General features: G+C 41.7%; 3 protein-coding genes across 4 annotated transcripts; 1 reads left to right on the top strand and 2 right to left on the bottom strand.

The window, feature by feature from the left end:
- Nucleotides 1-7,255: 7,255 nt before the first annotated feature.
- LOC139924442 (aryl hydrocarbon receptor-like) lies at nucleotides 7,256-44,762 on the bottom strand. The gene is made up of 11 exons (XM_071915455.2): nucleotides 44,375-44,762; nucleotides 37,421-37,611; nucleotides 20,435-20,535; nucleotides 16,179-16,268; nucleotides 14,489-14,609; nucleotides 14,037-14,164; nucleotides 13,552-13,754; nucleotides 12,268-12,377; nucleotides 11,081-11,222; nucleotides 9,200-10,976; nucleotides 7,256-9,106 (listed from the first exon to the last, which is right to left on the bottom strand). Exons 1-11 carry the CDS (start codon nucleotides 44,455-44,457, stop codon nucleotides 8,999-9,001), a joined length of 3,054 nt encoding a protein of 1,017 aa, XP_071771556.1. The 5' UTR covers nucleotides 44,458-44,762; the 3' UTR covers nucleotides 7,256-8,998.
- Nucleotides 44,763-52,164: 7,402 nt separating this feature from the next.
- Nucleotides 52,165-63,209, top strand: ndufa10 (NADH:ubiquinone oxidoreductase subunit A10). The gene is made up of 10 exons (XM_071915623.2): nucleotides 52,165-52,302; nucleotides 53,711-53,879; nucleotides 55,664-55,879; nucleotides 56,077-56,163; nucleotides 57,626-57,747; nucleotides 59,814-59,893; nucleotides 60,581-60,635; nucleotides 60,761-60,846; nucleotides 61,154-61,262; nucleotides 62,928-63,209. The coding sequence occupies exons 1-10, from the start codon at nucleotides 52,228-52,230 to the stop codon at nucleotides 62,994-62,996; spliced, it is 1,068 nt and encodes a 355-aa protein (XP_071771724.1). The 5' UTR covers nucleotides 52,165-52,227; the 3' UTR covers nucleotides 62,997-63,209.
- A 28,752-nt stretch (nucleotides 63,210-91,961) lies between these two features.
- On the bottom strand, nucleotides 91,962-120,511 carry LOC139924569 (glycophorin-C). Of its 2 annotated transcripts, none has more exons than XM_071915640.2 (5): nucleotides 120,355-120,511; nucleotides 117,872-118,168; nucleotides 96,977-97,009; nucleotides 95,700-95,744; nucleotides 91,962-95,018 (listed from the first exon to the last, which is right to left on the bottom strand). In XM_071915640.2, exons 2-5 carry the CDS (start codon nucleotides 117,951-117,953, stop codon nucleotides 94,822-94,824), a joined length of 357 nt encoding a protein of 118 aa, XP_071771741.1. In that variant the 5' UTR covers nucleotides 117,954-118,168; nucleotides 120,355-120,511; the 3' UTR covers nucleotides 91,962-94,821. The 2 variants fall into 2 exon arrangements, with proteins under 2 accessions (XP_071771741.1, XP_071771749.1); XM_071915648.2 differs by having other exon boundaries at nucleotides 95,700-95,741.
- Between the last annotated feature and the right edge of the window lie 1,404 nt (nucleotides 120,512-121,915).

Below are 121,915 nucleotides of genomic sequence, written 5' to 3'. Positions count from 1 at the left end.
CACTGCTCACTCTAACTGTAGTCCTTAGTGCATAACACTACAAAATACTGTCAATAATTATAATTAAAAACTCAACTAAATATGCCTATTCACTTCTCGTAATCTACATCCATACACTCAAAGCGCAGGCTATTTCCAATTAGCGCGTGAGCTCCGGGGGGAAGCGGGCGCGCGCATTCCACTGGCGGGCACGCCGGGGTCCCGACACACATTCGGACGGGCGCGCGCGAGCGGCTTAGGCACGAAGATCCGCGCGGGCACGCGAGAGAGTCTCCTGGAAACACAGGCGAGCGCGTCCACACCGGCGCGCTCCCGAGCCCGCCCCCCCCGTCCAATCAGCGTCCAGCTGACAGAGTAGCGGTTTATGTTGAGCCTAAGTGGCCTTGCTGTATGTGGGTCAGAGGTTAGACTTTTAAATAATGTAACCCGCTGAATTCATTTTAGACACTAAGCCTGACATTCAGAAGGACTCTATCAGGCTTTTACCTGTAATTATGTGTAATTATCCCATATTTTCACATTTCTCTGCTAGTCATGTGCTGTTAAAAGGAACTAAGAGCTCCAGTTGGGGATCATCAAAGGCAAACAAGCCACCAATAGAAGCAAAAATCAAATGTAGCACTACTTTCAGGAAAGCATCCCTGTTTGTTGCATCAGTTTAATTACTATGATGCACTATCATAGGCGAAAGATCTGATCAGCCTAAAAATGTGTCTATTTTTTTAATAAAAAGATGGATAAACTGAGTGTCCTTGATTACAGCCAAGCCAGTAGATTTTCCATGTTAAGAGGCTTCATGTAGCTTGGAAGACTAGTTGATGATTTACCTCAAAAATATACCTCACAAATAGCCAAATTTCACAAATGCCTATGAATAATGCATTTGCAGCAGTCGACTCTGTTCTTTCTGTATGTTTCACTTGCCAATAAAAAATGAAACATGACTGAAAACAGTTGGTCATATAGATAGAAACAGAGGGGAAGGATGTGACTGGAAAGAAGGGGAAGTCAGACACATAAAGAGATTCCCCATTAATGCAATATTAAAATTCACCTTTTAGGTCTCCTCCTACTGAAGCTGTCATAACTTTTACTACATTCCAGCAATACATATGACATTTTATTTCATTACATTTCACATTTTATTGTTATTTTGAGAAACAAATAACCATGAAAATCCACTTGTCTTGAACCAGTGAAATGCTAACTGGCTAACTAGCTAACACAAGCTAGTTGCATATCACGATGTAGGTGAAGCAGACGTGTTTCCAGGCTGTGCTCGGAGAGTTTGGCGTAATTGTTTGATTGTTCTGATCTGACAACAGACAAAGACATATATCTGCAGCTATGGAAAATGCCTACATGAAGTCACATGACCAGATCAAGCCCCTTAGGGTGTTGAAGACCTAGAAGACCCCCTGACACATGTAGAAAGGAAATTAGGCCAACATGCTGCTTGGTTCTCAGTTAGTGGCTCCTTAGCCTTGTAACCGTTGTGTTTTTATTTACCACCTTTTACCACCTTTTCAGGCTCGCATGAATGATTAAATTGCTGAAATGCGTACTAAATGAATGTTTTTTTCTGAAAATATAATTGATTTTTGTTCATTTCGGTAGTTGTTCATGAGCATCACCGACTGGAGGTCACCGCTTCACCCAGCTTTTTATTTACCACTACATAGAAGTTATTGATTTCAAATGCTTCTCCCAAATGCTTCTGTATGGTTCATATCCCAAGGACAAAACAAAGACACACACACACACGCACGCACACACACACACACACGCACACACACACACACACACACACACACACACACAGAGCACAGCACTCCTTTATGCTAACCTATGCTACCCTTGAGTAGGCACACATCACCAAACACAACTGTATTTTACCGTTCCTTTTGGCTTGGAATTGCCTGAGCGGTGACCAGCCAGTTTGTTTTGTGTATATTTTTGTTGTTGGCCTACAGACACTATAAAGCCAAATGGATTGCAGAAATCCGCCAGGCCCTCGCCCTCCCAGATGCCGGGAGCCGGGGCTGGGGATAAGAGAGGTTCTGTGTTTGTTTAGACACAGTGAGTCCCGGGGGACGGACGCCAGCCACAGCTGCGAATGTGTTTTTCATGCTCCGAGCCCGGCAGGACGAGAAGAAAGAGAGCTGTGGTCTTTTTCATCGCTCTGACAGTCAAGGTTGTCCTGTCAGCCTGGAGGGGAGCCATGCACTCAGCAGAGGACCGCATAAAAACTTAAAGGAATAGGCCACACCGGGTTTTTAGGAGATCGTCCCATCGGTCAACTAGCCGTTAAGCCATAGACACCAAAATCATCAACCATGTCCCCATGTATTTGCTCCGTTTTTCCTTGCTAACACTTAATTTAGCACTATGTGGAGTGATAATGGCTCCATGCTAACACATTAGCATACACTATGTTGAGTGATAGTACGCTCCATGCTAACATTTTAGCATACACTATGTTGAGTGATAGTAGGCTCCATACTTTAGCATGTTGAGTGATAGTAGGCTCCATGCTAACACTTTAGCATACACTATGATGAATGATAGTAGGCTCCATGCTAACACTTTAGCATACACTATGTTGAGTGATAGTAGGCTCCATACTTTAGCATGTTGAATGATAGTAGGCTCCATGCTAACACTTTAGCATACACTATGTTGAGTGATAGTAGGCTCCATGCTAACACTTTAGCATACTATGTTGAGTGATAGCATGCTCCATGCTAACACTTTAGCATACACTATGTGGAGTGATAGTAGCCTCCATGCTAACACTTTAGCATACTATGTTGAGTGATAGTTGGCTCCATGCTAACACTTTAGCATACACTATGTTGGGTGATAGTAGGCTCCATGCTAACACTTTAGCATACATAATAAAATAAAATATAATTCATTCAATATAGCTGATGTAGCCAGGTTTATTTTTTGAACTATTTCAGGTAAACAGCTACATATTCATCTGTTGCACAGTGATTTTTAGCTGTTCACAGTCTCCCATTGCCCATTACCTTCACTTCCTATGAAAACAGGGAAAGTAGTCCCTGCTAGTTCAAAACAGTAGGCCTGTGTTATTTTTGTAACATATTTTGAGTACATTTGACCAATTTTCAAGGCAAAACTGCCAGACTTGGCCACATATCATTTAAGATGACTTACCATTTAGCTGTAGAGCTGCCACAAGTTCATGTTTTCTCACTTTTGAGGTAATGCTAATGGCCTGCTATCACTCAACATAGTGAATGTTAAAGTGTTAGCATGGAGTACTGGAGCCAATTACCACAGGGACACATGGGACAAATTTGTCTTTGGACCATCAAGGTCCGCCATATTAGATTTTCTGCCATTTTACATTTTTTGAAACAGTTTCTTATAGTAGGCTTCTTCAATTTTTGACCTATTGACATGGATACACAGAATCTGAAGACCAAGACACAAAAACTCATGACTTTGGCTGTTGTTACCCAATGAATTTGCTAGCAGGTGTGTTTGTCCAATCATCATTAAATGTGGAACACATGTACCAGAAAAGCCAATTTTAAATCAGCCATTAGGGGGCGCCACACATGCAAGTTGATATCTCAGAATCGTGTTGAACAAATGTTCTTAAATTTGATTTACTGTATGCGTTCAAGCGCCAATTTTTAGTCTATATATGAAATTTGGTTGAGAATGGTCAATGTGGGTGTGGCCTATGAAATAGTGTTTTATAACTCCGCATTTCCCGTGAGAGGCATTATGCTACAGACCTAAAGCTTTCCAAGAAGAATGGCTAATGATACAAATTGGTGTCCTTGCAAATATGAATGTAATTGTATGTAATTGGCCACATGATGGCGCTGTAACCAGCAGTTTACAAAATCATTCCTTTGTTGTTAAATTGTGTTTTCAGTTAATTAGTGTGTATTTGTTTACATATCTGTGTATGTGTGTGTGTGCGTGCGTGCGTGCATGTATGTGTGTATTTTTAGGTATATAAGCATGTATGTCAATTTGTATGCATATATGTAATTAGGTGATCATTAGTGTAGATTTGGACTTGCATATACTGTATGTTTGTATTATGCATAACATATGTCAGGGTTATGAATGTTTTGCACAGGCAATCCTTATGAAAGGGTTTCAATTTAATGCCCTCACGTACTCAACAGCTAAATGAACGTCTAAATGAAGCAGAGGAAACAGTATATCAGAGATTTCAAATATAAATCCCATTGCTAGGTCAGTTAAAAGTATTCAGTTTACTCTTTGAAATGAGTAAAACAAACATGCAAGCGATTGAAATCTCATACACACTGTGAACCTTTTGTGCCAGACTGACTTTTTCTCTCCAAATACTGCATGCTCTTGTTTTGCTGAAGCACACGCAGTCTGCTGTGCTTAAAGTAAGAGAGGGATGAGCGAAAAAGAAACCAGAGAAATCCAATCATACAATCAGCTGTACATAATATCACTCTTGCACGCGAGCTCTTCGTCTGCCAACCCTTGAAACGTCTCTGTCTTTTGCCGTGGCTTTCGGATTACTTTGGAAACAATTCAGGAACAAAAAAAAAAAGAAAAAAACTGAAACATGTCCGAGAGTTTGTGGTTTTTGCAAGTGATCATTTAAACTGTGGCTCGGGGCCCGATTCAGTTTCGGGGGGAAAAAACACAAAGCGTATGTTTGTTCATAACTGGGTTTAAAGTAAAATATGAACTAATATCTTCAGCAAATGTCTCTCTGGCTGTAACGGCGTTCTGAATGTCTCAGCTTACAAGAGCACACTTCAATGTAGACTCCATGAGTGTTGCTGGCCTCAAAGCAGTTCTTCTCTTCTGAAGAACAGCATGAGCGCTCGCTGTTATGGGAAATCAGGCTTGAACGACTGATATATTGCAGCTGTAAACTAGCTGCCCAAACATCCAACGAGACCAAAGGAGTTTTTCAAGCAAGTGAAAGCATACGAAGGATGTTGGATCAGTTACACACAGAATAATGTTTAGGGCCCTAGTACTCATCAGGCATCACGGCCATCAGTCTAACGTTAATGTGATTATTTAGTGGTGTAACGCAAGGGTTCAAAACCTTTTTCATGTCATAATTTTGTTGTTAATCTTTAGTGTAGGAGTGCAGATGACAGTGGAGAGAGTGAAACCTCTGATCAGAACACCCGTCCTTAGGCGTTCTCTAGTGCAGTGGTTCTCAACGTGGGGTCGGGGGACCACCAGGGGTCCTTGAGGGGGTTCCAGGGGGTCCCCAGCAAACTGATGAATTGTTAAACTTCACTAGAGAATGTAGAAGAATGACTGTTTTGATCATAGCTTCACTGTTATCTCTCTACCTACAATACAGACAGTCATGGAATTCTGGACAAAATCATATCTAACAATAAGAATATTCTCAGATTTGGGTCCAAGAGACAAAATCTCATCCAATGGTGGTCTGTGGCTCTAATGTGGACTAAATTAGGGGTCCTTGATATGAAAAAGGTTGAGAATCACTGCTGTAAATGATCAAAACTCGCCTGTCTGTGCGCTCTAACCCTGTCTAACCCTAACCAGTAGGCAGCCCTCTCTCTTGGCATTCATCAATAGACTCACAATGAATGAAGTCTGAGAAGGCTGATGTTTGTGACACTAATGTAGCTTTGTGTGAACATTACTCTTAAGTATGTTGGGTTATATCCGAATTTATGTTAGGCTACAACTGGATTTACTTCCCCTTAATCAATAAAACACTTTAATGCCGCTACCTTTATGGAGTTCCAGACTCCATCAAGGTGTAGTGGAGGGTATAAAAGGCTTAAAATCAGTTTCCCCACCTTTTTATTAGCAGAATCCACCTTTTCAGGCTTAGATAAACCTTTATGATGCAAATTCATAGTGTACATCTGTGATTCTCAACCTTTTTCACATCAAGGACCCCTAATGTAGTCCACATTAGAGCCACAGACCCCATTTGATGAGATTTTCTCTCTCTGACCCAAATCGGAGAATATTTTTATTGTTAGATATGATTGAGAACAGTCATTCTTCTGCATTGTCTAATTGTGTTCACTTCTTATAAATCAAATAATGCTGAAGTTTAACAATTCATAAATTTGCTGGGGACCCCCTGGAACCCCCTCAAGGACCCCTGGTGGTCCATGGACCCCACGTTGAGAACCACTGGTGTACATCATACTATAACATCAAACTGATGTCAGTTAGGAGAAGATAGGGTCTTTTGAGGAAAAATGAATACTGAAAATATAATGGTAGTTGTTTGCCTTATGTTTACTTACTCAGTCATGGTTCTTTTTATTTCCCACTACAACACTGTCTATCATGAAGTGCAAAGCTACCAATAGGAGCTTTGAACAGCCTTGTATGTACTTGAACTGTTTACACAAGGACTTGAAGGGGTGAGGACAGAAGAGGCGACCTGTGAGCCCTCTGGTGGACAAAAGTGTAATTTCTTTCTGCAGTGGTGAGAATGAAAGATGAAAGATGCAGAGATGACATTCAAGGTCTGACAATGAGGATAAATGTTTTGGTATTCTGCCTATCAAAGGTATTAGAGGTCATGATTTATGACTATGGTCTGTATTATCTGTCAGTTAATTAATCAAGGTAATCAAGTAATCCATACTTCCCCATACATTCTGCCTAACATGTCAGCAGTACACTTATATAACCCCACAATTGTTTATATTGCATTTTGTTGCATTTGTTTCACTATTGTTTTGGTTAGAATTCTTCTTCTTCTTCTTTTTCTGCCCTAAAATGATCTGAACCTCAGGGACCGTAAGTCCTAGAGCAACCAAATTTGGTGCATAGGTTTCAAATCTCCCCCACCACTCAGGCAAAAACACATGACACCGATCAGCCTGATGGTGGCACTATAACAAGCAACTTTACGCTTTGCCTAATAACTCCTATGTAAGGTCTAGAATCCAATTTCTATGCAAAACCTATTTTTCTCTCGCAAAGGTGATCCAATCTCAACGAAATTTTACACACAGCATATATGGACTTCCTAGTTTATGGCTAGTTGAAGGAGTGTCACCGCAATGTTCTATCTTTGAGATGTAGAACTTTTCCAAAATTATAAATCAAGCTTTTATTCTCACTGTCAAATCATTTGCCCAATGGACCCCAACGGCCCTATTTATGTGCTTATATTCCATTGTCTTTTTCCTAATTTCCCCACAGGGATCAATAAAGTTTCATCTTAACATCGACTGTATGAAGAAATCACGCAACATAATTTAAATCATTGCACATATATTTATTATGAAAAAGAATTAAACAGTTGGCAAAGGGTGGTTTGCAACATATGGTATAGATTCTATCTCTACTTGGCTAAATACAAGTGGACTATACTAAACTGTATAGCTGTGGAAAAAAGTGTTTACAAAGCATAGAATATGGCAGCTGTAGCAGATAAAGGAGCGTAAAACGAAAAAATATGACATGGCACGAATAATAAGTGTTTCGCTCAGGATTTAGTGGCTAGGTGTATCGAAGGCACAGTTGTGACAATTTCTCTATCAAACATCGAAGGCGTTTTGTTTGCCGTCCGTAATCGAGCACAATGTGCAAGCAGGTCAAGGGAAAGGAGGCCATATTGATCTGTGGGACAGAAAACAAAGGGGAGTTGTGTCTTCTTCACCCTCATACAGAGAGACCCGCCAAATATGGCCAGTGACGGGAATCAACGATGCGTTCTTATTGATTGATTCCTCTATCTGGGTCGTCTGCTCAGGCCCTTCCCCTCTTTCTCCAGACAATCTCTAAGTGTCAAGGCCGCCGGTCTACTGAGTCTCACATATTTGGACACTTTTCAGCTGTTTTACAAGCGAGAAAAGCACAAGCAAACGTGTAGAGTTATAGGTTTGTATATGGCTCAGAGTGTGTGTATAATACCAAATAACTATTTAGAAAATATGAAGGCGTCATAGGAAAACAAACAGGAGGAATACTATCGCCATTAGGAATGCACAATACCAATATGGATTGGGTGATGCTGAGAATTTATAATCAGCGATACCAGATTTGTTTCTTCTTCATTGGAGATCTACTTTGCTTCAAGTTGCTTTGTTTTGATTTGCGACATGTTAATTGTTGGTCTCAGATTTTAGTATTTGGGAGATCGCTGCATCCCTAATTGCTAAATATTCTCTATATGCTACTTATAAAATTGTTAAATTGCAATGTAGCTTACATAGATAAACACATGTCACATGGTATTGCATTCTGTACATATTTGAGGATACAATTATTTGAACCAAAGCAAGCCTTATTCAGAGTCTTTTTCCTGGAACATATCAAATACAAATAATACAAACAGAGAATTACAAATTATATTTATACATTGATATGAATCCTATTTAAGGGTTTCATTCCAAAATGCTATGTATATATTTTTCCGGAAAAAAAAATCAATATTTAAAAAATACAGATAATTTCATCTGCAACAATGACACCAACTTGTAAACACAACTGGGTCTGATTACTTCCGGTAATACTCCACAGTGAGTTGTACTTTGAATTTTTCCAAATGGTGGACATTTCATTTTGGAATGAAATTATTACATGCAATCGTTTTCTTCGAAAAGATTCTGTTCTCTTCATGCATTTAATGCATTTAAATCTGGGAAATGTGAATGTTCCTGGCTGAAAACGTGGAAGTGAAGATGTCTGGATTCCCTCATGAAAGCGTATTCCTTTGGTAATTTGGAACTCCACCAGTGTCTCTAGCTGGCTCAAGCTCCATCCTGGTAAATGCACTTGTGGCTTTATACTTCATTATCACTCAAGACTGACAGGCTACTGCTTTTATACAGTATAGATTAGACATAATAATATATGAGACGAAGCAATATAAAAATATGATGATAGTTACATCAGGATAAGCATATAAGTCTGTGGATAAGCGCTGATACAGGCTAATCATGCGTTTCGTCCTTCTCTTGCTCTCCGTTCCTCCCTCTCAGGGACAGGATTTGCTGCATCTTTAGAAGTTGCAACAATTGGTTTGGGTCTGCTCGGAAAAGTACATATTTACATCACCAAGAGGAGCTACAGCAAGCAATCCATTGCTTTCAGCGGGGAGGCTTGGATTCTGTTGAAAAAAAACAAAAAACGGTGAGGATACAAAGTTAAATCACAAAGCACAGACTTAATGTTGCATACAAGGGAAGGGGAACAGGGTTACCTGTGTCTGTTCGCTGCGTTCCAGGTAGTGCTGCATGGCCAGTATGTCCTGTGGGGAGGACATGTTGGGCTGGAGGGGGTGAGATGGGGGACTGATGCTAGTGTTCTCCTGGATGATGGCCGACGTGCCCACCACAGGCTCACTTCGGCCCCACTGGTAATAACAGGAACCTTGAGGAGGACTCTGATCCAGAGGGGCGTCATTCCCCCTCTGGCATGAAGAGCCAGAGGGAGCGAGGCCGCTGCCATTAGATAGAGGGAGCGAGCGCTTGTCAAACATGCAGCTGCTGGGAGGAGCCGGCTGGCCATCTGCCAGTCCTCCCTGTTGAGTGTGGTTCAGTCCGTTGATACTCTGTGGCCAAAGGCCAGCAGGAGGGAATCTTTGGCTCGATGAGGGTTGGCTGTGGCAGGCGGGCATCGCCTTGTATCCATTCTGCATGATGCTAGCGGTGGGCAGCTTCTGCTGCTGGTTCTGCTGCCACTGCTGAACTCTGTGGTTATTGTGCGTTTGAAATGGGGTGTTTCCTTGCAAGCAGCCTGTGGGAAAGGGAATGGGAACACTATGTGTGGTAGATTCAGTGGGGGAGGAAAAGTCATTGCAAGGAATCAGGGACGGCAAATTGTCCATTACACTGGGTGCTACACTGTTTGGTTGCTGAACAGAACTCTGCAGCAGCTGTCCATTTGCTGCCATTGAAGGAGCTTGCATGCTGTTACGAGGACACTGCTTTAGTTGGTTTGACTGCGTCTGGCCAGGAATCCCCATGTGGCTGATGGATGCTTGCCCACATGAGTCAAATGGGACTGAGCCGTTATTACCTGAGGTAACAGGGAGAGTGAGCTCTGGGAGCTCTATCGACGGGCTGAAAATGTCCTGAAGCTGCAGCTGCTGAAGGGAGGAGAGGCTGGTGTCAGTCTGAGGGAACAGGGGACCATAATGGGAGAGTTTCTGGGTGCTGAATATTTGAGCAGGCTCTGCCAAGCTTTGCCCTACACTCACTGGTCCGTTGTTTGTACCCTGCTGCCGAGCACAGAGACCATTCACTGGAGAGTGAGTGTGGTTGGCACTCGGCCTCTGAAACAACTGTGGCTCACACAGTCCTGCGGCTGAGGGCTGCGCCTCCTGACCGAACGGCTCTCCTTGATTATTGTTGACTGCTGCAAGGCAGGTGGGCTGGCTGGCATTTAGATTAGCCTCACCGCTCTTCTTGAACAAAACAGTATCCACGTAGGCAAATATGTCATTAGTGAGGAGGCTGTCCAGCTCAGACCTGGTATTGCTCTGTTGATCGTCCTGACTTAGTCTCTTGAGGGCATTTTCCCACTCCATCAGCTCTGCAGCATCAACCTCCAGACTCTGCAGCGCCGCACACAAGTCACCATCTTGCGCCATCTTCTCCAGGGTGTCGATCATAGCCACCACCGACTGTTCGGCCTCCTCCTTCACTACAACTGGGCCATCTGGGTTGACGCTAGACCCGATGGCCTGCCACGGGTCACTGGGGACGTTGACCAGGGCCCGGCTATCCATGAACACCTGATCCACGGGTAGCGGGGTCTCCACCGCCTGGGTGTAGATCGTCTCGTCCTGCCTCAGGAAGCATCCCAGCAGAGAATCGGGGTCCACGTCCTCCTGTCCCTTGTTGAAGCTGCTGCTGGACTGAAACTGCGTGAGATCCAGCGTGGGACCCTGCTCGTAGAGGAGAGCCTCTCCTGTGGCAAAACTGAAGGGAAGCTGCAGTCTCCTTTGGCGCAGATGGTCCTCACCCTCAGCGTTGCTGAAAGGAGCCAAATAGAGGGCACATTAAATTATAGCCAACAGTGACAGACCAGGAAGCTGACTGAGCTTGATAGTAAAGTAATCAAGGGATCACACACTCACACTAAAGGTCTCTGACGTGCGATGATGAAGTCAGGTCTTCCTCCTTTGTAGACCAGCTTGGCGTTGGACTGCACCCACACCCAGCCCTGCGACTTAGTCAAGAGCCTGAACGCAGTCAGACCGCTCTCTCCTGTTTTTATCACTGTGATAAAAAGAAAACACACACACACACACACACACACACACAGTCAGAGGCTATTGATGTAGCAGCAGTAAATGTCTCTTTGAACAACAATTCTTAAAGGAAACCTTGACATCTTAAATTTTAGCCTGTTATTTATTTCTCCACCATACACTGTGATAAAAAAAGGTTTCCGCACTGTAATCTATACAGTAATCTGTTAACTGAAAACAACTTTTAACATAGGAGAAGGAACATGAAATTTCATGATACAAAGCTGAAAATATGTTTGTGATTTCAGCTGAGAAGTGACATTCAGAACAGTCTTTCCTCTTTTGCATTGCTAGCAAGATTTAGCTTGGGTCATCACACTTCCAGTGATCACAGCTGAAGTCATTACAGTGTAGACGCAAGAGACAAGATGGACTAACTGAAAGTTAGGATGCTCCATCAAGTTTTCAGTCTGCTGTCAACTGACAAGACAAAGACTGTCTGAAAGTACTGTAAGACAGCTTTGCCTTACAGGTGACACTCACAACACACCACACCATGTGTAACAAGATCACAGTGAAAAACTCCAGTCGCTATATGGTTAAATGTTGTGTTTCAGTCTTAAATATGGTTTCAGAGGTTATAAAAGCAGAACTGGTTCTCTTTGCACTACTTTTCTAGTGAGAAATGGTCTTGGTTGCTCAGATGTAACTTTATTGGGTGTTGATTTGTTGTTTGTTTACTCTTTAAGCTTATTTGGGGATGAAATTGGTCTTAAATTTTAATTGATCTGGCATTAAAAAGGTCTGAAAATGTTTTAAATTTAAGTTACAGAAACTTGTAGTCACCCTGTTTGGTTTGTTTTTTGCTTTCCATCAGAAATAAAAAGGCATTTGTTCAGTCATAATTGTCTTCATTTCATTTCAGATTTGGCTCAAAATATCATGATATCGAACCATGAACCCAGTATCATGTGTCAAACTGAACCGTTAGCTGAATGTATCATTACATCCCTACCAAGTATCCTATAATATTAACATGTATTGTGACAACAGAGGTGAAAGTGTCAACATACTGCGGATGTGGTTGTCGGCGCAGTACATCATATCAGCTGCGTGGATGAACTGGTAGCCGGAGCCTCTCATACACAGCTCAATCTCCGAATAGCCCAGAACAACCTTCCCCCTGCAGAAAGACAAAAGAGACGTTTGTGTTGTTGATATAAACTTCAGTTAGCAAACATCAACCTCTGGAGGAACATTACAAAGATCTTTGGTCAATATAAAATGAGTTTTCAGTAGCGTATGAGAATATGACACTGGTCAAAACTGCCTGAAAATTCTATTAGTGACACAAATTAATCCATTTTAAAACTAAATGCATGTGATTATGAAAGTGCTCATATCTCCATGGTAATTTAGGCAAGCTTGAGAGGTATCCTAACTTGTTAGAAGTTGCCAACAGATGGCATTTTGAGGTCTAGGATTTAGAAATGTGTGTTGCAAAGCACAGTGTCTGAAATTAATTTTTTGGCTCACCTGCCAAGGGCTGGTGAACAAAAAAACAAAACATTACCTGTCAAGAAAAATTTCCACTAGCTGAAATAATCAATAAACATTTTTCCAAAAAATATGCCTCCAATTTTCAATGCCAATTCATGTATAAAATCATGTACTGTGTGTTAATTTAAAACTTGCTCATTCATATAGCGGCCCAAGTATTTAATTCATTATGAAGTGCAACAAAATTCAAATTGCAACAAAGTATTTTGAAGCTCAGCAGTGTCAAAGTTTCATAATTGGCAAAGACCAAAGACTATAACCCAGGCCTACAAACGTTATTGTCTTAAAACGTTTACTGACTGATCTATCCACCAAAGACAAGAGAGACTTGGCGCCTGGTAGGTGATGATTTCAGACCCTGGATGTGCCCATATAGTTGGATAGCAAAAATTACACATCAAATTGAAGAAACCATATCATGTATACCTAAGCAAAGAATTTTTCATACAATGTCAATTTCAATTTCAATTTCAATTTTACTAAGACTATTTGATTGGTCAACAGAGAAAAACTAGTGCACTTTGCCACATTTCTCATGTCGTAAAAAATGTTAAAGTGATAAATCGTGAAATTCTTGTTTTTTTATTTTGTCTCCATCTTTGATGCTAAGCGCTCATTGCTGCCTCTCCAGTCCTACTTTGGCTAAAATATTTGTCTCTTTCAGTTTGTGTGCTGTTTTTTTTTCTCCACCTTTCTGCGCTGGAGTACTTTGCTATGGATTAAAAAGAATTTTGCATGAATCAGCCTTTTATGCGGACAATCCCTCTTTATCATGACCGGCTATTGTGGTTCTTCACCTGGTGTCGATGCCTATGGGAGTGAAGTCCAGCTTGTGCTTGGTTTGAAAGATGAGCGTTTTACTCCTGATCTCCAAAATGGACGGAGGCTGGACCGGCGTAGCAATGGTGAACAGAGCCAGCTGGGGCTGGATGCACGTCCCGTCATCACTCAAAATGCTTTGGCCGTGCAGGTACTTCAGTCGCCCGTGGAATTTCATGGCCTGGTTGGGGGAAAAACAATTAGACAAATGATTTTAATATATATCAATATATTATTGTTAACTTAATTGTGATACCTTGGTATAATTACTGTAAACAAATGAGATGATAGTTGAACTGTAGCCTCTATCTCACGCCCGTGGTATTGTTAGTGTTGTAGAGGCTGACAGGCTTCTCAGCGATAGCCTCCCTTGATTACGGTAATTATACTAATGTCTCAAAATGAATGTGATAATAATTTATTGCTGTTAAAATGCTACATGTACTTTATAATGTATACCAACCAGGAAGCCAGAGGAGTTGTCCAGGAGGCAGCGGAAGCGACACACAAAGCTCCTCTCCAGGAAGGAGGAGTTCTCTGGGGGAAGCTGCTCAGGGTTGTACTTCACTGTCTCACCGCCACTTTGGAAGACTGAGAACATGGATATTATAATTATAACAAATATTATACATCAGAGACCTTTAGCCAAGTCAGAGATACATGGATTGGACTAATGTAAGCGCACTTGCTTAAAAAGTGACAAATAAATATTGTGGGCAAACTTATATGATTAAACATATAATTTACATATGCAATGCAATGAGGCTTTATTTTGTTGACCAGCACTATTAGGCAGCTTTCCACTCATTGTGCATGGTTGGTGAATAGCATGGCTTTCTGATTTGGTCATTTTGGTGATATGGCGCACTCTTCCCTGTGCAAGAGAGAGTTCTCGCTCTCCTCTACGTTACTTACCATCTTCTCCTTGATCCGTGCTAAAGGGTGTGGGGTTGAGAGCAAAGTGGAGCTGCTGTCTGAACAAGGCCCTGTCGTCAGTGTGGATGAGCTCATACACACTCTGGTGGACCACATCTGACTGTAGGGAGAGGAGAACACGGTAAGCCCCCTTGACAATGCTTCATCAAAGGGTCATTCGCGTGGAAATCGTGAAATGAACACATACCACTATATCCGTCTGATAAAAAAGCATCTTGGTGTGCGCCCACCGCAGAGGAAGAAAAGAAAGCCAGTTCCGTTTATGAATTCTTGAAAGAGCATGTGTGCTATTAAACAAAAAAACCCTCTAGCCACAAGCCTAGAGTCGGTCCTTGGCTGGCCAGAGTCTGGTTGCTACTGTAGTCTTCTGGTTTCTTGGTACGGAGAAGTGAGACTCACCACAGCTCATTTTCACAGCTCAACAAGAGGTATTATGTGGCTTGTGGTCAGTACCTCAGTGGACTGGCTATTGGAACCGTTAAATAAACATCACTTTGCCACACACACATTTTTCAGATGAAACTCAATCCTTTACTTCCTGTCAAAATGCATTAAATAGGAAGATATTTCATTGTATATTCACAGAATCATAGCTTAGAGTAACATATTACAAAGTTACTCAAAGCTGTTCTGATTTGTCTCAGAGAGTTTGTGAGTTAGTTTTAGCTGCAAAAGTTTAAAGGTTGTTTAACAGTGATGTCTGGTCAATGTTTTACTCATGAGATGGGGAGGAACCCATGACGATGGTTTCATAACATACACCCTTTGCTTGATCCTTTTAGATACAAGGGACCACAAACGTACAGTGAGTGGTGCAGACACTGAGCTAAATCCTAACTTGGGGAATTTGCTGGGTACTTATGTTTTTTTTTTGTTTCTTCAAAAGACAAGTTCCTGTTTTGCAGATCACTGGCTCTACAGTGTACATTACAGCAACAGTGAGAGAAGATGAAAGCCTAAGCCCTGACATCGCTTTTTTATGGGCTTTGCGAACCAGTATAGATGCAGTAGAGATAATGAAAGAAAGTATAGATAATGGGAACCACATGTGCTACGGTACAGCGGATTCTAATATTCACGGTGGACTATCCCTGTGAATAAACAATGAAATCTCCCTTTGTCTATAGAAAAAAAAGCTTTGATTAGGATATGCTCCTGCTGTAATTACCGAAGGAGAAGCAAGCGCAACTGCAAATTTTCTACAAGACATTTCCTTCAACGCCTGCCTATTTTGGTTAGGTAACAGGTGGTTGAGCCGCAAACGCACTTCTTTGATGATAAATGAAAAATTGGACGCATCCCAAGTTTTGCGCTGGGCTATGCTCTTCGGGGGCCCTGTTTGCGCTGATTAACAACAAATGTTGCCCTTGGCTTTTAGTCCAAGAGGGTTATTTCTCAAAGGAACTAAACCATCTAGAACGTAGAATTCAACAAAAGCCTGTTTCATCCACCTAATGCAGGAATTTACTGCCACTCCACTGCATGGTAATCCATTTCCTGAATTCGAATGCTCTCATCAATCTAAATGACGGAACATAATTTGGGTTTTTTTGTGATGCCGTGAGACACGCCAGTGGAGAAGCAGCAAAAATGGCTTCAGCCTACAAAGAGATCTACTTATGTGTCGACGAGGTGGAATTCAAGACGGGCTAGGATGCCAGCCTCTTACCTGATGGAAGCCCAGGTAGTCTTGGACTGTAGGAGAGGCATAGAACACCGATCCCTCTGCAGTGACCACCATCACAAATCCACTTAGCGCCTGGATGGGGAATAGATGGTAGGATTTACAGTCAGAGGCACTCATAGAGGTATGAACATATGTGGCAGCATGTGCATAAGCATGATACTGACATACACAGACCAAGTAGACATGAACACACTGTGGACACATGCACAAATACACTGCAACTGTGACAGACACACACAAAAACACTCTAAGCACACACACATACACACACACACACACCATGTGCAATAATCTCATTATAAGACAACAACCAGCTGGATTAGTATATCTTGTGTCTTTGACCTGCTTTCCAGTTTTTCAGAGTTTTGCATTACATTACATTCACCGAGTATAAATCCTGCAACCAAGATGCTGCCGTCAACTGCTGCTTCTCACAGGTATTGCATGATGATCACAAAAGGCTTGGCCGTGTGAGAGGAAACCCAAACACGCCGGTCTTTTCGAAGTGTGAAAATGTACCTGACACATGAGCGTGAGTAAACATGGTGCGGGGCGCTCGGTGAGCCTAGGTTTGGCCTTGGCAAGTGGCACCGGGACAAACTGTCTCACCTGTCATAACTTCCTGCTAAACGGATAGGCCCGGATTAGCTCTAGCCACCAGATTAGCGCACAAACAAACAAGGTCTGACTGTTCATCTACACACCTACTAGCCTGAGGCCATCTGAGGGTCGATCAGCCTGTGTGACTTTTTCCTCAAAAGTGCTCAGTGATGGTGTAATGTGTAAGGCCGCATTCACACCAAGCACTCCACTGGTAATAACAATAATCTTTATTTGTATAGCAGCTTTGAGTTTACCGAGCACTTTACAGACAAAACAAACATGTAATTTGCGATACGCTGTGACCAGCTTGGCACTAAATTGACTCGCTTGGAATTAGAGCCCGGAATCTTTGGCTTATCTATGCTTTACCACCTGAGCTTAACTTAGTAATGCAGTAGCCAGGCTCATAGAGTCTTTATATGCCACATTGGCACATGTGCAGTAGAGTTTTTCAATTTTTTTGGGAGCATCTGACTGACCGACTGACAGCTGCTGGTCACAGCCAAAAAATGACAACATATAAAAACAGCACATAAAAACAGGACAATAGTAGTCAATAATAAAGAAGTCAATAATAAAACAAGAACAAACAATTTTAAATCTGAGAATTGTTTCAGTAAGCAATTTGTGACCTTCAGGAGAGCAGTCACAGTGCTATGGGTGAGGTTATTAAGACATCAGGTGAGAGAAAATACATTTCTCTACAACTTTAGATAAAAAGGGAGTTTAGAAACAGGTCTAAAAGTATTTAAATTTGTGGGGTCCAAGTTAGATTTCTTAAGTAGGGGTTGAAACACTGCATGCTTAAAACTGGATGGGAAAATTTCAGAGAGCTGTTAATATTTAAAATGCTAGGGCCCACAGTGGATATTTAACCTTAGCATTTATCAATACACAGGATATGATGTTAATATCCCTTGTGCCATAATCCAAGGTCAGCATTCCTATAGAGGCCCAACTCAGCGTTTAACAGAATGATATACTACATTTCTGAGCCTGAAATCTTCATGACTGATTGGGGGTGGGGGTGGGGGGGGGGGGGGGTGCGCCATTGCACCATTGCACCATTTATTACTATTTACTCCTAAACCGTGCCCACGGATTAGTAAACCATGCGCACAGATTTGTAATATCTACGTTGATAACATCAAAGAGGGACTTTTAGTACAGTGAGCCATAACCATTATACACAGCTTGGCATACATATAGTGAGCTGTAATAGCCATTAGGCACCTAGACCATATGTGAACCATAACCATTGATTAATCACATCAGTAGGTCTAAGTGTTTTGGTGACAATATGAAACCTATTTACTCCCTATAAATCATGCTTGTAGAAAAAGCATGTTAATTAAATTTTATATGCAACTCTGTGGGCCGCTGTGGTGTCCCTGTTTGACGTTATCAATATACATATTACAAATCCGTGTGCACGGTCTACTAATCCGCAGGCATGGTTTAGGACTCCGTGCGCACTGATTACTAATTCGAGGGCACGGTTTTCTAATCCATGCGTACGGTTTACTATTCCGTGCGCATGGAGCCGTGCGCGGTTTACCAATCGGTGCCCGTATGGATTTCCACATCAATTATTTTTTTCTTACCAGGTGACCCCTGGGGAGCTGAACAGCCAAAGCAATGCCACATTTTTATACTGAATGGCGATTGTAAATTGTTAAGACAGATGACATTGCTGCTGGAGCGACAGCTAACTGTCGCTCCCGGTGTGGTCAGATATCGGAGTGCGCGCACAGCGGCGTTGTGTCTGGGATTTACCTCATGTGGAAAGAGCACTTTCTTTCTGCTGGTTGAGCACACAGTGCAGAACAAACACCCGGTTCCCTTCATTTGTCGCACCAAGTGTCAAACGGTTTCCCGTCTCCACCCGTTTATTCAATCCATACCTATCGCCGTTTGTTTTTTACTCCTGTCTCAGTGACGCGTGTATCTTCATCAGCTTTCATAAACTTTGTTTCCATATTTCAGCTGTGCTACACTACGGAATCGGTGCTACATTGTGATAGAAAGTAGCTTGCTGTTCATTGGATAAAAAAAAAACTTGCTCGCATTCCATTGGTGAATGTAAAATATTGCTTTGCTTCGTTGAATATGATTGGATAAAACGCATCAAAAACAAAAACCCACGTGGAGTGAGTTTTTTTTTTTTTTTTTGAAAATAGTTTGTGAATCTAAAACGTCCATATGCCGGAAATCCGGCACCTGGCCGGAGGTCTTTAAGCCCTGTATACTACCATACCAATGAGTACTATAGAAAACATCAGGCTACACCGTCATAAATCTACAGCACCATAAGACAGGCAGCGACATTCACCAGCTACCTACTCTAGCTTCAGGGTGAGTGAGTGTAGGCAAGTCATTGGGGTTATGAAGTGGGCACCTTCCTTCACCGATGTTTCGTTGAATTAGCACCCCCCTCTTTGCCCAGACTCAGCAGACCCAAGTCCACTACACTGCTATCACTGCACCTTTGTTACCAACAACACTACTTTACATCACACACTACCATCAATATCCCTTTCTATGCAGAATATTAAGTTACACACGACATCTAAACCCTACCAAGTCACAGGAATATATTGGAAACAACCCCAAAACGCAAGGGTTTATGGGTATAAGGAGATGGATGTTGACGTCTGATAGCCAGCAGTTACATCTGGACTGATGCTCATATTCAGCTATTTCTTCATGTGTTCTTAACTGGTATGAACGTCAGAGAAAGTAAATCACAGCAAAGAGCGCAGACAAGTCCTTCACGATTAACTAAAGTTACAGGGACTGGGACAAAACAGAAATCTCTGACCCTAATTTTTTCCAATGTCGATTTGACTTTTGCTTTCAAGCCGTGGTTCGCTCGCAAGTGGCAGTGTGAACCAAATTAACCAAATACAAAAATGCAATTAAGTAAAGTAAACTTTTCCACTATGGCTCGGACCAAAGAAAACAAACTGAAGGTGTGATCACACCCTAGAACCCCAGTCTCTGGACCCACATGAACCTGTTGGCCTGGGACTGAAACCTGCCATAACCCTCTCTTCTGTGCCTCCCTCAGTTTCCTTCTGTTGGAAAGTGAAAAAATACAACAAATAGGTATGATTTATTTAGTATTTGATATTTTTTATTATTTAATATTTGATAGGCAAATCAAGGCACACCTCATGCGCTAGCATTGGGCCGCTATTCGATATTATTGAATATTGCGATATCCACGAAATATCATGATATTTCACATGATATCGAACAATTTAAACCTATAATCTACTAGTGGTAGGATATTAAAAAAACAAAAATAATCATGGCCATTGTTTCCTCCAATGCTTGAATAGTAAGATCACATTTCTAGGCTGTTAATAATAATAATAATTATTATAACCTTGACATTTGATAATATCGTATATCGCAATATTTTGGCGGGACAGTATCGCAATATTAAATTTTGGATATCGCTCAAGCCTATCATGCACACACCGCGTTTGAGTCAATGTGAATAGAAAGTCGCTTTACATGGGAAGTAACAGGGATATTACAGTATTACAAAGACCCATTCAAAAGTAATGTTTGAGTTCGAGTTGAGTTTTCCCCCATAAGCCCCCTCACCCTTGAGTGTTCTTTAGTACCTGGAGCAGTAGGTCCCCTTCAGTGAAGCCTGCGGAGTTCGTCCCATTCCCGTTCAGCCCATTCCCTCTGGGAAACATGACACTGCTTTTCTTAATGGTTGCTGCAGAAAAGGGAAAAAATTGGGGATGAAGGGGGCAGCAGAGGTAAAAGAAGGGAAAGGGATGGAGAGGGGGGGCACAAGGACACATTAGCACACGAACCTGAAAGCAATATGCACACAAGTCTGGGAGGTTTTTGGACTCTCGCACCCTCTGAGTTTATGCACTGAACCCCAAGTTGGGTTCATTTTGGGGGTGGATTTCATCAACATACCTACTGCCTCCACAACCATCTTCATCACTTATTTTTCTACATTGGCTGCCAGTCATTCTGTCCTTCACCCAACCTTCTCTCTCTCTCTCTCTCTCTCTCTCTCTCTCTGTCTCACTCAGCCCTCTCATCCCTCCTCTACTTTCTCTAAAGAAATCCCTCTCTCCTTAGCTGTTATTCTACCTCTCTTCCTTTCCTAAGACCTGGACCTTTGCACTCCTTACTTTTGGTTTCTTGTAATTTTTGGTGATCTAGGAATTGACGCATATTGTACTGTTGCACTCATTGGAAGTTGCTCTGGTCAAGAGCATCAGCTAATTGTCTAAAATGCAATGTAAGATAGAGTTACAGGAGAAGATTTATGGCCCATTTACTACTGTCTACATCTAGTTTACATTCCCCCACTCATTTTGCAATACATGCTGTATGAAATTAGATTTTTAGCATTTACTCATTTTTGTAGGTTTTACAGTGTCAAACGTAGCTTGACATGAAGTACTGTCCTAAAGAAAAAGACATGGATGTGACAATAAAGTTTGTAACATGTTTTTGAAGGATTATTTCCTGGAGGAGACTTCCATTTCTTCCTGTGGGTGTCAGCTGATTGACAGGATGTGTGAAGAGTGTGAAGTTGAAATGAAGCCTTCATGTTTACTGTGATGGATTATCTCGCTCTGTGGAGGTTGTTTTTCATACTGTATAATAATGAATGGCAGCAAATGGAGGAAAATTTGCCCTGATATCTCCAACTATGCTGACTGTGTGCAGACAAACCAGGAATAATGGAAAGGAGGGGAACATATACGATTGGCACAAACTTACTAGATATCCTTTAATGTGATCCCACAGGAAAACCCTTATCCCTCTCTGTCATTGATTTCTGTCCTCTGTTCCACTGCCTTCATGTCTTCATTCCTTCCCTTGTAATGAAGGCCAAACAGGGTGTGGATACAAGTGTGGATACATGAGTGGCATGTGGATGATGACGTCATGAGAGACCACTGCTCTCGTGCCACTGGTTTGAAGCCCTGACACCAACTGAAATCAAAATCACTGCACTGAGAAGAAATTCCATCCATCACGATCAGAACAGAAAATCGTTTTTTTTTCTGCCTGCCTCTCCGTGACTTCATGTTGGATATCATTTGCACACATCTGCAGCAGCACAAGAGCGTGTTGGCTATACTTGTTTAGTCTGTAATGGTGCTTAAAAACGTCCTGTTTTGTGTTGAACATGTTAACCTGCCATGTTTGAGCTTAGTGGAAACAGATGGGGATCAGAGCCTGAAGGATGCCTTTCTTTGTAATATTAATGATGTACATTTTGTAATAAGTTTTATAAACTGTGCAATGTTGGAAAGGAACAAAAAAAGCCCATGGTTTTATTGCAGCTTGCTCACGGAAAATAGGCCTGCCATCATGAAGTACTTAAAAGAAATTACATAATGGCATCACCGCATCAGATCAAATTATTTTGACTGTACAGTCTTGGCATAACTGTGAAGAGGATGCTTATATTTGTGAGCATCACCACTTTTCTGACATGCTACTGGCAAAACAATAATGTTAAATGTCATTCCATCAAACCAAATTCTGACATTATAAACAATAATGTCTCATATTTGGTATTATTTCAATTCCACTGAAATCAATAATTAAGTGTTACAGCATTATTCTAGGTTAAAATCTTCTAAAATATGTTCTGTTAAGGAGGCCATATAAAACAGTTTGTTTTTGCAACAGTTGTGTAATGGAAAGCAGGTTCCCAGGTTCAAGACTGGGACTGTGTATGCAACATAGTTCATGGAATGGAGACTGACTCACTGACATGGTTTACTTGGGATAAAATGTCACAAGACATCAGCCGCAACTCTTGCCATTTGGTCTTTTTTAGATGCTCCAGAGTGATCTAGCTTGCTTCTTTATTCATTCTTCTTTATTCATTATCAAAGAAGTGAAAGAAGAAACTTCTTTCACTTCTTTGATGGCTGAGAACTTGACTTTACGTGTTACATGCCTTGGTACTTTGAAGACTAGGATACACACAACATGCCAATTCTCTAAGGGTGATATGTATTCAGTGGAATCTGTTAAGATAATTAGGACACTTTAGGACCCTTCCACTGATTACATCTCCTTTAGATAACTTTTCCAGACACTAACTCTAACTTCAACTTGTCAAGCAGCATGTTTAGGGCTTGTCTGCTGTGGCTCCCCCTTGAAACAATGATCCCCCCTTCATCTGTGCTGTTGGGGCCCCTCTGAGGCCCCGAGACAAGGGATTTTAGGAACTCAGAGTGACAGGACGCCACTAGTCTTTACCTGAGCCACTCAGTGTCATAGCCTGCTAACAAGAGAACAAAGCCTGTTTAGACAACCACTTCCAGTTAGAGGATTGCACAAGACTACCTCTGGCAAGGTATCTGTTGTATAAAGGAAAGCTTTTTATTTATTTATTTTTTTTCCATCAGTGAAGCAGCTGAGATCCTGGTACTTATGTTGTTAATGGCACACCAAAACTCCAGTGGAGTCAGGGAGTGCATAACTTTGTTATTGCTACACAATGTTTGGCATTTCTAGAGAATGAAAGGCAGCCTGTGCCAAGCCCGACAACTGGCATTCAGCTCCACTGTTTGTTTTGGCTTTGCCAGAACTTTGGCCTCTTTTGCCAACGTGAATGAAGCACCCCATTGGTAGAGTCAAAGTTTCTCGGTCCCCGCACAGCAAGGCGGTAGATTGCGGAAACCACCCTCACTGTTAAGCATTGTTCTCTGGGCGGCCCACCATGGCATGATGTGGTTAGATTGCCTTTCCAATTTGGGAGAGTTATGCTTTTGTTGTAGCAGATGAAAACTCAGCACCCCTAATTTTGCTTACTTTGTTTGTGGTTGAACATGTTTGAAGAAGCTACATGCTCTAGATGTACTCAGCATTCTCAGAATTCTCTGTCTACTCAGAATTCTAAAGAAAGTTTCAGTAAAAGCAAAAAAGCTAAAGAGGAAATCATGTGTCTTGCCCCCAGGCACAAGATTTCATCACACTGATAATTCCTGTCCCCACTAGGTGGCTCTACATAGATAGTAATGCCTCCAAGTGTAACCCACAGCCATGTGACACGCACACTGCCCACCTGAGCCCACCCAATCTCTCCGCAAGTTCAAAGAGAGTAAATCCTCATAGAAGAATGGAACTTTTGTTCCCCCTCATGTCTGAACGATGGTGCATCATCAGTAGAAAAGCAGGCTCTGACCTGCACAGCTGTAGCTTTAGACAACATTGAGAGAGAGAGAGAGAGAGAGAGAGAGAGAAAGAGAGAGAGAGAGAGAGAGAGTGAGAGAGAAATTGGCATTGTGGAGTACTGTCATCAGTCTTGTTTTGTTGTGGTGTTGGGGATCTACGAATTCTTTAGTGTAATAATATATGAGAGGATCATCACTTAGCTTTGCACAATTACTGGGAGTGACTCAGTCTCTTCATACAGTAAGGTTAGACTCTACTTGGCACCGGTTCAGGTCCCTGCCGATGGGAATTTAATTTAGTTTTGTGTGTCCTGTTTCCTGGTCTGTGTGTACCTGTTCATTCATGTTGGTTGTGTCTGTTTGTGTGGGCGGGAATAAGCAACTGAGTTCGTCTGCTGCGTGTTTGGGTGCGTCTCCATTCTGTTTCAGGCTGCGGCTGTGGCTGGGCAGTATCAGCCTGTGGTAGTTGTTGTCGTTCTTATCATGACCTTGACGACTAAAATGGTGACTGAGTTGGCGCTGATGTCCCGTGCCAGAACTGGACATTCACCCAAGCGTTCTTGTTCTGTTTATTCTGAGTATTTGGTTAATGTTCCATCTTGTTATCAACATTTAATCTTTGTTTTTATCTCTCTCAGCACCCTTTGCATGTCTGACCGTGGAAGGACGGTCAGACTGTGTAGACTGTGTAGCCCTTCCCAAGGTTTCTTCCATTTTTTCCCCTAATGAGATGTTTGTGGTTTTCCTTGTTCTCATTGAGGGTCTACGGTGGGGGAAGGGGGGTGTCTTTTTCATTTATTATTTTATAATGTGGTTGTTCTGAAGCCCTTTGAGACTGTAACTGTGATTAAGGGTTATAGAAATAATCTTACCTATCTGAGCAGAGCCTTATAGTTGACACATCTGGCTTTTTGAAGGAAACACACCAAACTTGATATATTATTTTTTCAAAATGAGAGAAATAGACAGTCTAATTTAAAGCTGCACAAGGCAAGAATGTTAGTATCAGCCTAAATCACAAATTGGAGTTGGAACAGAGAGGAGCATCCTATGCCCCCGAATTGAGATGCCATGAATTCATACCATTTGCCCAAATTAAATTCTGGTGGAGAGGATCTGGTTAAATGCCTCAGGTGCCAAATCCCTTTTTTGAATTAGCCACACCCTGATGCCATTGGTGTAGGGGGTGTCTAGTGCTCAGTGTAGCACAAAGCATGTTGGAAAACTGTCACATGGTGACAATTTTGTTATAGAAAAAATCTGTAACAGTTTATTTGGATGTCCGATGTTGATAATCAACTAATGGGTGACACATTGTAGATGTTCAACAAAGTGTGCTTATTTGGTGCATCTCTACAGACTACGTAACCCTCAACCTGGCCCCATTTCTAAACCTATACCCAACCCTAAACCTAACCCTGACCCTATTTCTAACATTAACCCCAACCCTAAGATCAACCTTAGCCCAGTCATTGAATATCAATAGGCCTCTTTTCACACAACTGTGAGTATCATCTGAAACTCACCACACTTTTTACCGACTCATTAAAGTCACTTGATAGGAAGTTGAGTATCAACATTGGTCTATCCAGATGCCCTATTGTAGTGTAATTTGTATTGGAAATAATATGGCAAATACCGTCAAATGTTGTCAAACCAGCACTAATAAGAGAAATATTACTAGTACTGGTATTTTGGCCACATCTCCTGGCCCTACTAAAGACAGCGGCGCTGAAGAGGATGTCTTAACATCCCTTTCCCTGACCCCATAACCCCATTTTGCCTGCTCCGTGAAGGGGGTATGCTTGTACGTATGTGTGTGTCTCTGTCTGCACCCCCCCCCCCCCCCCCCCTCCCCCCTCCCTCCCCCCTCCTCCCCTTCTGACCTCTCTAGTCTGGCTGTCAAGTCCTGGCCAAGTCCAGTACTGTAGCAGCCCAGGAGAACTGTAACTGCACGCTAAGCAACACTGCACAGAACAGCGCAATAAAACGTTTAGCAGTTAACAACGGAAAGAGACGGGGGAAGAAAGAACACAATGCACAATTCACCACTGGGAAAGAAAACTAGAATGAAAACAAACAGAGGGCTGCAGAGGGGCCCACTTACTCACGCGAACATTGAGCGGAGGAAAAAAAAAAATGTGGTGGATTGTCCAGGTTTGGACTTGAATTTGCATGTGCTGTGTGTTTCTGAGTGAGAGAGGGTCTACGTTTGGCTGACGCAGCACGCATTTATTTTGTGTGTGTGTGTGTGTGTGTGTTAGTGTGTGTGTGTGTTTATGTCTAATATAGATTTAGATTTTGTCTGTCGTCTGATGCTTTGTTGTGTTGATGTCAGCATTGTTTGCCTGAGCTTACTGCACATTGTTGCACCGTAAGGGTAAACGTGTGCGTATGTATGTATGAGTATGTATGTGTATATTACACATGAGCCAGCATCTGCCAACACGACATGCATGGCTTTGTGTGTTAATACGACCGCACATTCACACTTGTGTGCTGCATGTGTTTGTGTGTGTATGTACGTTGGACTGTCCAGGTCTGAGTGTTTGTATAAGTGCTGTGTGAGCTCTTGCCAAGCGGTGGGTGTGTGTGTGTATGTGTGTGTGTGTGGGCGGGGGGGGGGGGTTGTTCAGGGGCCCCTTCCCCCTAAAGAGCTTGCGTGACTGGACTGGACGGACAGGCTGGGAGAGGCCACATCCTGGGATTTTCCTGTAGCGGCTGTTCAGATAAGGGAAGCGCTCTTGTCGGTATTGCTTACAAAAGCCCTAGGGACCCATGCGGGAGGATAGAGTGTGTTTGAGTGTGTGTGTTTGTGTGTGTGTGTTTGTGTGTGTGTGTGTGGTGTGTGTGTGTGGGTGTGGGTGTGCAGGCTGCCAGATCAGTCCTGCAGCAATGAGAAAACCTGTCTTTTGGCACAGGATCAATAGTTAACACAATCAACGCTAGACTTAGCCAGACAGCTGGCTGGACTGTCTTTACTGCACACTATTTTGTGCGGCCTCACATGATCAAAATTAAAAAAAAGTGTCTGTGATCCAGATTATTGAGATCCACACAACAATCCTGTCGATGCTGTTGAATGATAAACAGTCACATCTTAAAACTTAAAGTAATTATCTGTGACATTTTCATATAAATAAATATCTGTTTTGCTATTCTCTAACAGGAGATGATTTTTGCCATTTACCTACATTCCTGAATCAATTATGCATAGCTTTCTAATCAGTGTTTCTACTGTTTTCTTAACACTATAGATTCTATATCGTACATCTGGTGGGCACAGAACAGTAATATAGTGTACAGTGTTTCCAGTAACAGTTATTCATCCTTATTCATCCTTAGTCACAATTCCACTGAATCCACAAGTCAGTGTTACCTAATACAGGAGTAAAATCTGAACAACTGTTGCAAAGTAATGACAATGTGATAGCCTTAAGATGCGGAAAGAAAACTGTTGCTGCAATCCACTGACGTTAATTTGTTGTAATCATCGTAAAATTACAGTTTTTGTCTAAAAGTAACCAAATGCACGAGGATAGGGAGTTTCTTAAAGAGACATCAATGATTACTATAATACCTATATGAACAATAAATTGTATCTCAAAGATTAAATTATTACTAAAGCTTCACGTTTCAGAGAATGTGGGTTTCAGGGGGTCTTTGACAGATGTGACTCAAACCGCAGTGTGACTCAAAGTAAAAGGTGTTCATTTCCTGCTCGGTTCATGTGTTGGCATGACTGAAAACATGCCGCAACTAGATGAAGGGATACCGGGGGTAAAGTGCTTGTTCATTCCAGACATTACCCTCCGCTTTGACTGGGTGCATTGCACTTGACAGAGCTACACACCCCCACCCCCACCCCCCCACTCCCGATGCCCGTGCGCTGTGTCAAAGATGGCGTCGCACGCACGTGTTCATATTCTCACACGTGCCTGACACAGAGCTGAATTTTTGGCCCACTTTGCCACACCTCTCGCCCACCCGCAGGATCTCTTGACTGCCCCCCCTGGGCTCTACCTGCCTAAACAGTGCATACCGTAATTACCCTATACGCTACACACGGAAAAAAACTAAGCGTTACAAATGAACAAACGAATGAAAGATCGACCGAATATTCAGACCCCACCTAATAACTTTGTTAATAAATTGTAAAAAGAAAAAACCTCCAAGGTGCATTTGTAGACATAAACTATTCAAAGTCAAGGCTTACAGTGTCTACAGGGTGAACCACCAACTTGACACCACCCTTGTGTAAGCACACATGATTTGTTGATTCTATCAAAAGTGTCAAAGGGAGAGCACTGATCCCCATCCAAGTTATTACAGTATATATTTACTTAGCATAAAAATCCATCCACAGATGCCAGTATTGTTTGAGTCTGATTAATATTTGCTGTTCTGTTTTAATCCAGGTGTTTCAAGTTAAGTAGAAAGCTCATTATTGTTGGCTAGATTTGTTCCTATACCCTGACGGCAGTTCTGCTGATGAAAACAAACAGAGAAAACAGAGGTTAGATTTATGAACTGATATTTGATAGCATATCTATTTGGGAAGATCAAAAAGGCAAACATTTTGCCATCCTACAGGCCCTCTCCAATATGGCTGTTTTTCAAGTCAGGGTGCTTTTGAAATTCGACACCGAGTGAGGCCCTTCCACCATCAAACTGTGGCTTCCTGTGTCAGAAAACAGGCCATTATGGGATTGGAGAAATGTAGAACAAGCTTTTGATGTCAGATTCACTCCAGGCAAACATCCTTGTCATTCAGGGAACGGGGCAGCCTTTAAAGGATTTGACATCTTTTCAGCATCGGATAATTAAGTGAAATCCAAAGACCTACGAGGGTGTGTAGTTATTCTACACACAATCTGCTCTGACAGTTCAGGAAAACATTACAACTTAGGCTCTAGCAAACCCTTATTATCCTTTTAGCTATAGAGCTTGAATCAGTGAAATATTTGAATAAGTGAAATGTGGCAACTGGTCATATACATATATACATATACATACATATGAAATATGTATGCAAACACATACTGAAAGCATCTGCACAGTGTAATTTGCAGTTGTACGTTTCTCACAGGGTTCTTACAGGTTTTCAATTTCAGAATTCCATACGCTTTCCAGACCTTAAAGGAAAAATCCAAGTTCTCTAGAGGTTGTCAAAAGGCATTCTGGGAAATGTAGGAAAGTAGAAGTAGACGAGGCAGGTTGAGGGAAAGTGAGTTCACCAAAAAAGTGAATTATAACACTCCATCACAAAATAACTCCTGAAATACACTGAACATTGGACTAATTATATATCACAGTTTGATAGAATCCAATGGTGGATTTTCTTTTATTTTATAAACTGGACTTGAGGATTTTTGTGTTCAATATTTTGAATGCTAATGGTGGCTATGTGACTCTATAGCTGAACATTATTCTACACTACAACTAACATTACAGTATATGAAATTCTATTGAGTTAAAATGCTGTTGAGCAGATCCTCCACCACAGAAGTCTGAGGCCGAGATAAGAAGGATTTGACTGTATGTGCAATCACACGGCACAGACTGGTCAAACCAGAACAGAGGAGAGAACATGTTGAAAGGGAATGTATGCTGGCCACACACACGTCGGCAGAGAGATCAACTGAAAGGAAAGTTACAAATAGACGACTTTGTGTGGGGAAGTCCAATTGAAAGAGAGCGTAAAAATGGGAGTCAAAAGTAAGGAGAGTGAAGGAAATGCTGTAGTCATGGGGTTGGACGCCTGCCAGAGAGAGAGAGAGTATAAAGCATGCCAGCAATGCATAGGGGAATATTATCTTGATTTGAAAGCATTTAGTTCCAGCAGATCCTGTACACAGATCTCTGTTCTCACGCAGATGTGCAGGAAAAGGCGGTGCAAGCGGCAAATAACAGCCAATCAGCTGGGTCACACAGGCCATAGGTCCATCCTCCTGTCAGTCACTTGATTAATGTCCCCATTACTTCCATGACCTGAGGGGAAGGAAAGATCCTCACTTTTTTTCCATATCAGACAAGGGTGTAATCTAGGCATTTCAGGGAAGGGAAACGGCTTTGGCTGGAATAATGAGGTTTGAATTCTGCTGTTGTATAAAAACTGCCGGTGCGGCCGAGAGCTGCTAAGAAGAACGAAGCGAGATAGAGGATCCCTACGAAAAAACAAACAGTGATTATACGCTATTCATGACACGGTGTGTGTTCGGGTGGGGGAGATAACGAATTTACATTCAACACAGCGCCCTATTCTTGTCTGTCTGGGCTCTTTTTATCGGCTTGCAAATGACTGTCACCGGTCGCGGGCTGGGCACCGGCACAAAACACACAAAGCAGAATTCAGCTTGCCTTATGCGCTCGTCTGCGTCAGGCGTGCCCCACATATCGCTATAACGATCCTTATCGCTTTCCAGGCAGTTAATCAAAGCTCTCGCAAGGGGGATAGTTTGAAGGCAAAAACATTGACATTGGCCCCTATCAGTTGTCTAAATTTAGCCCCCTCAGATCAGATAGGCATTTGGATGCCATAGGGGCCGGCAGAAGGGGACAGAGATGGATTTTAGTTTGAGGGAGAAGTTGTTAATTATCTGTGATTCTCTACGCTTCTTCAAAGATGAGAGTGAAGTCAACACAACATAAACGGCCCTGGAAAAACCAGGCAAATCCATAATGACAACAAAAATAACTTTGTCGATGTCTAAATCGCTCTTTGCGTTCAATTGTTCCACTGCCTTTTTCTCTTTGCTGATAAATATTGCCACATTTCCTGGCGCGCGTTCACTGTTGATATTTGGAAATTCCTCCGTAACCCTGAGAGATGTGAATCATAATCTTCAAATAGAGGCAATAATACATCTTCTGTGTTTGTGAATGCCCTACCAAACTTTGAATTGGACAACAGCTGATTTTGGTTCAGCGTATAAACAAACAAATGCATTTTGGAAGCTTCTAAATGTCACAGCGAGCCTTGGTGGGCGAGCTCGACTCCGGCCAACGGGAACAGAAAAAAAACGGCTGAGCGTGGAGGGAGATGCAGTCCTGCGGTGCGAGCTGGAGAGACTAAGAACAAGCCTTCCACGAAGTGCAATTGGAATAAATGAAAACATAATTAAATCTCTCTCCCAGTGGTCGCTCGCATTCTCACGATATTCTGAAAGGCGAGTCATGAGTCGAGAGCCAGCAGGCAATCGTTCAATGAAAATAAAAAGCTGTCACCTCGGGAAAATATCCTTTTGCCAGATATGTTGATATTGGGCTGACAGGTGAATTATGCTGAGGTTTAAGAGGACCTATAAGTAAAACACATGTCTTTCAAGAAAATATCCTGATGATCAGCTCATCAGGATTCCATAACAAACAAGACTGGACTTCCCCATACTGATCCTCTGTCCTCCTCCGACTGGCAGACGTTTTCCAGGACTTAAAACGTTACTCTTAACTCTTTCCTCTTCAGTGCCTTTCTTTTACGCTTGTGTCATCTGAACGAGTGTGTGTGCATGTGTGTGTGTGTGTTTCAGATACAAATACATCAAATTATAGCACAAGATATGCCGTCACCACATCGGCTATAATAGTTAACAGGCGCAGGATGTTTTCAATGAACTTGAAAAGCCAGTCAACATTTTTCTCAAATTTCTAACAGCGTCACACAAATATGTCACCAGCAGTGAGCCACAAGCGTTCCAAAATATCCAATATTGCCTCATAAAGTCACGCTATGGGGCCAATAGACAAATTAGTTCAAATAGATCAACTATTTCAAGGCCGCGGCAAGCACAGCTTGTGCACAATGTTTCTTTAACAGCTCTTTAAATCTTAGCACCCCCCTCAGAAAGTGGCTTGTGTTTGTTCTTTTCTCCAAAGCCCTTTCTTTTTCTAACCATTTACGGGATCTTTATCTTAAATTCTAGGCATGTCCCCACTTGAAGACTCATCCCCGGCTTATGTTTTGACTGGGGTAACCCTTAAGAGTCAACCTTACTGATACAATCTCATTTAGAGGCCGGGCAAAGGCTCCCTGTTTGGAAAGCTGTCGCTGTCTGCGACGGTTCTTGTTCCATCACCTGCCTGAACGGTTTGCAAGTTTATCTCAACCAACGTAGGCAATAGACCGACATACTGACTTCACTCTGAACAGTGGTAAAGATTGAATTATTAGTGATCTATCTTCATTTAACTTAACTATGTATTCTAAAGGCACAATACATAATAACTTTATGATATCCCTACTAGGCTGTAATGTCACAATGATTCATTTTGTTCCCGTCTCTCACAAGAGTAGCTGCAAGAATATTACAACCTCCCATAAACGTGAACTCTCTGATCAAGTTCCAACCTATGCTCAGGTGTCTAAGAATTCAAGGCCTCGGATGGAAAAAAAAAAAGACCGTAAACCGCCTAACAAAAGGTCATATCAAAGCTATTTGATTGCTTTACAGAGACGAGACAGAAGACAATGCTGTGATACATGACGTTGCAACCCAATCTCCATCCAAATTATGCTGCAGTCTTTTTTTTTGTTGGCTCCCATTATTCACTCGTATCAAATAGAGGCTGAGCATGCCAACTATACAATCCAGCTCTTTTTCAGCCGGGGGTCGAAGCGCTCGGTTGGCATAAAGTACCGTGGCATGCAAGGGGAACGCTGGCATGGCTTGCCACTTGAACTCATTGACACTGGAGGAACAGGCGCGTATGGTTTGAGGTCTATCACATCCATGCATGCCAGAGGAGTGAGGTCAAAAGGTAAAGGATGACAGGGCATGTATGTGTGTAAAAGAGCCATTCATTGCAGTAAAAAATGTAGTGGTGCATTGCCTCAGAGCAGCTGACGAGGAAAAAACTAAATAATATAGCGCATTACACAAAGTGTTGCCACACATTAAGGGTGAACGTTCCGCTTTAATCAGCACCCTTCGCAAACATTGAGCAATACTCTTTTATGGTGAAAAACTGGGCGGGTCTACTGTGGAACTGTAACAAAGAGGCATTATTTATGAGCTGATGGGATGCACATGGGCAGTGTGATGTGACATGTGATTTTGATCCCGCCCTCCGCCCCTACACTGTACAGGCTGTCTTTTCAGCGTGTGTGATTCTTGCTGATGTCAAACGCCATGGAAGAGAGACAAAGAGAGAGAGAGAGAGAGAGAGAGAGAGAGAGAGCGAGAGAGAGAAAGAGATTGAGAGATTGAGACAGACATGGACACAGGGAGTGATATAAACTGAGAACTTGCAGAAGTACCGGGAATATTAAATAGACATGCAATATTAAAAATTGCACAGAAATGCTTGTGTATCAAATTTACCATTACCGTCTCTGATGAGAATAATTTTCCCAAACAACTATGTTCAATTTAAGTTTAAAATACACACCATACTAGCCTCAACGCTTCATTAAACTATTCCAAATGCGATCAATGCATGCATGATTAGATCTTGCAAAGACTGAACCCCATCCACTACTGCAAATGTGAGCTAGTTGGCCCAGCGCTGCAGAGGAAAATATCTGGATCCATCAAGAGAGTTTCTTTTCCATTTCTATGGATGTTTGTGTCAGTACAGTCCACTCTGGGGCTGGGATGTTTTTGCAGGCTTGAACGTGACCTTTGACTGTAGTGCTGTGGGGTGAAAGGAAGGGCAAGGGGAGTAACGAGGAGGGGGGGGGGGGGGGGCAGTATGCTGGGAATGGTGAAGGTGGTGAACGTCTCCCTGAACTCTTGTGAAGCTTTGACCTTTGACTCTGCAGAGTGCCAAGAGGAGAGTGGGAGGGGAGGCAGCTGTCAAACTCTTCTCACATTTATAAACAACAGAAAAAACGGTGTTTGAAAGGAGGCTGAGGCGATTCCACTGACATTCCACATGTGCTGCCCATGTTTAAATGCAGTTGAGGTACTAGCACCTACCATGCTTGGAAAAAGAAACCTATGATGAAGCTTTATTAGGGGTGTAACACAGAAGTCACGGTTCGGTTCACACCACGGTTTGGACATCACGGTTCGGTACGAGTTTGGTACAACGGGAAAAAAGCAACAAAAAAACCCAAATGCATAAGGCTAGGTTTCTTTTCATTTATTTTGAACAGACAGTAGTGCAAGTTACAGTTTGTTCCACCTAGTGTCGTATAGTCCCCCCTGAGGTAGTTGGTACAGCCTGTAGTGTATTAAGCAGTAAAATGTAAAATGTAAACAGTGAACATACACTCTCGCATAGGTCATATTTTTATGTAGGGCTGATAAAAAACAAAAGGCAATAGGTCACAATCGGCTACAAAACTGAAAAGCATCTCTTATGTTATGTTACCACTGCATATGGGCGCATAGCCAATGAAATGTAAATGCCAATTGCTTCGGTAATGTTTTTGGCCCTGTCTGCTTTTGCATCTAGAGGCTGCTTAAAAGCAGCGGAGATAAGTAGTTGGACTCCTGTTTTTTTTGCCTAGCTCCGGTGATTGGCACATCTGGGTGATGCTGTCGAATATGCGTTAGCATGTTCGATGTGTTTCCGCACACATACCCTACAACTGTAGAACAACGCCGACACACAGTCCTTGTCCGATCCACCACTCGCTCTCCATTGCTGTCGTAGTTCACTGGGAACTCGAAATTTTCCCACACTGCTGATTTGAAAGAAGCAGGCGGGTCTTCTAGCTCCTGTGTCTCATTTGCACTCGCCATAGTGTGACTGACTCAGTAGTAGCTTGAGCTAAGCTTAGCATGGCATGTTGCTAACTGTTATTGGCTTACAGCTTAAAGTTTCCAGGTGGAACTCGCGCTTGTGAAAGTTGGTTCTGCATTACGTTCATCAATCTTCGCACATACCGCGTATTCACCGTACGACTGCATGCATCGAACCGTAACGTCCGTACCGTGACGGTACGGGACGAATACACGTACCGTTACACCCCTATGCTTTATGGTGAGATATTCAACAGTAAGACTGAAGCAAACTGATAAACACACATATTGGATGGGTGTTGCTGTTGATAAATCATAACTACATGAGTAATACTCATTGGTATCCACTTAAAACTTAAAGGAATTCGAGGGATAGCCGGGATCAAACAATTTGTGCCTGGCAGGCCAGTTTTTACACAGCTACCACTATATCTTTGTGATTCAAAGGCATCTCTGAGATGCCTGGAACACCTCAGAAAAGAACTGCCTCTAAGACAGCATATCCCTCCCATCCCTCCATCAATACCAATACAGAGGACTAGAGATCTGCCACTGCAAACTCACCTACAGCCATGTCATTACAACTGAGTGATGTTTATCAGAAGGGAGAGTTGCCACATCGCACTTGTGTCTGAAATGTTTGCATGTTGGTGTAACAAGGTATGGCAGCAGGAAAAGAAAGTAGGTGAAAGGGTGCGACATGAGGAGGATTCTAGGTATGTCACCAGCTCCTCTGACTATGTGAATGTGTCCATTCTCACTGTGTGTTCACTCTGTTAACAATTTGATGGGTCGCTATATTCTGACTGACTTTAGGCGGTGTGAGAGGCTCCAGTTGCATCTATGCGGTGGTCCGCTGGTACAAAGTTTAGAACAGGCAACTCATGTGTTTTTCACTGCTTTGGTATTGCCTTTCATAACGTTACATCGTTTTGATGAGTTAACAACTTTAGTCCGTCTCGCACATGCCAGGCAGGACTATTGTTCACGAAAGAAAATCACATCTGTAGGGAGGCAAGGAATAAAAAGGAAATGTGACTGATGACCATGAAAAGTTCAGCCGTGGCCAACGTTTCTCTGCTGACAGGCTTGTTGAGCGTCCGCACATTGGGCCGGTTTCCCTTGTCGCTCAGCCCTATAGGAAACGAATCGACCGCCGCTGACTCGCCGATCACGTTGCTCTCAGTGCGAGCGCACGGTGAGAATCGGCGCGCGCTTTCCTGAGCAACAAGAGTGTGCGAGACGTTTTAAATAATCACTTCTTTCTAACAGCTCGTAAATTTAGGCGGTGTGTGCTCGGCTGCATCCTGCCCCCTTTAACACCTTTGCGTCTGTTCGTTTACAGCGGCGTGGGTTACGGAGACATGGAACAGAGCGAGAGAGCGCAAATTTAGTGCAATATGTCCTCTACGACCCAATACAGGCCGGACAGCAAATGTGCCATACAAGAACAACAGGAAGAGGACACATACCTTCAAAGAAATGGCAGTGAAGCCAGAGGCGCCAAGGCAACTTACTCAGCAGCCTGTCTGCCAACATCTAGGCTATGATGTCTGTTTAAGTCACTGAAAATTTGCAAGATGTGGGTGGTGGAGATGTTTTATAAATGACTCACAGATATGACTCACATGACTCATCAGGTTTCATTCCAAAAGGATATTTGGAAAAAAAACAGTGCTAGCACAAAATTAAAACAAGTATTAGTATTTCTTTAAGAATAGTAGGTAACTTAAGTCCTTGGCTGACAAAGTCATAACACTTTTACCGAGTGTATCCTCTATAATTTAGAGATATTGAATGATATACGGCATTTTGCAAATGAACTCTAACATCGATGTAATATTTGGTGTAATGCTTGTTTGGGTCCCAGTGTGTTGTTTTACATTTAAATATTTCTTTTCATCTCTGACTATTGTGGTTACAGAGAGGGTGGAGCGAGGTTGTGAGGATGTGCTGTTTCCTAAAACCAGATTCCGGCATGCTTTGCATTCCTAATCAGCCTTGTCTGCCCGATGTACTGAGAGCATTGTTATACTCCTATCTGTTCCAACATTTGTCTAACAGTTATCAGTATTGGCTCTAAACCGGTGCATATTTGACTAGTTTCCCAGACAGCACAACTTTCGCTTTTGACTGATATTCTTTCTTGCCCATTCATCAAGCTTCAGTTCGCCATAACTCACTCTAACCAAAGGCCTGATAGTTCGATCTCCGTGTTCGGTTTCAAGAAAAACAACCGGTCGTGATTTGAATCCATTGCGTGCTAAAGCAAATATCCCAAAGATCTAAGACATTCTTCTCTTCGGTTAAGTGAACTGCATGATCGATCAAGTGTGATATTGAACAGGTTGTTTGTGGTCTGCTCTGTATTTGAGAAAGACTCCGAACATTTGGGTGAACCAGGTTAAATAAACAATGATATGGGCAGGGCTGGGCACATTTGTGAAAGTTACAGATGAAACATCCTGCCTGCCCACAGGCGATGAGGGGTTTCAACACCAGTGAACAGCAACATCACAAGGAAATGCATGACGGCACTTTCAAAATCAGCAGCATTTGGGTCAAATGTGCCTAGGCTTGGTCTTAATATCAAACAATTGTGTCTTTGTGCTCTGCTCCACATTGTAAAACCATTGTCATATTTCAAGTGTAGTCTCTCAAGGAACAAGGAACCACTGCACAAGCCTTACAAACCTAAAAACTTGATGTAACAGGAGAAGACTTAGCCAATATTTGCCCTGGAACTCACCTTTGAAGAAGCTCTTGACCCTCATGTAGCCCACACTGAGGCGCAGGACGGAGAGTTTGTCCAGACGAGTGCGAACCTCCTCGGCGAAGGGCAGCAGGTCCGTGAGCCGGTCCAGCTCCCCGTTCAGCCGATCCCGGTGGCGCTTGGAGGGGTTCGATTTAATAACTCCATCGACACCAGGGAGCTTCTTACTGAGGGCCGAAAGGGACAAGATATATGTCAGGTCTTTGGATCTTGAGAATATTAGGCTATGAGGCACCGAGGCTTGTTTATAGGGATGGGACGATAAGCTTATCTCATGATACGATTTGATTCGCGATATGGGGTTCACGATTCAATAAAACCATGATATGATGTAATAAATAAAAGTTCAATGACAACAAAGTATGACTGTGCAGAATTCTGTTTATTTCTGAGCCACAAATCTTTCTAGCGATGGCATTGGCTTGCTAGAATGTAAACAACAATTTAAAAATGTCATTACAGAGTGCAAATAATATAATTTGGATGGAGATTCATTTTTCTGCCCAACAATACGTATTGTCACATTTTTGTATTGCGATGTATTGAATTTCGATATATTATCCCATCCCTACTTGTTTAGGTACTGTACAAATGAACCTTGCCATCATACCTCAAACAAAACTATTATACACAACATACTAAGAGAAAAGTCTGCAAGTCAGCTGACACAAGCTGCACAACTACTAGGATCTGAAAAGCTTGCACGTCGAGTAACCTGAGATGAACAAAACATATGTTGTGCGTGAGTTTTCTGAGTGTCAATACCCTGTGATGAAATAAGACTCATGGGGCATGTAACAACAGAGTCATTTCCTAATACTGACTCTGTTCAGGCCTGGCTCACCAGCGTTGCCAGAGCGCGGCATCTGCTGCTCTTTGCAGGATGACACACTCTAATAAAACAGTAGAATTGTAGAACGGTATTGAAATTCACCGATGGCACACTGCTCCGAACCTTTCCAGGGAGAGAGGAGGCAGCCATAAACGTGACTAATAAACACTTCAGCGCGGGTGAGTCAACAGCCGTCATTAGCCCGCTGAGATATACAAGTCAGACGAGACAGTCGACAAAATGCCCCGGGCCAAAGCTGTGGTCTGCTTCGAAGAGCCAAGCATAGAAAGCCCCGGTCTGTAGTGCAGCTGTTAGCATATATTACACTGTAATATGACACTAGAGGACACAGATCACCTTTTGCTAGAGCTTCAAAATGTGTGTCGCCGCTGAGGCTTTTTGTGAATATTTTGTGATTTTGTGAATGCGAAATTTAGAAGTTTGCCAACTCATAGCTTTTATTGATAAGTTTATTATAATTGGGCTATGTAATGTACAACTTGAACCACTGAAACACATCATGCAGTGATGGGAATCGAAATCTACATGGAGAATCAATGCAAAGGTTCTAGAAAATCTATGACGCCACCTCGCACCGCTCAATATGCTCATGCAATGTGTCAAAATGGAAGATGTTGTTTTTTTTACCATTGGAAAGGCTTTATTTTTTCTCACTGCGCTATTTACGGGGGCAACAGCGTTCGATGAAGTCAGATGAGACCACCCATGCTGAAGGCCAAATTCAAATTTACGAGTCTTGGTGGAGACACATGTCATTAATCACAAAACAGACACACATGCTGAACCTCGAGCCAAACCAAGCGGCAGTGGGAAGGAGCGATGGGGACAACACACAACATAATTTCCCTACTATATATACCTGCTGAGGAAAGCCCAGGTCAACTCAACAGCCTTCTGGTCAGGGCGTGCAGGTGACACATGCTCTTAAAGATTTGACGTTTAAGCTTTTTGGGGTACTTTCTGAACCTATACCTCAAAATGTGTCTAGTGTAGTGAATGTCAAAATGCTTCTAGCCTCAAAATACACTTAAAACTCATATTTAGCTATTATATAGTGTCAGTCCTTGTATCAAAAATCCAGATAATTCTGAGTGAAAAAGTCTTCAATACAATTGTCTTGCCATACTGCGTTTATGGATTGGGCCGTTAATGGAAATATCCACCCTAAAACACTTCAACAATGTTAAAAGCAGCATTTCTGGGTCCATTTTGTTGTTTGGTGGTGAATTTTTCTTATTTCCATAAAATGTTTCAGTGATCTAAAACAAGGGCTTCTGTCTAGAGCTGCCATTTTGCACCGACTTTCAACAATCACACATATGGAGAAATCCATCGTAGAAGAAGCAGAGAGACCAATTACTCTTACTACGCTATTACTATTGCTCTCTCCACCTACACGTATAACTCATAGCTGAAAGGCATTCTGGGAAATGTAGGAAATCACTAACTGAAGTGGAAGTGGACGAGGCAGGCTGAAAGTGAAAGTGGGAAAGTGGGTTCACCAAAAAATTGAAATTACCACACTTCATCACAGAATAACTCCTGGAATACATTGAACATCACACATTGATGATTTATAACAGTTAAAGAGTATCCGAGGGTGGATTTTTGCTTCAACTTCAACATTTTGTCATGACAGAAAACTTTAAACAAGAGGCCAAATATTAGATCAAGCTGTTTTCATGTTGAGGCGAACCACTGCCATTAATAACACCTAATCCAGAATAAACTTTGATAGGATTTGTTATTTCAGACACCCTTGCATCATGGAATGGATGTCAAGAAAACTAGGCAATATTTGCACTTCCAGAACTCCCTACCTTAACCCTTTAAGAAGTCAAACTCTGTAACTTTCACTCATTACAGAAACTGTGGTTGATGATAGGCAATTTTTTCCCCCCTCCTTCCCATTGAATAGTCTGCGGGGAATGCAGCCATAACTCAATTGCTGGGCCTCAGACCCAGGCAGTACCTTCCCAGAAATGGAACAGGACTGATCTCACTCTCAAGAAATGCCTTGCCCGAGACAAAAGCCAGTATTCAGAGCCATTTTTTCCACCTTGACTCGCTATGGATCACGGGGCTGAGCAGCAGACATCAGGGGGTTCATTGTAAGAGAGTGATGATTTACCTCATCCCTCTGTTTTTCTCTGGGATGGCCTATTTAAAGAGCGACGGAGATAGGGGCCTGAACCCGGAGACCCCTGTCTCGGATTCAAAGCGACTCATGTTGCACTCAGTCCGCTGTAATGTCGCTGGCATGCTTTTGTCTGCTCTAAGTAGGCGGCGCGGCTGCCAGTAACTACACAGATCTAGAAGCATGTCTGAAAAACATAACTTTGTACACACAAGCTTACCTGCTGACAAACACATACTGCATATCCAAGTAGGAGAGTTTAGAAAAGCAGGCTCTGGCCTACAGAGCAGCTTCACAGAGAGAGAGAGAGGGAGAAAAGAGCTCACACAAAAAATATGTTGCACACGACTACAGAAGCACCAAGATGATGAATGGGCTACAAACAAGAGCTTTTTTATTTGACAATATCCTCTCCCTGTGTTAGGTGTTCCCTCCTTCTGGTGTCCCAGCGTGAACCCCAGGCATTCCTTCCACCTGAGCACCAGCCATGGCTGAAAATGGATTTACCTACTTCCTCTACATCTGAGAAATCTTTGTTTCGAAATCTCCCCGTGGATTTGTCTCCACAGAGAGGGCTCCAAGGGAGAGGGGAGTGATCCACCTGATCAGATGATGGGTGCCAGCCGTTGAGAATTAGAAGCTACTGCCACTTAGGCTAAAGGCCATATTTTTATTATTATCCAAAAATCCAAAGTGGGGCTGCAACAGAGAAGAATGTCCCATAATTGAGATGTTGTAGATTAATTCTATTTGCCCAGATGAAATTCTGGTGTCAGCATGGTCACTGTGGGAAATCTTCTCCACATCGGAAGTGATGAAGTTGGAAAATAGAGAGCAAAATCCAAATCTGTCTCCTGTCACCTCACAGTATTTAAAATTTAAAGTTCAATCAGTTTTCAAACGGCTACCTCTTGCTCCCATTTGGAGCTGACAAGGTGCAAAGTTAACTAGTGCAGTTTTAACATACACACTATAGTAGGGAAACTGAATCCTAATAATTCCAGGTAGAGTTCTGAAAGTGCAAATCATTCACCTATGATTAGTTGGTCTTGTTATTTATGCACACAATATCCTATGAGTTTCATTCCAGGCTCCATCATCAACAGAGACACTTGTAGAGTAGTGTAAGAGAGTTAAACTTAGAACAATGGTCAAATGTGTTTAGTGGATGTCTAAAAGGAGGCCTCCTTGTAGATTAAACAACCAAAAGAACAATGGGCCACTATGTTATTGTGCACCAAGTTTGTTTTGGCTTTCTGCCACACCTCTATCAGCAAGTCTGTATGCGAGTGTGTGTGTATGTGTTTGCGTGTTGCTGCTTGTGTGTGTGTACGCGAGTGTGTATGTGCGTGTGTGACTCATACTGGCTGGCTGAGACACTGATCCCTTTAGATTACTGTTGGCCAAAAACGTTTGCATCGGTGAAGCACGTTACCCACTCTAATCGAGACTTGCATTGTTTACTAAAATAGATTATGTCCTGTAACACTATACAAAACGGTATAACTGACAATCCACTTGCTGACGATTAGGTACAATTTCATTTACATGCACTTGCAGCCGCATGCGCGCAAAAGAATAGGTATGCACAAAAGAATATGCGCACGCACGCACCCACACACACATACACACACACACCTTACCGCAAGTTCCCTCCCTGGAGGGACTTTAATGAGCCCTAGGAAATAATTAAACCATATTTTCACACAGACTACTACAGTAATCATGTAGAAATGTCTGCTACAGATACAGAACAATACAGCAGGAAGAACAAAGCAACTTCACAACGCAATTACAATGTTGCTAATGTGTATTTAGCAGTGTGTAGTAAATGCATTAGCTGAATAGTGAGGGGCAAGAGCAATCAGTTTCATCAGTTTTCAATCAGCAATCTGGGCGGGGAAAGTGAATGAGAAACGCTTTCCTCTCCCTCAACAACTACTGCTGAGATGTCCTTGATCAAGGCCGTGAACACCCAACTGATAAACTGGTTAATTTTCCCTGCATAAAGAAAGGCTACGAGAAAACCTCTTCACCAATAACACACATTCGCTTGTTTTTAGGAATTTCTGATCTAGTGCAATGCTTGGCACAGGAGAGTGGCGGCAAAAATAAAGAGGGGGAACGGGGAGTAAAACAGAGAATTTGGATGGACAGAACTCCCCTTGGAATGCCACTATGGACCACAGCCTTTTACAGTCAGTCTCAATGGTGCCTTTGTGCAGCCAAGCCCAGATGGCTGTCCAGGAAACCTCAGTCCTCGCTGCACAGTCCCACATCTTCATAAACATAGAGACGTCTGTACACAGGCCACCTTTTTATTTTGGGATTTGCACTGGGAACAGTCTATTTGCAAACGCCAAATACGCTATAACATTCCTATAGGGACTCACGTGCATCTGTGGTACTTGATAGTGAGTTTAGGCTGACCTTCAACTTCATAGTATTTTTATCTCCTATAGTATCAATTCTATAGGAGGCCTTAAAGTTGCTGTGGTATTTGTAGTATCATTCTAAAATGTATTGTAGAGTTAATATACTTGTTTCTGGTAAGGACATACTGTAGGCTACACAACCTATATGGACAGGTATATGAACTGACCAAAATACACCAAGGAAGTGTTATATTATCCACACACACTAACACTGGAACAGTGAAAGCAGAAAGCTTGTGCAAGTTTCCCTGAGTTTTTTCTTTGTTCCATTGCTTTTTGGTAACTGTTTAGAAGTTTCTTTTGAAAGTAGTTCCAGCCTAAATTAGTCCCTGTGAGTGTCACAAAATATGGTTGTACTGGAAGAAGTTGAAGAACCGAGGTTTCAACCCCTTCAAACAGCCAAAAGCTGTCCAGTGGAAGAAGAAGACAAAGAATGAGAAAACCAAAACGAAATAAGAGGAAAAAAAACAAGACGAATACACACACACACACACACACACACACACACACACACACACACACACACACACAACCAGCAGTGTTCTCATAATGAAGCAGAGGCCGTATCAGATTACAATAACATACTCGGAGCCCGCGAGCCCCCGCCTCCCCCCGCCCTCCTGTGAGCATCGCGTGAGAGCAGCAGCCGACTCTCCAACTTGATTGTGATTAATGCGCGAGAGCACTGTTTCCACGCCAGACCAAAACTATAGGAGACACATTCTTAAGGTAACCCGAGAGAAAAAACCCAGAGACGGACAGAACCAAAAACACAACACACCAGATTGTTTCCCCCCTTTCTTCCCTCCGACTTAAACAAGCAGACGCCATAACTTGCAAATACAAACTTTTAAATGCCAAAAATACAGGACACATGGATCAAAAAGTTAAGATTCAGGGATGCAGTGGAAATTAAACCCACCTTGAGTCAGTTTACCTAGCTTTTTAGCCTGACAGATATATCTCTAACTTAAATTCATAGTATGCATCTCACTGGATAGTATAAACCGATGTATTTTATATGAAGAGAGGGGTTTTAAGGAGGGAAAGCACAAATTAACCCTTTTCTGAAAATATGAGTTTTGTTTGTGTTGGTTGTTAGCTTAACTTACCAACTGGAGGTCAGTGTTTACCCACCTATTAATTTACCACTACATCAATGGTTTGGCCACTACATCAATGGTTTGGCACTGAACGTATTTATTTTTTATTGATGACAAATAACCCTTTCATTTAGGACTATCGTAGTCTGTAGCTAGGCTATTCATTTTCTAAATTATCATTTTTTCAGTCAGGCCTATACTCTCGTTTTCTGTACTGGCCCATGTGTAACGTTAAATAAGCTGTTAACTAACTTTAGTTTTTCATAACGAGATAACCACATATTCACAATAGTGCAATGCCTGACTAGATAACCGAGAAAAGGTTAAAGGAAACCCTAGCACCCCTTAAAGTATATGATAGTCACAACATTTTCTCCTACACAACATTTTGACAAGTCTTACGGTTTCTGGACAGGCTTCTTCCGCTTCTTGGCAGCATAAATCCCGGGGTTGCCCAACATTGTGTCACTTTGCTTATCGTTCATAAAAACCTAGGTTAACATTCACTCCTTCGCTACAGGCTTCATCCATCCATACGAGTCCGTTTATTTTTCTTTAGCCACCGAGTTCAAGTCCCTTAAAAATGAAGCCGGGTTCCGCGGAGGATCCGTACCGCACTGACAGCCCCCATGGGCGGTCACTATTATTGACTTTGGTCGGTGCTGCGGTGAGACCAGAAGTAGTTGTACTGCTGGTAGTTGCGGGGAAGGAAGGAAAGTTTCTGAAAAGTTTCAACAGTGAGGGAATAGAGTGTGATCACCGCCGATTTTTTCCTCCCACTTCTAGTTTCTAGTTTCCCCTTGAAGTCAGCCTATGTCCAGCCCCCCCCCCCCCCACTAGAATAAACAATGCAGACTTGTTATTCACGGTCACTTACTACAACTGAATGTAAAGTGATCCCCCTTTCGCAGCAGGTAAAAAGTGGGCCTGTCGGGGTTTTTTTTTGGCATGGGGCGTTTTCAGGAAATCATATAGGCCTATGTACAGTCAGTCATATAATTTGTTAAGGTGGACTGGACTGTTTGGGGTTTTAGGTCTGATTTCAGAGCCTCCTTCTATTCATCATGTTCATCACCCAGTGATGGAAAAAATACTCAGATCCTTTACTGAAGTAAAAGTAGCAATACCATAATGGAAAAATACTTCATTAAAAGTAAACGTTCTGCATTCAGAAGTTTAGTTAAGTGCATGTAAAACCTTATTCTGCAAAGTAACTAGTAGCCTAACTACAGCCATCAGATAAATGTAGTGGAATAAAAAGTACAATATTTCCCTCTGAAATGTAGTGGAGTAAAAGAGAACCTCAAAATTGTACTTAAGTACAGTACTTGAGTAAATGTACTTAGTTACTTCCCACCTCTGCCATTACCCTTATGACAAAGAACTAAAGTAATACTATGTTTTTACAAGGTATGCTGTACAAGCATCACAGCAAAACAAAGGAGTATTATAGGAATATTATAGCAATGCCATAGGAGATAAAGAAGATCTGAGATTTTTGTTAGATTTATGTTATGATTTAGTATAGAACTGAGTAACTGTTTATACTGTAGGTGGAGTGATAACCACAGTGGGCAGAGTGAAACCTATGATCAAAACAATCATCCTTATACATTCTGTCACTGTGCTGACTTCTAGGGAGGGAAATGATGCTGAAATTAAACTATTCCTCATTTCTCTGGAGACCCCCTGGAACCCCTTAAAGGACCCTCAGTGGTCTCTGGACCCCACTTTGGGAACCACTGGTGTAGGCAATTTATCTGTCAGGACTTTTTATGGAAACTTGATATAGTGAGGGCCACAGTTAAAAGCCATAAAACAGCCTAATGAACTAATTTTAAACACACAAAACACAATTACATGCACACCACGGCCAATGTTCTTAGTATGTTTTCACATTTAGATTTTTTCAGGTCCAACATTTACAAAGGTTGGTCAGCTGAGTGACTGAGGGGCTTTCAAAAATGGGTTAGGGTTAACCCTAACCCTTAGATTCATTGCTAGCAGCAAGAGGCCTAGCAACGAGCTCGCTGTTTCAACCGACAGCTGACTCTGGAGTCATTATTCTCTGCGGGTCCAAGTACTACAGGCATGTAAGAGACTAATTATATATTGCTCCAAAATCGCCGAACTTATCCTTTAATGTGAAAAGAATAGAACGCACACCCATACAAGGTACTGACCATTGGAAAAGTCACAAGGCTAAAGAGTAAAAAAGAGATAGACGCACACTTCTCTCCACGCAAAAAAAAAGATCAGGTTTATTCCAACATGTTTCGGTGTACGCCTTCATCAGGGTACTGTACTACTATAATGTGACAGCTAAACACAATGTCAATGGACTTTGAAGCATGTGTTAAAGGTTTGGTTACATTTGTTGCCATGGAGAATAATGCACCTGTATTTAGAGTTCAGTGGGATTTGAGAGCTGGAACAATATCATACCTATCATTTTCCTTCAACAAGTCCTACCCTACTATCTATGCTTACTTATCCATGACTGATATATTTAAACCCATGTGGCAGCTTTAATTAACTTTTTCCCCACTTGGCACCACTATAGATGGTCGGTGCCCCTAGCGGTTGCCTATGTAGCCTATCACTCAAGGCTATACCCAAATGACTTATAATTATCCTTCCAAATAATTGTTATTCAGGCTTACTCTAAAACGCTAAGCATTACTGGCTTACTGCACTGGCATCCATCTAGCAAGAGATCTGTATTTTATTGTTAAAAACAAGTATTCATCTTTTTTCATTTATAAAGTAGGCACAAACACGACATTACTGCTCCACAAAAACCTACAAATTTACATTTTTAAGGTGCAGAAGTGCTATATATTGGCTGACATTGACCATCTACTGTTTATAACCAATGAGTAATAAAAAGATAAACTACTATGACCTCCAGTTAATGATCATCATAAAGCAAACAACCAAACAACCACTAATATAAATGAAATCAATTATATTTTCAGAAAAGCATTAATTTATGCTTTTTTTCCTTAAAGTGGTAATCTTTGGGACTTTTTTTCTAATTTTGTCTCCATATTTTTTGCTAAGCACTCGTTGCTGTGGTGTTTTTTATTTTGTCTCCATCTTTCCTTCTAAGCGCTCATCGCTGTGGTGTTTCTGCACTGCACTTCCCAGAGATCACCTGTCAATCAAACAGTGTGGGCAGGGCTTGGATTTTCTGTTGATGCAGTTTGAGTTTCTCTTTTCTTTGTCTGTTAAGCCATGGTGGCTATCGCTGCTCATGCTAACTACCCAGTTCCTCTTCTATTCATTCCAAACAAACAGAGATAAAAAAAGGTGGTAAACTCATTTATCGCTAACGTAATGAAGAATCACGATAATATTCCTATGACATTCCTTTGGGCCTTGGAGTGCGTCTGCAGCACTCGATGGCGAGTTTATCGTGATCTCAGCATAGTATGTTTTTTCACCTATGCTATCACTATAATCATAGAATGTTTCTATAGGGACTATATGATATTTGAAGCATCCTTTGTAAGGGTGATCCATATCTCCTCACCTCACCGCACCTCAATGGCAGCTAGAGCGCTGTTGCCCACAGTTCCCATAGAGACCATTCACGCTCCCAGAATTCCCCTTTTCCTCTGTAAACAACCGTGTTTGTCTTGGGCCCGCTTGTACTTCCTCATAGCAACTGTCTATCACGTCCACATTCCCCCGCTTGAAGTATGTCAGCGATTCAAACGCCGAGCTCTTGTTTACTTGCGTGCGAAAAGGAAGCACTTTTGCTTTTCATCATGACAGACTTTAGCCGTTGTGCAAGATCCCGATCGCATGCTGCACACATCGTTTTCACGGCGGAGAGTTTGACTGATGGGCGATTGAGAGACGCCCAAGTAAAGGTGGAGGCCTCTGTGTGGAAGCTGTGCCATGTCTCTGTCATTGAGAAAGGATGCGCTTTTTCCCCCTCAGGTCATGCGCATTAAGCACACATGTCTAGGACGCATTCAGTGTCACTGTTGTCATTGTTTTTCAGGTCTGGCACCTAGAAGATTTGCATTTTTATAAACCAGGCGAATGTGGTAGATATCTGTAAAGCATGAGAGCTAATAATGTGTGATTTCATAATGTGTGTGTGTCCGTGTCCGTGCATCAAGTGCCATTATCTAGTGCTGCGGCTCTTTCAACACTTCCTTTAACCCAGTTCATGCGCATGTCCGTGCATCATGTGCCATTATCTAGTGGTGGGGTTCTTTCAACACTTCCTTTAACCCAGTTCACGTTGCCAGGACGTCGCTTACCTCCACCCTCCTTCGCCGCCTTGAGGGACAGCTATATTTAACCCTGCCTGCACATGAGCTTTCTGTGTACGGGGGCTGTAACAGGATAACAAAGCAGCCATAGAGCCATTCAGACAGCGGGAGAGGGGAACATGGCGGCTGCCTGGCCACAGAATTTGACGTGCGGTTGTTGGTGAGCCCTTGCGCAGCTGTTCCCATGGGTTTAATCCATTCAGCGTGTTTGTTTATATGGCCACGGCACATTCCTGTGTGACAGCTGTCAGTGCGCAGCCATCAACACCATAGCTCAATGTCTTTATTTCTAGATGAAGTCTAGAGCGACGCTCGGGTTTATTCAGCCCCAGTGGTGGTTTTTAGTGGGGATGGCAGGCTACCTCACCGCCTTTTACTGTTCTGCACCCGCTGCCCTGCTGCCCTCGGATAACTGAACAGAAAACTCGGTTTCATCATTCTAACAGAGTTAAGTCTTGCGTTGTGATCTCTTAACAGGGTTCCCCCAGACCTTGAAAATCCTTGAAAGTTTGTGGATTTTAGAAGTTAAAACAATTCACATACTGAGGAAAACCCTGTGATTGGTATTTGTCTGAAGGATGAAGGATTTCACCAGGATTCCTTGGCTCGACAAGATCATGAGTAGAAATCTGGTCTAATTCTGGCCAATGTGATGTCTTGCACCAAAACATTACCATTTTGAGTCCTTGAATGTGACCAAACAAGATCTTGAAAGTCACTGAAAAGTCCTTAGTGTGGGTCCTTAGTGTGGGAACCCTGTGCTATTCTTGGAGCTGAAGCATTACAATGTTTTAGCGATGAATACACATTTTCAGGGATGTGTCTGGGATCGTCTTTCACAAAACCAGAATTTTCAATCCAGCTCAATTCCCTTTCTGTGCTTTGAGCGAAGCCTTCTGAGGCCACGGGTGGAAAACTAGACGACCGGGCACCAGCCGCCTCACATGACGATGCCCGATGTTTGCAGCGGCCTCTGAAGCGCGGAGTCCTTTTAAAACAGGGCCGAGGTTTGCGAGGAAGCGGGAGGCCGGCCCCTGTGGGAAGGGCATAGCGTGTGAAGGATGGAAGGGCATTTATCACACAGCGAGATGCAACCCGGCCCCCTATTATACACTCGACCACGGCTCCATTAAAATTAACATCAGGTCGTATAAGCTGCCCTGGGAGTGTCATGGTTTCTGCTCATTTGCACTTGTGCGGTCGGAGAGTTAAAGTGTGATGTTATTAGCTAACTATGACAGCTGCCTCCGTGTGTTCCGAGGGGAGCTGATGGAGAAACCACAGCGGCGGTCAGCAGGCGGACGGCGGTAATTGCTGCCCTGTGTTTGCTGTTTTCTCCCCCTCTCGTCTACCAGCAGCGCCTTCCTCTTCCTCCCAGACAGAAATCAGACGTTATCAACACCACCTGTTGTCCCGGGACTATCTTTCAAAGAGACACGCCTGAAACAAATGCATAACAAGGGCATATAATGTAGTAAATCAAGCGTATATGAACCTCAGTTGTGATATGTGCATCATGTGAGATCAAAATGAAACACACTGTTGCAGTAGCCTTCCTGGTAAGGTTTTATGAAGGTGTAGGGCAGAGCACTAAAAAACCTATTTTTGTTGCTATGCTTTTCCAGTTGTTTTAACGATAAACAATGCAGGCAAATTGCCTCCCCACTGGCACTGTTAAAGCCACTCCAAGCTGCAGAAAAGCGAAATAAAACCTGCTGTAAAACCGGGGGAAATTTGGCAGAGACGGGCTGCCAAATCCCTCAGCTGGCCTCACAGGGCTTCAGCCGTGAGACCTGAATGTGGAGTATTGTTGTTTTACGGCACTGTACATTATTCACTAATTACTTTGGTTCCTGTGGGTGTGTATGTGTAGCAGGATGTGCACACAGTAAAGTGCTGGCAACTGTGTGTGTGTGTGTGTGTGTGTATCTGAGGGTGTGCTCATTCAATGCTGGCGAGGGTGTGAATGTGTGTGTGTGGGTGAGTGTGTGTGTGTATGTATAGCAAAGTGATAGGAGTTTTTATACGTATGTGAGTGATGCGTGTGTGTATGTGTGTGCGTGTGCACAAGCATGTGTGTGTGTGTGTCTGTTTGCTAGGTGACTGAATTCATCCCTCTACCTTGACTGCAAAGATCCATGGCTTGTACAAGTTTCTTTCCCTCCGTTTCTTCCCGTCTGCACCACCAGTTTACCATTTCTTTCTAATCAGTCATCCAGTCTTTTAATTATTCACCAATACTTTCTTCTTTGGTTCCGAATAACAATACTAACAACCTCACAAAGACAGAACTTGCTGCTAGTTCAACTCATTTCAAAATTATTTTGTCAAGCTATAACTATTTTGAAAGAGTTGTGGGAACCTTTTTTTATGCACATGCCTGCCTGTTTAGTATCCATTACCCATTCATGTTCCCTTTTTATTTATCTTTTTATTTCATTTTAGTTCATTTATCTCTTTTCCTTCTTTGTGCCTTAAGTCTTGTGTTGTTTGATTGTATGTTTGTCTGAAGGAAACAATAAAAACTATAATTGAAAAAGTTGTGAAACTACCTCTGAACAGCATTATTGTGCATGGAGCAACACGCTGACAGCTGAGACACAAGCCAGAGCACAATGCAGCATGCAGTGTGTGTATTTAAGTTCCGAAAAAAGCACAAGGAGTGGATGAAGAGGAATCAAGAGAAAAGCTGGGAAACAGAAATGGATGCAAAAACAGAAATCTGAAGTTTGGATGATTTTGGTATAATAAAGGATGATCAAACTAACTGAAATTAGTTCAAGCCCTAGTTCAGTTGCCAGCAGTTAAACTGCAGCCTATATTTGAAACACTGGCGCTCACACTGACTGAGCTATGAAATATGAAGAGGTGTAACTGACGGTCGGCCATGTTTACATTCATGGTTTCCTAGACGACGGAGGAAACAGCCAGCGAGTCACGCTCATGAGCTGACAGACTGGAGCCGTTATGTAAAACCTCATGAATTCAGGTGTGCATACAGGGATGAATACATGTTAAGAAACAGGCGGGCCTCGCCAAAGGACAATCAATAGGCTGTGGGATGATTTATAATCCATTTGTTTTATTTGGCATCATCTTCTCGGAAGGAAGAGCTCCGTAAGCTGTTGACACAATGATACTCATGATCTAATCCGATCAGCAGCATCCCCACCATGAGGCAATATCTATGCATTTGTGCCAAAAACAACTCTAGATGTGCTTGTTTTTGGCAGCATCCTGCAAAACTTCTAACCCTATGTATTTCGATGGAACCTTCACCTATAGTGTGCAATATCATCTTGTCTATAACACCATTTTCTGAATATGCATGAGTCCACAAACCAATTGGGATCTTGTTCCCATCACACTGAACATGATATGTTGGTATAGTGTATGCTCATTCTCTGCAGCTGGCCAGCGTATTTTTATGAGATGGCTGTGGGCTTCTCTGGCATCAGTGGTGGAAGAGCTTTATTTGAGATGAATCATTAACCCCACCTACTGGTGAAACCCACAATAAGCAATAGTCCTATGTGACAGAGCCAAAAATAGACACACATTAGGCCATGGCCCTCCATAAGATTTAGTCCCAGTGACTTATATGGGAAGATTTGTATTGTTATTGATTTAGTATTGAATTATATAACTGTCAGCACTGTGCATGGGGAGATAATAGTGAGAGTGCAACCTATGATTCGAATATTCATTCTTATACATTCTCTAATTTGGTTAAATTCCAGTCAATCCCCTCAATGTCCCAGCTTTGACAACCACTGCCTTATATTTCTCTCTCTCTCAAAAAAAAAATGCGATTCATGATTCAGGCAAGGACCTAGACAGATGTTTGACGTATAAAGTATGAGACAAAAAGCCAAAGCCCGCACTCCCTGTGACGTACTATTCCGGCGCCTCAGAGCGGAGGACGATTTCTTGGGTCAGGTTAGAGGGATTTGGAGGACAGTAAACATGGCCCTGACGGTGACCCGGTTGGTCATCCCGTCGGGAGCAGCTGCTTTCAAAGCGGCGACAACTGTACAAAAGGTAAGGATAGAAAATACGACTTCATAGAAAATCCCTGGACCTGCGAAAATGTCAAGTTCACAAGGACAAGCTAGCTTGCTAGCACGTTAGCATCACAGTCAGTCGCCAACAAGCTAGCAAGCTGTTAGCTTGTTTGCTCATCTTGGCATCACTTGTCAGCATCTCTTACTGATTTAACCAGCTAGGGTGGTCAACAGAGCAATCAACCAGCACTTTGATAGGCTAAATTATTACATTTAGTGGCACAGAGGTGGCTTGTGTACCAAATTGAGCATTTGAGCTGCCACCAAAGCTAAGCTAGTGTGAGCTAGTTAGCTAGCCCCGATACATTCCGTGCGTTCGTTTATGGAGAGACCGGTATGCCAACTTCTACTAAAAAATCTGTCAGTTTAATGTGCCAGTGCTTACTGACATAATACACACGTAGTAGAAATTGATTTGAGACCTTTACGCATCGTTCGGATCCACTCTCCAATTCGGCATAAATCCAGCAGACCAAGCAACTCTTATTTTACGAAAACTTCGATTTTTAGTATTGGATCACCTGCTACTCCCCCATTCTGCTACGACCAAATACAACGTGGATGTTTACGTTATAGCGGGCAGCGTGAACTAATTCTTTAAATTGCGATTTTATTGAACTGAAGTGCTTGGTGGAAAAGGTCTATGCCGAATTTATCCTGACGTTTCGTAGGTCTTGCGTCTTGTTCTACGAGATATGTATGTTTGCCGGTAAGGAAGGCAGCGTTAAATTGCCGGATTTTTGAATGCAGTTTGGCGTGAGAGTATTGGTAGAGCCAGCTAGATAACAACTGTGACAGTAATTCATTTAAACTGTAGGCTATTTGTATTCTGTTATCATAGCTGTCATTCAATGATTCGTTATTAGGTATCAATAAAAACCAGCCAATTGTAATGTTTTTTGTGGGGCAGTGTTGATAATAGGCAATACATTGGCCAAGTCTGATCATTTAAATAGCTTACAATGCATATATTCATGTCTGGACACATTTCTGTATATGACATTATGCTCTCCCATCTGTACATGTGAGTAGCTTGTGGTGCACACTTGGTACATCCACTTTCCCCTGTAAATCTGTAAGCAAATGTGCTGTATCTATTTATTTTTAATTTAATTACTCTCATCTTCAGTATGTTCTGTTGTTTTTATTGTCATCATTACACTCCATTTGTCTTGTTTTTATCTATATCCTATTTTCTGCAACAAAAAAAAGACAACCTAATTTCCCATGGGGATCGTTAGTTTCATCTTATCTCAATGTAATTAGTATGCCATATGCAGTTCTCCTAGTGAGGATGGTGAAAGATGATAGAAATGGCTGTGTATCCTTAATATTGCCTGCTTTAACTCCACGTTGCCAATGAGAGTGGTGTTTTTGTCATCTAGGCTGGTGTTCACACAAGCTCAGTCAGAAGCCTGCGGTATGGCTGGTGGGCCTACGCGCTCGGTGAGAGGACAACGCCGCGATTCAAGGAGTACAGCAAAATCATCTCCATTGATGGCAACCTGGCCTCGGGCAAAGGAGCACTGGCCCAAAAGCTGGCTGACAAGCTGGGTAATTATTCGATTGCAGGAGTGTACCAATGACTTTTTCACTGTGCCAATACACTGAACAGTATCCGCAGGGGGATAGGCTACTATTGAATTAACAGATAGTAAGAAGGGCTGTTTGCAGGGCAACAGTATTTACAGACCAGCAGAACCACTTTGCTTCCCATGATGATTCATTATATCAGAGATATAATAAACGTTTGTAGCGTTTCCAGGCCATTTGCCCACTCTGGCTATAAAAGAGGGATTCTATGAAGGAGCAGGTAGCTTCCATTATTTGACTATTGTTATGAATAATGAGTGAAAGTTACCATTGCATATTAAGTGCGCTGCAATTCTTTCATAGGATTCCTGAGAGTGATTGATGCATTAGATTGCACCCATATTCCATCACTGCAGCCCTGGAGAACATGAGGCCGAGTTTATGAATAGAAAATCTTTTCACAGCCTCAGTGTGATGGTACAGTATTGTATCAATGAAAAGTATGCCAACTGTGCCTTAATGACAGGCAGTGATAAACCTATTTACCTATGCATTTACACTATCTGCAGTTTTCCTCCTGCAGTCCTCTCTAGCCTTGGCAGCAGTGCTATGTTTTGCTGTTCCAGTGTTTTTGTATTGCTCATATGTATTCATTATAGTAGTTTGTTTTTCTTGAGAGAAGAACGCAAATATTAGTAATCCATTTCTGTCCCATACACACTTTTACAGTCTACTTGACGTGTTGAAATTGTCAGCAGCATATGTTTACGTAACCCCACAATTATTATTGCTTTTAGTATTTTATTATTTTCGATTGCTTATTTTTATATTGTAGTCATGTGCTTACATGATATTTCCTTTTCCCTGCTGAATCAAATAACATTTGCCGCTGCAACGGCCTAATTTCCCTACGGGGATCAATAGTTTCATCTTATCTTATATCCTCTGCTCTGGATCTGTCCCTGACACATGTGATTGGCTATTTCTTTTCACAAATTCTGCCTCTTTTATGTGAACATGCTGGACTGGAAAATCCTGGGTTGACATAGCGAGTTGATTAGCACCTTTGTGAGACCAGCTAGCCAGCCATTGTTAGGTTTTGTGAAGCCAGCTGTTGCAAATATACCTTGACTGTATTGAACTTGCTTTGTGAGACGGGGCCCTGATGACAGCAGAGCAGCTAGCAGCAGCACTGTTTGTTGTAGTATCGTTCCCCTGGCAGTGTGTCCTCATTTTGTCCTCTGTGTGTTGTTTGGCCACTGCATAAGGAAATTATAATGGGGGAAATGTGCTTATTAAGTGACAAGTAGATTAATGTACAGCGTGTCAACTTCCTTGTAGAATCAATGGATGCTTCTGGTTTGAGATAATAAGATGATGACAAACAGGTGTGGTGTGGTGTGTGTTTTGAAGCAATTAGCTAGGTTACTTCCATTCTGTGTAATCCTTTGAATCATGTTTTTAAAAAGTTGTTTTATCATTTGAAATTGTGCCAAAAATTAGTTTCCCTTTAAAAGTGTTTTCCCTTGGCAGTGCTTCGATATCACGCCAGGGAAGAAAATCACACAATCGTTTCCATTGTTGTGGTTTGTTTTCCTAGTGCTGACATTTCAAACCGTTAAACATTTTAAACACATTTCAAAAACCTTTCATCTAGCTGCAGTGCTACCAAAGGGACGTCCCTGTCACGCATGTCAACAATGTGGCGGCGCTGCTGGGTTATTCTATGTGGGAAGACACATTTGACAGATGCTGTAAATACAGATTTATGGTGAAAACGTAAACATTTGTCTCCATATCTGCAGGGATGCTCTACATGCCCGAGCCCGACACTTTTTACTTGGACAAGATGACCGGGGAGAAGGAGCCCCTCTCTGTCGATTACAATGGGATGTGCAGCCTGGAGAAGTTCTACACGGACCCTAAGGCTACTGATGGGAACTCCTACAGGCTACAGCTGTGGATGTACACCATAAGGCTCATGCAGTACTCTGACGCCATCGAACACCTCATCACCACAGGTATTACTGCCTCAAAGGATGAACAGAAATGCAGTGTGTGGTATTGTAGCAAGACTTGCAAAGATATATTTGAAACATGTTATCTTTTATGTGAGATAACGATGCGTGACATCATTAGATTTTAAAATTTCAATGATCAGGATATATATTAACAAATACACCACCATTAATGTTTTCCCTAATCTTCTGTGTTCAAGGCCAAGGAGTGATCCTGGAGCGTTCCCCCTTCAGTGACATGGTCTTTGTGGAGGCCATGTACAAACAGGGCTACATCAGGAGGGAGTGTGAGTATTGCAGTGTAAATAACATCAAAGATGCTACCAAGAGTTCTTGCACTCTTTCATAACCTCCACTGAAAATTACAGTACATGCAGGCCAAGCACGACCACTTCAGTTTGCATTGCTTTGCTCTATAAAAAGACATTTTCTTCATTTCATTTTGCCCATATATAATCCATAATCATGTGTCTGGAAAGAGGTTACAGCTATTTGCATGTGATGGGATAGGTAGGCTAGTGAGCTAAAATTCGTAAAACTCTGCGGTAACATAATAGCGGCGTGCAAAATCTGCGACCTGATCATTTTATCTAATTCAGAAATTTACTACAGCTGTGAATACCGGATGGAGCCACATTGTCTAGTCTAGTCTTGTTTATTTATACAGCCCTTTATCACAAGCATGTCTCAAAGGGCTTTACATTGCCGCTGTGTTATCCTCAGCTGTATGCCAGGAGACAGCCAATCAGAACCAACATGTTAATTAAGCTTTACATATTTAACACCTTGTTCACGCCTGTGTGGCAGTGCAACATGTCAGAACGGCAGAGAAACCATCTTTTATAACCAAAATCAGAGAGGTAATTAATTGCAAAGCCAGTATGTGTGTCATATTTATTAAACATCTTGATGATAATTAAAGAGTAACTAAATCCCAAACCCCAATCTGTGGTGAAGCCTGACATCTAATGGTGAAAAGTAGGATACTGAACTGGTCATCTGCTATTGGCTGGTCTTTGGTGGCAGGTGATGTCACCACCTGTTGTATTAGAAGGTGACATCACCTGGCACCAAAGATCAGCCAATAGCAGATGGCAATTTCAGTAGCATGCTTTTTACCAGTAGATGTCAGGCTTTACACAGATTTAGGGTTTAGTGCCACTTTAATGATGATAATTAGTGATAATTAATGCCCAGGGACAGAATGTAACTTTATCTATTGATTTTGTAATAATTTTAATTTATTTTCATTGGTTAACATTAATTTCCGCAATATACCATCTTACTAGAGCAGGTGGTATTTCTTGCACCGCGGTGTGCTTTTATGAATCGCCTTAACAATATGCAAATAATCAAAAGGTCTGGGGGTACAGGGAAATGCTAATATAATGCTAATAACAACCCGGTATTTCACATTTATGAATGAGAAAACACCCTACCGTGACAGTATCTGCCCCTTATGGTACACTAAATCTGCCGGTAAGAAAGACCATCAATCTCTGCCACTTTCTTCCAAGCATTATTTCATTTGTCAGGGTCTTTATGAGTTGACAGAAATGGGTCTTATAACTTGGTAAATCCCTACATCGCTGTAATATCGTGTCTGGTGTGCAATTGGGGTTATGCTGCATATCACAAAAATTTGCTCACCATTTGTTTCACGCTGTGGCTCAGGCATTACACATTTGCACTGAAGTGTTAAGGTTTTGCCTCTGTACAAATCCACATCTCCTGTGCTCTGCGATGCAGGCGTGGACCACTACAATGAGATCAAAGGCATCAGCATCTGTGAGTTCCTGCCTCCGCACCTTGCCATCTACGTGGACCTGCCAGCCGAGGAGGTGCAGAAGAAGCTGAAACAGAGTAGCAAGGTGAGGATACTGTAATCTGATAATGTCTATTTTTCAGTCTCTCCCAGTATGTGGGTGTACATGGAGGCTAAAATTCTATTCATAATCGGAACAACAGCCTAATCAGAATAAAAATGCCTCATGTAACCACCTGAAATGGGTTAGATTCACCCATTCCAAATGAAATTTTGTTTGGTATGAACTGAGGTTTGCTCAGTAGGAGAATATTAGCACCTAATAGCCATGCAAATGCTTAAACCAGCTACTTTAATAGTCTTTTGCAGTCTGTCAACTTACAGAAAGTGACATCAACGACTTTCCAGGAAAATTTAAAACATGGCAGGTGCAAAACAGAATAGGTCTGCAGGCGTTATAACTGTCTTGTTGGAAACTTCTGAAAGATTTAAGAATCACTGAACACCGGTCAAAAGCATTGAAACAATGACAATGGTTACATAGTACTTTTTTGACATGTGCTGTTGAATATTCCTGCATAATAATTGCAGGAGGAGTATATTCTGCTGAGATTACTGCTTAATTCCAAAGCAACAGTATAAACATAAATATTGCCCACAATATATGTTCATTTTGGTGTGCTAGAATGCAGGATCATTTAACTATGCATGTCAAAAAGTGTTTTTCTGATTATGTTGGCTGTCAAATGATTTTAAAAATGAACTAATTAGGTATTTGCATCTTTATAATCCTTTTCTTTTTTTATAATCCATTTTCAGTTGTTGTCTGTTGTTATTTTTCTCCTCAGTAGACACTTATGTGGAAAAGTTTTATATACTTTTGGCCAGCTGTTTCTATTTGGCTGCTGCTTTGTTAGCTGAAGTTTTCAACTAATTGAGAATTTTTCTTCCTTCTGTGACGTAGTGAAGTGAGACGGCAAAAGGAATATATATATATATATATATATATATATATATATATATATATATATATATATATATATATATATATAGAATAGGTCTGCAGGCATACATATATATATATATGTGTGTGTGTGTTCTTTTAATCTAGTTTGGAAAATAAGAGACCTTTAGGCTTAATGTGAGATGTGGGGAAAACAAACATAGCTTTAACTGGACCTTCTCCTCAGCCAAGTGCCTCTGGTCATGTCACAACTACAGAGTTTAGTTTTTGCTTTACTGCATGCGTCGCCCATTCAAAGCCTCTCACCAGCTTACACTTGGCAGGCGGGAGGGCCTCTCACCAAGCCGGAGCAGTATATAATTGTAGCCTAGGAAATAATCCACTCTTTGAAGATAATCACCAAACTTTGCTGGAAGTGAGTGTCTTAAGAGTTAGATATCGAGTAACGTATACAGCCAGAATTGTGTAGTCTTTTGTTTTCGCTCAGGCCAAGAACTCTGTGCTTTGAAGGCGGCTCTCAACAAACACCTTTTAATCCATACTTTGGACACTGCTGTGAATTAATTTTAATACGTTTTTCCCACAGTTCTCTTTTTATGTGAAGTTTCAGTCACACTAGTTTGAAAGCTGATGGCTTCAAGCTTCTGTCTTTTGAACATCATAAAATAAATGGCACCTCTTTGTATTCATCTCAAAAAACTTTAGGAATAAGTGCAAGTTTGTTGAATAGAAATTCTGTTTAGCTCGTTGTTGACCTCCCAAATGAGGATGTAATATGCTTTAAAGTGGTCAGTGGAATGGCTAGTGGAAAGGCAATAAGGCACGAGTCCAAGTTCTTACTTCACCAGTGCAGTCAATTAATAAATCGTTTGCACTTGCAGCCAAAGCCCGAATAAGATTTTAAGTATGGTCCTAAGCTTCCGTTCATATTAGCTACTGTTGGAGAGGATTACTTTGACTTTAGCCTAAATCAAAATGAGCTCAAGTGGCATGCTATTTGGACTTGTACTTTAATTTACCCAAAGTCAACATGCTATAAGCTTTTTATCTCATGTAGCTTTGTTCAGATCTTTTTTTTAGTTTTGTCTTGAGTCTTCAGGCATGTCAAAGTGATCCCATGTCAAGTAATGGGAAAATATGAGAGAAGCCTTCTTTTGGCACAGGTATTTGGGTTTGAGTAGAAGTAAATGCTGCCTCTTTCTTCCCAGCCTTATCTTCAGAATGTGCCCCTGGCGTATCTGAAGAGTATTGAGGATTCCTACAAGAAGTCTTTCCTGCCCAAAATCAGGTGAGTGGGTGGACTGATGGATAGATGTGGATGAGATCTCAGACCAAGTTAAGAGTGATGTTGAACTTTGGCAGTACCTTGGGTTGTGTAGCTTCCTGGTCATGATAAAACCCCAAAATCAGTGATCCTCTGTTATCTGTTGCTCCAGTAGAGGAGATTAGAGAAGTGTGTTTTTTCTCTTTCTCCATTCACTGCCATTGTATGGAGGAACAGGTCTGAAAATCACACTTCTAGCACATAAAGGAATGCGAACAAAGCAGATTCTGACAATATATAAAAAAAGTAGTCATGCTGCTGAATTGTGGTTAAGTTAATCGCTTTCTTTATGTTTATTGAACCCTTCAGTTTGAACAAGTGTAAGACCGACATCCAAGGAAACTTATGCTGATGGAACGAAGAAAATAGTACGTTTACCAATAATTGTAAATAGGCAAATCAGACTCATTTTTTTAATATATGGGCCGAATTTGCTTTGTCAAAGTCCTGTCTCCCACCTTTTTTCGCCTGTTTACAATTTGCTACAATTTACAAGAGAATCGCAGATTTTGGTGTTATATCATGGCCTGGAAGCTACACAACCCAAGGTACTGCCAAAGTTCAACATTAACTAACCATTTTGTGGATTATTATTTGTTTATTTTATTTTCCGTATTATAAGTTTAAGTTTAATTTTTCTTTTTCTTTCAGTGAAAGTGCAGAAGTGCTCGCTTATGATGCAACCCAAGCACAAGATGTTGAAAGGGTAAGAGTATAGTAGCTGGACTTCTGAAACTGTGACAGCAGTGTAAGAATTATTAGTTTGTTATCATGGCCCTAAAATGTATTTCTCATTATTGTAGAGTGCATATTAATTTTTCCTGTTGGCAGGTGGCAGAAGACATCGAGTATTTGAAATTCGACAAAGGACCGTGGCTAGAGCAGGATGATGTCACCTACCACCACATGAGGATGCTGTGAGTACCCGATGAGTGCCAGACACCTCCAGATTGAAATGCAAATCACAGACCCGAGATCTGCAATGGAAAGTCAGATGCACACGAACCTATCATAACTCCAGTCGCTGTTTTTCGTAGCTATTAGGGATAAAATGCAAAACCAGAATTGAACCAGACAGAGTGATGAAAATTCAGATCTGTTCTGAATCCTTTATGTATGCGTTGCCCCGCTCATCTTTCACTTTCTGCCATGCAGGTTTTTAATATTTCTAATTAGGCTGGTTGTCTCTCTCTCGCCCTCACTCTCTCGTTCTCTCTCATACAGGGTGGAAGACAAGCAGAGGGTGGCGACCCTGACCACCATCCCGAAGTTCCTGCCAGAAGTCACCATCGGGGCTCACGACTACGACGAGAAATACTACGCCTATAAATCGGTACGTAGGGGAAAGATATTAATTTCTCCCGGACTTTATGGGTGGCACTGCATCATCTAGTATGAGAGAACTGGGACATGAATTATATACCGCCACACAAGGATCACATCTCCCTCGTCTAGACCCTTCTCTCTCTTGCTGTTCCTGTGTTCTCCTTATAATGAATAGCTATATTCCCGCGCCCTCTCCAGCGTGAGGTTTTCTGGTCATCAGTTGCGACGCCACTGTTTCCAGCGCGACGGAACTCATTTTCTTTCCGCTGAAATATTGAATGACTTTGCAAGTCACAAGCAGGCAAATGCCAGATGCAGAATACTCCGCGACGCCCCCGGTATCATCAGTCTTGTAGGAAAACATTTGGGTCTGACCTTTTCTGTTTATTGACTGGAGACTAGTTTATTCTCCCCCCGCTGCAAAAATCAGGCTGCGTAATGTGCAACAGGAGTCTCTGACCTGACATTTTGTGCCGAGCCGGATCGCGGTGGAGAGAGTGGGCGCGCGCGTGCTTTGGGAAATGCGATATGCAACGGCTTATGCTTTCAGAATTTCTCTCGGTGGCTTTTGTGTTGACAAAAGTGCAATCTTTGGAAGGAGGAGGGTGGGATGCTGAGCCTGGGTGTCCTGTGTATGATTCAATAGAAAATTGAAATCTTGATTGGATACCTACATTCAACCAAAAACATTTGGAAAAACAAAACCACGCTACAAAAAAAAGTGAGACTTTTCCAACAAGCCCAAGCAGAATTAATGAGCCCCATTGTTCTCGTCACAAGCCTGCATCACTTTTGCAATCGTGACTGATATTTGGCATTCATGTTATATTTGAGGCTATTGTCAGTCTAATTGTAAACTCGGTGTGAAGGTCACCATGCAGTAAAAAGGCACAGGGAGCGCCGGCTTCGGTTAACTCAGGTTTTTGTTCCCCAAATGCCAGGACTAATGGCGTGACAAAGTGCCGGTGACAGAGAGCAGCCTGGCTGTCTATCACTCTGTCAGTGATGTGGCTTCACATTAGCAGTAACTCATAACATGCTGTTTGCCAAGGGCTCAGGAGTGATGGACTGCAATGTCGCCCCTAGTGACACAAGCACTTTGCTATACCATTAGTCTTGACTGTCATCCCACACCCAAGGATGGATGAGTCTTGAGTGGCTCCTTCTTCAAAGCTTAAGGGAAAAGGCCGGGATTCTTAAATCAGATATCTTTTAAAACCCGGCCCAAGTGTCCTTTGGATTTAGAGAGGATCTATTGGAGTGATCTACTCCAGATGTATTACTTGACCTTAGATATATGGTCCATAGCACAAGTATTGAGACAGTGAGGTAAATGTTGACTCATCTAGAGTGTAATCACTATTTAATTATTCATTCATGTTAAAGCATTTTAAAAGAAGACCAACATTAGCTCCCATCCCAGTATTTGTGAATGTATGTGCATATATTTGCAATTCTGATTTTGAGTTTTATTCCTCAAGTTTAGCTTCCCAACTGTAGTTTTCACTGTTTAGTCCTGATGGCCTTTATAATTTTATTCTAAAGTGAGATATGCTAATTGCCCTCTCAACAACTACTCCCTGATAAGTCCCCTAGTACGCATGAGCGGTTTGGTTCGCAGGTTCGCTGTCGTGTTCCTTCAGTTGACTGTCAGTTTTTCTTTTCTCTGTAGCTCCCCGGTAAGAAGTACGCACCTGGTTACAACGCAGACGTGGGAGACAAAAACATCTGGCTGAAGTGAAGGAGTCAACCCGGCTCCGGTGTTGCTGTAAATGAGTCTGTCGCTAATCACCCAACCATTTTCACCTGTTTGATCTGCCCCATGGGTGGAGAACTCTGTACACTCATCCATATTTGTTCCAGTTGTTGTCTGCTATGGGCCAACTGTGCGCATCAAGGAGAAATTGTACATCCTTAATAATATGTATGTATTGAAAGAATAAATTTTAAAGCTCAGAAATGTCTTGTTTTTTTTTTCTCATTCTAATGCTGCGTTCCAGAGATGTTGTAAAGTGGGAAATTCTGACTTTCTACCAGGAAAAATGCAATGGAAAAGCCATTCAAGTCAGATTTCCAAGTAGGAAACTTGGGCAAGATTTCCAAGGATTTCTTCTTAATTTGTTTTTAATCCTTAAAAAAAAAAATCGCTTTTCAGTATTGCATGATCTTAAATCCATCAAAACATACACATTTGAAATTTAAAGTTGCACTGACAGTTGCTTATGTTTTATGCTAACTAGCGAGCTAATGTTGCTAAAGAAAATTTGACATATTAGCTGTTGTGTAGGTGACAGTATTTTACGTTGGGAAAAGAAAGTCATGCATGTGTCCATGTTTGTCCCCTGTTTTTTCTGAGCTGGATCACTGGAACACAGGAAGGTTGTAATTACGTGCCGCCAGCTGAGAGTTTCTGACCTTGAATGGAACACAGCATAACAGCTCGTCATTTTTTTTCCTTGTGAACGAGCCCCAAAGTAAGGCACCTGAATAGGTCAAAATGGGATTCTAATTAGCCTGGATGTTGCTGTCACGATGGCTCTCCACCTGCGCAGAGGTTCACATTAATTGGCACTCGGCTTCTCCATTCTGTCATGAAGTTGTCCTAAAATGTGTAGATATGTATGTGCCTGTTGCAGTAACTACAGGACTAGATTTTTTACCTTTTTAAGAGTTTCACTACTCATTATTTGCCTTCGGCTGGGTCCTCACTATTTGCAAGTCACTACTGTATTCATACATCTGACAGCCAGTTCATAATTGCACCATGGTGTCTCCTTTTGAAAACATTGTCGTCTCAATGCTAGCGTGCCGTGTGTTTTGATTAATTGGTCTGAAGACTTTTCCTCACTCACAAAGTGATTCTCTGAACTTTTGAGAGTGTGTGACACACAGTCAAGTATTACATTCATTTGGAGGCTGCACAAGACCTGCTTCCACTGGGTATTTTTGTAAACAGATGTATAACATCTGTATTTTCAGTTACAATGAGTTCAATTTGAAATTTCCTTTCAAGTCAAACTTAAGAATATATCTGAATATACCCAAAATATGGCCAAATAAATTCTGTATTAGGGCTTTAATGTGACTTTTAGTCCAGATTATTTATAAACAATACATTTACTAACTTTACAAACAATACATTTTACAAACAAATTGAAATTTACAATCTGCCGTTATTTACAAACAGCAGTTGTCAATGAATGCAGGTGTTGAGGCGCCATCTTGCTTCAGAAGCAGAAATGAACACATGCATTTTGTTCTGTCAGTACTGAGGAAGCGTCTAGTTTTACGAAGTTACTTCACATTGGAAGAGGTTGAACGACAGAAAAGTTTCCCTCAAAAGAAATATAGTTTTATTAACCCAAACCAACAACCCAATTTGAGTTGGAATGTTAACTTTCTGTTAAACATTGTCTTGTACAAGCTTGGCACTTAAAGGAGCGAATATAAAAATTCACACCATTGGACAGAATCTGTCACTTAGAACACATTATCAAGACATGAGAGGCAGCATTTAAAAAACAAGTGAAAACTATCTTAGTGCTAGTTTCAACCTGGCCACCTGTTTTGTCTCTTCCCACCACAGCTTCATTATCGTGAAACTATTTATAGATTTGCCTCTCTATCTACTTTGTCCAAACTTGACTCACTATACCATGCTGCTCTGAGATACATTACAAATCTAGGTTACAGGACCCATCATTGTATACTTGATAGTTCGGTGGGTTGGACATTACTAGCTGCACGTAGGATGCAACACTGGTATATTTTTATTTATAAGGCCTTCCTTGGCAAATTGGCCTAACCTATTGACACATTAAAGGCACAATCTTAGATCAAATAGATGGCTCTATTGCAAGATGCCAAGTGTTCATATAGACGGTGCCAAGAAGTTTGTTTGATTTTGGACCATGGTCCTGGAATGAGATGTGGAACCCTCTTAAACTTGAGTCACTCATTATATTGGCCAATTTTAAAAGGGAATTAATGGGCATTGTCACTGAAAGCTTTTCTTCTTTCAGGGTGTAAAGAAAATTATCACACTACATTGTGTCACTTGGCAGGTTTTATTGTGTGCTGTTTGTGTTGAAATGGTTTTATTATTAGTGCTGCCTCTTGGCCTGGTCTCAGTGGGACTTCCTGATAAAATAAAGGTTAAATAGAAACTAAATAAAATAAGTGGCTCGCTTAAAAATAGGAAGATGCGTATGATACTACGGAACTCTAAGGCAAACAAGTTGTGGGAGCAAGATATGTGATTGTAGAGTGACACAGTGTTGATTATACTTTAATTTATAGATAGCAAATTTGAGTAAGGACATAAACCATCATTTCTTGCCGTAACACACTGACAATGGTTTACTTGTAGCCAAAAAAGCTCCAGTCAATGCTATTAGCCAAGTAGCCAGAGCTTATGTGGGGGGTCGTTTGTGCCCAAATTTGTATCTCCTAAAAATGTGTTTCCACTGGTGTCTCTTCACCTTGATTTCACGCCAAGGAACAACACAACAACATAATTTCAATTTTTTTAAATTTTTTTTCTATCACTGGCCTTTCAAACAATACTTCAACTTCAAACATTTCACAGGATCACAAAGAATGTCAGTAGCTCCCCAAAGTAGGCTAACCTAGCTAGCTGCCTCTTAATGAACGGAGATCACGCTTGTTTGCGATGTTATTATCTCAAACCGCAGGTGTCGATTGATTCTACAAGGAAGTCAGGCTATAAATGAGTGCACTTGCCATTTATTAAGAGCATTTCCCCAGCAAAACAACAACATACACCGACGACAAAATTAGGGGATACAAATTTTGGCACACCACCATCTTTGGCTTCTCTAACTTACGGATGAGGCGTAGCAGCAGATACCCAACCTCTGTTTTCGTACCCTCAGCTGTTAAAGTTAAATTAACTGGATGGACATTAAGACAAGGAAATAAACTGTGTTCAAATAGGGACCGACCAAGAGGTAGGCTCAGTCATATCTCTGTTTGGTTTTTCTGCCACTTGAAAAGGAAAGAGACGCGCAGTGTGAATATGGGCTCTGATTAGTCGATTGACAGCCAATCGCAAGGCTGGACATCTTTGCCCCCAAAAAATGGATGACCTACACCAAAGCCAACATGTAGAAGCGCACCACTATAAGTGGCTTGCTTAAAAATAAAGCAAAAATTAATAAAAGTTTCATTCATTTCAACACAGTTGGACATCATGTCCCTAAACAGATGGTGCCCTTTTTCTTATTCTGCTCATTTATAATTTCAGAACTTTAATTAGCTATGCGCAATCAGAAACAGTCAGTTTTTCCAGCTTTTTAAAAATGTAGGTTGTTACATTGAGCTTAAATTCCAGGTAGCATTAAAAAAGTCTTAAAAAATCTTGGCTTTCTGAAAAATGCAGATGACCTGATTAAAATGAACTACCAAGCTTCAGCAAAATGTAGTCAAGCTACTACTGGATACTATGTGCCTCAATTTAACGACAGCCAACAGACGGCACCAGCTATCTGCCAGATCCTGTGTCACTTTGATCCTAAGTAACGGATTATTTTAGAACTGGGAAAGGGAAAGAAGTGACAATTGCCATTAGTGAAATGAGCAGTCTGACTACCAACTTTATTAACACTCGTATTACAGTAAAAGAAATGGATACAGAGTATATCAGAAAGTGACTGGACACACTGTAGGACTCCTGCTGAAGACATGCATTGAAACTACACGGATTAGCATTCTATCAAATTGAAACGTCTAGGATTTATTTGTAATGCAGTAGGCATTTTGATACAGCAGGTTAGCACTGCATTTGTTCTGTCCACATTTCCTAATGAGCTTGGTATTCAGCCTTTAGAAATCTACCGTATAATGATGTGATTGGAGTTTCACTGCCATGTCTGGCTTGCTGATAGCTCATATCCATATTTTTGCCGCCTGCGCTATAATAACTCCATAGACAAGAGCAGTACTTTGTAATTTTAACTGATGTAGAGATACCTAAGTTTGCTCAAACTTAATGAAATCTGCCACCAGAGCCTCTTGCCATCACAAGTGTTCCTCGCCAGCTAAATCGGCGCTCTGCAGGCTTGTCAGTGGGAGCATCCCGACATCCTCAATCACCATCTGGAACGCAACTCCAAGGGCAAGCCGCAACGAGTCAACCGCTCCGCAGAGAGGGTCACCCACTGCAATCTGCTGTCCAATGGGGAAGCCGCACTCCTCCTGGGCCGGCAGACACTCGGGGAAGATTGTCCCTGACCCCGCCGGCCCGGGACACAGCTTGTTTGTCACACTCGCCAATGGGAAACTATAGGTTCATCAAAGTAGAGACCAGCTGGCACAGGAGCAACGTTTTCTCACCCAAAGCTGTGCGCGAACTCGACGGGATCTCGGCTACGTAACCCTGGAGTGGACCTTCAGACACTCTGCCACTTATACAACTAAACTCAACACAACTATAATCTGAACACACACAGAGTCACCTTCACCACTCCTTGCTTGGACTTCCCCACAGGCTGCACCAATGTATCTTGCACTTGTCTTACCCTTACAGTATGTTAACAGTGAGTAGTAAACATTTTTAGTGACATAAAATACAACATATTTAAGTTAGGACACACCTGATTGAATGCACTATGTTTTTCATTCTCTTAAAGCCATTTTGATCTAAAGGCTTCTGCTTAAATGCTTGAAATGTGTTTCTTAGATAAATATAAACAGTGAAGTTGATGCCTATGAATTTCTTTCCAAAGCCTTTGCCTTTCCATCAAGGCAAAGGGCAGCTACTTTAAAGAATCTGAAATATAAGATAGTTTTGATTTGTTTAACACTTTTTTGGTCACTGCATAATTCCATTTGTGTTATTTCATAGTTTTGATATCTTTACAATTATTCTAAAATGTGGAAAATAGTAAAAATAAAGAAAAATGTGGTGTGTCCAAACTTTTGACGGGCAGTGTATAATAAATTTTTTACTGGGGCATGTACATTAGAGGACCATGAGGTTTGGATATGAATACTGTACACATATTAATGACTACAATTCTCCCAGCTGTTTCTGCGCCATATGAGGAACATGTTAAACACAGAGTTAAATTCTTTGCTATTTTTAAATAGCATTCTGTTTGTGAAATTTGAGTGATGCAGGGATATGTAGGCCTAACTAAGATAAAAATAGGATTTGAAGCAATCCCTAACCCGACTCTGCAGTCTGAGCACAATCCGGTTGGAGATTGGGGCCGGTTGTTTTTCCAGAAGATCCTATCTGTCTCCGGGCCGGGTTTTGTTCTGTACGGCCGAGCAGACGGACCAAAGCTCCTCACCGTTTTTCCTCCTTGAGAGAGATGATTAATTTCTTCTCCTCTTTGTCCGCCAGAGGAGCCCCTTGTTGTTCTAATCAAGCGTTGATTGCCAGCGCTGATACCAGGACACACTGGGCTCAATAGCTGAGTGTGCATGAGAGACGAGGGGAATTCTCCAATTACTTGGCTTCCCGCTGCCAGATCTCAGCGATGATATCTCCCAACTGCTCTGCACCACAGACATGAAATGCTAAACTCCTTATTCTAAGGATACCTGCAGTACATTCTGCCTCCCAGAGGGTCCTACCAATACGTCCATATCAGATATAATGAAGTTTAATACATTCAGTTTTGCTGTACGAAATGACTTTTCACAATGACTTTCTCCAATGCCTATGGAGATTTGGCTGGAAGAATTTCCAACATAGAGGCAATATAGCCTACTGTATGTTCAAGTACCCTTGAGCAAAACACTTAACCCGAACACTGCACCCTAACAGAAGGTAAAAGGAGGATGAATTACATTTTTCCAAAATCAACACTATTCGACCAATAGCCAAAAAATGTGTTGAGTTGTACACATGAAGTGTATATTTCAGAAGAAAAGATGAAGATGAATATTAGATGCAGAGTGCAAGCTATAATTGTGACTATTTGTTAGAAAAATGGTGATTGTGATTACATAAATAGAGACGAAATGACTTTAGTTCACATTGAGTTAATATTCAGTTAAAGTTCAGTCATATGCCCTTTATGTACAACATAAAGTATGTTATGCATCAACAAAAAACAACATTATGCATTTCACTGGCATTTCAGTTCCACGTCAGTAATAAATTGATGTCAGACCATGAGCTAGTGTATCTGGTGAAAAGCATCGCCCTCCTGTCACCATGCATCACTTTCTACTGTATCATTACACTGAGACACCGGAATAGGAGTATTCGCTTGGAGGAAACTCGCAGATGTCTGTGTATAACCTGAGCTGCGCCGGTAGAAGGGACATTTTTTTTTTTTTTTTTTTTTTTTTGGGATGTTACACTAGCTCAAGGCCTGAATGTTGAGTTGAGTTAGTAAATGAGTCATTCATGTATAGATGCATTTAGATCCATGTAGCTGCCTTAAGGGATTGTCAGATAATCTTAACAAAAGATGTCAACAATCTTGTGATGTTGGATGAGTCACAGCCTTCATGCAGGTACTGTATTGCAGTAGGGATATACTAAAATTCTAACTAAATATTAACCATAGCTGATAATTTAATGGGGATTGCACTATAGCTTCCATCTCACTCAGTATGCTGTAACATGAGCAAATGAACAGTTAGAATCAATCAGTCTGAATTTTATCCGTTCTATTCATATTTTATGATGTATTTAGTATAGATTCATGAATGCAAATTTCATGAGTGTAAACACCAGAGGGCCAGTTTCACATGTCCGCCCTTATACTTCATGAAGAAATAAAAGCCAGCACTCATAATGTCCTTTTGTCTTTTAATTAAATGGGCCCACCCTTATACTTCAACCACAGACTGTATATTCACACAAAAGGACAGAAAGTCTCAATTTCAGAAGGGGGCACTGTTGCGCTATCAGAGCTCTGAATCCATGTTCCAATGTGTTTGAACATTTTTGCAAACCTTTTGATATGTATGCCATGGTTTGTGATTTTTGGTCGATGCTTTTGTCTGGGGTGCAGTTGGTGGATGCCTCTATTTTGACATCAGCATTTTAGGAGGTTACATTTTTAATGCCTCCAGAGAGCTTCTTATCCAACAGTTGTTATTGTCCTGAAGACTCCTAGGGCTCATCTGAGAGAATATTGAACAGTGGTACTACAGATGATAGCAGGAACATCTGATCTCATGTTAGGACCAGACGTTGTGTATTTGTTCACTTTACATAACGCCATCAATCAAAAGCTAGTGGAAACCTAAGGCTTATGTGATGAACATCTGTCTGCAGCTCTTGATTGCGCTTGTACTATCCATCATTGTTACGCTTGTACTATCATTATTGTTCATGCCATGTGGTCTCATTTGTTATGGTTTGGTGATGATTTCATAGTCAAATATATTTTCTTTGGCAAGTGGTAAAGGAGGGTATTCATTTTGATGACTGGAGTTTTGCTACTTTCAATATTGACACTCATACTTTTGCCAAATAGCCAACGGCAATGCTCCATGGCACGGCTTTATGGAGTCTCAGCAAGTGCTACAATGCGACTTACACTGTACAACCTTTTTCCTCCAAGAGTGTTAGTGGTTCTTCCCCTCAAGACCAACTCCAATATCCTCACCAAGAATTTGAAAACACATTCAAATACGCCTTTTTAGGAAATGATTGATTTATAGGGCAAAATAGAGTTTCTTTCTTGTTCTTTTTTGGGGGTGGTTGGTGCAGGTAGAGAAGGTGATTATATATGCATTTCTTCTTTTTGCTTTCTGTTATATCATTGAGACGTCCTTAAATAAAACGCTGTAAAAAAGTTGATTCATTTGGATTAAAACAGGCATATTAAGCTTTTCTCCTCCTTCTGCTACAGGGAAACTCATTTTCATGGACGTTGTGACCGGGGGGGGGGAGAAAATGACACATTTCTCTTCGAGGTGAAGCCTTTTCATACACACTCAGACATTTAAGTAGGGTGATGAGGCTATTGGCAAATGTTGGTGATATTTTAGTGAAGGCCAGTGGGAAAGTAGATGAATACAATGGTGATAGTGCTGCAAGACCCAGGACATTCTGGACTTAATACACCATACACTATATCAAAAAGCATTTCACAAACACAATGCATACTGCAGAGAGAAGGGGACAGGGGAGTATAGTATATTCTTTAGCCTACTGCTCCATGAAATACCCTTATTATGCACCTTTTGGATATTTGTATTGTTTAATGATTCTGTAGGCCAATGTGGAACACGGAACTGATCAGTGTTTTGCAGTATGCAGAGAGTACATGCGTTTTCTGTACTGAGGTTTTAGAAGAATCGTAGAAGTACAGAGTGGAAGAAGAGCTACAGTGTGTTTTCCAACCAGGAGTTCATTTTCTTTATACACCGTCAAATGGCTCATTATGGCTATCATAACCGGTGCGGAGCTTATGAGTTACTCACACCCTGCAAACATTTAGACGTTGAATAGATGTTGATACGACAGCCTGCAGCAACACTGAGAGCCTGTGTAAATATAGCACCAAAATGAAAGTTGAGATGATGTTCGTAGTCCATAGCTGCTACCTGAATGGTTTTGTGGAATCAGGACTTAAACATCCCATATCATGTAAAACAGGATTCCCCCTGCCTCTTTGATTATAAAGGAGGTGGATATGTGCTATCTAAACATGGTGAAAGTATCAAAACGCACGGTCGCCAACTAAATCCACACAATCCATATTAGAAAAGCGAGCCTCTAAACGAGCCGCTTGGACTTCCGTAACTTTGTGGCGTCACAAAAGTTCGCTCAATATCATTTTTGTAAGAAATAATAGACTAACAAAGTGTTTTTTTCAAAGTGGTTGAGCGGTTGTCATTGTTTATTACCGGAGAGTTTTCCCTACCTGTAGCTGCCGGGCCGCGGTGTCTCATGTTTCACTCTGGAAACGGTTAGCCAATCAGAACAGAGGGTCGTTAATATTAATGAGCCTTAAAGACACAGCGACAGAAACAGCCTGTTCTTGGTAAGGCTCAGAGAGATGCTGGAAAATGTGTAAATGTGTAAAAATGGATTGAGAGTGTTTTTGGTACATGACACCACACACACAGCTTTGAATGGACCTCAAGACAGAAAATAAAACACTGGAAAGTGGAGGATATGGGACCTTTAAATATCTTTCTGATATCAGTTTAAAACAGTTTTACCAAAGCTGTTCAGTGTGAATTTATCACATCGTATTGTGAAAATGTGGTGCTTGACATTGAACTTGACCACCTCCTGCACGCCACCGCCAATCAAACGCTTGCCGGGCAGTGAGTTTACTTTATTTTACATCTCCATCCAGGCTATAAGCGCTCGTGTTTACCCCGTTCACTTAGAGCCGCAGTCACACAAGCTCCGGAACCGCAGTGACAGCGTGACAGTTCGTTGTCAAGGCAGGGAGTGGCTGCTTGCTTGTTTGCTCTATTCCCTCACTTCCTGGAGGGATCCGACGCGCTCCATATATATGTCACCCTCCGGGACAATTGGAAGCAATCAACCCGTACCCGTGACAGGTGGCATGCTGGGAAGGGCGGAGGACCGGATGAGATGGAGGCCATCAGCGGTTGAAGAGCATAACAAGACGATCAAAGTGTCTGACGCGGGGCGCGGGACAGTGTCAGAGGAGCGAGGGGGCTTTTTAAATGTGAATGAGATTACCAGCTGCTTGCGTGGGGGGGAACAGGCATAGGGGAGGTCTCAGTGACAATTCAGTCAGGGCCGCACTACATTTCACATGACACGTTCCCTCCCCTGCGACGGCTCCAGCCCTCCGCACTCATCCTAAACTTCCATTCCTCATTACTCTCAATCTGCACACTCGAAGATTAAAGCCGCGCTCGGCAAATGTGTTTCGTTGGCAGCTCCGAATGGCAGTGAGAGGTAACTGTTTGAAAACTCTGAAAACATGATGATGTGATGTCACTAAACCAAAATTAGTATCCCCTTGATATAATATCAAACAAATGCGATCTCCGTTCATTATGAGGCAACTAGGTTACTTCTGATTTTCGTCCTTTTACCGTTAAAACAGACACTAGGAAAACAATCCACAAAAAGTGAAATTATTTTGTTATTTTTTTCCCTAGCATGAATCGAGGCACTGCCAGGGGAAACACAGTTTTTAGAGGAAACAAATTTTGTTACAACACTGGTGTGTGATGCTTTCCACCAAAGGATAACAAAGGGACCAGAGAGGAAAGGATCTAATGTTGGTGAGTCCAGCTTTCTCTGGATGGAGCGCTGCTCACTGCTGTTTAGGAGACAGTTTGGATTTCACTCTTAAATTTGAAGTCATCATTTCCTGCGTATAGACGATTTCCCACCAGTTACCATACTGACACCAGCATTTCATTTGTGCAAATAGAGTAAATCTACAGCGTCTCTATTAGCTCTTCTCTGATGCAGCTCCACTTTGTGATTTAGGCTGATAAGAGGATTGTATTTTTACAGAGAAATCTTGCCTAGAGCGGCTTTAAGTCCACAAGTGTAGCAGTGCACACCTTGATACTGTTTGCACACAGAAATACAAACACAGCCACACAATGCATTGTAATACAACCTGGGAATAGTCTACCATTCCATATTGTGAGTTCACACAGCATCATCATGCGTCTTCTCAACATGACATTACACCAACTATAAGCTCAATATAGAATATATTTAAACAAAGCTCTGGGCTGTTTGTTTTGGCAATAAATTGCCCTAATGATTCTGATATGTGTGTGTTCACAACATGTAACTGAAAAAAGTCAAAATTCATCTAAATCCTTTAATTGATTTTGAAGAATTCCATTCTAGATAAGATGTAAAAGCCACTTGAGGTAGGGCTAGGCCAATATATCAATTTGCCAGTAAATTGGGGCCTTTTATTAAAATGAATTATTGGATCATCAGTCATGTCGTCCGCCTCTGATATGATGGAGGTTCCTCCCTGACCACAGCTACAGAAAAACAGGCTGGAAAATCTGACAAATTTAATTTTCTTTTTAATTCATAATAATAATTATTCATTTCAGGGTTTCAATGGAGTGTGTCCCATGATGGTGTAAAGCTGCTTGCTAAGAATAAAATTAAGGGGTGAACACTTGTAACTGTAATTTTTTTGCAAGGAAATGGGCAAATTTAAAGATATTGAACATTGGCACAAAATATCAACTATAAGCAGCTTCAATCCAAAAATATCGGTATTGGCCTTCACATCCCCATATCGGTCAAACCCTATTGAGAGGTTCTTTACGGCCCCTGAGTGCTGTATTACAGAACCATTACGAGGAACCACTTCAACCTCTTAATTGATTCTTCACTGCCATTTAAACAACTATTTGCAGATCCAGAACCCGACGGTACTTTACAGTGAAGTGGTCAAAGCATCTGCCTTTGGCAACAAATAACCCACTGATGAGGCAGATTCAGGGGTGCTGCTAGGAATCTTGGGCCCTCTGACAAAAGTACATTGTAAACAAATGTACAACATAATACTAGTAATTAAAACTGACAATACAAAATCTATAATCCCTGGCATGTTACAGGGCCCCTGCATTTCCAGATTCATCCTGCTTAAACTCTTGAGTCTCCACCACCGCTGTTTAAAAAAAATCAACAGATTCTGACTCGGCAACATGATGATTGTTCTAGCAACAAAGCAGCTCCCCTATGATTACACTCCAAAGAAACACTATCTAGGCCATTTAAACACCTTCTGTTCATGCATCAGTGCCTTCTGTGAGGAATACAGTAGGTGCCTCATCCAGGAGCAAATGAGTACTAATGCGCATTCTGTATTATTTTTGACTCAGTAAATTGGAAAATACCAGTTCTATTTCAGAGCACCTTATGGAAGATGACATAAGGAGTGAATCAGAGCTAATTGGCGGCTCAGTTAGGTGAAGCGCATACCATGTAACTGTGTCATCCTGGGTTCAGATCTGGATCTCTCTACTGTGACTGTCTAATAAAAAGGCACAAAAAAAAACTAAATGGACCCAGAAATGCAAGCTACCAAAAGCTGTTTTTTTTGTGTTTTAGGGTGGATTTTCCTTTAAGAAATGGATGTGCTAAATGAGCCATACATGTTTACTTTTTAAGTGGAGCACAGATCATCTTACAGTACATGTAATGTGAGCTGTTTCTCTAATGAAATTTCCGTATGGGGCACAGGTCAAACTATCGCTTTATTCACAACTTTTTTCCAAGAGACAATTCTATGTCATTGTTTCACTGGTTTCTCATAATTTCATCACACCATGAACACAGTCTCCTTAGGGTATGGGAATTTTTAGATATTCAATGTTTAATAGTGCTTGAAATTTTCATATGCCCATAGGCATCTCATTCATTCATTGGAAAAAAAACAAAAAAAACATGCACTTAAACTTTGTGGCTGTGATGATTCTCATTCTAATAAAGAGCAGAATGGGAGTTTTTACAGACACGAGGTTACAAAATAGTGTCAAAAGCACCCACTCTGTTTGAAAAATATTTTCTTCATTTACTGGCTATTCACAGTTAGGACTAACATACAATCCAAGTATAAGTTTTATACTGTAGATCTGCAGAATAACATTTGATTTTTAGGATTTACACAGGAACAATCCACAGAGAGAAAACAGGATTGTAATGGATAACTAAACTGAACAATAGTAACACATAGATTGTTGTCTGGTCTTTGTATGCACACCAAACACGGGGATTTCTTTTGTGCAACACCTCTCAAATAAGCAAAAGTAGAAAACCTGTCCAAATTGGTTCTGCCATACTGCACTTTTGACAAAAGGTTCTGCCAAATTGCACTTCATAAAAATGTATGTGGATATGCAAACTGTCAAGCCATATTTGAGTTCAGTGAAAAGTGACAGTCCTGTGTCCCTCCTGCTGAGCTGGGAACTCAGTTGAAAGACACATTCCTGGTTTGTGTGGAGGTTGGCGGCAGCGGTGGTGGTAGTGATCCTGGAGGCTGTCACTGTAATAAGTGAATTCAGACTTTGCTTATAGGCTCATTTTAATTAGCAATATTTTAGACTTCATTGAGGTGTGTTGGAAGAGTTCAGGATTGACTGTATTTTGAAATGTGGTCTGAAAATCATGTCATGTTTCACACAAAATCTAGTTTATTCACCACTTAATCTGTCATTAACACCACAAGATATGGGTATATACACTTGAAAATACTGTTTAAAAAGACACAAGCAATAAAATAATTTATTTTTTTTTTGCTTTATTTTAACTACTAGGAATCTGAAGTGATATCAAGCTGAAAAGAAGTAAAGACAGTAAGTTTGGATGGATGGAACATAATAATAATAATAATAATAAAAGTTATTTGTATAGCACCTCTAAAAACAGAGTTTACAAAGTGCTTTACAGAAAACAAGAGAAACAACTCAAAAAAGCATTACAACGGCAGTTGTAAGCAAAACGGCAATACAGAAGACAGAGAGTAGTGCAAAAGACAGACAGTAATAGAAAGAACAGGGCAAAATCACAAGATTTAAAACGGGATGAAACAATTACATAAAGGCAAGTGTGTCTTGAGAAGTGATTAGAAAGAAGACAGACAGAGTATAATTTCCTCTGGCAGGCTGTTCCACAGTGTAGGGCTTCTAATGGCAAATGCCCAGTCACATTTTTGTTGGTCTAGACTGAGAAATGGCATGCAGAGCTCTGTCCGATGATCTCAGGCTGCACCCTGGCTCATACGGGGTTAACAGATCTGAAATCTAGGTGGGTGCCAGACCTAGACGAGCTTTAAAAGTTATCAGAAGAATCTTGAAATCAATCCTGAAAGTGACAGGTAACCAGTGGAGGCAAGCAGGGATTGGATCGATGTGGTCTCTACGTTTGGCAACTGTTAAAACCAAAACCATGGGTGAATTTTTGAAGCCAATAAGGAGATGGCAATACCTCTAACGCCCGCTAGGGGCTGGCTCCAAAAAGACTCTAAACCCGGCCCAACTCCATGCAAGTCAATGGGACCACAACCCTACTTCTCACTCAATACATTTTTTCAACAAGAGGTTATGGTCTCAGTAGCTAATTTCACTTCTTATAATGTGTGTCCTTATGGCGATTTTCAAAATAATTGTGTCATTAACAGGATATAATGGTTATAAAACAGGGTTGTTTTCCGAGTGATTGACAGGTCGCCTGTCCAGTGATCGACAGGTCGCTGATTCCGGACCAGATCAAGGTGTCTAAAAGATGACTGAAATTCTCCTTTAAAACCTCTGACTGCTGGTCTTTGGTGTCATTGCTACCGATGTGCGCAATGATTGTAGAGCACTCCGGAAGATGTTTGAGTGCAGATGGTACTTGCAGCAGCATGTCAGACACACAAGCTCCAGGGAAACAGTAGGTCCGTCCCATCCTTACCCTGGTGTCCCACAACAGAGCTGCCAAGGACAAGGGTTGAGGCAGGGTCCGTCTGGGAGAAGGAGGGTGGGCCACAGGACCGGCTGAACTCTCCCGCCGGTTGAGCTGGGGTTTGGAGTGATGCATCTGAGTGGCTGGAGCAGCAGAGTCGAGAGCAGCAGCAGTGGTGGCAGCGGGGTCAACGGCGGCGGGGGCAGCAGCTGGGGGCCGAGGCATAGAGCGATGGCTCAGACGGGTTGGCGTAGCATAGCCATCCACATAGCAGCAAAGGCAGCAGCAGGGTCAGCAGCAGCAGGGACCACGGCAACAGAGGCAGTGGTAGCAGCGGTGTGCTTAGGGATGGTTATGTCACTGGTGAAAGCCATGAAACATTTGACTCACTTTTCTCCACCCTCCATCTATTCCTGTCCAGCAATTCTTTATTCAATTCTAGGTTAGAAGCATTTCAGAAACTGTTGAAAAACTCTTTCAGTGTTAGTAGCATCAAAATTGTCTGTCTATTTCCTCAGGGACACAACGGTTTAATTGGCCTTCTAACAGTTGCATCCCCTTGTGTGGCTTATTTGGATGTTATCCTTGATAACAAGGTGCTTGCTACACCTGTGTCACCTGGCAGCACGTGCATATGACTCATTGCCAAGGCAACCAGGCAAAGTTAAGCCAAAGGCAAGAAGGCAGTGTTAACATCTTCTATTATTTACACACCCAGCAGAGGCCCGTGCCCTGGGACGCTTACATAACTTAAGACTTTTAACTTCTCCATTTATAGAGCCGGAGATACACTAAGTCAATGCAGATTAAGGCACTCGCCCAAGAGTATAAAAATCGGCATCGCCTCAAACATGATTTGAAGCTCCTGGCCATAAACTAAATCCCAACTCCTATCCAGAGAAGCATATTTCGTTTAAGAATACACAGTAATATTTTTGAAAATTAAAAAAAGGCCTGCATTGGTTGGATAAGCTTTTGGAATAAGCTCTGAATAGAATTTTTATTCTGATTTTCATATGGAGCGCATATTGAGGAAAAAAGAGGGAAGGGAAATGACTTAGGGGAATCTCTTGAAATCCAGTTAATTTGCTCCGTGGCCAAAATTAAGCCTACAGCTTTCATAAATTACCATTTCATTAAGATTCAGAGGCAAAACAGATTTAAATATTCATGTATTCTCTGGCACTCTGGCCCTGTCTCTGATTAGATTTTAATTACATGACTTTGTCTTAAACAAATGAGGGGCGGCAGCATAAAGGCCTATTTGTCTTCGCTGATAATGAGTGCACCTGAAAGGTAGCTCTGCTGAAAGGAGAGTATCCTTCATGAACAGAAACAAAAAACTCCCCGCTGGCTTCTAGCCTCTCTTGTTTACCCTATTGGAGAGGGAATGAAATGGAATCCAGGCTCTCCATAACTGAAGCCAGTAGACATGATTTCACACTTAGCCACCCGAGTGTTGGAGCGCCCCCCCACCTCCCCTACCCCCATTCCACCCCCCCACCCCACCCCTCGTCTCAAGAGCTTTCTGTCCTCACCTCTTATCTTCTTCGCCCCGCATCTTAAATGTTATTGCTTTTCACAACTCCTCACAGTAACACACGGCCGGCTGAAGGTCAACAGTTACTTGTCCGTGGCGAGTGTGTTGGTATGGGGCAGGACTGTGCTGTGGAAAGTGTGAGTGTGTGTGTGTATGGGGTGTGCATGAGAGGGGATTCATTCAGGCCGCCTTGTAGCTCATTGTTATTCAGAAAGATGTGGAACCTTTGCTTTTTCCTTGGCATGCTTGCCTTGCACTTTACAGCATGTGTAAATGGTTTTACAAGGCCCCACAACACCTCTCTCCGACTGATACATTTGCTCACTTTCAGAGAGTGTCACCACCATAACAAATACAGAGTGAAAGATGGTGATTTTCCTGCAGCCTCCACAGTGCCTAACTGCTTCCAACTGAAATTTCTATGGTTTGCAATACCTGCGACGAGGCCCGTATTCCTCTGCTAAAGATTGAAGAGAGCAGGCGAGAGAATAAATATTGGCCTGTGCCATTTGTAAATCTTAAATTGTGCATCTGTATCCATGGTTTTTATTCATCTCCCGGGTCACATTCCAGTGTGCTGTGATGACAAAACGCACTTTCAAATTGAGTTTGGAGAGAGAGGGAGAGAGAGAGAGAGAGAGAGAGAGAGAGACCACTTTGGGTCTTGATGTATGACTTGTTTTTACTTTCAAAAGAAAAGCACCCCCTTTTTCCCCCCATTACCTTTTTCGACTTCTCTGTTGGTTGAGGTTTATTGAGGGTTTCGCGTTTCTCCATTCAACGCTTCTTCCCTATTCAAGGGACATTACACATACATCACATATCTCCCCATATGCCTGTGGGAAGGACAGTGTAATGATCCCTGGTAATGATCTCACAGAGACAGGAAGCTGGTTTTGCTCATGTAAGCAGCATGTGGTCCCTCATGGCTCTCATGAGCTGGAGGAACAGCCATGCTAATTCATTTTGGCCGAAGGCCCTAGAACTGTACACTATGCTCCTCTCCCTCTTTCTATCCTCCCTTTTACCTCCTTTCTCACCAATTAACGCCCTGTGAGGAATGCTAATGAGACAAGTTATTTGAAGTATGGATCTGAGACATGGCCTCTGCTCCAGTAGTCTCTGTTTTATGACTTATAGAGTCTGCTAAAGTCCTTTTTTCATCTAAGGTCCCATTTTGCCCCTTATTCAACTCAGTGATTACTTTTCTTTGAAAACTACACCAGTAATTCTTAAAGAATTTGGAGATATAGCAGAACTCTGAGTCGATACAATACCTGCATTTCTGGACAGTGATTATTTTTATAACGTGGGTGTAGTTGAGGTCAAGCAAATTTAATGACTAGTGGTGGGTAGTGGCACTGACCTGTCTCTTTTTGTCCAAATGCAGAGAGTTAGGCTTGAAACAGCCAGCATACTTGCTATATACATCTTAAAGGATAATGGAGCACTGGAGCAATGATCTACTGGGGGTATGCTTCAAAGGTGAAGTACAGTGAAGTAGGCTAAGTGACACAATTTTGATCACAATTGATTTGCATGATGGCAAAAACTAGGAAAATAAGGCTCAGGTTAAAAATAGCCGGAATTGTCCTTTAAATAAATGCACCAAGTTTGTAGTAGATTGTTCTGTTTGCCATTAAATGAATATAGACACTAAAACCATCCATCGGGGACACATGGATGGTTTTAGTGTCTATATTCAGATAGATCATTGGCTCCAGTATGCTAACACTTTAGCATACACTATGGTGAGTGATAGTAGGCTCCATGCTAACACTTAGTTATAATTGGCTACTATCATTATCCAAAGTGAAAAGACTGACCTTTTAATAATAAATACTTATTTAGTGCTTTTTATTATATGGCTGTAAATTAATACATTTGAAAAATGTCAAACCGCATATTCATCCACTGTGCAGTGATTTTTAGCTCTGCACAGTCTCCCATCGCCCACCACCTCCACTTCCTAGAAATAGGGAAATCTCCTACACAAAACTGCCAGACTTGGCCACATGTAAGAAATTACCATTTAACTTCAGAGCTGCTACACATTTCGATTTTCTCAGTTTTGAGACAATGCTAGTGGCCACTCACCTAGGGTATGCTAGTGCAGTGGTTCTCAACCTGGGGGTCAGGACCCCCCAGTACCTCCCAATTTTGGGGGGTCGCAAGATGATTTATGGGATAGGAAAATAGCATATTGCTACTATATAAATGTATCTTTTATTTTTTGCATTCTTTTTTTTCTTGTGAAACACTGAACAGTTTTCAGCCTCTAGGCCTCCTCTGATAATGAATCTAATAAACAACTTGAAAAGGGGTCACAATCCAAAAAGGTTGAGAACCACTGTGCTAGTGTGTTGGAGCCTACTAGAACATGATCTCACAGAAATACGTGAAATGAACACAAACTCTGAAACGCAGGTTTACATGCTGTGGACACGTATTATGTGAAAATAACATTCCTCCACCACAAATTGAATTACGCTCTCCCATCACAACTTGAAATCCTCTGCCATAAATTTAATTATGTTCCAAACGTTGGCTAACAGTTAAGTTTAGGCAAGTAAAACAACTTTGGGTAAGGTTAGGGAAAGGCTTTGGTCATGGTTAAATGAGAAAAACTTTCGCTAAAAATGAAAATGTGACTCATGGTAGATATGTCCTTCATAAACGTTGGGAAACGAACCCCGGTCGCCGAGATTGAAGGCAAACACATACACTCATCTGTCACCCCGACCACAACACCCTATTTCCACCACGCTACTTCACTGTGACACTACTTCCTGTATATAGTCATGTCTCCTTCACGTAAGCGTTTTGTGCAGGGAAAATGTATTTTTAACACTTTATGCGCCACCAACACGTAATTTGGTGTTAAGAAGTCATGTTCATTTCACAGTTTTCTGTGAGATCAGATATGACCTACTATCATTCAACATAGTGCATGCTAAAGTGTTAGCATGGAGCCTACTATAGACACACTGTGGAGCGCGTCATACTTAAAAAGCCACGTCCACCATGGGGGGAAACAATATCGCCAACAAACCGGCAAAACTTAATTGGCTTCCATCAATGTCCTTTTTCATTACTCCATTAAAGCTGGATAAATGATCCCACAGTGGCCTGAAGTGAAATACTTTTTACTTTAGACATTTACCACTACTTAATTTAATCACCAGGTAAGATAATAAGTTGACCTTGAATAATTTCACTTCATATTTAAAAATTTTAAATTCAGCTATGCTTTTCAGACTATAAGTTTGGGCGATGCTGACATGACATTGGTTATTAAAGTGGATTGTTGCTAAATGAACTGTCTTATGTTAGCTAACAAGTCAGTGAGATTTCTCATTACTTTTGCACCCTGGACTGGCAGTCAATACAGAGCAAAATATCCCCACACATGAACACACTCATCTGTTTTATAGAGCGGAATTGGCTCAGTAATGTTAGCTTAGTAGCAACCTAATGTTAGGACAGCATGGTAGCTTTTAAACACATTTTAACATACAGGTTATCTTACAAGAATATAACTAGATAATTACTGGTAACTTACTTACCAGTGACAAAATACTGGCCACATTATAAGTGTACTTAGTCTCGGGGTCCCAAAGTTTCCCCCCTCTTCTACCATGTACCACTGTCAGCGCCTCTCTCCTTACGTAGGGTGACCACATTTTCAAACCCCCAAACCGGGACCCTTAAGTGTACCGCACATTCATGCACGCACACATGTATGCGCTTATGCACGCACCATAGGCGTTTTCATCAGGATGGGGGACAATTATTTCAGCGCTTAGCACACCTAGTGACTGCACCTTTCAACACCATGGACAGCGCCTCAGCAAACGAAAAATGATGTTTTGTCTCCAAAAATCCACCAAAACATTCAGACGCGTGGTGCATTGTTTATGTTTTTTGATTGGGTTAGGTAATAATGAGCGGGACAGAACATGATAAACGTCTATGTAAGCGCTGAAAACAAGTATAATACTATTATTATTATTTTAATTGTGGTGAAAACCGGGACAATTTGGTAGTGAATGTTGAAAACCGGGACATTTTAGTGTTTTACAGATATTTGTCGGGACTCGGGACACCCATCTTGAAACCGGGACAATCCCGGACAAACCGGGACGTCTGGTCACCGTATCCTTACGGTCTCGATCCACATTTTTCTTCTTAACGGCTCCCTTGCTCAGGAGAACAAAAAACTGTAATTCATGGTTTTTAAGTTTGTTGGCTGTGCAGCCCACCACTCAACAGCTTTTTAGGCATGTTTAAGGCATGGCCTGTTTTATGCACTGTCTCTATCACTCAACATAGTGTATGCTAAAGTGTTAGCATGGAGCCTGCTATAACTCAACATACCGTATGCTAAAGTGTTAGCATGGAGCCAGGGGCGGAAATTACGGGGGGGACAGGGGGGTCCGGACCCCCCCTTCCTGGGACTAACAGAGAGTTGTCCCCCTCAATATATCATGGTAAACATAACTATATAATTTTAAATGATATAATAATATGCATTGAAAGCACTTGTGCTAATTATAGACGCAAAACAATGCGTTTTTAAGTTTCTAAAGATTGAGTCCCCCCCTCATATGCCTCACAGTGGTTTGGTCCACTGCCTACCTGCCTCCCCGAACCCCCACACACACACATCAGCCCTCGGTACGAGTGTCTGTGGAGGATCTCTGGAAGTGTGTCAGTGGTGGCTGACCTCCAGTAAGTAGCTGCTTCACAAAGGTTAACTTAAAACAAAGGAAGTGTCAGACATTTTTCTTTACTTCTACCACTCAATAGAATAAAACACATTCACAGTTGTAACCAGACTACATTTTGTTCCGTTACCTCGCGGTTGAATCTCGTGCGTCAGCGTGTTGGTACGGAGCCGCGTCTCCTAATGCATGTATGTGTATGGAGGCAGGAGGTCTGTCCACAATTAAAATCCTCATAACTCACTGAATTTTCCACCGATTTTCAAGCGGTTTGGTTTGTTACAAATGCCAGACATGTATTTATGATACAGGATACTTGGTTAAATTAAAATGCGGGTTTTCATACCAAAATACTTTATCTTTTGTAGATGGTAACAGTAATATTTCTATAATATAATATTTAAGATTAACTTACCCTATGTACTTAGGTTCTAAGTATATTATTTTTTCTTACTGCATGTAAAATGGCTGCCACTATGTTATTTTGTTCATAATTTTGGAAATAAATGAAGACTTAATTAATAAAAAAGACATAATTACAACAAACATTATGTTAAAATATAAGTAAGTTTCTGGCAGGCTTCATAGCGTTCTGGACTTTTACACATTGACAGCAAAACATTAGAGATCTGCTTTTTCGGGAAAACTAAATCTAATTAGGCATATATTAGCTTTAGTTCAGTTAATGGGTGTTGCATCTCACCTACTACTGTAATTAACCTGCATGCTGTGTGTGTGTGTGTGTGTGGGGTGTGTGTGTGTGTGTGTGTCTATTTGTCAGCCAGTCAGTTAAAATGGCAGAGAAAAGAAAAACAGACATCCGATCATTTTTCAGTGCACCGAAACGCCAAGTAGAAAGACCCCAGTAATATCAAAGGCAATTTGATAAAATCTTCATAAGAAAGGAATTAAGTGCTTATGGAAATGTTTCATAATGGACCTCTATATACATTTAATACAACAGTACTTTTGGCGGCACCTTTGGTGTCCCCTTCAGGAATTGCTCTTGAGAATTTTTTCTGTTTATTGTCCCCCCCAACAGTGAAATGAAATATCCGCCCTTGCATGGAGCCTGCTATAACTCAACATACCGTATGCTAAAGTGTTAGCATGGAGCCTCATTTGCCAACAGCAACACCTGGAGTACAAACCAGTATTCCCTGGAAATGCCAGTATCATAGTTTACACAGCAGTTCACTCCTAACCTTGTAAAGAATAGCCTCCATCCAGTGTTTTTTCCACAGTCATCAAGAACGTTCCCATGTTGCATCGAGTGTATGTCTGGGAATGGGGATGTTTGCTTTAGATAGCAGAGGCACACAATGATATACTAATTAATTGCTTACAAGATACGAGCTGTCAATTAAGCTCAACATGAATTGCTCCCGTATAAATATTTGCCATATAATCTCAGCTATTATTGGGGAGAGAAAACATAGACGTACAGTATTCCATTATCTTGCAAATAGTAGAGACAAAAAACGTCCCTAATATAATTTGAAGTCCTTTACCCGTTTGGCTCCATCCCCATGACTCAAAACTGGAGCAAAAATTGGTTTGCCGTCATGAAATATCCATGGTAGATAAATGACGATAACTCAGCCCTTTCTTCTGATAATTGTGCCTTTAGGGGATTTGTGGGCTCTACATAATTGGCCCCTCAAACACAGTGATTAGGGCTGGATCACAGGCTGATTCAGCATATAAAGCCCCAAGGACTGTGACTACAAAAAAAAAAGACTACATCCCATCCAGAAGACTATCTCATTTTGCATATCCTCACACAAATACCTTGTTTGACTGGCTCTCACTGAATATCTCAGTGCATGTCATGGAATGGTGCTGGTTAAGTATAAATTGAGTTAAGCTTTGATTACTTGATTTGATTGATCTGCTGCAGTGAGCAAATGCTTTGTACCATACTGGAAAAAGCAGAGCAAAATGTATGTAAAATTATGAAGCATGTAAAATAATGTAATATACTTGCATTATAGAATATGACCTGCACATATAGTAGGCATTTTTGAATGCAACATACAGTACACTACATACATTTGATGGACATATTATGTTTATATTGTACATATTGTACATTTTTATTACTCATTTTAACACACCTACCACAACCACAAAATAGAGAAATTAACAAAGGACCACGCTCATCATGTATTATACAACGTATTTACTGTTTTAGTAACTTATTTAATCATGTCCCTTGGGTGGAGGAATTCCTTGTGAATATAATTAATCACATAATGTTAGAACATTTTATGCTGATTTTCAAAAATTTGTTTTGGGTTTTCAAAAGAAGGGAATTCAGTGAGGCCAAAGATTTACAGATTTAAGCAGAAATGAGAAAAAAGCCACACACACAAGGCTGACAGTGGGTGTTTCCCTGCCTTCCGCCCAATGCATGCTGGGATAGGCTCCAGCTCCCCGTAACCCTGTATAGGAATGCGTGGGTATGGAAAATGAATGAGTGAATGAATGTTTCAGATAAAACAGTACAACGTGAGCATTTAGAGGGCTTTAACAGACCCTCTCTATCTGTCAGTATATAGAGGTTGTGGTTAGTGATGCGTCCCCAGATAGGTGCAGTCCATATGACAGTGTGGAAAGACAGCAAACGGGGGGAAATCAAACCCTGTCATGGCTTGCTAGGCCATGACAGCCTATGTCATGGCCTAGCAAGCCATGGAAGCAGCATCCGAGGGTGGCTCTGCATGCTGAATATACACTCTCAAAGGCTAGAAACAGGCGAGGAGGGAAGAATACTCCTTGAATCTGTGGGAGCAGGGGTGGGAGATGACTCACGGAGTTAGCACAGAAACAGATTCAGGCATGGGCACAACTACAAATATGGAAAAGCAAAGTGCAAAAGTCAGCAGAACAGTGGTGGAGGGAAAAGAAGCTCCGGGTCTGTCCAGACTGCAGACTCTGACGGGTCTAAAATATACTGAGGAGAGAACAAGTGGCGGATTGAGGGAGCGCAGGGACTTTCCCACTGATCTGTGCTTCTTCTTCTTGAGGGGTCAGTCCAGACAGTCATGTGGAGCCCAGTGGCAGGTAGCGAAACCAAGGATGCCGTCAAAGGAATGGAAAGGTTAGCAGGTAAAAACCTATACTGAAATAGCCTAGAGCTACTCAGAAGCAGGAATGGGAATCAATCGATATTAGATTTTTTTAAAAATGGCACAAGATAGACTGAAGAGAGCAGAGGAGACTATTCAGTGATATAATATGGATAAGATTATTTACACCCTGGCCCCAGGGGTTAATTGGGTTCACAACAACAGTGCTGTACCACTATTCCACATTTTGATCAAGCGAAATAAAAATACATAATTCTACATTCTATTTCTCATGATTAGCTACTCTCTGATCCTATGCTGTCAAATATCAGAATAATTCTGAATGATATCTGAAGGCTGGATCCTATGGTAGGACTGCCTTGCAATATTCATACACCAACTGAGATTATGCAACAGTGAATGATCAATGATTATATATAGTTGATATTATGCAACAGTGACTAGTGATTAAATAACTGAGATTATGCAATTTTCAATAATTAGTGATTCAATATAACTGAGATTATTCGACAGTGAGTCATTAGTGATTACACATAACGTTATGCAACAGTGAGTGATTAGAGATTAAATACAACTGAGATTATGCAACAGTGAATGAGATTATGCAGTGTGAATTTTTGAAGCTGTAAATTGTGTGTGTGCACATTTAAACAAGTAAAGCAGATCTGTGTCTTCAGTTAAAATAGGATCTGAGAGATGTGAAATGATCCACATATAGAACACTGGTGCAGCATAGTAAAAATGGGGTGTATGGGATCATGGTATTCTTTATGGCATTCCCTTCTTAAACTTCTGTGCTTCTTTTTTTTATACATGCATATTTCATTATTTCCCTTTCCCACTGCTTTTGATGTGTATCAGAAGGGATTCCACAGGTAATTGAATTCCCAAATTGTACATGATGACAGTACAAAGCGTAGTAGTGGCCAGTGTTTGTGATGGTGACAGGTACATTGTTTTTTTCTCCTGCAGCGTAAGAACGTGCCATCACAACAAGAAATGTTGTGGATTTACAAGGCTTAGAGATGATCATTCAAGTAAAGATACATCAAAGACTGCACTTTTTAGACTAGTGTAGCTACTGGTGTACTATCTGTGCACGTGCCTCCCAGTAGGCACGTGCACAGATAGAGCCTGAGGGGGGGGCAGCAGCCCCTGCTCTTTTGCCCTCAGACTTAACAAGTGGCCTGTTGGATGGTGTTTATCGTAATTGTATTTTATTTTTCCATCTTCAGCACTAAAAGGCAGGAAATCCATGACCACAAAAAAGAGGTAGGCTACCTCAATTTTCCCTAACGACATTGGCATTTAGAATTGTTTCCAATAGTCTGACACTTATAATTTGCTAGGCTTTTTTGTTTTTAATGGAAATGGCAGTTCAATATGCTGTTTCATAAATCTAATAATTTTCATCCAATGAATGTAAAATGTAAAAAATGTAAAATATAAAAAATGATATGTACACTGTGAGAACTTTTTTTAGCTCCTTGCATATGTCCCACCTTGCCCGCACAGATATAGTCTATTCAAGAAATGACTTAAAGAATTTTGACATTGCAGTGTCAGAGAGTGATGAACAGAAATGGTTTCAGTTAATAAATAAACTGAGGGTAACAAACTGTGCACTTATTGCCTATTTAAAAGTGCTTTTGATACAGAGCCATATGTACAAAGTATCTTATCAAGGCAGCACAGAAGCGCCTTTGCTAAATTCAGATGTGGAGTTGCACCTTTAGCTATAGAAACTGGTCGGTACACAAACACCCAGCCGATAGACGGTTCTGTACCCTATGTAATAATGGTTCTATTGAATCAGAAGCCCATGTACTCTTACACTGTGAATTCTATACAGACATTCGTTCTGAATTATTTTTTCAACTTTCAAACCATGTTGCAAATTTTAATGAGTACGATGATTTAAATAAATTGTGTGTAGTTTTAGCTGGTAAATATTGTTTCAACGAATGTGTCAAAGCTTGCCACCTCATCCTTAACAGAAGACGTTCATTCATGAGTGTCTAAATTTTATAATGCAATACTAAAATTGTTTTATGTTCTTTATGTTTGTGTGTGTGTAATATGACCTCTATTTTTTCGTGTGTGTGTGTGTATGTATGTATATGTGTATCAATGTATCTGTACGAATGTATGTACTTATGTGTGTGTATATTTGTGTGTATGTATATATGTATATACAGGTCACTTTTATATATTAATGGAAAATGTATTTCGTTAACAGGATTATTACACTATTAGCTGAAAACGTTTACCTCAATGTTTTATTACGTTAATGAGAATTCATTACATTAACAGTTGTAACAAGCCCAGACTCCAGTCTCATTAAAAAGTATGCATTCTATTATTCATAATTATCTTGTTTCTGTAAAACATTATATTGCATTGTATTATTCATAATGATCTCGTTACTCTAAATTCATATTACACTTTGTGCATGCAGTATGATCAATGTCAGTGATGCAGCGAGGCTTGAAGCTCCAGTTAACACCACAAAGTTGAACCCTTTTGCAAATAATATGAAGTATAAGTATAAAAGTATAAAATAATATAAAGTTGTTGCTGTTATATTTAATTATTCATACATTTTGAAATGGGCTTTTTCTCAGGATGTGCTTAGTTGTGAGTTCCCAAATTTTTTTTACAGTCATAATACTGGACATAGAACAACTAACCATGAAGTGATAAATATATCGATAAACAAATTTCTAGAATTTGGCCTCTGTAATAACCATAATCATGCCACAATAACCATACGAGAGCATTGTTAAGCGGCTCAAAGAGTGAGTGGTAGCTCCACCTGTATATAGAGCCAGTTAATGATGAAGGTGAAGCAATGTCGATATTGTCAATACCTGCTAAACAAGTGCTGTGGAGGAAAGGCAGTGTTTGACTTTGGCTTAATTGCTGCTCTCTCTGAAAAACACCTGAAACGCTCCCTGTGGCCGCTCCACTTTGACAGGACAATCCCCGTCGCATCGTGCCGCCGCCGAGCCTCGCAAAGCGCAGAATCAAACAACCGCGCTAAGCTTTTATCACAAGGAGAACATTTAAATGAATTTTCTTCCCTCCCCTCCTTATCTCGCTCTTTTTTTTTCTTTTTTTTTCTACAACCGTGCCTTTAGAGTTCCGGGGAATACTAAAATAAACTTTCAAGAAAGCAATTTGTCTTTGGAAAAAGTCACCCGCGCTTTTTTTTTTTTTCCTCCTCCCCCCAAACTCCGAGGGGAGATTCGGTACACACACTCTAGAGTGGAGAGTTGAGACGGGGGGGGAGGAGGAGGGAGGAGGGGAGGGGAGGGGAGGGGTCCAGCAATCTGCAGAGTCTGTGCAAATCCCAACACAAAGATGAGCGCCATGGGGGCCGGCAGCGCTGGGGCCCTCTTATCGAAATGAAATGACTTGGCAGAGGAAGCTCAGGCACCCGCATAATAAAAAAATAAAAAAAATACAGCCGCACCGCTTCTTCTTCTTCTTCTTCGTCTTCCCTGGCCGAGGTGTTTCGGAGCTCAAGCCGAGTGAGGAGGCCGGATACGATCGGAGCGTTCTGGCCAGAAGTGTCTCGATGTGGCCGCCGTCTTCCATTGTGAATTATCTACTGCGCTTCCTGAGGAGAGATCAATTGGAGGCTGTAACTCTCTGTCTGAGAGCTCCCAACCGGCCTTATTGTGTCTCTCTTCACATGGCGGTCTGAGGCGGTCGCCGGCCTTGATGATATAAATCAGCTTCCCTAAAACTCTAGCACTTGCCTTTACAGCCTTCAGTGGGAGCAGCGGAGGCAGCGCTGCCAATCTACACTGCAGGGTTGTCATATTTTTTAACACGGTTTTCATTCATTTCGCTTATAAGGCCTTCTGTGGGCTTTAAGGTGATGATGCACTATTTGCACATCATGCATATTGCTGTAGATTCACATATCGGCTCCTTCAGTTTTTCCATATATATATAGATATATATATATCTATATATATATGTATATATATATACACTGCCCGTCAAAAGTTTGGACACACCTGATTGAATGCACTATGTTTTTCATTCTCTTAAAGCCATTTTGATCTAAAAGCTTCTGCTTAAATGCTTGAAATGTGTTTCTTAGACAAATATAAATAGTGAAGTTGATGCTTATGTATGAATTTCTTTCCAAAGCCTTTGCCTTTCCATCAAGGCAAAGGGAGGTAAGATAGTTTTGACACTTTTTTGGTCACTGCATAATTCCATTTGTGTTATTTCATAGCTTTGATGTCTTAATTATTATTCTAAAATGTGGAAAATAGTAAAATAGTTTAAAAAAAAATTAGTAATTCATATTTCAGTTATGTAACTGTAAGTGAATGCAGTAAAAACTCTCAGTCCATACATTCATTCATACTTTCCCCATTTCCCCACCAATACAGTCTAATAAACATGTTGACATGAACATATGTCTGTTTACATTCTATTTTATTGCTCTATTGTTTTATTATTTTTATCGCTTCTACTGTTTTTTTATTGCTTATTTTAAATTCTCTGTGTTCTCTTTTTCTCTGCTGTATGCTATTACTGCTGCTGCAATGAGCGACATTACATCTTATGAATCTTTTGATACTGGGCTATTGGTACAGATGCATTCTCAGTATTATTATGTATTCTTAATTGCATAATTCAAATGTTTAATTGTATAGTCAGTGAAAATATTTGCATACATTTTCCCTGGCTATACAATGAAACATTTGCTTGAAGTTATTGCTGCTCTGAAAGATTTGTTGAAAATCATTTCCATTATACTGGTGATGCCAGAGAGAATGATTCATTCCCAGCTTTCAGAAGTTCCCTTTCCTTTTAAGAACAGAGATTTCCTTTTGAATCAGGCTGGAGTAAACAGATTCATAAGCTGTCACTTAACATGGCAGCAGCCAAGAAACCTTCACTGCTTTCAGAGAAATCTAATTTAGAGACAGACATACTTGAAACTTTTCCAGTGAGAGTTTCTGCCGAGTCGGGCTCATACCATTTATTGATGAACAGAAGTACAGACACACTCAAAGCACTAAGACGGACAACCGGTGGCTCTGCACACGCCGAATACCGAAGGCCTTTCACGGCTCGACAGATACGAGCGGTAAAGCCTCCTGAACCCGAGCGGCACTTTTCACTTATTAATACATTTATATATGTCATTTTCAAAAACTTGGAAATAGTGCTTGTTTGACTCGGAATGCCTTTTATTTGCTTTTAGTTGGATTTACCTCATGGGGATGAATAAAACATTTGAGCATCAAAATAATGCAGATCCATGAATATTTCACCAGCTCAGAAAACATTCACAGGAAACATTCGTAAAAAGAGTGAATTCTTACCATTTCAATCCGGTTGTCCCTTGATGCGGGAGGAAAAAGAAGAAGAAGAAGAAGAAGTGTGCTACTGCTGAGACTAACCGGCCTCCTTCTGCTTCTGGAAGAAAAGCTCTGTCTCTGAAAGCCTTCCACTCCCGTATACTCTATATTTACATTATACCATACAAAAAAACCAACAAAAAAACGGTGTACTTTGCACAGAAAAGATTCCGAAGTTCTAAACAAAGTTTGGGACCGAGGTCAATAATTCGAAGAGAGCACTGCCAGGAGTATTCTCCATTAACACAAAAGCCTGCACTTGCTTTCAGAGTGAATTACAGAGAGAATTATCAAGTAGATGGAGCTGCATAATAATGGTTCGAGATGAAAGTGTGAGCGTCTAGCTTGATAGTTAGCCTATAATGGGACTGGGCATGCAGTAAGTGTGTGTGTGTGTGTGTGTGTGTGTGTGTGTGGTAAATAATGATATCGCTGTGTATATTTTGCAGTTATTTGCAGCGAGTTAATCACACCTGCCTGTGCAGCGGTTATTAAAGCAACTGGAGCATTTGTTCTTCTTAGACCCATCGCTATGTGAGCGAAAATGTCTCCCATGCATTTTGAATGTTTTCTTTTTAAATCCCAGAATATAAGGAGTATAACGGAGCGTCCCAAGTCTTCATATTTACCAGTGGGTATTGATAGGAACAACAGGGGCTGGAGAAATAAAAATGAGATTTTTAGCTAGGGGGCTTATTTTCAGCGGCAATAAAATTAATGACAGATAAAAATAAAAAAAAACTCAGCTTTTTCCATTTTGTTTAGCCCTGCTGAAAGAAACAAAATAATACCAACTTATTGCTGTTTCTCTTCTCAGTGAAGGTCGCTAGCCCTTAACTGGTATTTACTTTCGATGTGCTTTAATCTTATTTCTCTACAAAGGCATTTTCAAACGCGGCGATACAGTGTTAAACGACTTAATTCCGCTAATAAGTTCCTAGCCTTGACCCGAATCGCAACACAACAAACATCCTCAGAAACATGCACCTCGGGCTCCGTCGTATTATCTTCGCCAAGAGCGACCAATCCCAGCAAGGTCAAAGCGGCGGGTCAAATCTAATCATCATTCCACACATACATCAGGAACACGAACCTTGTAATTCCTCCGAGCTGCAGTTTGAAGTCTTTTATTGATTAGCGATGAAGTTAAAGTGAGTCATTCCTTCAGGCAAACTGAGGACGCAGGAAATTCTATGTGTGGTGTTATGCTTTTGCTTGTGACTAACCATGAAGTGGAGCACGTGCAACCAATCCAGTGCAAACAATCTCCATCTTAACAAGTCATTCAGTCTAATATTGAGTCCTAAAATCCTCATTTTCTTCAAATCTGCTACTGGGGTGAGATCAGTTCACTTGTTTCTGATGCAAATCAACTTGTATCAAGAATTTTCTAGAATCAAGAGTCATTTTCTTCATAGTAGTGCAGTGATCTGCCTTATTCTAAGATACTGATTCGAGAAAATCCCCGAAATGAGTGAAGCTGCATTGGAAAAAAGTGAAATTATCTCAAGAAAATTAGGATTTTAGGACTGAATAATAGACTAAATGACTTATTAAGATGGAGATTCTTTGCAGTGAACTACTCATGAGGAATCGCTTGATACTCCAATGCACCCTGAACGCATCGGGGACTGTGGATTATTTGCTTGTGCTTTTCCGGGCCTCTCTGTTTGTGTCTTCTCTCCTCATCTCTGGCTCATGCTACCAAGGCTGTTGTGCATTCATCCTGAACCCCACCATTAGACCATTCATGCAATACATTGAAGCAATAAAGCGCTGCGCGGACCGAGCGGTGTGAGGTAAGATCACATGAAGACATCCATGCTTACACTTGACATCGCAGCATCCCTCCGAAGTCATTGTGTTTCTTCCTTGTAAACATTTGGTTTCATTCGACCTGGGACACCAACTGGTGTTTGGGAAGCAAGTTTCTGCATTCTTTCACATTCTGCTTGAGTTGGGGATCGTTTCCCTTTGTCTGATTTACATTTCTTTGCAAGAGTGCTGTTTCCATGGATTTCTTATTAGGCCTGCTTTCTCAGATCCTCGCTGTCACGGGAGGCAGTGTAGTCACGGCAAATATAACTACATGACACAAAAGCTTGATACCATACCGTATTTTTTTGCTTTAGATCATTCATCTGGCTGGCTTGTAATGCTATATATGGTGTGGCACATCCAGTCTTAAACTACAACACAGAGAGAAACAGACACCAAGTGCCTATCATCTGCAGATGCTTCTGATGTTTCACTGGCAAATTGATGTCAGATCAGTCACACTGAGTTCAAATGGGGAAAAGGCAAAGTAGGAGCAGAAGCTCATTTGCTGAGAGGCATTCTTTCTATTGTTCACCAACAGCATCCTCCAGCTTTCATCCTCCAATTCAAAAATCCACATTAAAAAAAACACATTAATTGGAAGACTCGTGTCCAATGGAAACAGCGGCGGCGGCTCACACGCTCTCAGATGAAGTACTCCTTCTTGCTCTCGTCTACGGCGTCCCGTAGGGCGGGGTCGCTGCGGAGCGCCGCGTCCGCTGTTTCGGCAAACTCCGTGCCCTTGGCCTCGTTGGTGTGGTAGGTCCCCTTGTGCCTGTACATGTAGCGGATCACGACGACCGCCAGACAGATAAGCACCAGGACAACGGCAGTGATGACAGCTGCAAATGAAGACAAATGAAGGTGTTAGCGTGAGGGCCCGGGCCTAGGATGACATTTTACAATTCAAAAGTCTGAAGGCATTTCACATTGAAGCTATGCTCCATTACGCGTGACATACACATCTATAGAATGTTCCATATATCAACAGCAACTACAATATAATGTACTTACATTCCTATGAAATTATGGAGAATGTTGTACTTGGTGAAGTTGTTATTTTTTCCTAATCTATGATTTGAGGCATTCTGCTTTGGCTCCAAATCGCAACTTTTAAAGCTATTTTTCAACTCAAAATTCTTCATCGGTTTATTGTAGAAGGAAAATGTTCTCCACTGGCAGATGAAGCGCAAAGTGTTTGTGTAAATACATTTTTAAGGACTGTTGGGAGACACAGAGAATGTTCTGGACCATAAAAAAAAGCATCAGCGGTCTTGCCTGTTGGTTGGCTAACTTCAGAATGGCTTTAAAAGGCTTTGTTCCAATACATTTAGCAGACAGCGCTGGTCCTCTCTAAGAAAGAGACGTCTATGCTGCCTTCAGTTTTTATTGAACCAAGGCTGATGTCTGCCTCTAGCATCAAGTCATTTTCTGTAGCAAAACACAAATGAGGCTTGCAGAGAGAAAACCAGTGGGAATGTTTCGAATGGCCCAGACATGACTAGGAATGTATTTGAAGTCACCTCCTAGAATGGCATCAAAGTAGCCGTCGTCCATCTCATAATCTGCTGCAGCGGGGGGAAAAAAAAAGAAAATTATCAGAAGAAGGACAACACATGAAAAGATTCCTGCCATAAATCTACAAATCTAGATTCATTTCCCCCAGACTTTGACTTTGTTATTTTAACAAATGTGAATTTTTCACCAGCGTTTGTTTTTTACAGACAGCCGTCTCCCTGGTGTGCGGGGAGAGCTTCTTTGTCTCCGTCACCGGGGGACAAAATGCTCATTACGGAAAGTGATTAAAGGTAATCATGAATTATTGCGCAGGCAACATCTGCCCGCCTTGACTTGACTTTCTCTGAAGGACGGTCGGCCGCCTTTTTCCGCTTTTTGTAAAATGCATTGCGAGATCTAAAACCGGGGGGCTTCGTCCCATAACGTGTATAGGCAGGCGTTGTTAATGGGGAACCCGATGTGTGCAATTAAAAGACGGGCTCATTAATGCCTAATCACCCGCAAACATCTAGGTGTTCGCCCACTCATTAAATTCTCATCGCGCTGCATTGTTTACGATGCGGACATGTTCCGTGCAATTAAAGCAGAATTACAGGACTTGGTCATTTGGGATAGAGATGGAAGTGGAGGGGGGGGCAAAAAATGAAACTTCAATGATTGTGGGTGCAGGTTACGGGAACCGGAGTGAGTGAATGAGCGATGCGATGGGACGGCGGTGCGGAATATCGCCGTGGGTGGGGGGTCTTTCAATAACACGGACCAAATTAAGAGTTTAATTTCAACCGTGCTTCGACGGAGCAAACAAGCACCGCTTTGCCGCCGCTGATGAGCGCTTGTCTGCATCCGGGGGGACGCCGCGCTCACTCAGGGACGCTTACTCCGCGCCGTTTCGCGAAGCGCTGGAACTTCATTAGCGCTTTCTGCTCCGAACGTGATTAGCTGTTTTCGATGCACGTGCGCAGACCTTCGCCTCTCACAGTGATGTGGCCGCATCCGGCGAGGATTCATCACACCGTCAACAGGCGAGAGGGGATGGATCTATTTTATCTTCGTTAAATAGATACTCTGGCAAAATAATACCTTTTAGTGTGTCGTATTCGCTCCATTTATCAGATGGTGGGGGGAAGAAAAAATGACTGAAATGTCCTTAGCAGGGAGAAAATACCTCAGCACAATTTCCTGAGCGTGTGCAGTTGAGATGAGCATTAGAATGCATCGCACGACGCAGAATACAAAATCCCTCTTGGAGGTAATGAAAAACAGGGGAACAAAAATAACTTACCGACAGGGGCTGCTGTGGTTGTTTCACTGATACCTGTTGATATATAGGATACAAGGATTAGTCACCCAGAGGAAAGAGAGAGAAATCATAGTACTTCAAGATAAAACATACTGTACTGTAGCTAAGCAACTAGGCGTATAGTGGCTGGGTGGGTGGGTGGGGATGATTCAGGAGGCCCCAAAAAGGCTTGATGAAAAGGCCTTTTCTGATGGTTCTGTGGTTTTGTACTGTTACATCTTATCAGAGCGCTCCAAATTCCCAGCAGCATCATTTAAATCATAACTTAAAAAGCTTGCCTTGATAATTGCTCGCTGTAAGTAATAATTTAATGCTTATAATGCTGAATAATCGTGTAATCGCAAATATGCAAAGCCACCTAATAAATTCATGTTTCTCCACACAAGACACAGAATTGATACTAGGAAACTAATCTGGATGATCCTGGCGAAGACCATTAGGTTGACATGCGTTGGTCATTTTTAATTGTCTTGCAGCCCATGTAATAAGGGCTTTTTATCTTTTTTTTCTCCGCTTGAGCTCGACTGCCTTGGTTTTCTTTTTGGATCACATTTGCTGTTTAGCATGCATTTTTTTTCCAGCAAGTGAAGGATTCAAAGTTTTCTAGTATCAGTTTGATTCAACCTGTCCCTCCAAAGAACACCTGTGTATTCATATCAGACAATTATGCAATTATCTGTCCTTGTAAGACACATAATTGCTTTGCTAATGGTCAACGACTGCATGTGCAATTTCAAACAGACAGTGAAAAACCTCACAGTAACCCCTGAAAAAAATAAATAAAAAGAAGCTTTGCTCCAGGCTAGATTGATAATCATAGATGATGCAGGTCAATAGTTTAAGCTGCTGCTTCTGAGCTGGTAATATAACAGAGGAAGTGTTCCGGAAGTCTTTGTAATCCAGGCGAGAGGAGATTTCTGTGGTCTTTTCCTAATCAGGGCAGGAGTGAACGTCAGAAGCAGGCAGAGAGCACAAATCCCAAATAAATTTGCCAAGCAAACACGGGGGGCCTGTCTTGCCTGGAGGTGTCTCCTCATTAGCCTCGTTAGCACGATCCCGCTCGCCACTACAGCGTGGAGAGGGGACATCTGCTTTGGCTCTGCTGGGGACGAATAAGCCACTTCTAAGGGCAGATTCCTCTTCCCGTCGGTGAACCCAGAGGGACCGGCGGGCAGGCGGCGCAAAGGGCCTAGGAGGGGTTACAGTGGGCTATCGCATGCCACGGAGAATTAAGAGCGACATCACGGACTCTCCCCCTCTTTGGCTTTCGCACATTTTGCCGAGACATCGGCAGAATAGCTTGCCCCGGGAGCGCGATACACCGCTTTCATCGCATTCCCAGAAGTGGCGTTAATCTCGCCCAAAGCCGGCTCTGAAGCAGGGCTGGTAAGTGTCTCCCGGTAGGAAGGCTGTAGAAACTGGAAGCCAAATTAATTCCACCCTGTAGCACTGTGGCTGACACTGTGCTGATATGATATTCTCAGGAAATAAATATATGCAGAAGCCTGGCTGCAATTTAACTCTTGTGATTGTGTGACTAAATACGGTCCAAAATAGGGGGGAGGGGGGAGGCATCCCACAGAAAATAAATAACACACATTACATGCGAGATTGGCTGCCGTCTTGCTTCCCGGCCTATCGCGCCACGCGGACAATCTAAACAAGAATGTTATCGCTTTGTGCAGATAGAGTTTGAGTTCTCGGGGAGTTTTTCCAGTGTTGCGGTGCTGCAGTTGGCCAGTCAATTTCTGGGCCCTCTCAGGACAGACTGGCATGAGTTGTGCATTTAATGGTGTTGTGATAAGTCTGGAGAGTTGAATGCGGCAGCTAGCAGCCATGACAAAAATACCCCTGAACTTGGCAGCTGGTGCTTCAGGCCGACCATTCTGTCAAAGCACAATGATGTCTGCCATCAATAGCCATCAGGTTGCTATCAGTCCATACTTGGTGTAAACGTTTGTTATTCTCTTTAATAGTATAGGCTAGTGGGGTCCTAAAGTTGTTGGCCCCATGCTGAATCAATTTAATGGGAAATGGCCGAGTGGGGTTTGGGATTGAGGGCATAATGTACTCAATGGAGAGGGGACGAGCAAACAGCTTTAGTGAATTGGCCACTTTTGCAATTCCAAGTGCCAGACACAGAGCAGAACTTTTGCTTGGCAATGGTTTACGAAAATGGGAATATAAATACTATCTTCAAAGCAGTTTTTCAAATCCCCAGTATTCCGCAAGCACACTATTCAAATGATGGTTTGTGAATTTTAAAACTTCTCTTTATCTGTGGGGGGTGAGCAGCGCTTTCATTTCCCACCTGTCGTCGTCTGGTGACTGTGCCAGAGTTCCCATTTCCATCAACATGCGGCTCATCTGTGTGCCGTCTCGCATGTCTAACTGAGGGTGAAAATATCCACTAAATGCCTGGCTAACTCATCCCCTCCAACCACCACCACCATCACTGTCCACCCTTTCTCCCTTTGCTCTCTCTTTCCATCTCACCCTCTCGCTGGCTGTCTCTCTCTCTCTCTCTCTTCTCTCTCCCACCATCTCTCTGTCGCTTTCTCTGCTCTTCTTTTTGGTTCCCTACACAGACATGGATGCTTGTCTTCTATTATTTAACACACCAACAGTCACTCATGCAGCTGCCTGAGTAAGAGGGAAAAAAATGAAAACACCAAGTGGCATTTAAAATGAAATGCACACTGCTACACTGCTGGAGTTGTGGCAGGTGTGTGCTGGAGAGGTTCACTATGTTCAAATTGGATAATACTGCAGTTGCCAGTATATAGAGAGCTAATCCTGAACTGTATACCGTTTGTTGAAAAGTCCTATCTGTGTTTATATGACCTAAGTGCTTAAATAATAACCATTTTACAGGCCAAGCAATCAGAGTAGTTAGCCAATGGACTCAAGATGCCGCTGTTGAGTATTGACTTTGCTTTACACCTCGAGTTCCACCCAAGGAGGTTTTATATTACCGGTCCCACTGTGGCACTGCTGTTTTCCCAGTAGCAACACTTGATGAGATGCCATGTGGCAGAAAGCGTCTGGTCAGATTCCAATTCTGACACGATGCCTCAACAGTGCCATCTTGAGTGTGTGAGGCTGATCTAATTAGTAAAAGATGTGTTCCAGCAGTGGTGATAATTCCAGTAAAGTATAGGGAGACCATGTCGACGTCATTTACGTCAACCGTAGGGTTGACTTTACCCTATTTCAGTGTAAGGGAGGTTACTTTATAGAATCTAATCTAATCTATCTAAAAAGCATATGGCTTTGATTTTGAAATATGTTGTAGTAAGCATCAACACATCTCACTCAATTATTATTTACATGAATGACAAAGTTACCGAACTACACTACTTTTAGCCTAGCCACACTAGTTGTTGTTCCATCTCCTGCAAAAGGATCAAGCTACGGTAGCTAGCTACGAAGCTACAGCGTCACAGCCTACTATGACAAAATGTAGTTACTATCAGGAGCCTGAACTCATACTAGCAAAGTCCCATATTGCATCTCAAGAAGTGAAAACCTAGCCATGACAACCTACTCCCTACTCAGGAGGATCAGCCCCGCTAGCAACAGTTGGTACATTCTACGTTGTAGTTCTCCAATGTTGCAAACAAAGTCTTTTCTGTAAGTTTCTACACGCAAAAATAACAGAAATGTGCAAATCGTCTAAAAGCTTATACTACGTAGCGTGCCAAGAGGTGAATCTAACACCATTCAGTGCTTTTTTTAGTTGCAGGAGACAGACTACTTTGCAGTCAATGGAAAATCGTGTTAGCCACTTATCCGCTAGTCAACCATGGGCTTTGGCCTACGTTTCCGCTTCAGCTCCCTATGGCTAACCCTGCTTTACTGGTCACTATGCTAACTCTTGCATGGTACAGAGTGGCTGATCTTTCTTGCTTTCTCTTGTTTTTTAATCAATGTATGCATATAACTTTGGAGAACTTTTTAGACAGTAACTTACATGTGCGTTGGTAACTTGTATAAAAGCCATAATACCCTTGAGGGTATTCTATAATGTTATTGTGGCTACTGCCGATGGTACTCATCTGTACCTGTTACATACTGCATCACCATTATACCCATAATTATAGTAAAGAACGCCCTCTTGAGTGTTATTGCTATAATAAACAATGAACTTTCTTTACAGTATAAAGCTACTGTGAATGTAGAGAGCATTAAGAGAGTAAATGTAAACTATTTTCAGCTGCCCAGTTTCATCCTTGGTGGGGTGTTTTAATAGAGTGCCTCTTATCTGCCTTTTTTCATTCCCTCAATATCTCTGCTTCTGCTCTATTTGACTTTATGACTTAAAAAAAAAACAAAAAAAACTTTGATTTATTATTCATAAGCATGTGTCTCTCTGCACCCTGCAGGTACTAAAAAAATCACTTTGACTCCATCATTCATCTTCCTTGTCATTTCACATTGGGACCAAAACATATTTTTTATGGATGCCTCACAATAAAGGCACTGCAAGAGTAAGGCCATTAATAAAAGTCATTTTTAAATGGACTATTCAATAAGGGGGCATTCCATGGTCCACCCAAGAAGAAAACACATTTAACTGAACCTCTGTGCAGTGCAGCTTTGTACTGTTTTATTTAAAGAACTGCTAAGCTTGGTTTCCTGAGACCCTGTAACATTAAAAGATAGGGCAGGCTGTCAGCACAGCATAAGGCTTAAAGGTGCAATAAGGCCGAGTTCGCACCAGCATGGTTGGTGCAGTTTACTCGAACTCTGCAGCATTTGCTCCTTTAGTTTGGTTCGTTTGCACAGGAGACAACAAACCAAATCTGATAGCCAGCAGTTCCTTGTGCTTGGATAGCGTTAACTGGTATGAACACTAGAGAAGGTCAATTATAGCAAAGAGCACATTCAAGTCCATCATGCTTAGTTAAAGTTACAGGGACTGGAATCAGATTTGTTTTGAGCATGGTGATATATTACCTTTTCACTAGACGTTGCTGTGGGATCTCTGCTCTAATTAGGTTGCTTACTCGTCTCAAGTTTGTTATTTGTGTCAATTACAGGCTACCGCTCGATAGAAGTCATGGGTTACTTACGGCCCCTTTAAAAACTGAATTTTGTCAGTATACAGCAATATTGTTTATGACAATTAAATTGGACCACATATCAATAAAAATGTCTGCTTCCTATGAGCAGACCAGGGCATCCTTGCCTCAAGCAAATATTCCTCACACACGCGCTGACCTCAAAATCACCTTACGAGGAGGAGAGACAGAGGAAAGGGCTGAGTGGCTGAGGGAGGTATTTCTCCAGCTCAGGGAGTCATACAGACAGCGCCGAGTTCATTAGCTAAATACTGATCCCTAATGGATTCATTACATGCATTCCCCATATTAGTAATTTCTGCAATCTATGCAGTGTTGCGCTCAAGGATAGGCAGGAGTGAAGCATTAAGAATCAGTAAGCAAACGAGTCTTCGGAGAACCCTTTTGCCATACATGTTGCATGAGGGTACAGTGGGCTCGCTGCCAAAGCTGCAGTGATGTTGACGTTACATCAGCAGTGATGCAGGTTGATCATCATCTCTGCAGAGGTTAATGAAACTAAATGATTGCCTGAGGGATGCTGAATGGCTTCAGATTTTAATAAAGTCCTCTTTCTCCTTCTCTCTCTCTCCCCCCCCCCCCCCTCTCTCTGTCTCTCTCACACTTTCTTGCAATCTGGAAATGGCCTGCCAGGCATAACTAATCAACCCATTTTAATGAGCTACACTCTTCTGCTATTTCAGACACTGATGATCAGGAAGGGCAATATTGTAATCTCCTCAACAGCATTATATACTTTGATGGAATGCAAGAGATTCCTGTCAAAGTCATAATGCTAGCTAGGGCAATTTGGCAGTATGATAACATTTCTGTGAATAAAAATAATGAACTTTGAAAAATAATGAATAATGACCCCTGTGCAAAGCATACAGCAGACATTCCTTCCATGGTTATTTAGCTCAGCTGGCTGAGCAAAACACTTGCCACTGAATACTGGCAAGCCAATTATTTTCAGTTGTTTGAGCATCCATTGACTTCTGCTTAACATCTGGTTAAGATATCAAATGTTGTCTTTCTAAATTAAATCATTATCAATTAAGTGTTTTGTTTATTTTATCTCAAACTGAATGCACAGTGGTTGAAAATGTACTACATTCATCAGAAAATTGAGTTTTAGAACATGGCAGTAACAGTGGCAGTAACATATGCCAACAAATATGTCATGTTTCATGTCATGTCATGTCATGCTGAATCCAACAGAAGGTGTCCTGGTGCCCTTGCATAAACCTACATTAAAGCCCTATATTTCAACCCATTACTGGACTTAGAGATTGGATTCAAAACTTGGCAGACAGATTCTTTGTTACATTGCAAAGGCTTTACCAACCTACTGGTATTTTCGGTTTTTGTAATATCAGACTGCATCAAGCTGGTGAAAAGTGGGCTGTATTTCTTCTCACTCATGGCATGATTGTATGAAAGATGCTATCAGAAAATTGGTCCTTAAGGGAGCACTTCTAGGCACCAGAGATTGTTTGTTAAATGTTTCCCCCTTTTTGTGTGGAAAGTTAGATAAATGTTATGTGTGTTGGAGCAAGTTAACAAGGTGGAACGTCGGCCTGTGTGCCATGTTCATCCCTGATGCCCCTTACCCCTCTATGATTACTTTCTGCTCTTTGCCATAACAACAACCAGTGCAATACCTAACACTGTTATGTTACTGTTAGGTACAAGTTCACAGACATCATCAACATGTTTCAACAGATGGCTTTGTTTACATGTACAAGTAACCAGGGGCCTGTCTCACAAAGCAAATTTAGTGGGTTAGTGAGTTAGTGAGCTAACTTTGGTCTTAACCCTGTTTTCTGTCTCACAACAGTGACTCATCACCATGTTGACTTAGGCTGCATACCTCTGTTCTGGCTATCACCAATCAGCTCTCTGAAAAATGGCATCACCACTCCCAGAGGATCCTGTGACCTGTTTTAAATTACTTTTATAGCAACAATCCCATCTCCAAAACCCGATATGAACAAAAACATTGCATTCAAATGAATGAAACGAGTAATAAAAAGAACTGTACAGGGGGATGCTATTGAATGAACAGATAGTAAGAAGGGCTCTTCACAAGGCAACAGTGTTTAGAGACGGCAGAGCCCCTTTCCATGATGAATTATTATATCAGAGATATATTAAATGTTTGTAGTGTTTCCAGGCCATCTGCCCAATCTGGCTATCGCCTAAAAGAGAGCTTCTATTAAATAGTGCTCTTTGCTAGTGTTCATCAGGAGCCAAAATCAAGTCAGTCAGTCTATCAGTCAGTCCAAGTTAGGTAGCTATGGCTGACGATGTTGAGCTTGCTTCGTGAGACAGGGCGCTGGTTTTGGGTCGACACGCATAACTGGGTTAGAATAACCTGGTAAAATCACTCTGATTATGAGAAACATGGTGAAGATGCCTGGCTTACTCTCATATTAAACATGTTACTGTGGAAAGGAAACATCTCACTGCTTTCACTTTTTGGTTTTCACCGTCTGCCCAAACAGCACAGCATTAGGGGTGCATTTAGATGTCAACAAAAAACACTGCACAGATTACTATTGGGATCAGCATTTCTTTTAGAAATAGGCTATTATTCACAGTCTAACAGGGAGGGAGAACATTCTGTTAACTGGAACCAGAGAGACTCAATCACAAAGGTTCATGTAAACAGCTTAACCTGAGTAAGACCTTAACCAGAGTATGGACAATAGTACAACAGTATTGTCTGGCATGTAAACACAGCCAGGGGCAATTCTTCACGGAAATCCTTTCTGGACTTAGGGTAGAACTGAAGGGTTGAGGAGAAACAGTCTAGGGGGGAAATGTTTACCCAGGTAGGCAAAGTGGAGGGCTGAGGGTGGGGGGGGGTAGAAATGAGCGATGCATGCAAGGGGATTGAGAGCAGCCCCAACTTGGCAGTCCCTCTTGTTTATCCACAAGTGGGCCATCAGTACTGCACCATTACGCCGCCTCTCAAATATTTGGCAGTCCACACCTTTTTCACTTATCTACCTCTCCCCCCACATTCTTCCTAAGCTTTGTAGCATATCTGACTTTGTTCAGCTGTTGGCTCTCTATCCGACTCCAACTGCCTCGCATGCGCTCCCTCGGCTCCCTCTGCGAGCTCTGTCACAAAATTAAAGCACCTCCAGTTCGAGGCGGCGTTATCATCGGACTGTTGCGGAATACACTGGGAGTCGGCAGGGGGAAAGCGCGGAGATTAGCGCATGATAAATCTGATCATTTAAGATGCCGCCATTAGGAAGACTCATGGTGCCTTGCGATGTCTCCGTTCTGATTAACACAAAACGAATTCTCTTTCTTCCAGACGTGTAGCTTCACTTATTCAGCAGTCCCAGAGGCTGTCAGGGCAATGAATTAGGCCGCCCCCCAATTCCCACAGCAACATTTGTTAAGGAGAAACCTCCCAGCCTGCCGTGTGACCTTAAATTTTGACAGTGCAACAAGAGGAAGTTGTTGAGAGAAAGAGCGATAGAACATCGTCACACTCCGGTTGAGATTTGAAGTCTCACATTTCTGGAATTTGATTTACACACATTTTCACACATTTGCCATATACAACACCTTTCTACAGTGATGGGGATATTTTGCTTGTTTTTCAGAAAAAAGAGAGAGGTGTCAGAAGTTAATTTTTTTTCCTGTGTCTATGAACTGGGAGTGGAATGAATGAGATACATTGTGTAGGATGATTTAGGCAGATATTTTACTTTAAAGAAAAATGAATGTGGATGATAATGCTGGTGCTCAGGATGGATGGCCAGCAGACAAAATACGAAAGATGTATCTGCCAAGTCAAGATGTACATTAAAAATGCAAGTGAGAAATAATATTCAGTATTTCATATCATATCATATAATTTCAATGGGATAGATTATGAAGTACTGAGAGAATTGTGGTGACATCTGGGAAATTGGATATGACCTCACAGGTCAGTGGGCCACACACTCAGTGAACTGAGAAGAATATTATGTTTCAGGAGCACAGACTGAAAAATCATATTGGAAAACAGACCTGGAAGGGTTGGTTTGGGATTCTGCTGGTCTGAATTGTGATAACTAAATGGCCCAAGGCAGTTTAGACAAACGCTGATATTTCCATTTATAGGATAAACTAACAATCATAGCTAAAATCATGCACTCGTGCTCATTCAGCATATACAGTACAGAAGCTGCAATGGGCAACTTTGCACTTTGGCGGCCCCAAGTGGCAACTGTTTGAATCTTTGAAAGTTGAAGGACTTCATTACCCGGAAATCTGTAAACTAAATGTCTTTTACTTAGTGTCTGGTGGACAGTGTTGGGCGGTAATGCGTTAATAGTAATATATTACTTTTTCCCCAGTAACAAGTAGAGTTCAGCATTCTCCTCCCCCTCATTACAGATCCCATACTATCCACCTTATCTCCACCTATGGTGCTAGAAAGGTGGTTAACAGCCAATCCAGATACTAAAGCAGTCTGTTGAACTGATAAGTCAAAGTGCAAGAGTTCTAGAACGCGTCTGGTGCACAAGGTGGAATTCTTTCTACAAAGCAGTTTCTTGAATCACAGAGATCCCCATTAGCGAGCTGAATGGCTTGCGCGTCAAACTGGGAATTAAGTGCTTCACCGACAGGGAGTACCAATTCCTAAAGGAGTATTGTGTTGCCATGAAGCCTCTCATTGAAGCACAAGGTGAGGATCACTGTTTCTATGGCACTGTTTCTATTTCTATGGCTCTTCCACTGACCCTTGAAGCATTGATTTCAAAGACACTTGCCCTGAAAGACGGCCTTTCTAAGATGACAGCTGGCCTCCCTGATGCCATTGCACAGGTAGGTCAGTGACAGTATGATATAGCCCGTACCCTGATTTATTTTCAATATAATTTGCATAGTCCGTTTTTACAGCCAATTAGGATAACCGTGGCCTTGGGAGCCATGCCTCTTGCATAATTCACTTAGGACCTGTACCCTATTATTGGCCCAATCTTTTCTGCTGCAACAAATGATATATTTAACTAACTAATCTAATTTAATTTAATATTTTAGGCAGTCAAACCCTGATGTTGCTGAAGTTTAAACTGAGGTTTTTAAGAGAGAAGGTGAGGAGAGAGCACTAAAGCACTGTTGATGGCCAAATGTCGCGCACTGCCCCCCAGGGAAGACAAGACCACCTCTCTACCTGTGCCCACAGTCTTTACCAGCAGTGAGAAGGACTTTTTTACATTTGAATCAGAGTCTGAGAACACCTACTGAGCAGACAGTGGACAGAAGGAGCAATGGACTATCTGAGGGCAGGATTTGGGGATGGAGATCCTCGACCAGTTCCCAAGGATAAAAAACATACATAAAATGCAACACCCCGATCCCACCCAACGTGCCAGTGGAGCAACTATTCAGCTTAGGAAGCTTGGTGCTTACTCCGGGAAGGTACAGGCTGTCGGATAAAAGGTTTGAGAGGCTTTTCTTAATGAGATATAATCTCTGTTTCAGTTCAATGGAATAGGATAGTCCTGTGGTGAAGCAATATGAAATTGGCTGTAAGAGCTTGTAAGCCTACTGTCTAACCATTGTAGCAGTTAAGATAGAATTTCTTTATTGTCTTATGGTTTCATGAAACTGAAAAACTAAAACTCATATTGGCACTTTTTTGAAGATGATATTTTGTGTCCTGACAAAACAAATCTGATTCCAGTTCCTGTAACTTTACCTAAGCCTGATGGACTTACTCTTAATTGACCTTTTCTGGTGTTCATAGCAGTTAGAAACACATGAAGAAATAGCTGAATATGAGCATCAGTCCAGACTGTGGTTTGCCCTCGCTTCATTTTGTTATCTAGGCTATCCAAGTGTGAGGAACTGCTGGCAATCAGATGTCAACATCCATCTCCTTCTACCCATAAACCCTTGCATGTTGGGGTTGTTTCCTGTAGTTGGTTTGAAATTACGTTCTCACTCTTAACGAACCGTACTTCAGTTCTCTTGTTAGAGGACTGAGACTCACATTTTCAGGTGTATCGATGGGAGTTTTTACATAAAATACACCAAAATCTTGCCTATAGTGCGCCTTTAAATGGGGTGCCAATACACACTAAGCCTCATGAAACAAGATTTAGAGGTCGGATCTAATCCAAGTATTGTTTGGTGGCGGCTTGCTGAGACTTTGAGTCGTAAGTGGAAGGCCATAATTAGTCATTTTCAAAGACCCTGCATGCAAGAAACAAGAAAAACATATTCTGTCAAGGTTTCTGTCTTTGTATTTCCACTTGTGTATTTTATTTTTAAATGTTGTACGATTTCTAAAATAAAAACATTTGATCACAAAAAAAAGAAAAACACATGTGTGAATAACGCCGTCTAACAAAACCTCAAAGGAATTAATTGAGTACCATTCAATTACAGCACCTACGGCACCCTTGAACACGTTGAAAAGGAAAAGCCATGAGTCACATTAATCATGTTATGAAATCAGAGAAAGGCAAAATAATTTGAGGCAAAAGCATATGTGAATCAGGGAGATTGTGTAGAAATTGTTTTAATTGCGGGGTGAATAATATATTCGGTTCAAGAGGTCTTATAAGCAATAATGAGACTTTTTACCTTCTGTGTTCACAGAGAGACAAAGGCTAGAGGTATCATAGAGATGGATCTCAGGAAAACATGATAATAAAGGAGGTTATTTAGGACGGTTGCAGACCACACCGCTGTGTAATCCTGACATTATCCTGACTTTATTTTAGTTTTTAGTTTTAGATTTTGTTCCCCGTTCTCTGAGTTCATATGTGTGTACTGTGAATTGTTAGTTAACGAAAGCTGAACAATGGTATCAGTGTTGTGGCGACTTCCTCTCTAGGGCAGGACATCCTCAAGGGAATACTGTCAGACTCGGTAAAACTCTGGTCCCGCTTCACAATTCACATTGTGTTTGGATGACCCTGCAGCTCAGCAGAAGATGAGGGCACACACACACACACACACACACACACATATCCATGCACGACGCATGTCTGAATATATGCACACAGATGCCCAAGTACAAAAGCATGCAAACACTATACACACGAATGCTTGCACACACGCACGCACACACAGATACCCAGACACACATTTGTCCTGGAAAGAGGTTTTCAGCTCTCATCCTTTTTTCCTGGCTGCCTTGTGTCCAGCTGCATCTGGCTGGGACTTTGGAAATGGAGGTTCTCCGCTCCATATCTCTCCCAACCACACGTCTGCAACACTGGAGGACAGGACTTTCTCAGCATCGTTCGCCGTTGTTTCTCCCCCACATACTGTAAAAGTTCAGTGAGCCAGCGGCTGACCGAGGCCATGGGAAAGCGTAGAGCCAGAGCCAGCTTGTTAATAGCTATGAAATCTTATGACAGGATCAGACGACTGGCTCCAGGCGTGGCCGGGGCTGACTGGGGACAGATGGTGCAGCGGGGTCTCGTGCTCCCTGCTGCCTCGCCGCCCATGGGGATGAGCGAAAAAAAAAAAAGCCTTGTTCTCTGTTGTTCTAACTACAGTGGACAGACCACAGAGAGACTACTGAATTAGGAAGAGGATGCAAACAAGCTGAGCCTTATAGAGCATGGCAGATTTCAGTGGGCGGGAGGGAATGTTGTTGCTTCGTTTGAACAAAACCCTGAGAGGTTTGTCTGAACTGTGTTCAAAAATTTGCCGAGAGAAGTATTCCGCAATATGCAACTTTTCCACATTAAAATAGGGATAAATAAAAAAAGGTGTATTCTACATTAGCAGCCTGTGTCTCTCTGTTTCCCTGTGTGTTCATATCTAAATCTCCTTTGCCTCAAATTGGCTTTTCAAAGATGTTGGGATGTTTTTGTGGGTGTGTCGTATGGGCGTGGCCAGCAGTGAGCTGGGTGTGGCTATCAAAGTGAGACTAGTGAGCAAGGAAGTCATAACGACAACAACAATGGAGGAAAGCAGTAAGAAAAGAAAGAACAGCAAAGCGAAATGCTCAAAAACATGGTGAACATCAGCGTTGCTTTTTTAGTTGCAGATTGTTCACCTTCTGCTTCTTCAGCGCCTGTGGAGGCTTTACAGATGTTCCCTCAGCCTCAGGCTAGATGACATCATCAAGATGACTGGCAAGTGTTGGGGCGGGAACTTGGCCAACTGAGTGGGAGGAGGGCGGGACGAACAATACACTTTGTCCTTTTTTCAAGGAGAAAAGTTGCAGATTGTAGCTTTAAGTCTCTTGGAAGCTTTCAAGGATTGATGGTTAGTTTGGTCTGCTCTTGTCACATAATGTGTCTGTTATCAATGTGTAATCATCATTTCTATGGTTTACTGGTGCATTTGTATATGATTTTATGGTATGTTTACTGGGGGAGTGTTACCCCAAGAGAATTGGAGAACTTGCTGGACACGTGCAGTCCAGCATCCCCCCACCGATGGGCTGTCGCTGCCTGCATGGCTCTGCATGAGGGATAAGGAGATGGGAGTGTCTGGTGGGGTTACTGTACAACTGCCCTCTTATCTCCGCCGCAGCACTGGAGGATGAAGTGGGGAGGAGGCTCTGGGGGCTCTAAGATAAACAGACACCAAACGCCATTCTCTGCCTTTGTGCTTTCCCCCTCCCCACTGATTTCCAAATACATCTTCACCGCAGCTCCACTTTTCCTTCCCCACCCCTCCCCCCCATCTCCCGGTAGGAGAAAGTACCTCCAAAGCCCGCAGCTCTAAAACTCAACACATCCTGTTCCAAGTAAGCTGGGAATAGGTGGTTTCCTATTCCAGCTGGGGTTTTTTTCTCTCTCTCTCTCTCTCCCTCTCTGACTCACTCTTCTCTGCTGCCACTTTTTTACTTATCGATTTTTCTCCATCTCATTCCCGTCCACTCGAAGCGCGCGTCTGCTGTACTTTCTCCGCCTCACACCCACTGTTTCATTCTGTCACTCTGCGTTTCTCTGCCTCTGACTGAGTCTCCCTCCTCCAGCCGGCGAACTCCCCATCGCTCTGTCATCTCGTGACCTCTCTCGCTCTCTCCGTTTCTCCCCTCTCCCTCCCTCCCTCCCTCCCTCCCGCTCTTTCTGCCTCTACCTTCCGGGGACTTTCTCGCAAAAAAACTGACAGAGAGAGAGAGAGAGAGGTTGAGAGAGAAAGAGAGAGCGAGAGGAGAATTTGAAAATCTCCACGCTGTGTCTGTGCCTCCCCACCTCTCGCTAAGGAGTCTCCCCCTGGTTCGTCAGCTCTGGCAGCCCTTAGACAAGCCAAGGTCAGCTCCACTGTCATCTCATCTCAGCTCCATCTGACACACGCTTTCATGCTAAAAATGGAGAATCTCCTCCGTTGTTTCCGGTCCTGCATGACGCCGCGTCTGAGTTGCCGAATTCTTGTTCGTCTGAGGCAATGAAAAGCCGCCGTATGACAGAGAGCAGACATGCCTGAGTTCAAACAGAACAAGGCGGTCGGGACAACGGCAACATCCTGCAACGACACCTAAGCCCTCTCGGTCCCGCAGGTCCCAGACAGCTTTCTTGTTCTTGTTTAATAAGCGTCATGAGCGGCTGGAAGGACGGATCGACACATGGAACAACACACACACACCCACACATGCACCGGCGGACATGACAAATACAATATCCGTCTGTGTGCATGAGCCAGGAAGCCCACGAACTGGCTGAAAAACACATTGTTATATTTCACTATTGTCACATTTGAACTATTGTGCTATTATCTGGTAATCAGCTGCAAAAAAAACAGACCTGCAAGAAATTCAACGTGTTCAAAATGAGGCTGGCAGGCTTCTGCTTCTACTACATATTCAACTTTCATGGTCGACTGTTGAAAACAAAATTGATTTATGGCTGCTTTTGTTTATTAGAAATATAGTCATCAACACAACATCAGACTGTTTTTCTCAGAGATGAATAAATATCTCTATATACTATATATAGTATAATATATATATACTACTACACATAAGCACCAAGCACCTTGTATTGCCCAGACCAAGAACTAATCTGCTCAAATCAACAGTTGTATATCGAGCCATTTCACTATGGAATTGTCAATAGCCATTTTTTTTTTTTTTACATATTTACTTATATTTTTTTAACTTGTTAGAAGACATTTGATTGTGAGTTAAGGTCAAATGCTTAATTTTAATTCTATTTGTTTCATACTGTTGTATCTATGCATATGTATTTCACTCACACTTTTGTTTTGTTTGTTTGTCCTTAGACTTTTGATAATATTTGATGATATAACAATGAATCATTGTTTACTGTACAAATGTGACTTATCTCATTAATATTTCTACTTGTCTTTCAATGCTGTAGCCCATATCAAAGTGGTCCTAATTTTACATTTTATTGCATCCTGGTTTTAAACTTTGTGCATATGGTTTGGATGTATATTGTGTTTTAATGGGACCCAAGAAAGAATAGCTGACAACTTTGTGCACCGCTAATGGGGATCCTTATTAATAAACTAAACTAGAAAAGTTTAGTTCATAACCAGTTCATAGTAGCATGCAAGTGTCTGACCACAATCTTCATGTGTTCACAGCTGTGGATTAGGAAAGGCAATAGATCTATTGAATGAAGAATCTGGTGAATGACTCGTAGTTGATTTAAGTGAGTTTCAGTATAACATAACACTGACTTGAGTTAACTGGTGGAGTCTTTCTGGAACATACGGTCTGGAATTCACAGGATTAAAAATATGCATAACTGTATAAAAAAAAAAAAAAAAAAAAAATCCTGCACGCCAGCCTCTCAAGCTGTTCGCTGATAATTTGAAGATATTATTATCTCGTCATGGATAAATGAGAAAACCTGAGACTTGAAAGTACGCAGTCAGTGATGATGTTGCGTTGTATTAACACTCTGCCTAATTCCACTGAAGATGTGGGAAGATGTTTTTAATGACGATCACCAGGAGTGTTTTTATGACAGAGATATACTGGCGGTCCACAGGAAGACTTCACATTTAGAGCCTGGTCTTTCAGAGAAGGAGCTGTGCCTGCAGGCATGGTGGCAGGTAATTGTCAATTAAAGTCAAAATCAGATTTCCAACTAGCACTTTGGGGACATTAGCAGTCAAGTGCAATAGCTAATTTAATGCTTGCTTAAAGCATAAAACTCTGACCATTTTCGACCCGGACCCTTTTTTCCCCCCACCATACATCATGATGGATTCTCACCAAAATCTCATCAGTTGTTTCACTATAGGTTTTTTTTTTTTTTTTGTACTTTTTTTTTTTTTATTAAAAGGTTCAGAGGTATAATATAATTTACATTCAGTCAAAGTACAGTAGGCTGCAAATTTAAAGGTAAAAGTATCATATAAAAAAATCTATAAAATAACAAAAATACACACATTTTTTATAATAGTTTTTGTTTTAATGACTTTTCTGGTTTGGCTCTCTTGAATGGAGGTATAGTGAATATTAAGTTCAATCAGAAACACTTAGATATTATATAGACATCTACATTTTACTTTCACTATTTATTTTGCACTACTTTACAGGGCAGTGTAGCCGCAATTGGCCGGCAAAGACGAAACAAGGAAGTGTTCAAGTAATGACCAAGGTAGGATTATAACTGTAGGAGAAAGGCATGATGTCAGATCATTTTAATTTATATGTCTTTACCAACATGTCTCATTATATGTTGAAGACATGCAATGAGGCTTTTGGGGTTGATTTTCAGTATTCTTTGACTGTATTATACTCTTGAACACAATAAAAGTTGGAAAGTTGGAAAGTTGGAAAATTATCAGTACAAACACTGTTAAACTGAATTCTTACCTTCATATTCTTCTCTCCTGTCCCTGCCTGGTGTTCTCTCTCTCTCTCTTTCTCTCTCTCTCCATCTCTCCCTGATGCCTGTATTGACAACCACCATACGATACACTGACATCCTTTTCTTTCACTTGGCATGGATTGCCAGAGGAATAAGTTGTCTAAACCAATGACATGCTCCATTTGATAATATTACAGCTTACCTGGTCACTTCTCTCCCTGCCTGAGGTGCTCTCTCTCTCTCTCTCTCTCTCTCTCTGATGGCTGTATTGACAACCACTATGTGACATTCTGACAACTTGTTTTGGTTTAATTTTGTTCTTGCGCTTGGTATGAATTACCGAAGGAGATGTATGTTGCAAAGAAAAGCTCAAATCACAGGGAGACGCTGCATGAGATAACATTGCAGTTCACAGTCTGAATTCGTACCTGTCAACTCTTCTCTCCTCTGCCTGCCTGGCTTGAGCTGTCTCTCTGGCTCTTTCTCTCTCTCCCTGATACCTGTATTGACAACCACTAAGTGATACTTTTTCGTGTTCTGGTTTTGTACTTGGAAAGAATCGCCAGAGGGGAAACTGGTATAAAACAATGCTCAAATACCGCAGTCTTAATTCTCACCTCTCCTCTCTCTCTCTCTCTCTCTCTTTCCATTTCTCTTGTCCGGCTAGCAGGAGATTCAGTCAGAAAATAAATAGTTGTAGCTTACCGTGTGCGCTGTGGTCACACAGGCAGGATTTGAGACTAGCAAGCTCTCTTGTACAATTATCTATGCTCCTCTCGTTTCACAAGTAAATAATGGCCGACATGAAAAAACAGTTAAAAGTCAAGGGCAATGTCACCATTCAAAGTACAGCAAACACTGTGACAACTTCATTGAACTTGCTTAGCAAACTGACTTTTGGATAGGATAGGTTAGGATAGGGTCCACACATAAATATCACATACAATTACAACCGGTAAAAAATAAAGAGAAATACAAAAGAAAGAAAAATTGAATAATAACAAACTACAAAATAATAATCATAATACTACTACTAATAATAATAATAAATAATAGGATAATAATAGGACAATAAAAAGTTACTTTCAACACTTCAATGTACTATACCAAGTATACTATACTAATTATATAATAGTTTAAATTTAAAACCTTTTTTATTGCATACCTTAGTGATTTCAGGTTTCATTACTCTATATATAACTGTACGTTTCATTCCTTTCTGTATATGACTATTGAATTTGCGCTAACTAGCAAGACTATAGCAATTCTTATTTTTGTAACGTTAGTAGCTTTAACTTGATCAGCTAGACAAGGTTATCTCTTACAAATCACTGAATCACTGTGTTTGATTTGATGCTAGTGCCTTAGTATTGGGATGGGAAGACTTAAGTAGCTCTATAGAGAAGCAATTGACGAGTTTTTGGTCAGAATCGATAGTTATGATGGAAAAATATGGGAAAATAGGGTCCTAGTCAAAAAATGGCCGGAGTTATGCTTTAATCATTGCTTTCGCATAGATTGGAGACTTCAGGGTTCATATTTATCAGAAAGTGACAGCTTGAGTCATACCAAGTTTCTCGATACACCATAAGCTCAGAATGATTTGAAAGCACTTCATTTTAAAATAACTCCCCCACGCTTTTACAGCCGCTGCATATGATTGAATCATTCTCCGACAGCCTCGTTCTGCCGCATATCCAAAAAGTATGAATGGGCTTTGACATTTTATGAAAAAGACAACAGACCTATGTGCCCGTGAAGAAAGCACTGGTAATCCTTTAAACCTCGTGTGCTTCACAAGAGCCAGTAATTTGCCTCGTAGTGGGGGAGAAATATAATTCTTGTCCTTTTCCTCTGCCTTGAAATGGAGTTTAAAATAACAGAAGAAGAGAACAGAATAAGAACAGAATGTGTACACAATTTAAAAGGAACATGACTGACTCCAGCTGTGTAATGTAATGGCTGTCATTATGTTATTACCTTCAAATGCACGGTAGCGTAGCTCATACAATACAGAGCACACTGAATCTTGCCCTATACTGCGTTGAAGACATACTGTATATACTTTTCCTCTGTATTTTGTCCATACAATTCTACATGGCCTTCCAGCAAGATGTCTTGTTTCGCAGCTGGCAGTAAAATGCCAGCCCTGTGCACATTTAATTGTGCTCCCTTCAAGTTCTGTGAAATTCCCAGTCGTCTTTATACAAATAAAGGCGCTCCACCTTGGGGGAGGCAGCCATACAGGGCAGGGAATCAACAACAGCTCTCTTGTCATTGTCTGGCTTCTCAATGACTGCCATTCAAAACAGAGGCATGAGCGGAGACAGCAAACGCAGACAGGACAATGCGAGCACCTGGAGTGGCAAGTGAAAGATGGCGACTGCTTGTTTTTCATTTCGCTGTAAGACTCCTGACCTAGTAAAGTTCAAGCACTCAGCGTGAAACACTTCTTTTCGCCAGCCTTATGCTCAAAACATCTCCGGCGCCATCGAACTTTTTCTCTCTCTCTCTCTCTCACGGCCAAACAAGGTCGGCTGTCATGTGCGTCGGCAATGTGTGTCCCCAGAGCTGCGGTGAAAGTCAGTCTGCTGTTGTACTTCCCAGTCCCACTACACACCAGTCTGCACACTATTTTCCAAACTCTATCCCCCAGTGCAGATGGAGTAGACAGTCACATTGGAGTCAGCGTTTCTGAATGTCAAACCCATTATAGCTTTTTTTCATATTAGGAGAAAGGGAAAACTTGAAACTACAGGTAGGAGCGTGCTGTACATACTGGGTGGATGGTGGTTCCACTGAGCGGTATTTCAGGTGACATAACGCACCCTGTGGTGGCTATTGGAGGTCCACAGCTCTTTGGCAACAGTTGGTTGCTTTTCTGAATGTACGACTTGGCCGTCACAACAGGACTGAATAGACGTGCTCAATTTCTGTGATGTTTTGGGAACTGATCATTTTGCTGCTGATAAATCGGATCAATTTTGTGTTTAGATGTCAGCTTGTTAGTACCTGGTTAGCTAACTATCCCTGTCTTGTTGTAAACGTCTGATTAGCACACAAGCTAACGTAGAAACTAGTGTTAGCAGTGGCTATAGTCACGTGTTAACATTAACATCGGCTGCTCTGCGTAATTAGCAACTTGCTCTCACACAGATACGTGACATGAACACGACTTGTTACTGTAACACCAAATTACATGGAGGCACATTCAGTGTGTCCAGCACAAAATGGTTACGTGTAGGATGCAGGACTATAAACAAGAAGTGTCACATTGAAGTAACGCAGTGGAAAGTAAGGGTGTTGTGGTCGGGGTGGTGGATGGGCGTATGCATTTGCCTTCAGTGCCGGTGACGGTGGCTCAGTTCCCAACTTGTACAAAGGAAATTTGTACCGTGAGTCAAATTTTTATTTTTATTTTCTACGTTTTTCTATTTAACCATGACCAAAACCTTTCCCTAACCGTAAACAAGTTGTTTTACTTGCCTAAACATACCCTTAACCCAAACCTTAACCAAAGTTGTTTTACTTGCCTAAATTTAACCGTTAGCCAACCATTAGCTGAAAATGCCGTGTCCAATTTGTGTTATTCTCACAGAATCCAATTCATGGTGGAGGAACGTAATTCAATTTGTGGTGGCGGAACGTTTTCACATAATTCGTGTCCACAGCACGTAAATCTGCATCACAGACTTTGTGTTAATTTCACATATTTGTGTGAGATCATGTTGCAAATTAGCCTGCTGACAGTTTGTTCAGGTTAACTGAGCTGTTTCTTCTCAGAGTATTTTGGAGTAGAGACAAGACAGTTTCCTATAGCAACCTATAACAAATCTTCATTATCAGATGTGTACTCAGAACACTTTTACTTATAACATTGCTGAATGGATCTACACCAATACCACAACAATGTTTGTCAGATATCTCTCTTTTACTATTTGTGTACAGTCAGTTCTCCAGCAGACCTCTATGATGGTGGCAGCTGTGGTTGCTGGGAGGTTTGTGATGCAACTGCAAAGCCTCTTTTGAGGGATACTCACTGGTCAGCATGGGCAGTGTCGTGGCCTCTGCTTTTGCCTGAGGATGGGTTGGGGTAAATGTCATAACTGAAGAGTTCTCCATGCCAATATGGTCTTTGGAACGTCCAGAGAGGGGATTGAGGGGGACAGCTGACAGGACAGAATGACAGAGAGAGAGAGAGAGAGAGAGAGAGAATTAAAGGTATGGTGACAGTGAAAGAGAAAGCTATAGTAAGTAGTAAGGGTGAAAGTGAGAGAGAGAGAGAGCTAGGACGTGAAGGGTGTCACGCTGTTACACGGCTCTCTGGTTACGCGTTGCTGTGGGAAAGGAAATGAGAGGAAATGGTGCATTAATCTCTCAATTCCTCTTGCCTAAATACAACAGACTCACTTAACTAATTACTGTATCCCCACACTAAAACACACACAGTTTCATTGCACACCCAGATGCACATACGGTTAGCACTGAAGTTGTGACTGCATGTCTTATATGGAGTTTACTGCAACTAATAATTATTAACATCTTACTACTTGATTTTTATTTCGATTGAGTAGCAAAACAGACATATTTATATCAAAATATCACAGATTATTACCAGCCAGTTTTGAGCTGATGTCCTTTTGTCGAGTAAAAGATCCATTTATCCCACAAATGGATTGCTTCATTTGCACATGTAATGATGTAGCATCTTGTGCCTTTGTAACAACTAATGAGAAACAGGTTTTTTTTCACTAAATCAACCTATTGACTCCCTTTCCAGTCTTATTACCTGGTGTTTTCTTGATGTTTCTATGGTATATGAAGTGGTGATTTGTTACAATAAAGATTTGAATTAAATTGTACGAAACGGCACAGAATTTAATTAAACTGAATTACACTGGATTGATTTACTGAATGTAATCGAATTACATTGAACCGAAGTGAAGTGAAAAGTTCATTTAGTCAGAGCAAAACAGTTGAACAAAAGCAAATTCCTTCGTTCTGTCGACAAATGTCGTCATGCTGATTATCTGTCTGAAAGCGTAGTGGGGTGGGTCCGGTGGAATCTGAGCTGGGCCATCCCATCCCATTGGATCTGGACCATAAGCCCTCCCCCAACCGAGCAGTATCTGTTGCCTGCTGACCCAACAGCTTTCCCGTAAACAGAGGAAGCGAGGCTTTGAGGGAGCATGGAGTGGCGCCTTATCAGGGTCAAACAGTTAGATATGGACTCTTGGGAGCTACAGCACTCCAGCAAGCTTTCCTCACACCAACAGCCTTTCAGCTGTTTAGCTTCCTGTTGTATCTATCCATGTTTTACAGTTCAGTCCTAATAGAAACAACATATTTTTATAGGTATCAATTTTAATGATATCATTTGCATGGTCTGTTTCATGATTTTTGCTACACAAAACAAAACGCTTCACATTTTGCAGGATTTTTATACTACAGATTATGCTTTAGATAAATGCACTATACTGTAGATAAATGACAGCTGGTGGGGCAGGTATGATGTTAATCTGTTGATAGCTGATCATTTGCATGACAAACAGGTTGTGTGGCTTTGTGTGAGGGCCTAAAGCTGGCTCTGAACTGAAGGTAGAGGCAGTTTGGAACAAAGTTTTCACTATTTCCTTTCTAACTGCCGTTTAACACTTCTTAAGGACAAATGTCATTCACAGCTGTTTTCAAAGGGCAATACCAATACTGATACTGTGTCAGTAGCTGATATTGAGCGCCGATATTCACTATATTTCAATTTGACCATTTTCATGCCAAAAATGACATGTGCTTAGTGTTTCCCGCAGAATTGTATTCTTATCAGGCTTGAAAAAATCTCTGAAACATCTTTTAGACCATCATGGGACACTAAAACTCTCCATTGAAAGCCAGAATTAAATTATTTTAGGGTTAGCAGGTCTTAAGGCAGAGTGACCCACCACTCCTATTGAATGGCAGGGAAACTCTGGGATACATTAGGACTTTAAATGATAATTTACAAAAACATTGCAGGTTATCCAGACTGTTTTTCTGTATCTGTGGTCAGGGAGGAACCTCCATCATATCAGATGTGGACGACGTGACTGGCTGATATTTGCTATTCAGTAAAAGGACAATATGTATTGGTCTAACCCTAATGTGGTTAATGTACTGGTTATAGCTGCCTATGAATGAATGGTAAAGAAAAGTACTCTGTAGGAACACTGGAATTGCCTTTGATTTCTCCTGCATGCTGTGATGCCTCGACATTGCATGCTGCAAGTTGTATTTTCTCAGAAACAATGAATGCTTCTGAGTTCTGAGTTGCTGAACATTTCCTTCCAGAATGCGTCGGTGCTGGTGATGTGTTTATTAAAAGACTCAGCGGGGTCAGCCCACAGCGAGGGCACTGACAACCGGCCATTCCTCAGCACATTGATTATTACAAGAAGCTCTTTATATTTGCACTGTCAAACACCACTCTGACTCCTCAAATATACCCGCAGATACACTTTCCACAGATGACCCTAAAAGGAGCACTCACCACCGGCTGTCCAGGCGCTTGCACAGCAACAAGTTTTCCGTCAGCCCTGCACCGCTCGCCTCGCCTCGCCCTCTGCCCGGCCCTCTCTCCAGACTTTTACCCACAGCTATGCAGAAGCTGATCTCCAGTGATCCAAAGGCCTCACTTAACTCACACCATTAACTCCACTCTGCTAACTTTTTACATGCTCCAAGAACAGGGTGGCTCGCACGTGAATTATGTTTTTTTCATTCCCCTTCTCTTCCACTCCACCAATGGCCAGGCAGGCCCCACCCAGCACCATGCAAATAATCCACAGCTGTTGTGTAGGCTGGATTTCACTTCAGTGCAGAGGGAGGAACTCGGAGAGAGGAAGAGAAGAGAGGGGGTGGGGGGTAGGGCAATTCCCTCCGGCCAAAAGTTATTTGTCAGGGATCTGCAGCTGTCTGAACTTGGATGTAGGGAGGAGGGTCATAAAATAATTTCATTAGCAGAGTTTAGACGCTGACACAAGCTCGTGAAATGGTCACTAAAACTAAATTTGGCCTTCAAGAGGACAATTCTTTTCAGTTCTAGTAGGGGCTAATGAGGACACAAAGAGAAAAGCGGTGCGGAAAGAGAACAGCTGCACAATGCAACAATTTGCTCAGCATCATACTTAGTGCCAGGAAAAGAAGGTAATCACCAGAATAATTACATATGGTACAGTCAGCTATTAATAGATCACATAATGAAATCATCAACAATCACGCTTTCCTTTGAAAATGACCCTGGCGGACTCATTACGCTTTATGAAACTTGCATCTCCGGGGAACTCGAAAATAAAAAGGAATGGAGACACATTTGCAGTGGAAAATAAAGAGGTGATTTGTATTGGATCAGCATGTGCCAGCTCATTGTCATTATCCCCGTAAGGAAGCTAGGATCCAGCTGAAATCCTCCCCATATACCCGCTGCTAATCTCATTTCTCTCTTCATGTTCCAGGCATCACAAAAGACCTCCGAGTCTTTCATCTTCATGGCTGGTGAGATGGGGCAGTAAGGCTACAGCGCCTTCCAATCATACAGAATTCTGCATGGGAAATTGAACGGATTGAGAGCATCGCGTTCATACTTTACATAGCAAAGTATGTCCTATTAGCATATGTATAGGGAATTTCCACCCCTTCCTGCTTTTGTTGGCAAACATTACAGGAGTAATGATAATGGCAAAGGTGTCCCAGATCAAAGCGATGTCATAAAGATTACTGTACATTCGCCAATGTGCAGAGCTTGAAGTATTTCAGCTGAGAAAAGAATATGAATGACGCTAAATCATGACGCATCATCACTTCTGTAAATTTCATCTAATGAGCGTCAGTGAACAATAAACATTTACGTCCCTCGTCACGTTAAAAGATGGCTATTATGGCAGGCATTGTGTCATGAGTGTCATTTTATAAGAAGCAGATGCCACACGGCTGCCCAGCTGTAGCTGCTGGTCTACATGGGTAAACAGAATGTCACAGCACTGAGTCAACATTTCATCCAGCAGCCTCTGACAAACACACACCGGGTGTATACATTTGTCAAGTGGAGGATG

The sequence above is a fragment of the Centroberyx gerrardi genome, chromosome 10 (genome assembly GCF_048128805.1).
Source record: "Centroberyx gerrardi isolate f3 chromosome 10, fCenGer3.hap1.cur.20231027, whole genome shotgun sequence".
Lineage (NCBI taxonomy): Eukaryota > Metazoa > Chordata > Actinopteri > Beryciformes > Berycidae > Centroberyx > Centroberyx gerrardi.
Note: the sequence above shows the minus strand (reverse complement) of the source record. Positions and strands in the feature narration are given on the sequence as shown.

Coding starts and splice junctions, on each gene's coding strand:
- LOC139924442 (XM_071915455.2), bottom strand. CDS start 44,457: ATGAACGATAAGCAAAGTGACACAATGTTGGGCAACCCCGGGATTTAT. Junction 37,612..44,374: donor AAGAAGCCTGTCCAGAAACC/GTAAGACTTGTC, acceptor TTCGGCCCTCAG/TAAGAAGCTCCCTGGTGTCG. Junction 20,536..37,420: donor GGTCAAGAGCTTCTTCAAAG/GTGAGTTCCAGG, acceptor CCTTTTCTGCAG/CAACCATTAAGAAAAGCAGT.
- ndufa10 (XM_071915623.2), top strand. CDS start 52,228: ATGGCCCTGACGGTGACCCGGTTGGTCATCCCGTCGGGAGCAGCTGCT. Junction 53,880..55,663: donor AAAGCTGGCTGACAAGCTGG/GTAATTATTCGA, acceptor CCATATCTGCAG/GGATGCTCTACATGCCCGAG. Junction 57,748..59,813: donor AGCTGAAACAGAGTAGCAAG/GTGAGGATACTG, acceptor CTTTCTTCCCAG/CCTTATCTTCAGAATGTGCC.
- LOC139924569 (XM_071915640.2), bottom strand. CDS start 117,953: ATGGAGAACTCTTCAGTTATGACATTTACCCCAACCCATCCTCAGGCA. Junction 97,010..117,871: donor GACACTGCCCATGCTGACCA/GTGAGTATCCCT, acceptor ATATATCAACAG/GTATCAGTGAAACAACCACA. Junction 95,019..95,699: donor CTTTGATGCCATTCTAGGAG/GTGACTTCAAAT, acceptor CTTCATTTGCAG/CTGTCATCACTGCCGTTGTC.